The sequence below is a fragment of the Pezoporus flaviventris genome, unplaced genomic scaffold, assembly GCF_033815535.1.
Source record: "Pezoporus flaviventris isolate CSIRO_AGI_PZ_B2104156 unplaced genomic scaffold, CSIRO_AGI_Pfla_v1 ptg000002l, whole genome shotgun sequence".
Taxonomy (NCBI): Eukaryota; Metazoa; Chordata; class Aves; order Psittaciformes; family Psittacidae; genus Pezoporus; species Pezoporus flaviventris.
Window position 1 is genome coordinate 65,689,152 of NW_026892550.1, and position 144,179 is coordinate 65,833,330.

The window sequence follows — 144,179 nt, forward strand, 5'->3', positions numbered from 1 at the left end:
ACTTTTAATTTTACACATATTCCACACTACTCACAAAATCACTACATTAGCAGAATGTTCGTGTCTATCAGTATACAGCAAGACAGAAAGGAATGCTTAATATAGCTCAGAATATTTGATTAAATTATCTTCATTGGAAAATACTGTTTTCTTAAGTTCCCACAGGAGAACTTTTTTTGCATTAGTTTTGATTGAACTCTGAAGAGCATTTTTCAAGTTGAAGATGGAATCACTTGTTGAAACCAAAAAAGAAATTTAATTCAGAAGAAATCAAATCCATGTGTGTTAAACATCTTTCTAAGGCTTCAGAAATCCAATTTCATGTATCGTAAGTAAACTGGCAAAAAAAATTAAAAAAGAAGTCTAACAGAGTGAAAAGGTACATGAGTACCTTCACTATTGTTTATCCTGGCCTCTAACAGTTTAGCAGAAAAGAGAAATGTAGTCAACCTTTTTGCATCTATGAAAAGGTAAGATACAGAATATAATAGGGGCATTGGAACTAGGTAATCTTAAGGTCCTTTCGAATCCTAATCATAGAATAGTTAGGGTTGGAAAGGACCTTAAGATTATCTAGTTCCAACACCCCTGATCATTCTGTGATTCTTTAATATTGTTTTCAGATTAGAAAAAAATAAGTATCATCTCATTTTAGAAAATGCTTAGAAATATATTAGTTATGATGAATTGTCATTTTTATCATTAACACCTTTTCACCGCCTAAGGCTTTGTTTGTGACAGAAAGAAAAAAACTATTTGCATATTAAAGAAACAACAGAATCATTATGCTTTTCCTATATTAGAATTGTAATTTATATTTTGACTCCATATCAATGTGCTCTAATAAATAAAATTAATAGTATTGTATATTGATATTTTTATACATAATATAGTAGATAGTATTCTATATCAACTGATGGAACATATTTTATAAATAATTCTATGCGTATTTTATGCATAATTTCTCAACTGTCTTATATATCTCAATCAAATTTGGGTCATAAAAGTACATTGTAGTGCATGAGAAACAAAAATATTTGAAAAGTAAATGTATTACTTTAACACAAAGTTGTTGTGTTATGTTGACCATAGTAATTCAGTTTACCTATTGTGTTTAGGAGGATGCATTTTATTTTCTGGGTTTTGTCCCTGCAAAACAAGTATGGTTCTTGGATTTAGTGATGAAGGATTTTCTCCATTCCTTTTGTTTAATTTAAACAACAGATTGTTTGCATCTGGGATCACGTTATGGTTTCTTTCCTTTTATGTGAAGAGTATTCAATTTATCTTTTTAAAAATTAAAAAAAAAACCAAAATTCCTAAGCTAGGACTTTTAAACATTAGCTTAGTGTACGTTATTTATATTTCAGCTGTGCATATATTATTACAGGCGTTGGCCATGGTGTCCTGGTCTGTAATGATTAATAGTTCTTTGCCTTCCCCCTGAAAATGCGCATTTTAGTGACATGTTTACACACATTGCTAGTCTTTTTGTAGGCATTAGAATGTGCCACCTGCGTAAGAATGTGTTTGCACAGGTAAATCCCTAGCCTGCAAACATTTCCGTCATCAAATCTGTATAAGTGCAAAAAATAATGTTGTGTTTATGAAAAATAGCAGCACAAGCAAAAATTAAGATGGAGAACAAATTTTATAATAAGCTAGCAAAAGCTGAAAATAGGTTGCTGGAAGGTCAGCTGAATTGTATACATTTGGTAATGACAATCAAACCATCTGCCTTTGAGAACATTGCCTGTATTGCCAAAATTTCTAGGAGGATTCATGAAAACTTCATGCTTTGTATTTTCATTGATAGATCAACAGTGTCAAGAACTATCCAGTTCACTTAAACTGATGAGACAAAAATGAAAGAAAAGAAATGGACAGTTTGTGGGTCTTGTTTTCTTTTTATTTATTGTGTATTAGTGTGAAAATATATAATGTTTTTCCCATGGTTACCCACATAGAAGGCAGAATGCTCCATCCCTGGTGGTATTCAAGGTCAAGTTGGACAGAGCCTTGTGTGAGATGTCCCTGCCCATGGCAGGGCGGGTTTGAACTAGATGATCTTAAGGTCCTTACCAACCCTAACTCTTCTATGATTCTATAAGAAGCCCTTAACATCAGTTTGTAGTAAACCAGATGATTTGATCTCAGAATCTGTAAACACGTGAATGAGTTTCATTTTGTGGGTTCAGTTGAGAATGCAGCTAAGACACTGGCAAATTAAAGGTTAATCCTTCAGTTGAAGTGCAGGAATGTTTCCCCGCTGCCTGCAGGTGGGAGACGAATATGCTAATTTGGCAAGCCTGACTTTCAAGTGATTTGCAGGTGAAAATGTAACTGGTGATAATTAAAGGCTAATTACCTCTAGCTAGCAAGTGGGAACCAGGTGATCTGAAGCAAAAGAGAGAGAATTTGTTCCATTCTGGTAAGATCTCTTGGGGGTGGAAAAATGGAAGGGATTATGTTTGATTGTATTTTTTTATTCTGCCTTTCATTTATATTTTGGCTTTAGTAAAGCAGATGACAGATATGAAACAGTAAGCTGTAACACCTAGTTTCCATAGGTTTTGAGGGGTCATTTTCATTTAGTTTTATCATTGCTTTCCTCAAGAGGTGGGGAAAAAAAAAAGTTAGGTAGTGATTCTGGGAGTTTTTTGGCTATTTGCATGTTAGCAATATTACCATCACAGGCAATATGGCCCATTTTAAATACAGCTTCTTCTGAGATGCTCATTAAAGAAACTTCTTTCAAAAGCTTCTGTCAATGACAGCTTTCAAAGGCACCACTAAGAATGAATTCTCAGATGGATTTAGAGCATTAGAGCTTCTCACTTTTTTCCATCTTGCTTTTGTGGTAGGATGTGTTAGGTTTTATAGTTAGTCTTCCCTTTGAAGGCTCCTGAGTCCAGGGAATTTGAGGATTTTACTCCCAGACTCCTTTCCTCCTTTATAAGGTAGTCTGGTTGCTAGCACAACTCATGTCATGAAGATATTTCTTTTGTTAGATTAGGCACTGTATCACTTACCTGGAAAGTAAACAGCTTTACATAAGGAGGGGGTAAACATAAGTCTTCTGGTGAATGCTTTGACATATTTATTCTCTGTGCTGTTCATATAATATATATTTTACTATGGTTTTACAATTAAAAAAAAAAATCAATTTTCTATTTAGACATTCATATATGCTCATTGAGTCTACATATCATGATAATGAATCCAAAAACTTGTCTCCATTTTTTCTTGCAAGGTGCTTGGGTTGCAGTCACATTGCCCAGCACAGGTGTCTACAATGAATATTTAGGCTTTACTAGCACACAGTAGATCTGTACTTAGGCTCCAGATTATTTGTAGTATCTACAGGTCTCATGTTCCTTTTCTTGAGCTGGTTCATGACTGCTGAAATTTACCTTAAAGTGCTAACAAGGTAAGTGTCCAATTTATTTTTAAGCTGTTCACTTTCAAAATGTGGTTTTCTTTGGCTATATTATCTTCTGTACCTGGGCTGGTAGATATGTCCTGTTTACTTCAGATCTAACAGTGAGAGTACATGAGGGGAAAGACCAGTGTCACTAGTATTTAACTTTTAAGCAGTAGTGCAGAGATTAATATATTCCTGTGTGATAGAAAGTGTGAGAATTATACTAGGTTAGGAAAACTGGCTTTGAACTGGAATTAGGAGAGATGACACCTTGATCCCATTTTCCAGGTTAGTATCTTAAAATATAATCTATCTGTAGATTATCTTAGAAAATTGTTTTACTAATTTGTATTTTTAAAATAGTTATCCTAAAACGTGGCATTTCTTTAACTCCCTAAGTTAAAATTTATTTCAAAAGACTAGAGAGAGAGATTTGTGTGTATATGTGTATGTATATAAATACATACATTTCTTTATATATCTGATCAAGCGGAACTGCAGACTGTCCAGTTACCAGCTGGCAATCTGGGGATGTCCTGGGTTCAGCAGTAGCAGTCATTTTTCTCCTTCTTACTAACTGGTGCAGTGCTGTGGTTTTGACTTTCAGCCTGGGAACAGCACTGATAAGACCGATGTTTTAGTTGTTGCTAAGTCATGTTTAGTCTGACCAAAGACTTTGTGAGGCTCATGCTCTGCCAGGGAGGAGGGGAAGCTGGGAGGAAGCAGAGACAGGACACCGGATCCAAACTAGCCAAAGAGGTGCATTCCATACCACAGCATGTCATGCTCAGGATGTAGAACTGGGGGCAGTTACCCAGAAGGGTGAGATCACTACTCGGTCAGGCTGGGTATCAGTCAGTGAGTGGCTGTATTGTCTTCCACTGTTATTTTCCTTTTCATTATTGTTACTGGTGGCAGCAGCAGTGATTTGTGTTATACCTTAGTTACTGGACTGTTCTTATCTCAACCTGTGGGAGTTACATTCTTTCGATTCTCCTCCCCATCTCTGCGGGAGTGAGGGAAGGAAGTGGGGAAATGAGCTAACAGCTGTGTGGTTCTGATTTACCGGCTGTGCTTAAAAAGTGACAGGGGTGCATCTGTCAGAGGTAAAGTTGATTTGCAGGAGTTTTGTCTTGTTGCAGAAATGGGGAGACCTTTAGGGGCAGCTGGCCAAGACAAGCTCTGGCAGCACAAGCCCATGAAGGCAGGCAGACCAGCTAACCTTCGCAGTTTTGCATTAAAAATGTCAAGAGAATTGAGGTGTCCTTTTGAACTTTTTTTGATTCTACTGTGTCAGCTTTTTTTTCCAGAAAAAGCATTCTTCTAGTGCATTTTTTTATTAGATCTAATTACAGTTCTGATTTCCATTAGAAAGTGATTGTATGTTTTTGAGGCTGTACTTCTAGAAAAAAGGAATTACAATGAGTCTTTCACTTTTTATGGACAAGTATGTAAATAGAATGGTGGAATCCAATACTGTATAGTACATTGATCACTAAGTCTGATGTGGTTTTGTTCCTGTAAGTCTCTCATGAAATATTTCACAGAAGGGATAAAAAAGTGCTTTTTAAAAGAAGCAGCATAAATACTAGCAACAATACGTTATATGCATTTATTTATTAAAGCATTGGAACATGCAGATGCCCTATATGGCAGGTCAAATGGGCCTCACAGGCTGCAAAGGGGAAATCAAATTACCTTCTTCATATTAAAAACACCTTACACTATAAACTGCATTTGCTGTAATTAGTAGAGCCAATTATGAAGAAGGGCATTTTGTGAAAAATTTAGCACTATACTTCAGCTTAGGATCCGTGTAAAGTTTACCTTGTCCTAAAGATATAATTCATTTTTTTTCAGTTTGTTCTGTCATCTTCTTTTTGGACACTCTATCTCTGGAAACACTCATGAGAAGAAAAAGAGTGTTTATTTGCCACTAATATTCTGTCAAATAGTTATTTATCCAAATGTTCTTAAAGCTGCTTTGTATGAGAAGGCACAGTTTGCTAGTGAATTCCTCAAAGCAGGAACTCTCCCATAATGCCTCAATTTCCATACAATGCCTTTGCACCCATTGGACTGATAGTCAATGATGTCTACAAATTATTTTAGATTTTCTTCTTTTCTTTGCAGCCTTTTAAAAAAGTGTGAATTTTCATCCTGTTGATTGTTTTGCTCCATAATAAGCTTACTGGGATTTCTGTTTCAGGAAGATACCTGCTTGGCTTAGATAATCTTTTGCATTTAATTATATTTTAGCTTGCTTTATTGTATAATATCTCTCTCCTTTCCACCCTCACTTTCATTGGGGAATACTTGTCTTTGATGTGTGCATGAAAACAGGTAATGAGGAAAACTGGAGAAGTTTGAAATAATTTTAGGGAATATTTTTTTCCAACTCAAGCTGTTTTTTCCTCTAATGTATTGCAGTTAACAAAGTTCAAATATTTTAGTAGCATAAATAGTATTATAGAAATAGAACTAATAAAAATATAAAATCTAATAAATAAATAGCTGGTTTTATTTTATTACCCAAGATTCAGAAAACCTTGTGGACACAAAGTGTTCCTGTTCCTCTGATACGTATATATGTCCTTGAATTTCACAGATACTGAAAAACTAGTTTATCACACTTCAGTAAGTTCCTTATGTCCTTGTTTTCCAACAGTGATAACTTAATTTTCTCAGTGAAGTGCTGGAAAATGCAACATTTTGCAAAACAGATTATAACAGAAATGAAAAGCAATAGAGAAGATTTTTTTTTTCTTCTTTACAAAAAGGTTTTAATTATTACTGCTGCTTAAAAAGTATACACTGAAATTTGATGAGGTTTGTTTGTTCATTTTTTTGGTTGGGTTGTGGTTTTTTTTTATCTTCAGGGAAGGAAGAAAGGGAGAAATAAGCTTTGGTACTTCAGTGTCTCATAGAGCTCAACGGAACTGGTTAAAACCAGCAAGATGGGGCCAGAGAAATAGAAGAGCTGTTCCTTTATAATATGTTTTTGTTATTCTTTGATAAATGTTTGGTAAAAATTTTGAAATAAGCTCTTCAGAGAACTTGATCTGCACTGTTCTTACAGCCTCTTGTCATTCCTCTGAAGGCTGCTTATAAAGCAATCAATGTGACTGGTTTATCGGAAAGAGAAGATACGTCTGGATAATATGGCTGGATACAGGTGTGATTTTGAAAGCTGGTGTGGGATGTGCATTTCCCATTTTCTGCCCAGAACTTTCATGAGTAAATTATGTATGTGTATGCAGGAGAGAGAGAGACCTGGCTTGTTATTTAGAAGAGAAAGAAAATAAGTAGTAGCTACCCTCAAAATATGTGGCTGCTCTCCATGGGCTGCAGCTCCTGCAGGAGCCTGCTCCTACATGGGTTCTCCATAGGCTGCAGCTGCCTTCAGGACAAACCCTGCTCCAGCTTAGTGTCACCCCTGTTGCTGCAAGTGGATTTGTGCTCTACCATGGACTCTGCTGTGGTGCCTCTCCTCCTTCTACACTGACCTTGGTGTCTGCAGGCCTGTTGTGCTCACATTTTACTCACTCCTCTCTCTCACAGCAGCTGCACCTTTTGTTACCTTTTCTTACATAGATTCATGGCTTGGCTTCATGAGCAAAGATTTGGGAAGGGCTTTAACCACGCTTACTACAAGCACAATGACCAAGGGCATGTGGAATATGCAAATCTGTTTGGAAAAAAGGCTGCTTAGGCAATCGGGAAGTGTCCGACCAGGACTATTATCTCCTGAGCAATCTCGAGCTACCCATTCGCTGGTCCGACCGCATGCAAGGTTGGATCTGCAGTTTCTCATGCACCTTGTCCTTTGCCGTTTCGACCCCCACCTCTCCATACAGACAAGTGAGAATAAGCCCTTCCAGCCTGCCCAGTGGATATTTTTAGGTGAGGTGCAGCTTGCGCAGACCTGGCCCACCTCCCTGAACCTTCGTTAGCGAAGACAGGCCTTCCTCATAGGAGAAGGAAAACGCCTCTCTTCACACCCGGGCTGATGGAGCCTGTCTAGCCTTGTAAGGGTTTCCGTCTAAGAGAAGGACACTCTTATATAGATTATAGCAGTGGCTTTGGGCACTGTGGGTCTGTTTTGGACCCAGCTGGCCCTGGCTGTGTCCAGCACATGGATAGCTCCTGGTTTGTTATTGAAGAGGTCACCCTACAGTCACACCTCCCTGCTACCAAAGCCTTGCAAAGTGAATCTGATACAGTTATTCATAAGCATGATAAAGAAAAAAAAAAAAAAGAACGTCTTGGAAAGATTCATTTTTCTGTTTATGAGGTGTATCAAATAGACATTATTTTACTTGTGTCATGATTTATACTTACAAATCAGTTAACCTGGCACGGACTATCTTTTCCCTGTGTGTGGTGTTACATGAGCAACTTTGCTAGCTTGCTGCTAGGTGACACTTGTTTACACAGCTGACCAGGTATCCTGGGGAAAAATTGTCCAGTTCATGCAGTTTAAAGCAGATCAGGATGGAATTATTAATGACACAACATTAAAAACAAGACTTGCTAAAACATGCCTTCACTGAGACAGTATCAGAGTATCACACAAATGTGTTCCTACAGTGAATGTATGCATAAGATAGAGGGCTGTCTGGGGAGAGGGGAACTGCTTCAAACTGACTCACAAATCCCTAAATATTCATTCATTAAGAACAACTTTCTCAGAAAATACCATTTTCACTTATAAAATTAATTTATTGAGAACACATAGAAGTTAAAAAAAAAAAAAAGTTAGTTGAAAGTTTTCTACTTCTTTTAACCTGGAAAACTTTAACCACAAACCAAAAGAACTTTTTTGTATGTCCATGTGTTAGAAATAGGGGTGTATGTTTTTTAGTACATGCTTTAATAATACTGCTATCTTTTTGGTTTTCAATAATGTAAAGATTTCCTACTTGCCTTTTATTTGTCCGTGAGCACCTTTGTGCGTAAGGGAAGACTTTCTCTTCCTTTCATGACAAGGCAGTAGTATAGAGGCCCAAAACGGGGTGGAATTTGACAGCTACGCTCTAAAACCACGAAGCAGTGCACAAGCTGGTGTTTGAGTGGAGGAGCACAGTGTTCCTTGAACAAGGGAAGGTTTAAGAATGTCAACTTTCTAAGGTCTCAGGAGGTCCTTACATAAGCAGGATACTTGCACAGCTCCCTCATTCTCTCTGAAGGTTCTTTGCCTCCAGTCATTCTCCAAACATGTGTAAGCATGCCTTCATTGTAGTCACGGCCCAGTCAGAGCCCCACCGAAGCATGCTGCCCTTGGGCATACTTTGTTCAACATGGTATCACAAAGTCAGGTTGGTGTGTTTAAAGAAAAGCAGCAAACCTGTTATATATGTTCACAAAACTCAGGGCTACACAGTGAATGCTGACACTGATCTCTCTTATGTTTACCTCATCAGCTGCTTTAGATACTGATGCTCACAGATTCCCCACTGGGTCCATATCTTGTGTCCCAAAGAGGTCAATACCCACAGGTAGTTGCTGATGGTGTCTTCCATTTCCTCACAGGTTATTCCTGTTCCCCTGCATTATAGATCCTCCCCATCCCTTATGTCTGTTGCCAAAGGAGTTTATATAGCTCTGCTGCAAACTATCAATAACCAGTTTCAACTCTAAAAAGAAAAAGTAGTACTTTCCCCACCACAAACAAGCAACCCCAACCCCAGTATGTTTACAGAATGTCTGTAATAGAAAAGGAGGGTGGGAGGTGTTTTTATTAACGCAGTTGCATGTTTACAAAAGTTTTCACATTTGAAGGTAGTGTCTGTAGCAAAAGGATGAAAATGTTTTTAACTGTAGCTCAGAAAGTTGTGAGCATCAGAAGGTGATATTAACTGTTTTATGTGTGCAAATTATTTATAGTTGTTTGATTCAAATAAAATAACCTTTTTCTTCTATGACTTGAGAAACCCTTGTGCCATTTGTTTCAGTTATTCTCAGTAGTTCCTCCTTGGGAGAAGGGGAAAAATCTAACTATTTGAGTTCACCATTGTACTCTAATAATAAGTCTGCTTAATTTTGGTCACTAGAACCAATATATGTTCACAACTGCAAATACAACTAAACACATCCTTTTAATCCACTAGCTCTTTTTGTGGACATAAATACCATTACTTACAGCACTAAAATATTTAAAACACTTCAGTAATTTGTTATTGCTTACTAAATGCTTTTTATAGGTCCTGAAGGTCCTAAAGTAATTAGAATAAAGGGTTTGGGTTTGGGCTGTTTTCTTGGGTTTAAACTTGTTTTAAATAACAATATAACAATAATTCAATAAATGTCCCTACTAACATCAGTGCATGTCAAAAACATGGCCATGAATCACAGAATGGTTTGGGTTGGAAGGGACTTTAAAGCTCATCCAGTTCCAACTGCTTGTCGTGGGCAGGGACACCTTCCACTAGACCAGGTTGCTTCAAGTCTCATCCAACCTGGTCTTGAACGCTGAGAGGGATGGGGAAGCCACAGCTTCTCTGAGCAACCTGTACCACTGTCTCACCATCTTCACAGTGAAGATTTTTTTCCAAATATCTAATGAAAGCACAACTAGGTTTACCTTTGTCATCAGCTTCAATCTTTAGTGACTTCAGTATGTTATACCCTAGTGCAAAGTGTACAAGGACCAAAACTTGTACATTGTCCAGTGGAAATTACTTGCATGTATCAGTCTTTCTGGGCTGGCTGTGCTTCAGTGACTTACTTCACAGCCAGTAGATACCAGAGCTAACAAAAATACATAGAAACATACTCTATTTTGTGCTCGTTATGTTTAATACAGCAGAATATGTAACCTAGAAGTTATTAGTACATTACTGTCCATGTCTTTAGGAAAGCCACGCAAAAGATTAAGCAGAGAAAAGATGCAATTTAGCATGGAATAGTAGACTGTGCAATGAACTTCTTTCCACAGCATTAGCGTGACCATACATACACTGAGTCACATTGTTACAAAACACATGAAAGGGGGATGAGAAGCACAGTTTCATTTAGTCTAGTTGTGTCTACACCATGACCCCTCATTTCCTGAAGGGCTGCCATTTGCAAAAGACTGTTTCCTACTTCACCTGAACCCTTTTACTTTCAGCCGGTGGTTTCTCTAGGATGGCTGAGGATTCACACATTACGTGGCTACTTCCATGCTTGACTCCTCTGTGTCCTGGGTTCAGCAGTAGCAGTCATTTTTTCTCCTTCTTGGTAGCTGGTGCAGTGCAGTGTTTTGACTTTCAGCTCGGGAACAGAGCTGATAACAAGGATGTTTTAGTTTGGCCAAGGACTTTGTGAGCCTCATGCTCTGCCAGGGAGGAGGGGAAGCCAGGAGGAAGCAGAGACAGGACACCTGACCCAAACTGACCAAAGAGGTATTCCATACCACAGCACGTCATGCCCAGGAGGTAACTGGGAGTTAGCCGGAAGGGCTGGGAGACTGCAGGGTTGGAGGAGGTATCGGTCGGAGCTTGGTTGGGCTGGGGGGCGCGAGTTATCGGTCGGCTGGTGCTGAGGTGTTGTATTCTCTTCCCTTGTTATTTCCTTTATCATTATTATCATTGGTGGTAGCAGTAGTGATTTGTGTTATACCTTAGTTACTAAACTGTTCTTATCTCAACCCGTGGGAGTTGCATTCTTTTCGATTCTCCTCTCCGTCCCTCCGAGAGCAGGGGGAGGGCAAGAAAAGGGGGGGAAGTGAGCGAACAAATTACCTGACTGGGTTTAAACCAGGACACTCTGGAGTCACAACTTTGCAAACTTCTGATAGGGCTCATAATATTCTTCATGAATGGTTCTTCATTTATTTATAAAGTTGCCACAATTCCACATTTTCATCAGGAAGTAAATGTGGATTTAGAATTAAGACAAAGGTTTCTTTGTTTAAAAAAAACAGCCCCCTGAAGTGTATCCATCTGACTCCTTGTATCTGATAATCACTATAAATAGGTGGGAATTAATGTTGTTTGATGAATACTTTCGCTCTTTGAATGTAATGTTGTTTCTGAACAAATATTTTATTAGAATCATTTCTGCTTGGTTCGTAGCAAACAAGCTCTCAAGTTTAAATAACATTTTGAATCAAAAAACTGTAGCTGAAAATGATTCTCCATTTGAAATATTAGTAATACCTTTAATATATGAATTCTTTGACAGCACTTAAAAAGATACACCAATGCGTTTCTCTCTTTTTCCTTGATTAGTAGAGCTTATGTTTTTGCATGAGAAGTGCTTGGGGAAGTGTATTAATTGTCAAGTAAGTGCATGATGTAATTCTTTTGGTATTTTCCAGGCTGAACAGGGTCTTGAATCAATAGTATCCTTGAAAAGGAGACAGTTAACAGTAGCCTAATGCCAACATTCTCCTAGACTGTTTTCTCTCATGATTTGGGATTTTTGTGTGTTGTTTTTTTTTTATTTATGAAGATTGGTTAGTTTTAGATACAGAAAGTGCCTGGTGATGGCTTTTGAAGAGTTAGAGTGCTCACAAAGAGTCAAATTATCTGAGGAGTTTCATTATTCCTATTCACATCGCTTTCTCAGCTGATAGCAGCTTTAATAAGCTGCTTTTTCTCAAAATGAGGCTTGTGACTAACAAAGTGGGATGCAGAAGCCCAGGCTCTGTGGAGCTGCGGGTCTGTCACTGCCAGGCTTTCTCCCTGCCACGTTGCATAAAACATCAGCTGTTCTCCTCAGCCATCTGTAAAAGGTTTTGAAAGGAGCAACCTTTACAAGAGTCAGATGTTTCCCAAGATGGGGAGAAGTGTACTGTGCAATTAGCAATTATCAGGTGTCAGGCAATCTTGGAATGACAAGCACCAATTGCATGACATGGTCTGTGAGCAATTATATCAATGCTGGTTTCAGTATTGCTGCCCAGCCTGATGAGTGCCATGAATATCAGCAAGGGCTTTCTGTGCTTGTGTGGTGGGTGTTGGGTGGAAGTTTTATCAATGTCTCTTAAGACTTTTCATTAGTGGCCCATAACATCCAGGATAACCTCAGGTTTTCCAGTTGTTTAATTGGACTTTAATTGTGCATGTTAATATTATGTTCATAGAACCTGTAAATTTCCCTCCTTAATTCCAATAAAGTTGTGAAAAAGCAGAGTTCCATATGTAAATCTCAGTAAACTTTTATTACATATAAGCAGAGCCAATTACTGAAGTCTTTAATGAGGCATTTATTGTTAATAATAATGGCACATTTAATAAGGAAACCTGAACTTTGAATTAGTTATACATCCTAGACTTGTGGATGTATATGTGGGTACACAGGAATTTTTTTGACTGAATTTAAAGGTAGTTAAGTTTTTGTTTGGTTATGCTGTGCTTGGGGGAAGCTCTGTGGTAGTTGGGTCTTGTTTGTTTGCTTTAAAATAAAACCAAACAATTTGTTAAAGACAAGTCTGAGGCTTAGCAGCTCTGTATTGCTTTTTACTACAGCTGTGCTATTCCATAATTCCAGGGTACATGTCAAGCCTCCAAACCTGACAGGCAGCAGAGGCTTCTGTCACAGCTATGTGCTGAGAAAGGCAGGGAACCTAATTCCATGAAACTTTCCTAGATAAGGACCTCGGGGATAAAACACTGAGGCACAAAACAGTTGTTCACCTGCAGAGGGTAGCTGGCTGTTACATCAGATAATCAGAGCTAGGGTTACTCTTATAGTTTCTCAGCTTGAATTGAAAAGATAACCTGTAATTTTCTCTCTGGTGGGTCTGAAGAGTGTCACCCTCTGATAGCTGGACATAAATCAATTATAATCTAAATACATAATGGTACCAATCATAGTATTGTATTCTGCTATTTAGGAAATATGTTTTGCATAGTGTCTCTAAAAATCAAGAAAAAAAAAGGTTTAGAGTACAATAGCACCTGAATTTATCTCTAAACATGGTACTTTTTATCAGGAGACTTATTTCCTTCTCATTCTTTAGATTCTTTCTGTTCTTTTAGTTCTTTCTTACTTTAGACAGCTCTCATTCTGCTGATTCACCTGTGTTATTTTTGACTGACCTCACAAAGTGCTTTTTCTTTAGCTCACCAATTTCTGTCAGTGCCAGTAAGAATATCTGAATAGTTTATATATGAATTAACTCTAGCTCTTTGTGTCTAGGGACATTCATTATAGTTTTCGGTGCCCATGAACAGTTATAAAAGCATTTAACATTAATGCAAATTTAAATTTAGTTGACTAGGTAATAAATCACTCTATTTTGTCCCTCCTCCCCCCTCTATCTTCTAGATCTCTATTGCATTTGTTTTAGAGCAGACATACATCTTATTTCCTGTTACCACTCCTGCCTGACGCAGTTTTAGCAAACTTTACATTTCTTTTCACATTAATAACCTCTTCTCTGGTAATAAAATACTTGATCTGAGACAGGTCTTTGTTATCATTGTCATTGATATACGGAAGGTCCCTTGTAAGATTTTTCTGGTTGTATTCTTTTATATCTTCAGAACAAATATATTTGCCTCTGTATGTACTCTTAACAGTTTGCATTTGGGAACACTCCCCAAAAAACAAACCTGCCAGATCTTGAGAGACACTTATCTTCCTGGGAACCATTTTGTTCATCCTACTGAAACAAGATGATGAAGCTGCATTTCATCTCCCCCTTTTCCATCTTCCATTGCCACTGAAGGTGAGAAGTGTTTTTCTTGGATCAAGAATGAACCCTTTCCTGAAGGCAGTCTATTAGGAAATTTCAGCTCAGTGCTGCACTGATGATGGGTCAGTTCCCATATGCATGTCAGACACTGCAACTGGGAAAACATTATGCAAACAGCTGTGCTGGGCAATTGCTGCCCGCAGCTCCAAGTAATGCACATCTTGGCTTTTCAGGGAAAATTCCAGAAGGGTGTGTAAGCTGGTCTGGAATAACTGGTCGTGGGAAGGAATAGTCCAGATGCGTTCAATGTCTTGCTTTTCACTTTACACACATGATGAGCTCTTTGCAGATGGAACTCTTCTAAACATTTCTACAGTAGTGGCCACACTTTAACCAGGTTTATTTTTGATGGGCAGCATTTCAGTAAACATGTTAAGCAAGTGGCATTGAGCCTCTGGTAAACTGTGCCTGGATAGTTCTTTACAGAAGAAATACTGTTTATCTCATCCTCTTCTAGGCCAGAGGTAGCGGCAGAAGATAACGGAGATCCCCGACAAGCTTCTTAGAGCTTGAACTTCTGCTGCTGGTCACTTGAGTCAAACAAATAACATTTCTAGCAGCTTCCACACAGAAGTGTTTCATTATGTTGTCAGGCATGAAAATTGTATTGCTGCTACATACAAATATTTTTGGAGGAAGTGACAGCTTTTTGATTTATGTGTCTAAGATGCTAGCTGAAGCTGGTGATGATATGTGACACCAAAGAGGAGGAAAGATTTTTCACTGTGAGAGCTTAAGAAGGAAAACTACTCTTTGTTGCTTCTCACAATCCAAATTAAGCTTTCTGTTAGGCAATATGAAGGACATTTTAAGACTGCATAGGAAGCAAGCTCTGTTTCAGAACCATCTAAATATGACTCTCCCTATTTAAGAGAAATGTTCCAGCTGTACTTAGAGGGTAGCCTTAGCTTCTTTGAATATGTACATGCTTGTGTTGAAAAGACTGAGGGTAGCAAATGGTTCTGGGATCTAAATTCTTCCCCAAAAAGTACCCACTTTGCAGGAAGGGAAAGGAACAAACCTTTAATTTATACTAGCTATTGTCATCTGTTCTGTGGTATTTGCAGGGCTGACTAGAAGGGCAAAGAGGAATAATAATAAAAGATAAAGAGAAAATTATTTATGTAAAAGGTTGAGGGTTTTTAAAGTATGAATTAGGATATGCACTACCTATTTTAAATTATTAATCTGTTTCATCAACAGTATTCTGATGGTCTAGATTCTTTTCTTGCTGTGCCATTTGTTTTGTTAGCTAAACCACTTTGTAAATGTTCTTCCTGATAAATTTGTCTCTGGGATGGGAAAAGGAAAGGGAATTAGGAATGTTTTTTCCTGGTAGCAGGGAAAGACAGATTTTAAACCAAAATGTATTTGCTTTGGGTCTTTTCTCTGGCTCAGTTACAGGTATTCGAATATGAAGTATCAAACACTGAAACATATTTCTGAAGTTTCTTTGTGAAAGCTTTTTCATCACAGAACATGTTATTTCCTTAAAATTGATTCTGAAATGGCATGTAATCTTTTCTGCCAGGATTTACTAGTGAGAAAATCTGACTGGGCTGGCAAAAAAAAACTCAAAAAACCCAACCAACACCAACCCCTTTCCCCCACCCAAAAACCAACCAAGCAACCAAAACAAAACAAAATATCCACAAAAAACAAACAAAAAAAACCACAAACAGAAAACAAAACAAAGCAAACAAAACATAAATCCCCCCAAAAATCTATTCAATAAGTAGTGTTGTGGCTGCATTTTGCTTTAAAACTGACAATTTCTTTATACTTAAAAGACTTTGAAACCTGAAGAGCCTGATTGGCTTCTGAAGTGAAACTTTCTTCTTCCTTAAAGTAAGATGCATGCAAGTAAACAGCAGATGTTAAAGTTTTCAGGTATTTAAGACATCAAAGTTTTCTTCCAGTAACATATATAGGAGATTTAAATAGGTTTCTCATTTTAAAATCAGCAGGAGATATCTGAGAAACATATTGCCAAGAAAGAAATGAGACATTTGCCTAGCACAAGCCAGTCAATATATTATTGTGTGCCAGCAATCTGAGAAGAGCAAGAATGATACCTGAGAGGGTTTCAGCAGCAGTAGCTAGTCAATACCTAAATCCAAACAGTTTTGTTTCTTCAGAATAAAGATAATTTCTTTAAATGAATTTTATTACTTATAAAAAAATATATACATATCCTGACAAAAGAATTCAAATTCAAATGTTGTGAGTAGATCTCTCTTTCTAAGACAGTCTTAGCCTCCAATTCCCTAATTTGTCTCTTAACTTATGCCTGGACTGACAATTTAGAAATAAATAAATAAATTCAATAAAGAGATCCAGTCTTGTTTGAAACAATTCAAGTGGGAGAATATCTACCATGTCCCTTGGCATTTCCTCCTCCCCCCCTTCCCCCCCCCCCCCATAAGTTTAATTACCCATGCTTATCAGAAGAACGCAGATCTCAGCTGCTTGTATTTTCTTTTGTTGTCCCTTAATGTATTTTTTTCCTAAGCTATATTTAAAGAGTGGGCCACAAGGGCAGAAACAAACACACGTTTATTTCAGCCTTAGAACCTACCATTTGATCTTTTATTTTTCTTTAGTGGTGTATAGAGCCAGTTAAAACTCTTGCTGGTTAGAAGTATGTCCCATTGATCTTTTGGAACAGCGCTAGTTTGGACCTTCAGTTCTCAGCCAGAGTTTGGCACCATGCTGGTCACTTCTGTGCTGTGAAATGGATTTGTCACAGCGGTATTTATAAAGAATCTTTTCTTGAAAATAAAGAGACATCTTCACCCCACCTCCCCTCCCAAAAAGGGGAATTAAGGGGGGGTGGGGGGGTGTGAAAGAGGGAAAAGGGCAGGCTGAAAAAGGCACTGCGAAACTCTGTGGGAAGAAAATGTGTTAAATCCAGTGATTATGTAACAGCAACAACTTCACTAAACGGCAATATAGGACAAGATGAAAAGCATCTGGCAATACATGCAACTTTTTAAAATGAAAACCAATGTAAGCAAACAGCTGCCATTTCCCTAAAAGTACAGCTTTTCAGAGATTGTGCCTTACTGAGTATGGAGATAGATGTATGTTCATCAATTAATGCTGCATTTTTAAAATCATGCATCACAATCACAGAGGGGTTTTGGTTTGGAAGCTAGAAACCAGATATTTATGTGAGAATATATATAACCCATTTCCTTTACACTGCCACTATTCTCAGAAACACATGGATAATTATAATTGTAAATAAGCATTATATAATTAAAATATAAATCAGCATTTAAAATGTTAAAATTAGTTCTCCTTTGAATGCTTTTATTTCTGCCGTATTATAAATGATGGTTTAATTTCCATTCATTTCTTTTAAATACCTTTGAGCAAAAGCAATGATTGTACTGCTTAAAAACCCAACTTCCTGCAGAAATTTATTTCTTGTTATTATTTAATTACTTGTACAGTGAGAACTATCTTATCCTTTTTGCAGAGGAAAATAATTATAAAACCTTTCTAAATTCTTTAGTCTATGCATATTTTTTTTGCTTGATGCATTAAAAAACATCAATAGCAAATAGAGATTAAAGCATGTTATTAGATTCTGAAGTCCTCACCTCTTGCTAATGAAATATTTCAATTCAAATAATACTGTAAAAACTCAGTTAAGCTAACTGATATATACTAATATAGAAAAATCTGGTCTTAATCTTGAAAGAATCCATGCTCACAGGATATTTTGTGTTCAGTTTTGCTTTTCACAAAACTGTTGCAACACAAACCGGCCTTGCAGAGTGCCATAGGTGACCATATTTATCTTGGAAACAACAGTTTTGGGATGGTGAATCCAGAAGAGCAAAGGAAAAACTGGGAAGGTTTTGGGGTGACTGAATAATCTTCTTTAAGCTATAGTCAGGCAAAAGAGTTGGAGGAAGCTGAACAGTGTATTTCTACAGTGTACATACATCTTCTTCTAGGCCTTTTGCTTAGGTTGCAATGACTTGGGGGTACTGGTGGATGAAAAGCTAGACATGAGCCAGCAGTGTGCCCTCACAGCCCAGAAAGCAAACCATATCCTGGGCTGCATCAAAAAGCATGTGACCAGCAGGTCGAGGGAGGTGATGCTGCCCCTCTACTCTGCTCTTGTGAGACTCTATCCAGAGTACTGTGTGCAGTTCTGGAGCCCTAAGTACAAGACAGAAGTGGACCTGTTCTCAGACTCTGCACGTCCAGAGGAGGCCACAGAAATGATCAGAGTGATGGAACACCTCTGGCCTGAAAAAAGGCTGAGAGAGTTGTTCAGCCTGGAGAAGAGAAGGCTCCAGAACATATTGTGGCCTTTCAATACTTATGGGTGCTTATAAGAAAGATGACAGACATTTTAGTAGAGCGATAGGACAAGGGGTAATGGTTTTAAACTAAAGGAGGGTAGATTTAGATTGGATATAAGGAAGAAATTCATTTTTAATGAGAGTGGTGAAACCTAGAACAGTTTGCTTAGAGAGGTGGTAGATGCCTTATCCCTAGAAACATTCAAGGTCAGGTTGAACAGGGCTTTGAGCATCCTGGTCTAGTTGAAAACGTCCCTGCTCATTGTCAGGGGAGTTGAACTAGATGTCCTTTAAAGTTCGCTTTCAACCCAAACTATTCTATGATCTTTGTTAATAAATTTGGGCGATATTTAGCAAGTTGATACAGGCAGAAGAGCAAGGGACAATGGGCATAATTAGAAATGAGTATTTTTAGTGGCAGCTCTACTTTGTAGTGGGGCTTCACACCACATAAAAGAAACATTTTCTGCATGTGGACAGCCAACACTGCAGCAGGCTACCAGAGCAGGTGTGCAGTTTCCATCCTTCAGGGTTTTTCAAGACAGATCAGGTAAAGCCCTGAGCACCATGGACTGGCCTCCAAGCTGATCCTGCTGTGAACAGTCAGTTGGAGAGGAGATCTCCCGGGGTCCCTTTCCACTTGAATTATATCATGATCCTTTGAAGAGTCTGTTCAGCTCTGTCATGAACAGTTTTTGAGGTTTCTTACCTCATACATAAATGAATACATAAATGAAAAAAATTACAAAACCTAATTAAAGAATTGGGACACTTTTTTTTATATTATGTTATGGGTTTTATGTATAAATAGGAAACTTAAACGGTAATTTGTTCAGAGTATGTCTGTACTTAACACACGTGAGGGGAACATTTGATAATGTGTTCTTCAATCCAGAAGTACTTTACAGAAGTAAAGATTGGAGGCTGGAAGCAGATGATAGGTGTATTGAAATCAGGTATTAGATCTTTTCTAAAAGGAAAAAAAAAAAAGGAGAAACCATTTAACTGGAAAGCAAGCTAAGTGTCTCGGTTGATTGTCCATCACTTGTAATCTTAAAATCAAGCTTAGATGCTACTTCAAAATGAGGTAGACTGATTAAATGGAACCAAATCAAAAAAGTCATATGATCTTCTGTTATGCGAGATGATGAATTAGATGAGTACACTGAGTACCTCCAGTCCTCTAATTTATGGAAATGAAAAATAATTCAGCCCAATACAACAGTGATTCCAACCAACACAGTAGTTTCTTTGGCTTAGAATAATTTTGAAAAATCAGATCACTTAATTCCTCTGAGAAACAAGGTTTAGGCAAGTAGGGTGTCTGGCTATACTGAGTTTTAATGCTAAAATGCATAGTGTTGCATTACATCCATGACAATGACACCAACACACACAGACTAAGAATCTGTCTATGAATATGTAGAAAATGGGAAGGAAATAGATTTCTGTAGTTCAAGAGAGAGTGGAGGCTAAGGGAAATCAAGTACCTGTGAAGGTATTTTTTTTTCCTTTCCTTCCTCAATGTAGGCTACATTTTTTTCTATCCTTGAAGCCATTAATGATCATAATCAATAGTAATCTGATGGTTTCAGAACTTTAATGTATTCTCAAGGAAAAATATTTACTACTTAATTTATTTGGAAATACCAGAGCACACTGAATTTTTCAGGAAGTTGTAGACATTGTTTTGTCAGAGCATTTTGCTTGGAAACACTGTAATGCAGTTTATGTCAACTCCAAGAAGTAGGATGGCCAGTAATCCAAATCACTGAAATTAAACTTCACTATAAATTCTAAAGGATTCAATTTACCAATGCAGAAGCACTACAACAGGCTGCTTCAACATTTCTGTAGTAGTATTATGAATTGTGTAACTTCATCATCAGACAGTCTCAGGTTATGCCTAAATTGCGGATAGACCTATGTTCAGGTCCTGGGCTGTGGGTCAGTAGACTGTATTAAGCTGCAAATAGGATACATATGTCAGCCTAGCACTAAGATTGATCTGATAAGGATAACTGAAACCTTTAATTGGTCAGGCATAGGTCTGTGGTAAAATGGCTGTACTGCTTCTGGATTAGACAGACAGGTAGTGCTGTGAGGATAACTGGTGCCAACTTGGTTTCATGCAACCACGCATTCATGTGAACATATTTGCATGACCTCCTCAATGGAAATAAAAAAAGAAAACAAATTTGTTTTCATGAAGCATAATATTTTGAGGGTTTTGCAACCTGCAGGAAAAAAAAAATAGGTTCCAAGAATTTAAAGGAAATTAAACTATTTTCTTCAAGATACAAATGAATTAGAAGGGCTAAACTAACAGATAAGACACATGGGTTTCAGTGGCTGCTTTCTTTTGGATATTTGTTTCTTTTTTTATCAGTTTTACAGATACTACATTTATATCTTAAACTATCACCTACAGCTCATAAAAAGAATTAGTCTTACAAACTGGAAAGAATGAAAGAAATAGGTGTGGAGGAGAGGAAGACAAGCAGAGAGTGCTGCCTGTGTTGCCTTGCTGCATTAAAACCCATGTCATAGAGCTTTCACTCTCTCTGTTCAGTGTAACTCTTCTCCTTTGCAGTTGCTTGCATGGCTGTGCAACCATCAGCAATTGCATAAAATTGTTAAACAAGCAGGTAGGGGTCCCTGGATTAATTATTTATCCAATATTCCTTCAGAGAAGGAAAACAACATGAACAAATTTTATTCATCTAAATGAGACTGCTACTTGTACTTAAACTGATACAGTCTCTGCCATTGATAGGGCTGAGTGTGGTACAGTATCACCTGAAAATGAAAAGCTGTAACAGTGAAAAGAAATTGCATGAATCTCATTATCATGAATATAGCACTACAGCAGCACTTAACAACTTACTAATCATATTTTCTGACAGGAAGATGAACGTTTTTCTCTCATCTGTTTTTAAGTCAGTCTTTTTATATTTTATTTTTTTTTCCCAAGTGAGTTAGAAAAGTGAGTTTACACCCCCCATCTCCCAAAGGTAAAAAGTTAGAGGATGTTCTATTCAAACCAGACATACTGCTAAGGCTGCCTTTCAGCCATGTACTACGGTTTTACCTCTTCACATGAAATCAGCGTAAAACTCTAGTCTGTTATAATGCGGGTTATAATATGTATAACAGAAATTTTAGAGTTCAGATGTTTTTATTTCAGTATTTTAGAAAGTTATCATCTATTTCAATTGCACTGAAATTTGGAGCTCTTATGGGAGACCTGGGTCAGTTTGTGTTCCAGTGTTTTGATTAAACGAGCAGAAACTTCCTGATAAAGTACAAAATGTCTTCCCCCAGATTTATTTCTTTACTTATTTATTTTTCCATGGATAACAGAAAGTGTACCTGTGTGGCCACACCTTGAGAGCAAGGCAGAACTTGCTCTGAGACCTGCATGGCTGGGAACCAGCAGCAGACTGGAAGCAGCAACTGATTTATCATGGCCAAAAAAATCAACCTACCACAGATGGTCTCATGTATGGAGGCTTACCCAATTCCCTCCTGATACCTACTACCTTCAGGGGGAATTAACACTGAAAACAGCTTTCTAAAAAAGGATAAGTAGTCTCAGTAGGTGTAAGCCTAGCCTAAAAACATATGGATAGACAGGGTAGCCAAGGAGCTTTGTAGCCTGGTGGTTTTCACGTGGTGCTGGTGACTCAAAGGGATGTGCAACAGCTGTTGAGCCTCACTCATCCTTCTGTATCTCCCCACCAGCCAGCATCAAATTGCATCCAAATACTGACAGGAATCCTGAAAGGGAAAAGGGATAACAAGCATCTGCCCAAGGCCCAGATTTTCAGTATGGGAAAACAATCTAACCGTACAGTAAAACTCAGAAGGCACTCTTTTAACAGAAAAAACAGGTGCTGTGTTTACCTATGATGACACTTGGAAGGACTGAAGGAGGGAATGAGCAGGGAAAAAATAGTTTGAATTATGAGAAAGAAGGAAGAATGGGGGGTGCTGAGTAGTAGGGGAGAGAGGAGGGAGAAGCTGCTGAGCAGTGCAAGTAGTGGAGGAAGTTAGAAGCATGTATCATCTATATGAGTTCTATCTTTTCCCAGTTTTGCTATGTGTTGTCTGTTCATCTGGTGTCTTTATGCCTCCTTTAAGAGGAGAATATCTCTTCCCAGCGTCGAGTTATTGATGAAGCTGTTCTGGGGACATGGGTTGAGAGGGAAGGAGAAAAGCAGAGCACTTTGTTTTGAGTCCTGTAGGAGAATATGAATTGGACATTTTAGCCTTGTATTTTATTTGGTCCTAATCATTATCTTGCTTTGTTGTATCTTTCAAGAAATCTTTCTACAACTTGTATTCAACTGTAGCTTGTTAATTTTATTTTACAACATCTGAATTTCATCTATCAAAACTAGTACCAACAGAAGATCTAGCACATCTGTGTTAACTGGCTCTGTTCTATCAATCAGAGCAGAATTCATTCTTCAAAGATGGATGTCTCAGGTCCTTTAAAAATAAACTGTGTCAGCTTTAAATGTAGCAGAAGGTTTATTCAGAGTTTCTATGTGTAATGCAGTGCTAGGGAAATAAAAAGGCTTAAAACTACCCTTTGTATGATGGTTTGTTAATGACCATGGCTGAAATAAAATAATAAATATACATACTAATTTTGAAGTTTAATATACTTTTGTGTTCACACTCAGTTTTTGACATGCAGAGCATTAAAGGAGAAAAGTCTAAAGCTGTACTTAGCATGACCTGTTGTTGGTGACAACAATGAAATAGAAATCTTCAGTAGGTGTATTATATACTTTGGAGGTTAATAATTACTCAGTACTCATTCTGTAAAGCATTTCATAAAGATTTTTCTCCTTTTTTGGGGGGGGGGGGAAGGGATACTGCTAGTTTATAGGGTCCTTTATCTACAACCACTTTGAATATATTTAGGCATATAATACCTGGTATTTTCAGTACTGTCAGGCACATAGGCATATAAAATGGAGTACCATAACATGAGTAATTTCTACCCACAAGTAAATTTAGGTCCCAAAATCACATTTCCAAGTTTATAAACTGTTTTCATTTAAAAATAAGATTGACTTTCATGAAATACATTTGTAATTGTGCCCCCCAAGCATGCTTAACTTGTTGTTCTGTTCCAGAAACTCCAAGAAAAAAACAACAAACCCTTTCTATAGACAAAGCATGTGAAGTTATGTTCATATGAAGCCCTACTGAGACCTAATCTATCCAGGCTGCTTTTGGTGCAGTGCAAAGAACCACAGCATACTCTCAGATAAGCAGATCCCACTGTGATTTTCTAGGACTCTGAAAATAAATGAGTCCTTACCTTTGAAATTTATATTAGTGAAATGCACAGAAGAAGGGGTTGACTCTGGCTGAGAACATGGCAGATGCTATTCATAATCACAGTCCGTCCCTTTTATCAATGCAGCAGAGCTTAGGTAATGCTCTTAATTTCTTTGAGATCTTATCCTTTAATGAAATGCACTTATTCACAAACATTTTCTAATTACTCGTATTTTTTCTTATCTAATTCTTTTGTAACTGCTGCAATCATTAGTTGTTAATACTATGTCAGCACCAAGAAAATTAGTTTTCTGGAATTCCGTATTTGATAAATCCACAACTTGATATCCCCAAGGAAAGTAGAAGACAAAAGTAACTAAGCCCTTGACAAGTTAAGGGTCACATTTGTATTAGATAGAAAAAAAAAAAAGAAAAAAAAAAGGTGGTCTAATCTTTTCTTTTCCCAGTCCTATTGATCAGTAGTAGGAAAGATTATTCTTTAGAAAAAAATCAGCTCTAGAAATCTGAGAGCTTTTCTGAAATGCTTTACCTCCTCCCCCCCCCCCATTTTTTAATTTTTTTTTAAGAAAAGAAATATAGAGGCATAGAAATATAAGAGAAATAGTAGGAAAATGACCTTTTCAGAGTTCTTGTCATATTGTGAAGCTATTTCATACCCACAGATATTTTTGCTAATTTTCTCATAAGACTTACCTAATTTTCTCAGAGTAATTTTTGTATGTGAGGAAAGACAGGGAAAGGTCTTTGCCTGTGCAATACATACCACTCATTTTATCATCTGTAACCCAAATTTCTCATCTGACACCTTTTTGCCATGCTTGCTAGCAGTTACCATGTATCATGGATATGAAATCTTTGTGCCACCTGTTAATGAATTTTGTACTTATTTGTCTTATATTTTTCCTAGGTTTAGATTTGTTCTCTGGCCTGCAATATTTATGTTGGAGGTAGTCCAAATATGCTATGACATTTCAGAAAAGAAGTCCAGCAGAAATGCAAATTCAACAGTAATGATAAAAACCTCATTGAGTGTCTTTTAGTAAAGCATATTTCTGGTTCTTGATGTTATCCATCCTCTACACTGAAACAGGATTCAAAACAAAATTGCAGCTGTAGTTAGGTGACTGTTGCAAACCTGATTTGTAAAAGAAAATAAGCATACACTGAGACAATAAAATCAACCTTAAATTAGCATTTTCTGTATTCCAAGTGTTTCAAACCTTAATATTCTCTAGTATCAACTATATATTTCTTTTACATGTAAAAAGCTTAGAATTTTGCCTCCTTTTTGTATTTGTTATTCCTAGGGTTTATGTAATTCATCTAGATGCAACTCTGTGATCTAATTTTACTTTGGCTTAAGCTTGTACAATCTCATTAAAGTTGCACAGGTTTAAGTTAGGGCAGATCTAACCTGCTGTCCTATAATGTTTTCTGAACTGGTTCTTGGTGGAATAGAGCTCCAGCCACTGCATTCCCTTGCGCTAGTTAATCAGGAGCAGCCTTCTAAGTCTTCTTTCAATAATGATGTGTTTATCCTGGGGTAGCTGTCTGACTCTCTCTGTTTACCCACTTCTAAAATCGCGATAAGTCTTTACTGACTTCTTTCATGGAGGTTTAAATAATTACAGTTTATATGGTTCAAACTTTGGTTCAGTGCTTTAAAAATTGAAGACAGTTTATAAGCATTAGTGGAGGGCCTTTTCTCCCTTTTTCTTAAATGGCTGTTTCTTCTTTTTACTATCAAACTTATTTTTTTTAAATCTCCTAATAAACAGTTCTTCCCTACTTCTCTCTCATGCCTGTCTAACCCAGCATAACTAGCTCTTCCTTTCTATCTCATATGTCATGTTCCAGCTGTTTTCCATGCACCAGCAGCTCTATATATCTATCATCTTTTCATAAAAATCCTATTCATCCTCTCCTAAGGATCTACTTTTCAGCTTCGCTCACTTTTCCAGTTTTATCTCAGTTATTACTTCAGTCATATGTGGGGAGGGGGAAGGGAGAGGAATAGAATCATAGGATGGTTTGGGTTGGAAGGGACCTTAGAGGTCATCTAGTTCCAACCTGCTGTCATGGGCAGGGACACCTTCCACTACACCAGATTGCTCAAGGCCTCATACAGATCTCCTATACTTGCCAAAAGCTCAAAGTCTGTAGCTCTCACAACAAAGTAGAGGTTCAGTCCCTTCTAAATACCACCCTATCTATTCCTTCTCCTTTTGAATACACTTTCCCCATTTTCCTTTACTCCAATATGTTGCTTAATGCTTTAAAGACCCAATTTCCACTGGGATGTTAATCTCTAATGTAGAAATTTAATTTTTAAAAAGGCAACTTCTATCAGAATATGTATAATCTTAATATTTAATTCTTTAGTTGCATTCATGTAAACATTACACAGAGCTTAACATGAATCAGGATTCTGCTCTGAAAGAATCTCTGGTAGTTCAAGGTCTTTAATTGAAGCGCAAAGGATTTATATAAAATGAGAACTCCAAAGAAACAGAAAAAAAATTATGTAGTTATTTAAAATACAGATCTTTTTAAAAATTTTTGGTTTAACACTAAGTGTAATCACCCTAGAAAGACGCAGCTTCTTGAACATGATGAACCCATGGCTGTGAGAGTCCAGTGGGCCTTTGAAAATGAAGTTTCATGATACACAATTTTGATGTCAAAAAGACAATCAATAATGAAAAAAAAAATCAATGGAGTAACAAACTCTACTCATCATTGCAGGAAGGAAGTATTAGGACAGTCCAAATCAAATAATACAGATGTCTATAAATAGGCTTGCCTAGAACAATCTATGCAATACTATTCATTGTTTTCATGCTAGATAAACATTAACAGCTGCATTATACTTATGACAGTAATAATCAAAGAAAATTCTTTACCAATTTCAAACCAGTGTTTTCTTAAACAAGTTTATTTATGTGTTATTACACGATACCTAGAAACACCCAGTGATACTACAAAGCTCCAGAATGTCAGCAATTTCAAAACAATTTGGTTACCTTATTTAAGCAGACTTGATTAGGGACTGAGCCCCAGTTTCTCAAAGGTGAATAAGTACATAACTCCCACTGAAATCAATTGACCCATATAGGAATTTTAAATGGCTACATAGAAGTATTTTGATATGAAATTCATTTTATATGTTTGCTCCCCCCTGCAGCAAGTATAGCAAGGTTAAACTCTGTTACCATAAACTGTTTATAATCTTTTAAAATATGTGGTGTCAGCATAAAAAAAAAAAAAAAAGGGAAAGAAAAAAGAAACTACTTAAGGAGACCTGCCATTTTAATAACAAATTTATGATATTTTATTAAATGATCTTGAACATTTAACATTCATGGGATAAAGATTTGAACATAGTAATAACCGTAGTTACTTGTCAGTTTCCAAAGTTCGTCATTATTTTCTCCAGCAGCAGTCCTAGTCAGAACTGCAGGGTAATTTAGGTTGGAAATAATGAATTCAGTAACAAAACTTGAAAACATGATTGATTTTAGAATTTTTACTGACTTCTGAAATCATTCCGTTAATTTTCAATTTTCTAAGTAGACTTGTTTAAAAGGACTTTTAAATTTTATTAAAGAATTTAAACAGAAACAGACTATCCTGTATTCCTGTGTTACCAGTTTCCATTACTCTCTGTCATGGCAATCAACATCTTGTAGATTGAACAGATCACATCAAAAGAAAAACAACAAACCAAATGAAAAGTGCAGAGACCGTATGTAAGCTGCAGCACACAGATGTAATGAAGATTTCTCTCTTTGTATTTCAACCACAGAAGCAGGGATTCCCTTTACAAAAAACGCCACGTCGACTCTTTCCATGTGTACTGTGTGTATCCAAGTAAAGTTCCCAGCAGGAATCCATACTGGGATGTGTGCTTTTCAGGATATATGTAGACAACACAGAAATTGATGAAGGAATGGAATGGCAATGTTGCAGATGATATAGTGTTCTTTGAGGCAGTAAATGCATGTTCCAGCTACAAAGAGTTGTAGGAATTTGTGAAAGAATCTGACCTGGAAAAAAAAGGCGTATGAAAAAGGGATGTCTCTATAAGTATTAAATAATGCACATGGGAAAATTAATGGTAACTTCATATGCAAAACTATGAGCTTTGAGGCAAGTGTGATCTCATAGAAGCAATGTCAAGACAAATGATATGATACATGTAGCATCTTACCTTTACATGTTTACATCCATGAACCTCCAAAGTGTAGTCTTTATGAGGTGACTGATTTTAACTTGCTCTTTTTCTCAGTGGAACCAAATCAAACATATAATTATATTGCACAAGTAGAAACAGTCTCATAATTTTTGTACTGTCTGTTTGTATAACCTGAAAAGTGTTAGCTTTTCAGTCTGCCATATTTCTGCTATAAGTACTTGAGGCTGGTGATTTCTCTATGGAAAACATCAGTGCTCATTCAAAAAGGTAAAAGAACTTAAACCAAACTAATAAGTAAAGTCTGAAAAGATTCCTGAAAGCAAACCTGTAATTCTTTTATAATTGTTGCTGTGTTTAATAAACTGAAACAAAAAGGAAAACCAAAACAAAATAAAAGAAAATTACAGGAAAAAGATACTCAAATCCTGACCACAAACTTCATGTTCTGGATGATTAATCTCTTGTAACTTCTTGATAGCTGTTATAAAGTATTTAAAAGCATTGGCTACATATAAAAGATCTGAAAGGCTGTATAGTGTTTTTTCAAATTTAATAGTCTGTAGTAAAAGATCTTCCGTTTGCTGGTTGCTTGGGAACCAACATCAATACAGAAACTTTTCACAAGAGCAAAGTAAGATTTAGGAAGATTCTGGATTCATATGTACTGTTATTCTTAACAACAAAGAATCCACAAGGAAAATAAACTTCAGACCATACATTTCACTGTGACTTTAAATATATTAGGAGATTTTACTGAGAAGCATAATAGCAGAAAATATATTAAGTGCTTTAGGATCTATTCTCATGATCTATTTCTATCTTTATTTCTATGAATACTGTGTGGATCATTAAGAGAAAACATTTGGCTATGTCACGGTTCAACCCCACCAGGCAACTAAGTGCCATACAGCTGCTCACTCAATTCTCCTCCAGTGGGATGGGGAGGATAATTAGAAAATGGTAAAACCTGTGGGTTGAGATAAGAGCAGTTCAGTAATCAAAATAGAGTACAGTATAATACTAATGCTTCTAATAGTAATGATAAGGGAAATAAATGAAAAGAGAGTGAGAGATAAAACAAACAAACCCCAACAAACAACAGTGATTTGTCCCTTCCCCCAGTTCCTATACTGATCATGTTGTGCTGTGTTTTGGAATACCCCTTTGGCTAGTTTGGGTCAGATGTCCTGTTCCTGCTTCCTCCTGGCTTCTTTTGCCCCTCCTCACGGGTAGAGCATGATACTAAAAAGTCCTTGTCGTGGTTTAAACCCAGTCAGGTAACTTGTTCACTCACTCCCAGTGAGTGGTGCCGAGCTGACAACAATCGAGGTCCGTGTCCCCCCCCCCCCACCGGGGCTCTCCCCTTCCCCGCTCCTGGAGGAACGGGGAGGAGGATCAAAAGAGTGCAACTCCTACAGGTTGAGACAAGAACAGTCCAGCAACCAATGGACAACACAAATCACCACCGCTACTATCAACTACAACAATGATAAGGGAAAATAACAAGGGAAGAGAATACAATACCACCGGCCAAGAAACGAGTCCCACCCGGAAGCCCATCTCCTTCCGGGTAACTCCCAGTTACCCCCCACCCCGGCCATGACGTGCTGTGGTATGGAATACCTCCCCCGCTAGCCCGGGTCAGGCACCCCATCTCCGCTTCCCCACAGCTTCCCCTCCTCCCTGGCAGAGCATGAGCCTCACAAAGTCCTTGGTCAGGGTAAACATCACTTAGCAACAACCGAAAACATCGGCTTCACCAACACTGTTCTCAGGCTGGAAGTCAAAACACAGCACTGCACCAGCTACCACAAAGGAAAAAACATGACTGCTACTGCTGAACCCAGAACATTATCCACCCCTTATTCCATACCATTCACGTCGTGCTCAGATCCCACATTTTCAATACACCATCGCTCTCCCACATATATACATCCATATACATACAGACCAAGAGGAAAAGATCATTTTCTTAGTGCATGGACCAATCCCTATAATGCTGCCGAGTCCATTCGGTCCATGATGTTCAAAGTTCATTCTCTGTTGGGATGGTGGCTGGAGGGAACTCAGGGCCAGTCGCTGGTGACCTGGAGACATCTAGTTGATGGGCTATAAAAGCATTACACAGCAGGCAACAGCATACAATTGAGTTCACTGGCTGTTTTCCCCTAAAATAAAATCCCCTTGAGGTATACATCAGACTTCCCCATCTTCCCGCATTACCCACCAAGTATATCCAGGTCCCTGAGCAAAAGCAATCCCACGAGTGGGTTTGCCTTTACCTGAAGCAGGAATAACCCAGACTGTCTTCCCCAGCAAATTCTTCATATGCACCACGGGAACTTTGTCCCCCTCTACAATATGTAAAAGTTCTGACTGGGCTGGGGCAGCCCTGTTGGCAGATCCTCTGGTGTTGACCAACCAGGTGGCCTTTGGTAAGTGTGTATCCCAATGCTTGAAAGTTCCCCCACCCATTGCTCTCAGTGTAGTTTTTAACAGCCCATTGTACCGTTTGATTTTCCCAGAGGCTGGTGCATGGTAGGGGATGTGATATACCCACTCAATGCCATGCTCTTTGGCCGAAATATCTATAAGGTTATTCCGGAAATGAGTCCCATTGTCTGACTCAATTCTCTCTGGGGTGCCGTGTCGCCACAAAATCTATTTCTCAAGGCCCAGGATAGTGTTCCGGGCAGTGGCATGGGGCACAGCGCATGTTTCCAGCCACCCAGTGGTTGCTTCCACCATGGTAAGCACATGGCGCTTGCCTTGGCGGGTTGGTGGCAGTGTGATATAGTCAATCTGCCAGGCCTCCCCATATTTATACTTCAGCCATCGTCCTCAATACCAAAGAGGCTTTAACCGTTTGGCTTGTTTAATTGCAGCACATGTTTCACACTCATGAATAACCTGGGCAATAGTGTCCATTGTTAAGTCCACCCCTCGATCAAGGGCCCATCTATATGTTGCATCTCTGCCCTGATGGCCTGAAGTGTCATGGGCCCACCGGGCCAGAAATAATTCACCTTTATGTTGCCAATCTAAGTCCATCTGAGCCACTTCAATCTTAGCCGCTTTATCCACTTGTTGGTTGTTCTGGTGTTCCTCAGTGGCCCGACTCTTGAGTACACGAGCATCTACATGACGTTCCTTCACCACCAGGTTCTGCACCCGGGCAGCGATATCTTTCCACAGTGCAGCAGCCCAGATGGGTTTACCTCTGCGTTGCCAGTTGCTCTGCTTCCGTTGCTGCAACCACCCCCACAGGGCATTTGCCACCATCCATGAGTCAGTATAGAGATAAAGTACTGGCCACTTTTCTCGTTCAGCAATGTCCAGGGCCAGCTGGATGGCTTTCACCTCGGCAAACTGACTCGATTCACCCTCTCCTTCAGCAGTTTCTGCAACTTGTCGTCCAGGACTCCATACAGCTGCCTTCCATCTCCGATGCTTTCCCACAATACGGCAAGAGCCATCAGTAAACAAGGCATACTGCTTTTCACTTTCTGACAGTTTATTATATGGTGGGGCCTCTTCAGCACGCACCACCTCCTCCTCTGGTGACATTCCGAAATCTTTGCCCTCTGGCCAGTCCATGATGACTTCTAGAATGCCTGGACGACTGACATTTCCTATTCGAGTTCGTTGTGTAATTAGTGCAGCCCATTTACTCCATGTAGCATCAGTTGCATGATGTGTAGAGGAGACCCTGCCTTTGAACATCCAGCCCAGCACGGGCAGCCGGGGTGCCAGGAGGAGCTGTGCTTCGGTGCCAATCACTTCCAAAGCAGCTTGAACCCCTTCATAGGCTGCCAGTATCTCTTTCTCAGTTGGGGTATAGCTGGCCTCAGATCCTTTATATCCCCGACTCCAAAAGCCGAGGGGTCGACCTCGAGTCTCCCCTGGAGCTTTCTGCCAGAGGCTCCAGGTAGGACTGTTCTCCCCAGCTGCAGTGTACAGCACATTTTTTACATCTGGCCCAGTCCGGACAGGTCCAAGGGCTACTGCGTGAACTATCTCGCGTTTAATTTGCTCAAAGGGTTGCTGCTGCTCAGGGCCCCATTTAAAATCATTCTTCTTCTGGGTCACATGATAGAGAGGGCTTACAATCGAACTGTAATTTGGGATGTGCATTCTCCAGAACCCCACAGCACCCAAGAAAGCTTGCGTTTCTTTCTTATTAGTTGGTGGAGACATTGCTGTTATCTTGTTGATCACATCTGTGGGAGTCTGTCTACGTCCATCTTGCCATTTTATTCCCAAAAATTGAATCTCCTGTGCAGGTCCCTTGACCTTACTCCATTTTATGGCAAAACCAGCTTTCAGCAGGATTTGGATTATTTTCCTCCCTTTCTCAAAGACTTCTTCCGCTGTATCGCCCCACACAATAATGTCATCAATGTATTGCAGGTGTTCTGGAGCTTGCCCCTGTTCCAGTGCAGTCTGGATCAGTCCATGGCAAATGGTAGGGCTGTGTTTCCACCCCTGGGGCAGTCAGTTCCAAGTGAACTGGACACCCCTCCAAGTAAAAGCAAACTGTGGCCTGCACTCTGCTGCCAAAGGAATTGAGAAAAATGCATTGGCAATATCAATCGTGGCATACCACTTGGCTGCCTTTGACTCTAGTTCATACTGAAGTTCTAGCATGTCCGGTACGGCAGCACTCAATGGTGATGTGACTTCATTCAGGCCACGATAGTCTACTGCTAGTCTCCATTCTCCATTAGACTTTCGCACTGGCCATATGGGGCTGTTAAAGGGTGAGCGGGTCCTGCTGATCACCCCCTGACTCTCCAGTCTACGGATCAGCTGATGGATGGGTATCAGGGAGTCTCGGTTGGTGCGATATTGCCGCCGGTGCACTGTTGTGGTCGCAATTGGCACTTGTTGTTCTTCAACTTTCAGCAACCCCACAGCAGAGGGATCTTCTGAGAGACCAGGCAAGGTGGACAGCTGCTCAATTTCCTCAGTCTCCAAAGCAGCAATACCAAAAGCCCACCGGTACCCTTTTGGGTCTTTGAAGTACCCGCTCTTGAGGTAGTCTATGCCGAGGATGCATGGAGCCTCTGGACCAGTCACAATAGGGTGCTTTTGCCACTCCCTCCCAGTCAGGCTGATTTCAGCCTCCAGTACAGTCAACTCTTGGTATCCTCCTGTTACTCCAGAAATATAGATGGGTTCCACCCCTTGACAGCTTGATGGCATCAGGGTACACTGTGCACCGGTATCTACTAGAGCCTTATACTTCTGTGGGACTGATGTGCCAGGCCATCTGATCCACACAGTCCAGTAAATCCGATTGTCCCCTACCTCCACCTGGCTGGAGGCAGGGCCCCTCTAATGGTCGTCACAGCATTGGACACTTAAGTCGTGTTGAAAGGGATTATTCTTCGGTATCACAGGAGCTGGAGTAAAATCAGCTCTTCCATTCCATCTGGGAAACTGCTCACCAGAGACTGAAGTCGTAGCTCTCATGGGACGATCAGTCTTGGCCCTTGCTCCCCTCTTCAGTTCACTCACACGTTCCTCCAAAGCTGAAGTAGGTTTTCCATCCCACTTTGTCATGTCTTCTCCGTGATCCAGCAGGTAAAACCATAGGGTACCCCGTGGCGTATACCTCCTGTATCTCCTCTCTTGAACAATAGGACTCCTTTTGTTAATAGCTGAGATGTGTGTTGGCACACGTGAGGAGCTGGATAAATCAGATAGATTGTCCCTCAATTGTTCAAGGTCCTGGGACAGTTTTTTCACAGCTGAGATGATGGAAGGGGTGAGATTGTCTTCGAACTCTCGGAGTTTATGAACCATTTCATCCACTGTTAGTGGTACTATGTCATTCCAGGTCACTGTTGCCAATGAATGGGCATATGATGACGGTGCATTCCGTGTAAGTTTTCGCCACATGGGTCGTGTACATTCAACTTCATCTGGATCTATAGGTGTATCCCCGTTATTTGGCTTGATGTGATAGATCATCTCTACGATGGCCGATTCCCTCAGAGACTGGATGCCTTTGTCTATAGTAGTCCACTTGGCCGAACGACTCGTAACATCGTCCTTGTACGGAAACCTTTCTTTCACAGCTGCCAAGAGCCGCCTCCAAAGGCTGAGGGACTTTTTCTCTCTTGCAATTGCTTTGTCAATTCCCCCTTCTCTAGCAAGTGACCCCAGCCGCTTGGCTTCTGTACCTTCTAGCTCGTGACCATCGGCCCCATTGTCCCAGCATCGGAGTAACCAGGTGATGATGTGCTCCCCTGGTTGACGGGTAAAATCTTTTCGCATATTCCGCAGCTCGGTTGAGGTCCGAGGTCGAGAAGTTACCTCTTCTTCTTCTTCTTCGTCATGTGATGATGACTCCTGATCAGATTCTGGACCGGGTGGTGAATTCATTGGTTCTTCATCTCGCTTCACCCTTTTTGCCTCCTTTTTGCTTGTTCTCTTGCGTACAGGGGCAACTGATATTGGTACGAATTGGTCCTCTGGTTTGGCTGCAGTGATTATCACTGTGGTTTGAGTAGCAACTGTACTTGTTGCTGGGGGTGGTGTAGCTACTGTGCTTGGAGCTGGGGTAACCGCGCTGTCTGTTGCAGTTGAAGTTTGAGCAGCTGCTGTACTTGCCACTGGGGTAGCTGCTCTGTTCATTGAGGCCAAAGTTTGAGTAGCGACTGCACTTGTTGCTGGGGGTGGTGCAGCTGCTGTGCTTGGAGCTGGGGTAACCGCGCTGTCTGTTGCAGTTGAAGTTTGAGCAGCTGCTGTACTTGCCGCTGGGGTAGCTGCGCTGTTCATTGCAGCCAAAGTTTGAGTAGCGACTGTCGCTTTGCCCTCAGATCCGCCGACATTCTTTTCCTTTTGAAGGTGCTGGATAGTGTTGAACAAGGCCCTGTAAGCATAGGCCAAGCCCCAGCACGTTGCCGTGATTTGCCCATCTCTGGTATGGCCAGAATGACCACACACCTCATTTAAGTGTTTTACTAATTCTTCTGGATTTTGCAGTTGTTCGGTAGTGAAATTCCAAAGTACTGGAGGGGCCCACTGACCTAGATACTTGCCCATACTATCCCACACACCCTGCCACTCATGGCTGTCCAGCCTCAGGGAAAATCTCTTGGTCCTCCTGCATCGTCGTTTTACCCCAGACAAGACCCAAACCTGAATCTGCTTAACTCTTGAAATCAGTAGTGGGCAAAACACACTCTGTATGCGTGCTAGCATGGTGATTCCCATCACCATCAGCAAACAAGTCTCAACAGCATTAAAAGGCCATTCAAAAAATTCAAAACTCTCAAATGTAAATGTCTGGGGGAACGACTGGGAGGGTAAAAGGATGTCTCCTTCACAGGTTGAGCACCTGAGAAGGAGAAAAAAGATGTGTAATTGCTAAGCACCTCCATCATATACCTCCCAAAGTATAAAGGTGGTGACCACACTGGGAACATAAACCAGATCAGTTTCATAATCAATGATTCTATTGTATTACAAGTCATTACCATAAAGTACAATGGGACAAAAACCTTAGCCCAAGCCCCACACTTGAAAAACACTAATACAGCAAATACCGGATGGACGTAAGATATGATATACTGAAACTGTGAGATCCAGAGGTACAACCTTGAGAGTCAATAAATCAGCATTGTGACGAGTGACTATCAATCCAGTCAGATCTGTTCTTTTCTCAACCCCTCGTGCCCCACGTCGGGCGCCAAAAAGAACTGTCATGGTTTAAACCCAGTCAGGTAACTTGTTCACTCACTCCCAGTGAGTGGTGCCGAGCTGACAACAATCGAGGTCCGTGTCCCCCCCCCCCCCACCGGGGCTCTCCCCTTCCCCACTCCCGGAGGAACGGGGAGGAGGATCGAAAGAGTGCAACTCCTACGGGTTGAGACAAGAACAGTCCAGCAACCAATGGACAACACAAATCACCACCGCTGCTATCAACTACAACAATGATAAGGGAAAATAACAAGGGAAGAGAATACGATACCACCGGCCAAGAAACGAGTCCCACCCGGAAGCCCATCTCCTTCCGGGTAACTCCCAGTTACCCCCCACCCCGGCCATGACGTGCTGTGGTATGGAATACCTCCCCGGCTAGCCTGGGTCAGGCGCCCCATCTCCGCTTCCCCACAGCTTCCCCTCCTCCCTGGCAGAACATGAGCCTCACAAAGTCCTTGGTCAGGGTAAACATCACTTAGCAACAACTGAAAACATCGGCTTCACCAACACTGTTCTCAGGCTGGAAGTCAAAACACAGCACTGCACCAGCTACCACAAAGGAAAAAACATGACTGTTACTGCTGAACCCAGGACAGTCCTTGATTAGGACAAGTGCTACTGAGCAACAACTAAAATATTAGTGTGTTATCAGCATTGTTCCCAGACTAAAGCTAAAACCAGCATTGCATCAGCAACTAGAAGAAAAATAACTCTATCCTAGCCAAAACCAGGGCAGCTACTAATTTTCAACTCTCTCTTCTTCAACACAAAAGCTAGCACAGTGGATATTACACTCTCAAAAATACGGTTTTGGGTTGTGCTAATGGTATTACTATGCTTTGGGGATTACCTCTCATTGCTGACTTGGCCCTGCCGGCTTGCAGAGGAGGAAGAAGGACCTGCTCCTGGTGAGAACTTTCTCTCTAAAGCATAGCAGGGGGACACTGTGCATGCTTTTAGAAGTCAGGAGCCTTTTAACATGAGTGCAGGTCCCATACACATTATCTAGAGCATAAACTTCCTTTCTTATTTTCGACCCTATCAACTAAGTTCCCAAACACTGGACAGGGAAGAATGAAGGTGAGAAATAAATATTAAAATCATGGAGCTTAGTATTAAGCAAGGCTTAATGAGGGCTTGGAGTTTCACTACTGGAAACAATTTCAAAGAGAGCGATTCAGCTCCACAAATAAGGCCATTGAAAAGCTTAATCGTCCAGCTTAAGTTAATCACCTTATGTTTTCAGTAACCTGGCTCATTGAATAATTTGGGTGAATATCCCTTGGCTTTCATAATGAATTCAAGAGCTAACAAACTAGGTAGCAAGAGAGCTGTTGATGTGTGATAGATAACCCTGTGTTTTAAGCTTTATTTCTCTTTGAAGCTTTTTTCTGGCAGTCCATACGGTGAAGTCCCTCACTTTGTTATTATCCTGGGGATCTTTGTATTTGGTATCATACACACAAACTCATGTGTACGTTGTCTCCATAGTTGTGCTAATCTGCATCCAGCCTCTCATGTTTGTTCCTTTCCACTTTTTGGTGATGTAGGAGGAAAGGCTGAATTAATACAGAGGAAAATTGAAAATAAATTAAATCACCTAAAAATATATGCTACTTCTCTCCTCAAGTACAATACAGAGATAAAACATGTAAAATGTGTTGCTATCCATTCCTAAACTCTATTCTACCTTGTCAAGCAAAGTTATAAAGGTCTTCATTTATGCCAGCCAAAACTCTCTTTCCCCACCCCCTTTTTGGTAATATCTGTCAGTGTGAACACTTCATTATGACCTCCAAGACATAAGCATAGACATTCGCTCATAGTATTCATAATTTCAGCTGAAGAATACTAAGGAAAAAAACTACTTATGAGAGTTGGAAATTATTCAACAGAAGGATGACTGTTAGTAGTAGAATAACTTGGTTACTTTAATAGTAAGTAGTGGCTGAAATGTCTACATTACTGGTTAAAGGGTTATTTTCTTTGCAGACAGAATTGGGCATTGCAGTCAATTGAAAAGAATATGTTTCAAGAAGGAAAGCAAAAAGTGAATACAACTTGTTTCTAGTCTAGCAAGCTGTATAGTGTGAAGAATTTAGAAAAAAAAAGTGGAATTGGATATTAAAAAAAAACACAATAAACAAGACTTTCCCAATTATTTTATTTTGTGATGTCTTCTAGATAACTGTTTGTCCCAAATTCAAACAAAAATGCATTTCAAGTGCATTCTTATGAATATCTCAGAATAGGTGAGCTTAAATTAACAAAAGTTTATGTCATTATGGTTACTCTGAAATTCTGAGGGTTTTTTTTGGTGAAACAAGTACCCTTAGTTACTCGCCTGAGAAGCACTTGTCAAATTCCAGCATAATTCTGATGATTGTAAATAAAGTTATCCTTGAATGAAACATCTCCAGAGAAATCTTTGCATCCTTTAGGTATGCATTAGAAAAGAAAGGATTAGGATGCTTACTTGCTGTTTTGACTGAAATCTAGATTGCTAATTAAAACATGACATAGAATAATTGTCTTTCACACTCTTAATTCTTGTGTCTTTGGCTGCTTGAATTTCAAAGAGTACAACACAGATAAGTAGTTAATTCAGTTTTTCCACCTGATTGCTATGCTTCTTACTGAATAAGCTGCAAAATAACATCAGTTTGGGTTTTGGGGGAAATGTGCATAAAGTTTATGAAATACAGTATAGTTATACAAATTTATGCAGATGGATTTCCCTCACACATACTTTTAAATCAGTTTTGAAACAAGGTTTATGAATATAATACAAGGTGAAATCCCCTATGTAAATCTCAAAAGGCAATTCTACAGTCTTGCCATTTTCTGTTTTTTGTTATTAATTTCCTAATTTTCTCACTACTTTTGCTATTCCTTAGACATTGTTACTGTTACATCTGAATCTAAGAGGATTATAAAGGCATCTTAAATTTAGGGTAAAAGGGTGATGGAAAGAGGACATTTTTAAGTTCTATTTATCAATGAAATGTCATGTGTCTCGATCATTCACAGAAGTTTAGACAGTACTATTAACTATAAGGGTATTTAGTTCCATTCCATGTAGAAAAAACAGATATACAAGACAATAATAAAAACCCCTGAATTAAAGAGGATATAATAAATTGCTAAATCTTTCCTGTAAGTCTTCATTCTGCCAGTTTCACCTTACACCTTCATTCCTATTCTCAGTCAAGAAGCATGAAAATGCATGCTTAATCCTGCCTGGCTTATGAAACCTAAGTATGCTCCTAAATGAGCATAACTAGCTAAATACAACTAATTTCCATGACACTTCAGATTTATGGGTTTTTTACTTAAAACACATATATATGAACTCTGGTAAATATAGCTGTTTCTTTCTGGTAAGATTATGCTCCTTATATTTGATAGGGAAGATAGAGAGACTAGGTCATATTGCTGACATGTAATTATAGAAATACCATAAAATAGGCAAATTCTTTGATCAACAAGACTCCTTATCATTATACAGCCTCTTATAGCTACATGCTCATTAGGAAAGTCATGAATTCAAGTCTTTTATGAGAGCTTCATTGGTACAAAGTATTTATTTCAAGGACTTGTATCTCCAATTATCATTCTGATGCAGTTCAGCAGTGTTGAAAATTAATGCCAATCACAAGATTTCCTTTGAACTTTCAGAAAAGCAGAGCTGGAGCAGAGTATGCCACTGCCTTCTGAACTTCAGAACAGTTAGGCACCCTCTTTGCATACTATACAGCTCAAGTCTTTTGACTCTAGCATGGATAATGGCAGGAAGCTTGAAAATCAATTGCCTTTAAATACTGCACAAGGATATCCTTTTGATTCTTCATCAAAAGCACCTGGGATATTGTGTATTTAATTGTAATTTAGATGATACGCAAATCTTCTTAAAAGTGCCAAAATGAAAATATATTGCCTGATTTTGTAGAGTCGCTATTAGCGACTCAACCTGGCTTGTTGAGCTTGTCTATGGCAGGGAGTAACTTGATGAAATATAACAAGGGAAAGTGTAGAGTCCTGCATCTGGGCAGGAACAACCCCAGGTTCCAGTATAGGTTGGGGAACGACCTGTTAGAGAGCAGTGTAGGGGAGAGGGACCTGGGGGTCCTAGTGGACGACAGGATGACCATGAGCCAACACTGTGCCCTTGTGGCTAAGAAGGCCAATGGCATCCTGGGGTGTATTAGAAGGGCGGTGGTTAGTAGGTCGAGAGAGGTACTCCTTCCCCTCTACTCTGCCCTGGTGAGACCGCGTCTGGAATATTGTGTCCAGTTCTGGGCCCCTCAGTTCAAGAAGGACAGGGAGCTGCTGGAGAGAGTCCAGCGCAGGGCAACTAAGATGATTAAGGGAGTGGAGCATCTCCCTTATGAGGAAAGACTGAGGGAGCTGGGTCTCTATAGTTTGGAGAAGAGGAGACTGAGGGGTGACCTTATAAGTGTCTATAAATATATAAAGGGGGAGTGTCACGAGGATGGAGCCAGGCTCTACTCGGTGGCAAACAATGATAGGACAAGGGGTAATGGGTACAAACTGGAACACAAGAGGTTCCACTTAAACTTGAGAAGAAACTTCTTCTCAGTGAGGGTGACGGAACACTGGAACAGGCTGCCCAGGGAGGTTGTGGAGTCTCCTTCCCTGGAGACATTCAAAACCCACCTGGACACATTCCTGTGTAACATTATCTAGGTGTTCCTGCTCCGGCAGGGGGATTGGACTAGATGATCTTTCGAGGTCCCTTCCAATCTCTAGCATACTGTGATACTGTGATACTGTGATATCCTGCGCACTCCAAGTTTCATATTTCATATTGGGATTGGCTCGTGGGTTGTATAGGTCAAGTTGGCTTTGACCTGTGCTTACTCATGGTGCTCAATGGTCATAAAAATTTGAAAAATTCCTTTTAAACATGTCTGGACTTTAAAGACCAGCAGAAATTCATCAAAACCAAGGGCAAAATACCAACCACAGATGCAGTAGCTCCTTCACCTGCAGTGTCACTGAAGGCACATTGCTTGGGAGCGACTGCCTCCCAGGGAAGGGATCCGTTTACAGCACTGAGTCCATAGCATTGGGTTTGAGGCTATATCCTTTTGTTAGCCTGTTCCTAGGTCGTTGGGTTGTTGTTGTTTTTTTGTGGGGAGGTGGAGCAGAGCATAACATGAGCAACAAGTTTTTCTGGTTGTACATCTAGGCTGTGGAAGACTGTGCCACAGACAAAAATATGTTAAGCAGCAGCACAGTAGTTTATGCAGAAATAAGTGTGTTGTTGACACTCGAGTTCTTCTGTAGTCATGTTCTCCCAAATGAAGGAACAGCACCTTGTGTCCATATCTGATCTGTGTGTTCCTCCAAAGCTTCTTCGGCAGCTCAGTCAAGGCTAGGGGCATTTGCTTTTTTATATGTCTCTTGAGCAATGCACATCTATAAGACGAGTTCTTGGGACTAAAGACACTACCCAAAGCAGCAAGGGAAACCAAAGACGTTGGAGCCAGAAGTTCAAGTGGAGATTTCCACTGCCCAGCTACGAATGCTGTTTTCTAGCTGGGACAAGCATATGCCTGGCTCTCATTTTCAAAGTGAAAACCATGTAGGTGTACTATCAAGTCAGAAAAACATGGCTGTCTGTCTTAAAAAGGTGCTTCAAGAAGAATCATGTAAATTTAGGGATTAATTTATAGTATCGATTTTCACTACTATGGTATAACCTTAGGGAAATTCATCTTACCTTTATCAAAATAATTATCCTGATGCTTGCTCTGAAAAGGGCAGTAGGATTTCCTTTAAAAAGTCTTGCTTTGTGCTTTGTTTTCAGTTATGTAAAGATATTTCAAATTGGTTTTCTAGTTGAACAATCTAAGCTCCATTTCTCTGGAAATCAAGGTTTAACCTTTTTTATATTCTACAAATATTCACATCCTATTGCTTAGAATATATCTGGGCTGCTAGAGAAGATTTTAGTGCTGATAGTAAAGACTGACACAGAAAGATGGATATTTTTATGTGTTTAATTCAAACAAAGGTTTTATGTAGGGAAAAATAAATGTTATTTATCCTTCTGCTGGAATTTTTTACAGCCATCACCCTTATAGAAAGTGGCTGAGCTCCAGAAATCAATATTTATTTCCAGCATATTAAAGCTTCTTATATAACTAGAACATTAAGTTTATACAGCTATGTAAAATATCTGATTTTAAAGCTGTGACAAGTGTTTAGTGTGATATAAATATATATGTGGTGCTCATGTTACCTCCTGAGGAATGTGTTGCATGAGAACAGTTATGAGGGGTGAATCTAACACTTTCTAGAAAAAGACACCCTATTTTCTGGTTCTGTAGTAGCACTGAAATCTTGGATTTGTTATCTAACTTTTGAACTACCATACTAATAGTTTTTCATGGCTGAAGTTACAGAACTAGAAGAGGGTAGAAATAATGGAGGAAAATCTGAATGATTATGGGCTTGATTAGTTGGAACAGCCATTTTTAAATCATACTTGGTCTTGTTAAAATATGCTTATATTCATCCTTAAGGGACAAGTAAGCTTGCTGGAATTAGTTTCTTTAAAGTTGGCTGAAAAGTGAAACCCAAAATCAACAGCTTTTACAGCTCTGGGGTACAACATTCTGTAAGAGCTGAAGTTAGTTATATAGTTTTATGTGTTGAAGTTGTATTTTCTGAGTAATGCCTCTTGTAATTCTACTAAACTAGTATCTGATAGTCAAACTCTCATTATAAATTTTTCCCCCCTTATTGACATTCTTTAGTGGGGTTTTGTTCAGAATTGACCTTTCTCTTTTAGCTGTCAGTAGATTAGCATGAAATGTCTATTTTACAGCTATGATTTGGACATATAAGACAAGCATGTCATTAGAACTTGACTTTATCTTGTTTCATACAGTCCTTTGGTTCTTAGGTTTCCTGACTATATCAAAGCTACATCACATTTCTTAAATGTGTTGAAATGTTCTTCTGGTTCTTGATTTTCATTTCTTTTTCTCTTAGGCTCACAATTTCTTCCAGTCATCCCTGCTTAACCTCTGTCTTTTATTTTTCTTTTCCCTCTATTAAAAAAGAATCAAGATAAACAGAACTGAGAAAAAATAGTATATATAGTAAATATTCTTTATAAAGAATTATTATATATTTATTGATGCAGCTAACCCCAATTCAGTCTAAATTCTAATCAAGTAAGCTCCTTCGATAAATTTTTTTCCTTACTTTCGTAAGGAAGTAATTTCAGAAGTCTCCTGTTGCTGGCACTCTTCTGTATAGTCCTGATTTTATACTCTTTACATACAGCCGTAATAGAGACTGTCTTCCAAGAGTTATTTTGTAATTAAATATTTTTGTGAATACCCTTTCTCCCTCTCAAAGTTCTTTGTCCTGTGTGTCTGATGAGCTGTAAAATTAGAGTTTCAATTTAAATAATTTTGAAATGTGAAGGTCCTCTATTCATAGTATAAGTTGATATGTATTATTAAATGTATACATTTCTATGCAGTTTACAGTCTATGGGATCATCCAAAAGACAGAGTTATTCAAGTGTGGTTGAAGTGCTGGTGATTTTACAACTATTTATTATCCTCCCAAATATTAGATTACATGACTAAGGTTCCTCCACTTGAAAATGTAATTACTCACTTGGTCTTACCAGATATTCCCTAAGAGATTTAATGGAAAAAAGGGGGAGAAATTTAAGTGGAGAGGGAAAAAAAATGTGCTTCGTACACAAGAGGGCTGATGGATTCTTTTGTTGGTTTTCCCTGATAATCTGAAAAATTCAGTTGCCATATTAATAACATACTGGGATTTATTATTTCTAAACGTAGACTTCTTTAAATTAAGACAGTTTTGTAAAAAGAAAATTTTTAGTTTACTTCATTTAGATCCTATTTCATCTTAAGGCTGAGGCCCTTCTAATATCAGCTAAAGAACAAAAAAAGGAAATAAAATAAAAGACAGGACCTTCTTTCAGCAAAGCTGTATTTTAGATGTGCATAAATGTGTAAACAAAAGAAATAGCAGGCCAGATCTCTCACAAGAAAACATTATTGCATTGAGTTTTGGGACAGGGAAATCTGGTTAAAAATTAAAAGGCCCTCTTGCTCTTCATAAATCTGATTTTCACAGGATGCTCATGTTGTACTCATGTACATGCTCATACTGTAAAAGATGTTCTCTTCTTATTTCTTAATCTCTCCAAAAGACAGCATTTTAATAGGTGCTGTCCCAATTTGAAATGAAATTCTATTTAATGAGAGTCAGCTCTAAGCTGCATCTGACATTGATGTGGAAGTGACTTTTTGAATTACAAAGTGGGAGCAGAGACATTTCATCTTTGAAATTAAGTACTCAATTTTTCTTGAGACACCATGAGATTTCTCTGTCCCTCTAAAATCTCTAAGTTTTGCAGAGAGATCTTCCCGGTGGGCTAACAATTTCTATTTGGATTTTCTGTCAACTCCTAAGAAATTGTTAGGTTTATAGGGATTCTTCCCAATATCTTACTCCAGTGGCAATCTTCTAGTTTCTCTTTCAGGAAATAGTACAAAATCAGGGAAGCAATGGTCTTTACAGTGAGAAATGCTGTCATATTATAATCATTATTACCATAATAATAAAAACAATAATACTTGTTATAATATTATAATCTCACTTTCATTGTGTGCAAGAGATATATAAAGAGTACATAATCAAGAGCTATCTTTCAGGGTTTATATTCTCATTAGCATTGATATTAATTAACACCACAATTAAGGATAATATTACTATGATGGGAGTAAAAGATGTTATGGTACAAGGATAACTAGAAATTTGAGGAAAACAGGAGGACAAAACTAAGGCAATTGACAATAGAACTAAACATGCTATTAGAAACTGACAAAATTATTTTGATCATGCTTTACCTTCAGTAACCATATGGATTTCCAGGCAGTTTAAATACCTAGAAATAATTATTTCATAATTATAAGGGGGCCTATAAGGATGCTAGGGAGGGACTCATCATGAGGGACTGTACTGATAGGACAAGGGGTAACGGGTTAAAACTTAAACAGGGGAAGTTTAGATTGGATATAAGGAGGAAGTTCTTTACTGTAAGGGTGGTGAGGCACTGGAATGGGTTGCCGAGGGAGGTTGTGAATGCTCCATCCCTGGCAGGGTTCAAGGCCAGATTGGAAAAAGCCTTGAGTGACATGGTTTAGTGTGAGGTGTCCCTGCCCAAGGCAGGGGGGTTAGAACCTGATGATCTTAAGGTCTTTTCCAACCCTAACTGTTCTATGATTCTATAATTCCATGGGCTGCAACAGGACTGTGTGGGACTTATGCAAACATATATAGCGAAGAAGATGCCTGCTACTTTTAAAAGTACTTTTAGCTTGATGCAAGTTCTCAAAAATTCGTTTTCATATCAGCTGCTAGTTGTGGAGAAGAGCCTTTATAGCAGAAATGGGAGTAATTCAGCTGTTGGTCAAGGACTTTGAGGGCCTTTAAAAAGGAACATGATATTTTCACTAGTACACTAGCCTGAGGTTGTATTCAGCATAAATTTATTCAAGTACTTGTGTATGTCTTTTTGCAAATATGCTTTAATATTGTTGGAGCATTTTACCTTGCCTTTCCATTCTTCTGTGCAGAAAAATGGATACACAGTCTGAAGACCCAGCCACCTTGCTCAACTCCATCTCTTGCTAGCTTTTCTACCAACAAAAAATGGTGCCTAAGAGTAGGTTTTTGGTTTGACTATATATTTGAAGGACCGTGTTGGAAGAATATTGAAAAGATGATCTAATTAAATCTGTTGCTTCTACAACTCACAATGAAAATAATGGTCATTTACTATTTGCAGTCAGATTTTGCTTTTTAAAACTCAAACTAAAGATGTACAGTATGAGTGGGATTTTTTTCAGTAACCTAGTTGGAATAATTCTGCTTCCCTTAAATTAATGGGATTTCAGTGGTGTCATGGTTTGAGCTCAGCTGTAAATCACGCAGTCGCTCTCTCACTCCCCTGGCCTTTCCTCCCCCTGCTCCCAGCGGGATAGGGAGGAATCCCACAGAATGTAACCCCCACAGGTTAAGATAAGAGCAGTCCAATAACTAAGGTATAACACAAACCACTACTGCTACCACCAATAACAATAATGATAAGGGAAATAACAAGGGAAGAGAATACTACCTCTCACCACCCGCCAAAGATAATACCCAGCCTGACCCCAGCAGTGAACTAGCCCTTCCGGGTAACTCAGTTTACATCCTGGTCATGACATGCTGTGGTATGGAATACCTCTTTGGCTAGTTTGGATCAGGTGTCCTGTCTCTACTTCCTCCCGGCTTCCCCTCCTCCCTGGCAGAGCATGCGACTAACAAAGTCCTCAGTCAGAGTAAACATGACTTAGCAACAACTAAAACCATCAGTGTTACCAGCGCTGTTCCCAGGCCGAAAGTGAAAACAACAGCACTGACCAGCTACTAAGAAGGAGAAAAACTGACTGCTACTGCTGAACCCAGGACAAGTGGGAACTGATACAGGCTCTGGTTTTGTATTTGTAAATTAAGCACTTCATAGCAGTGAAAGGCAGGCTGCATGAAAATAATTTCTTCCATTTTTATAGTCATATTCTAAGCAGAACAGCATTTTGAGCTTTTATTATCATAGTGTTATTGTATAAAATTATGTTGTCTCCTGGTTATAATGAGAGTGTGCTTACACTTCTGCGCATCATAGTGTATTGTACTAGCTTAAGCTTTTAAAATGCAAGTATTTCAAAGAAATGGCTGCTTTTGACAATTTCAGTCTTCTAGAGCATTACATAAACTCACATTACTTTGGAAGATTACTTGTGTGTATGTTTACTTGTTATTGCAGAAAGTTTCTGAAGTAAATCACTATTGCTACTTTATACACTTAATTCTTATTATCCCTTTGATTTCAAAGACTGGTATATCAGTTCATCAGAGCCATAAATAATGTGCTCTGGTCAATACCTTTCTAACACATTTGCATAGTGAACAGGAAGGACAGCAAAGCAAACTGTGACATCTTTGAAGGCAGCTAATTTCAGGTTTAGATAGATAAAAAAATTACCAATTACTAGTACTAAGTGAAATGTAGTTTTCTGACTCAGATATGTGGTATAATGACACAGAAAGAATGTATAGTGACTGTATTGAAACAATAGTTGATCTGCATCAGCCAATTACCTATTTTGTATATTTTTAATCCCAATTTATCACTTACACTTAAGAATTAATAGCTAGTCTTCTAAAATAAGATATATTCTTCATTGCTCGTATTTCTTACAAACAGATATTCAGTAGCATATAAATATTACATTACATTGAGTTTACTTTTTTATTGGTGATTATTTTATTCGTTCAAGAAGAAAAATTCAGTCAGCCAGTGTCTTTATTTGAGGGTGAAAATAAAAATGACAAGGAAAGAAACCTCAGTGCAAGCAGTAAGTGTGATAGAAATACTGAATTTTAATTAATTGAGAATTACTATTTAAAATTCTGGATAATGTCACTCAGACTCAGAATGCACTCCTTTGTATAAAAGATTTATGCAGTCTTTCCATTTTTTATACAAATTTCATGTTACTGTTAATTCCACATGAAAAATAATTTAGAAATTCTCTTCCTTCCTTTCTTTCTCATAGGCATAGCATGTTTTAACATAATCATTGAATTAATTTCTTCCAGTTTAGGTTTGTAACTGCTTTGCATTTTGCCTTCCTCCTTTAATCCATATGCTTCAACTTAAAAGGAATAAATTTTTAGCTTTATTTTTTGCATTTCAAAATGTTTGTTTTCAAATATGCTTATATACCTGATTAAATAAAAGTCAGGATATTCAATGGGCTGTTCAGGTTCACATAACTGAGTGACTGGAAACATGAGATTTGTACTACACTAGAAATGACTGGAAAATCTTACGAAATTTGGACATGTCCTATCATTATTTATTTAACTGATGCAGAACTTACTTTTTTTTTCCTCAGTGTTTCCTGTAGCTTTCCCCCTATCCCCAAGCACCTATTATTTGATAACTTCTCATTTTATTTAGCTTCTTTTTTGTTTATTAATTAGGGGAAAAAGGTCTTTGCAATTAGAAAAGATCTCTTAGGACAAAAGACAAAGCCCTGCCAATACAGAACTGTATCCTCCCTTGTGTTTTACTCATTTCACTTTAATTGTTTTGAGGAAGAGCTAGCACATTGTGGGATAATCTCTAGAGAAAAAAGTGGAAATACCCTTTCTCATCTACAATAAGTCATTCTTCACATTCAGACTACATTATCCTTTTCTCAATTTGATCTCATCATTTCTAGATATATCCCATTTGTATTCTTAAATAATTACTCTTGCCCCTTGATGTTTACCTTCTCATTGCTTTTGACAGATGTATCGTCTCCCTCTCCCCCCACTTAATTGTTGGTTAGTCAAGCTGTACATATTTAATCTTTTTAAGCTTTTCTTATGTGTCATCCCTTCCAACCCATTAAGCCACTTTCCCCCGCTTTGATCTTCCTTTCAGTACATCAAATCACAAAAGGTGGAGCTGATAGTACTTGTCAAGTGTTTTGCAGTTCAAATTTGAACGGGCAGTCTGATATTTGTTGACTTGCAAAGAAATGACAGCCCCATCCCTTGTTTCTGCTAAGGTACAGTTTCTACACTCTGACAATGTTAAAATGTCTTCATAAGGATACCTATTTAATTTCTGCTACTGTAAAATAGTCTAAGAACAGCCTGGATCTTGTTGATACTTTATCAACTTAAATTTAGAATAGTTCAAACTTTAAAATGCACATTTTTGTGAGTCTTTTGTTGTTGTTGTTGTTGTTGTTGTATAGATATCTGTTCATATGGAGGGGTTATCATCATGAGAGGACTAACAGGAATAAACATATTTTCATGTTGTAACTCAAGAACTTGATATATGTGAAAGAACACTGTGAGACTAAATGTATGGAAGGTTATGAGGATAAAGTGCCCCAGAAGGCACTGTTAATCTCTGATCATGAGCTGCAAGTGGGATTCTGCCACACAGACTACAACCCAAAATGTGCAGCTTTTGAAAGGAAAAATTTCTGAACCTAGCAAAACTATCAGACTGGCTGCATTTGCCAACACCACAACCCTTGAGGATTTTGTCTGATTTTTTTTTTTACAATTAAATGGTCTTCAGTTATGAAGTCCAAATTAAGTTGGGAGGGTTTATCTGAAACCCGATCAACCTTATCTGAAACCTTATTGGCAGGGGATATTTCAGCTGAGAAGCAGATGAGCAGCTCTTGCTGTTTCTCTTAAGCCACCAGCCTCTTATGCAATCTAAATAAATTGCTGAGAATGGCACTCTAAATCAGGGATTTATATTGACCAGCCTTGAAGAAGTAACATGAAAAAGACCTAACCTGGGAAGAAGATGTGAGATGAATTTTCTCACTAAATCAAATAGAACACCAACCAAAAAGAAGAAAAAAAGGAGGAGAAATGCATTTGGAATTCATATGATATACACAAACTATGGAGAGTATGTATTATATCCATTTCCACATTTTTACTGGCAAGTTTCAATTTCTAACAAGATCTTCCATTTTCATTGGAATGCTTTGATGTCTGAGAGGAAAAAATAAACCTATAACTGTACTGATCACTACAAATTTAACACACTGAAATCTGTAGATATATCAATATTGGTTTAAATTAATATAAACAAACATATTAAAAAATATTTATATCAACATCTTTTAATTTCTTCCTACACAAAAATCTTGATGAAAGCTTTAGCCAAATGTCTGTTTGTAGACACTGATACCCTACCGTCATTACTGTTTAATGTTCAAAGAAATCATTAAAACTATGGTACTCACATTTAGGTCAAGTCTAAACATAAATATTTAGGTAGACTCTAAATACACAAATAAAAGCAAGAAGAAAAAAATAGGAATACTCTATTCAAGAGATTAATGAAATCTTTACTAAAATAAGGTGCTCCTTTGAAAAAAAAAGAACATGAATAATATGTCCTGGATGTACCTTCTCAAATATACTTGCTTGCCTGTGGATTTTAGTTTTTGAGATGATTTATTTCTGAATCTTTTCTTTATTTCTGTTTAAAATATTGTTAGAACTCCAGTTAAATTTCCATTTGATTCTCTTTGCTCACTAACTCCTTAAGCTTTCTACTTCTGACAGATTACAAGGGTATCATTAAGTAATGCAAGTTCATGTCTTATTAGTAGACAATCCTGTTGACCTTCATTTCCCTGTGTCTCATCTTGCATCACATTTTAATGCTGTCAGGCTCACTTTTACTTTATCCAGGCTTTTAGCTCTTCACTTATAAAACAAGCACAGAGAACTATGAGAGCTTTGGTGCTCTGAGCTCACCTTGGAACTGCAGCTTTCCAAGGCAGGTTAAAGGGTAATGATCATGATTGCTTTTATTCTTCTTTTATTTATGTTTGCATGCTATTGTGTGGAAATGCATCCTTTCTTGCTGAAAAGACTGTAAAGTGTAAAGGCATTGGTAGTTTGTGCTGTCGTTGTCATTAACTCTGGTAGTCAAAATGTGAGAATTATTTTTAAGTCTCACAATTCTTCAGAATTATAGCCTGGTCCATTCTGTGAATTTGATATTAAAGTCCCTCTATAGAACTAATACGGTCATACATATATTAACCTGCAATATTAATACTTGATGATAGTGGTTAGCTTGAATTTCTCACTTTGACCTGGTTTTAATATGCATGATTTGACTGACCCCTGACCAGTAATATGTATAAGCCCTGAAACAAATAAGGTCTGGTAGCAATACTAATCACCCTCTAAATCTCTGTAAAACAAGCTGGTATGAAGAGGACATAGCCAATTTAATGCCAATAACTTTGTTTTCTAAGCAGAAGGGTATTAAGCAAGCTTTCGCAAAGTACATGTTGTACTGCCCTTTCATTTCAAGCCAGTGAAGGAAGCAAAGGCATCATCCATCATGAGGGTGAAAAGCTGCCAGGTATCTCGAAATCTCATCTGTCATCTTCTGTGCGGAAAACTGAAATTAACACTGCTGATATGAAGGTACAAAATCATATGACTTCAAGATGTGGATCTTGATATAGACATTCACCTAAAGATTTGAAAGAAGAGAAAAGTGGAACTTTTCAGCTGGTAAATCTTAGTAGTTCTGTATATATGGGAAGCTGCATCATAATTATAAAGCATAAGGAAAAAGCAATTCCAGATACTATACTGAAATCTCCCTTTTCAATACAGGAATGAGATGTATAAGAATAGTTTCAATGGAAATATCTATTTTACTTCGTTTGGAACCTACTTTCAGCCAGACAGTATAGACTAGACAAAGCATTTGCCTTTCTGGATTAAAGAAAATTGCCTATTGTATTTTTTAAAAGCAGGAAATAGCCATGAGCCATTACCAATTGTTTGGTCAATATTCACAAACAGATTTTCTCCTTTTATTATACATGGCACCTCTATTCAAAGATACTTATACATGCACCTTGTTTTTGTAAATATGTTTTAACACCTCATAGGAAAGCACAGTATTTCACAATAATCTTGTATTGTTTTTTAAATACTATCTATAAAATAACTTTGATTAGATGTAGGTCTTACATACCTGAACAAATGTAACAATTAGTTTTCTAACTAACCTAATCTTGTTCCTCCATAGAAAAGTTTTCCATCAAGTATTCCCCTTTCATTCTATTTATCTAGGAACAGATATTCTGAAATAGAGAGCTGCTGCCTGGGTGCAGGCTCTTACATGCTGTACATATCATCTCTGGGTTGCTGACAACCACTTGAGGATTGAGGCTCAGAAAACAGCAAAAACTTGTTCCTAACCAAGTACACATTGTCTTCTGTGCACAGAAAAGAAACACTAATTTGTTTTCCTGTGATATGCATCTGAATAGTCACATCTGTATGACATGGAATTAGATTTTTCTTATAATATTGGAACTGATCAACTGTGTAACAAAAAATTCTTGTTAAGAATTGTGTTGTAAGCTTGGACAGACTTTACAAGAAGTGAAGAAAGAGTGTTACAGTGAGGAATGATTTGAGGTCGTTTCAATATATCCAGCCTCTCCTTCAGACAGGAATTTTTTATGTGTTGTATCAAGTAATTACTGAATTAATGAATTCTATTATATAGCAGACAAATTCATCATAAGTAAATTTCTCTGAGGTCTGACCTTTTTGTAAAAGTTGGCTACAGATAGCATTGGGACACCTGGTGTAAGAACAGGCTTAGAACTATGTGACGTAGGCTTTCATTTCCTTGTTTACTGGAGATAGCAATGAATAAATATATTTTTTATTAAATTTCTAAATATATCTTCCTTTTTAAACAAAAAAAGAAATATATCAGGGAATATATATAGTTAAGTAATCCAAATACCAATCTCTTGGCTCTTTATTTTAGAGAAATCTCTAGTTTTAAACAGTTCAGATGTCTCTCACAAGCTTGAAATCATCTGAACAATTTACCCTTATAATGCTTTTCATTGAATACCAACAATGTTAAGTGAACTGTTGATTTTTTTTTCCAGAATTGTGGACTACAGTGTTAACTCATAATTACTAAACAAGACATAGCATTTCTCGTTCAGTAAGGTGCTTTATTTTTAACAATGTAAAATGGTAAAATGGAAGGTGAAATTATTTTCTCTACTCCAGAAATTCTGTTTTGACTTTGTCTACAGAACAGCAGCTTGATGTCACATGTAATGATTTAATACGTGCTGTGCCAATGAATATCTGCAGGTTTAGGTATTGAAGGTGTGGCTACAGCCTCTCTAGGTCAGAGAATTTGCAGATGGAGGCTCTGAAATGAAGACTGCAGAAAGGCAAGTAGGATCTTTCAGTGTATTCATATTATGTGCATCTGGAGCAGGCATGCTTTAAAAATGTGTCTCTGGACATACAGGAAGAAAGCAATGATGTGTGGTTTAATTAGCAACAGAAATGATCAAGCTTTAATGGATAAAGTTATAATATCTCCCTTGCCTATGGGACACTCTGGTCTACAGCTGGGTCTCCAAGCAGCTTTGCAGAAAGTATAAAGTCCACAAAGAGAGAGCACTTCTCTTAACCAACCCATCATTAATAGAAATAGAAACCCCAGTCCTTTGAAGGCAAGAAAGAGTATGCAGAAAGTTATTTAAAAAAAAATAAAAAAATTCAAGGAATATATGGTTGTTATTCCTAGAGATGACAACATGGTAACATATGTCCCAAGCATGACAGAAGGATCAGAGTAGTAAGATTAGTTTATGTATGTTTGATGATAATGTGTGACCAAAGAGGAGAAATGGAGCAAGCAGTATCATTGGGAGATCTTTTTCAAACTGCACTCACACAGCAATCCCTTGCATCATACTTTGCAATGGGAAGAGGAACCCTGAAATGGGAGGTTGTCCCAGACTCCTGTGCATTATGCCTTTGTGCACAGTGCCTGCTGAACGGGGGATAATTCTGACAGTGGTTGTGGCTTCTGCAATAGGTCTTTGTCTCTTGAGAGTTGATAAGAATAGTTATGTTCATGTAGCTCTTTCTTTGAATATTATTTGGCACATGGAACCAAATGTTTTTAGCATGGTGTGACAGAAAGATGGCCTTGGGTTAACATGAGTTTTAATGGCAGTCCTTATCTATACAGAAGGCTTATCTGCAAGAAGTGGCATGTTGACTCCAGATGTACTTTAATTCATTATGAGAGCAGGGAAAATAAAAGAGGGGATACCAGGAACCCATGAAAGCAGGAGCCGGTAGGTTAATGTTACTATATTGTCTTCAGTATGTATCATAGGTTAGAATTCAGACCAGTTATTGAGATGGTAATTAGACCGTCGTGAGACAAGTTAGTTTTACCCTACTGGTGATGTGTTGTTGCAATAGTAATCCTGCTCAGTACAAGAGGAACAGCAGGTTCAGACCCCTGGTGCATGCACTTGGCTGAGGAGCCACTGGCGCGAGGCTACCACCTGAGGGCTTATGACTGAACGCCTCTAAGTCAGAATCCCACCTAGATGCTTGATGTTGTGCTATTGCATCAATAGTCGCTCGAGATTGACCCAGGAGATTACAGTCTTGCTCAGAATATGTGGGTTAAAGCCCTTCCTGAATCTTCGTTAGCAGAGACAGGCCTTCCTCATAGGAGAAGGAAAACTCCTATCTTCAAACCCAGGCTGACGGATCCTGTCTAGCCTTGTAAGGTCTTCCATCTAGGAGAAGGACACTCTTACAAAACCTACGACCTGAGCACTTTGCTGTCACTGTCCTAGCTAGCTAGGCCCTGGCAGATAAACCTCAGGTGTAAAGGGTGGGGCCAGTCCTGCGCAAGCTGCCCTCACCTAAAATATCCACTGGGCAGGCTGGAAGGGCTTACTCTCACTTGTCTGTATGGAGAGGTGGGGGTCGAAACGGCAGGTGACAAGGTGCATGGGAAGCTGCAGATCCAACTTTGCATGCGGGCGGACCAGCGAATGGGTAGCTCAAAACCGCTCAGGAGATGACAGTCCTGGTCGGACACTTCCCGATTGCCTAAGCACCTTTTTTTTCAAACCAGATTTGCATATCCCACATGCCCTTGGTCATCGTGTTTGTAGTAAGCATGGTTAAAACCCTTCCCAAATCTTCGCTCATGAAGCTAAGCCATCAATTGGTCCAGTATTGTACTGTAGAGCCCAGTAGTTATTCAGAAGGATCAAGGTCAACCTAGAAATCACCTTAGGGGCTACAAACTCTGAACCACAGGATAAGATGAAGTCAAAATCAACACCTTGTGAATCCAGCACTTCTATAGCTGGATTGTTGAATGTTGCTCTTTGAATGACTTTCTCTTCTCTTTCTCATTGTGACAAGGAAAAAATCAAACAAAATAATTAAAGTTTTATCTAGCCCTTATCTATTTTTCCCGAACTGAGCATAGCTGCCTTTAACAAGTAAATAATCCTTCCTGCCTTGTAGCTGTTGTGAGTTGGTTTCGATTAATTGTTTTAGGCAAAATTACTGCTTGATTGACAAACTAACGGGCTTACATCCTTTTTTAGGACATAACTGTGTCCTTCACATATGAAACATAATTACATGATCATGTAAGAAACTCCAGCAAAAATGTCAGCCCTAGAGTTAAGATTGACTGTTAAACAAAACCCAGACTTTGAATATTATAACCTCTGAGCAAAAATTAGCATGCCAGTTCCCTAGGCAATCAGAGCACACAGAAAGCACAGAAAACCAGGAATTTCATCCTGACAGATGTATTATTGAGAAAATGGCCACTTTTGGCTTTGTGATTATTTGCTCAGATGTTTAACCTTCACATGATAGCAGAGCTTGCAGAAACCGGTTGCAAGGCTGTTCATATGTGCCTGAAGCTGAGAGCATACATAAGGCTTGCATTTACTGAGCTAAGAAGCGGCCAGGCGAGTCCATTGCCCTGACAATGAGGCAGCACTCAGACAGAAGGGAGTCAGGTTAAACACACTGAATTCCTCATGCCAAATGGGCCAGACCTAATCACAGAGACTGAGGGCGTGTTTACACTACCCGGTGCAGCATGACACAGAAGCTTTGCAGTAACTAGCTCCAAGCCCAGACCCATGCTTATCCAGCTGCATTGTTTCTGATTTTGGCACTAGATGAAGCACAGCTAGATCAATGAGGTGCTGCGTGACCGAAGAGCTTCCTGAAGAACCTGAGCTTGGAATAAACAGCAACTTGCTAAGCAGAGCCTCTTCTCTTGAGGTGTGGCCCTCCGGAAACCAAATCTGCCCCCTGCCCGCTTTGCAAACCAGGTGTTGGAAGGAATGTTTATAAATGCTTATCACATTTCCAGGATAACTCCACAGGCTGTTCATGCTGTGATAGCATTTATCATGTGCTCCATTCTAAGAATTTGAAAATTATGAAAAGACAGGTTTTGGTACTGGTTTGCCAGCTGCAGGGTTGGTCAGCTCAAGCCAATGCAAGTACATGGATCAGGACTTGTACCAAATGTGCCTCAGTACTCCAAATGGATGTGCCTCTACTCTTTTTTCCAAATAGCTGTCAACACTGGGGTTTTGATAAACCACTTAGACTCAGAAGTTCAGATCAGTTCAAGGATAGGAATTAATTTTCATCTTTCCTTGATATAGACATGTCCTCAGAGATAAGTCCTCCCTCCTCAGCTGCCTACCATTCTGATATGGTCAATGGTTAGGATGGTTGAAATGTTTCCTTTATTTAACATTTCTTCTATTTATTCACCTATTGTGACATTTGTGACATAAACATCAGGATGGACTTGGCAGCTGAATGATATTGCTGTAACCCCAGCTCTCAATACAGACACAGCATGTGCTGTGTTGGTACTGTACTGCACAGCCTCAGTACCCATGGAGGCAGCCTTGAATGCTGTGCAGTACTTTGAGCAAAGAAGTTGGAAAAAATGCTAGCATCCAAATGAAATCCTACCATTTGCACAATAGGATTCTCTAGCTATTAGCATATAAAAGTAATTTTGTCTCAACTCACTAATTTTATTCTCTTAAATGTCTAAAATGAATTTACCAAGTGAATGTGCAAGGATGGAAAGATAAAGTCTAGTGAATCTGCTTGGTCCTATACATCAAAGTAAAATACCATTTACAAAAATATGAGATGAAATAGGTCAGTCACATGCATAATAACTTCTCTAGTATAGAATGGTATCTATACAATGTGTGTTGTACGGTATGTTAATTATTTGCTGTTACTATAGTTCATATTTAATTCAAGTCATGTTATCTCTGGTCATTAAAGAATAATATTTATAAGCATCAATTAAATGGAAGGAAGCGTGTGGTTAATATTCAGCTTTTTAATTATGTATTTTGAGTTGGCCTGTAGTAACTGCATACTTAGAAAATACTATGGAATAAAACATGCATCTCAGAGAGATATGCAATGCTTCCACAAATTCTAACAGAATGCTTTCATATTAGGAGACAAGCAACACAAATCACAGCAATGAGATATGTTTGTAAACATGTAGAGCAATGCGCGCAATAAATACATAGACCATTTATATATATATAATTTGTTGTCAGGTGACTAGATGTCAGTGCAAATATTTCTCAAGTAACTCCCAAATATTTTAGCCTTTTTTTGATGGTTTGGTATATGCCCAAGTAGATGTCTCATGTAAAATGTTGGGCTTGATTCTTTATCACACATCGACCTACTCACATTAATTTTGCTGCTGTTATTTCTGATTTACTTCAAAATTACTGGGAGGGGATGATTCAGGTCTTTCATCTCTTGGAATAGTAGTACATCCCAAAGACATTTCACATTCCAGAAAACCAGGATGAATAGCTTCTAGAAACAACTAATGTAGTAACGTGAAATGAATAGTGACTGTATGTACTACCACTGTTCAGTACATTTTGAGCTGTTTCATAAAATTCCTAGGAAATTTCTCAGTAACAGATTTTTACTTGTAGCCTGCATATGAAATCTGGACTCAGACAGAAGTACTGCAATCAAGTAGCTTGGGTTTCAATTCATTCACATTTCCAAATCCCAGAAAAATCTGTTCCTGCAAATTGTCCAGATGCCTCAGACACACAGGTGAACTTTCCTAGTGATTATGGTGCATCAATGCAAAGGATAGAAGGGCAAGAAATTCTCGACACAAAAGATTAACACATAACTCAAACAAGGGCGCACACAATGAATTTTAAGAATGATTACTTTCAGGAGAAATGTATGTGAAAAATAATCATATTTATACAGGAAATTATGTTTGGATCTTTGTATATTACAAATCCAACTGCTGATTGCAGGAAATTACATAATGGAAACTCACCTGCTTGATGGAGAATAGCTGTCCTTGTGCATAAGGGCATATGCCAACAATCTGGGAGTCCAGCCAACACAACAGATCAGAAAAATGAGGTACGAGATTTGCAGCACCCATAAGGCATCGTGGCAGAATACCAGAATGGCAAAAAGTTCCAAGTTTGATCTGCATAATTGATTTCATGGGCTTGCATTCCCTTCCTCCCCCCAGTTAGTGGAAATCATATATTTAAAAGAGCAATCTATCCACATTTTTTATGAAAATGCAAGCTGGAATACTCTGAGCAAGTCCAATGTCTATTTTTTATCCAATATGGTCCTAGAAATAGGTAATTCTTTTTAATCCAGACATCTGATAGTTGTATTCCAAAATCTTAAAAAAAAAAAACAAAAACCAAAAACAAACCAACCAAAAAACAAACAAAAACACCAAAACCCAAAAGTACTAGAATCAATCACATTTTAAGAAGGAAGGAAAATTTGTTTTGCAGTTCAACTTTAGGTGGAGCTTGGTTAGCCTATCATGAACATTTCTCTACAAAATCAACAGAGGGAAAACTTACCTTTTCTGTCTGCAGTCTTTTCTTCTCAACCACACCAACCGAGGTGAAAGACTTAGAGATTTCTTTAGCTGAATGAGAACTCTAATTAATAATTGCTGGAAATGTAGCAATTACAACACAAATATAGTACAATTATGTTTAATGCTTAGTTTAATTGTTATTCCATTTTGGTAATCATTTATCTTTCCCCAGATTTAAAGCTTTGCAGAGTTAATGAATGGCTTTCCTCTAAGTTCTGTAATTTTCCATTACTATATATTGTTAATTAATTTCAGTGAACACTGGATGAGAGAATGTTACTATCTACATCTCAAAAAAAAGTCCTACCCTGTGAAAAGTTGCCATGTATGGAAACTAACTATTGCAATCTCACTGTTTTTTACTTGGGTGAAATAGTAAATTATATGAAATAATGTGAATCTGGAAAAAGCCTTGAGAACATTCATTATTTTCAAAATAACAAATAAATGCACTTCTCAGATCACACATTTTAATGAGAAAAAGTTAATTTTAAATTTTTAGGGATACTGAAATACCAGAATGGTCCTAAAAATCTTTGCTAGGCATTTCATTTTATTAAAAAGGCACTGAGAATTACTGTGACTGTTTTGCTTGTTTTCCTGTATATATGTATATATGTTTTCATACACACACATACACACACACATATGTTTTCATATTTATACACACACATAGAAAAACAAACAAAATATGTATATGTTTGTATACATACAAAGGCACTTGTGCATGAAGGTTTTCTGTATATATTTTCATGATGAGACTTACTGACTCTGCACAGTTCTCTCTCTACAAACCTCCTTCTTGCTCTGCACTGCCCAAGAGTAAGGTGACTTCTCTGCCAGGCTTCGGCAGCTCTTCTGGCTGAGCACCTCCTTCTTGTGCAGAAAGAAGATGCAGAAAACTCAGTTTGTTGCAGTTGGCTACTCTTGTAAGCAATTTGTATCATGCACCGTTTACATACTAACACAGAGAAACAAGTATGTAGCAGAAATGGTGGTCCTTACCTGTATTTGAAGTTTAAAGGCAATGTTGTGTATCAAACCCAAAAGAAAAACCTTTGAACCACTGACATGTTTTCACTACTTCCAAAAAACTGAGAAAAAAATAACTTTTTTCTTTCTTTTTTTTTTTTAACTATTTGCTTTGTTGGCTTAAGGGAAATGTTATAATTACAGTCTTAAAGGCACAGTCTGTAGTATTTAAATTATTATTTTGGTTATGTTCGCCTCCAGGTATGTATATGTTCATAGTGTTCACACACACACATAGATAACCTGGAAGTTTGGAGAACAAGGCAGTTTGGAAATCTGTACATTTCAATCTAAACAGTACTTAAGTGCTAAGACAAAATGGGTCTTGCCTGTGTAACCTAGAAGAGTTTTTCCTACACATATTTACTTTCTCCATGGAGATGCATTTAAATTAATCTTTATTATAGTAGCAGTGGTCTGGTCATGACCATGCCATTGTTCAAGTTGCCCAAGAGCTTTCATTCATTACTCTTTAGTCTTGGACAATTTCACCATTCAGACTGAAAAGCCTGTTTCTTCTCTACCTGGGGCTGAGTTTTATGGCAAGTTTGGGCAAAGCCAGTTGTGCCATTTGTCTGTGAGGGGAGAATGAATGAATACACAGCTCTTTTCATTGCAAAATTATTGCATTTGACCTTTTCTAATTTTTTTCATTTCTTTTTTTTGTCTTGATTGAACTGAAACACATTTTAGAAGTGATTTTCTTTTGCCAGCTGCTAATGTGCAGACACTGAATTGTATTCCTGAGAATGTTTTCTCTACTTCACAGTCCTTTTATAGTGCAACTCATGTATATTTAGAGGAAAATAATGGAGAGTGGATGGTCTTGTCAGTAAAGCAATAAACCAAAATTTAGAATACTTAGATTTAATTTCTAACTAGGTTGTGCATGTCTTGAATGGTCAGGATACTTAGCGATCTTTCAAAAAACACCTTAAGGCTTTCTGATGAAACTCGCTTTTTGGAAAAGTCACGTTTTTCTTCTCTAAGAGTAATGCCAAGGTATTTCTTTGTACCTCCCCAGGAGGATGGGCATGTAATAGATTTTCACACATTCCATTGAAATTATTTTGAAAAACAGAGGTGATAATGCTTTCTTTCTTTCCTCTATCTTGTTCCTTTGTGAAGGAAGCTGGTTTTTGATGAATTTACTTAGTACAATGAAGCTGGGAGCCGAATAGCCATCTGCTGAATAGTGATGATGGTACTATGGAAAAATTCATCATTCCTATGCTATCCATTTTGCAGTATGAAGGAAATGGGTCACAAATGGTGAGTAAGTTACTCAAGGGCTAACAAAAGGTGAGTAAGTTACAGGAGGAATAGATGGCTAAGTATTTCCACAAACCTGTGAAACTTAGAAATGAAATAAACATAAGTGACTGAATTCATGATGGAGTTGACTTAAATCATGGGCTTAAAGCTCCAATTAGGAAAACATGCTTAGGTCTCATCACAGGCAGAACTACATTTAAGTGAACGCTTAACTAGGGCTTCATCTTGTATTTAAAATTAAACTTGAATTAAAGGCTGCTTTTTCTATAAAATGCTAATTTCCAAAATGAAAACATGCAGTAATTAATGGGTATCTGAAAGCAGTTTAATATACAGTATGCAGTTTTAACTTCAGTAGTTATTGCCAGACCCACTTCTGCCTGTATACCCATGTGCAAAAGTACTTAAAAATGCACACTGCTGAGAAAATACAGTGTTATAGATGCAAAATAAAACTTAAATGAGATTGTCCTAAGTTATTCGTATCCTGTATACTGCAGAATATCAGGATAGAAAGTTACATTCTTAGTATTAACAAAAAAAAAGTTGATTATTAACTATTGAATTTTCTTTTTTTTTTTTTTCTTCAGACCAGGAATACAAACCAAATTCTGATTAGGCCTGATTTTGCCTAGTAGTTAATGAAAATGATAATATGAGGTCCATAAGTGTCAGAGCCTGATGCTCTATATGCTTGTCTTTTTGAAAATCTGTTTCTCTTTTTAAGTATGCATTCTTGCAAACTTTTTTCAGGGATTTCTGGAAAAGGTTTCAAGCATATAGATGCACAACAGTTTCTAAGTAAGTGTTCATTGTCTTGGCTGCTAATTATTTCAGAGATTGAAATGCCTCTGCCATCTTTGGATCAGTTGTCAGTGAACCTGACATTTAGATAATATTTGGGGGGGATATAATACTTTTAAATGCTATGATAATGAAAATTCACAATATCAAAAATTTCCCACATTCATCTTCGCAGAGTGTGCTCCAAACAGTTAACAATGTTGTGATGATTAGACAAACTGTAGAGATGTATGTATGCAGGCAACATAATTTTCTCATCCAGTTAAAGCAACCAGGTGTGGTGTTTCTCATGCCTATTTACAATTTTGCTTAAGGACTTGCTGTAAATAGTCTTCATCTTTTAAGCTTAGTAAACAGTGAGTTAGTATGTAGTATCTTCTTACTTAAAATGTGTGACATGCTGCTTTTCCTTCTGGTACAAACAATCAAGTGCCACAGTATTATATGTCTTGGGTACTGTAAAAAGGCACTCAGGGAAGCAGGGCTAGTACCTGCATTTCTTCAGGCATCCAGTTAATATGCAAAGGGGCTCAAAGGCGTCTTTCTTTTATTCTGTGGGAGATGGGTCTGGGGAGAGGAAGCTGCGATCCCGGCATTGTGTAGCTTGCGTTCTTTGTAGGGATAAATGAACACTGTTATGTTGCGAGGATCCAGGCTGTTTGAACTACCTTTTTACAACAGCTTTTGCCAACATATATTTCACTAGTATCTAGACTGACTTGTTTAGTCAGCTGATCTTGTAATAAAACACATCTGGTGCAGGGAAATCACTGTAAGACCTGTTTAAACACAGGTTAGAGAAATCAGAATTTTGGCACATTTGTGATGGGGGCAGGAACCCCCCAGGTGGATTTAATTGAGAAGACTTGGATGGCTATAATATTTGCCCCAGGTCAGTTCACTGGGAAAATTATAATCTTTGTGGAGTGATTTTCTTGGGCCAGTCACCTGTATTCCCTAACCTCCATGAACTCTCTACATGTCTCTCTGGCTACTGCTTCTCTCAAAAAAGCTGCTTACTTACAGATAGATTTTCAAGCTCTCTTCACTCTTCCAAATGACTCTCATCCAGCCCCATTATCTCCCGAACAAGAATAATAGGATACTATATAGAAGCAGTTTCTGGGATGTTCAAGGATACTTCTTGTTGTCATTTATCTTTGTGAACACCCTGATTATAATGAAGCAAACAAGATTCAAACAAATGTTTTAAAGTATGTATTTCTTTTGCTATTTTACATTCACATATGCTGAAATTATACAGCCTTTATAAAAGTCCCAAATGAAGTGTACAAAGTAGAATTAGTATAAACCAGGAACTTTTCAAATGTGATTTCCATCACTGGATATAACCAGACCTATTATTTTTCTGCTACAAATGGCTCCCAAGTTGGCAAAAAATACAAATGGATTCTTTAAAGAACATAATTGGTGACTGCTTTCAGTTTCGGTTGTTTTTGAGGAAGCTTTCCACCTTTAATTCATTCTTTATAGTAATGGGGTATTTCCTCACTGTGCCATTGTAAGTTATGATACAGATCCAGCTGAGTCCTCGGAATTGAGTGTAAATTTAGTATTAAAGTTCCTTGGGAATGTAGAACTTAATGAATAGGAAATTTATAAAGGATTATATTCTACTGAAGCACTATGCTTGCAAGCTCTTCTTTCTGAATACCATCCCTTGTGCACAGCCTCAAAAAATCCTTTGGGGGTGATGAGTAATACACCAGTGTGAACAGAAGCTGGATTTGGAGAGAAGACAGGATGTTTCTATCTCTTTGGAATGAGACAATGTCATTATACTAAGTGAACAACAAAGTAATCTATGGGGTGGAAATTGCAAGATAAAGCTGAAGGTTTTATTTTTAATCCTCCATCCACACACTTTAGACCCTTTAGGAAGTCCCGGCTAGTTTTACAGAATGTTGTATTTCAGATAAATATATAAACAGTAGATATTAAAAATCACTGTGGCTTTAGGTAATGTTTTTAATGTTCAGCTCTATTTGACACATCTGTCTGGAGCCATGGGAAAATTGCAAATTAAAAAGATCCATAAGATGCACACCCCAGTGTCTGGGAGAGACTAGTCATTTGGGTAGGCCTTTTTTTTTTTTGCATGCTCTGACCCAAATAGCTTATTTTTCCCCTTTGATTTAGAACACAGCAGAAGTTATTTGCTATTTGTAGATCGAGTTATTTGGGTCAAAGCACTGGAGTAGGCCTGAAGTATCTGAACAGTGAAGGTTTTTTTCTATTTTTTTTCCATTGGTTCTGTTCTACTTCACTGGTGCTTCATACCACAGCATCAGCTACTGGTGCCAGCTCCCTGATCCCAGCACAGCAAAACTCCAGCTGGGTTGGAGTGCAGGTGGGATAAATATGCCCTGCATGTATTTGTGGTGGGCACTTCTCTTTTCAAACAGATTCAAACAATATTGGCAAAGAACATGAGCTGCACACACTGCACATGATCTTTAATAAGTCACCTGATGCAACATTTCTTAAATGAAAACATAATACAAAAATTATGCTGGATGAGAACTCTGCCATTAGGCAATGACAAGTAAAGGGTAAAGATCAAAAAGTACTGTAGCTAGCAGAGAGCTGCAGGAATCATCACTTAGTCCAGTCGTCCTTAACATCTCTGGAAGAACAGGAACAGCATATTACTATTTTCGAGTGCATAGTTAGCAGGGGAATGTAGAAAATACCCATACAGATAAAGAGAGAGGATTGAAGTGGATCTGGGTAAAGATAAAAACTGCTGCTTAGAAAATTATCAGAAATGAGGACAATGTGGGGAAAAGTGATAATGTTATAGACTTCAAAAGAGCAAAAGAGAACAGATTATTAGATGGGCTTCTGTATGTCAGTGTAATAGACAAAAATCAGTTTGGTTTTATATATGCAGAATTAATGAACCGGGAAAAGAAGAAATGATAGTGAGAAAGAACACAATATGCACACACCCTCCAAGTTCACTTTGCCTGATGAGTCTGATGATAACTTTTCTTGTTAACTCTACAGGGAGTTAGCTGAAGAAAGGATACCAGGAGACAACTTCTGATTTAGAGTTGATTCTCAAAGTAGGTATGTGACAGAACATTGTGGTTTATTGCTGCAGCAAGGAGTGTCCTGTAGTCCTATGTCTCTGCTTTTCTTTTCTTTATAGCCTTCATTATTTTCCCACAAGTAGCATCAGAACAGGAGCTTTAGATTTCCTGCTCATCCATCACTATTCACTGGGGGACCTGAATCTGGGAATGTTTGGCAAATGCTGTTCATCTGTGATTTAAATATATGAAAACTAGGTGTGAAGTGCTGCTCAGCTGCATGCCTGCTATGTTTCCGGTTTCTGTATTTAAACTGAAGTCAGTAGCCTTATCTATCCACTTCTTAATGAGATTACATGTACTCACGCACCAATTGTGCATAAATTTTTACAGATCTCCATAGCAGCTGCATCCTGCAGGATATACAGGCTGTTTTAGCTTTGCTTTTGAAGAGGAAAAAAAAGGGAAGGAAAAAAAAAAATCGTTATAATAAGATGTAACACTTCCATCAAAGTAAACTGTGGCCTTTTATCATCTTCTCTTATGTGCTGCAGTTCTTTACCAGTCCAATTAGTCGTAATAGCACATGTGAGTGTTCCTCTCCTTAATTCACTGTGCTGGGACAGCAGCAGCAAAGTGAGTGACCAATTTAACCAGCTTTCGCCCGAAAGAACTCAAAATGCCCTTTTGTTGTTCTATCACTTTTTTTTCTTTATTTTTTTTTTTTTAATATCTTCTAACACCTGAAGTAGGGCCAAGATTTCTTGTTCTCTTGGTTGCAGAGTGCCATGTTTAATAAGGAAAACACAGTTGCAGTGTTTTGGCATTGGGCATGGAACAAGGCTTAGGTAGGAGCCGCACGTAAAATTAGTATCCTCAGAGAATGCCTCAAGGGTATCTTAGGTGCACTTCAGCTATGGAGCGCAATTGCTGAACGGTGTGAAGACTTCTGCTCGTCAGATAAAAATGACATAGATTTAGAAAAAAGAATTTTATGCTGGGAAGCAAAGGAAAAGTTTTAGTTGCATAAAAGCCTAACAGTGATATTTGATGGACTTTTCAGAAGATTTAAAGAACATTCATGCTATTGAGCTTTATAATTAAGGAAGGAAATTATGTGCATTTCAACTATAATTTTGCCACGTAATAATGTTAATTTTGCACAGTTATGAATATCTAGGGTGCTAAGATCAAAGATAAATATGCTAAAATTAATGGAAAACTCCCAACCCTATTGCTAACCATAGATTAAAAAATAATCAAAGAAAAAGCCACACGAATTTAAATGGTTTTCGTACAGATCCTTGCATTGTGTCAAGAACATCCTAAATGAATCCTTACTATATATAAGAGGTTTTTGTGTCATCCGGTGAGTGACGAAATTTTGTTTTTACAGGCAGCTGTTTCACATGCATTTCCATTAGAAAGAACAAAGTGTTCAGGATTAAGATGAGAGTGCTCTTTAGTGGCCTCAATAGCTGGCTCATTCAACTCTTCAGTGCCTCAATAGCTGGCTCATTCAACTCTTCAAACTGTCAATATGCCAGATAGCGCTATGTAGTGTTCCCATTAAACATTTTAATCAAGAAAAACTACTGTAATAACACCAAATTGGGCATATAATTAAAACAGCAAAATTTCATATTTTCTCTTTCATGTAACTGAACTAGTTCTCTAATAAATTTCATAAAGTTGACTCATAATTCTACTTTGGCATTCTGACAAAAGAACAGAATTCTTTGTAAGTGTTTGCTTAATTTCCATTTTTTAAACCTAATTTCAATTTTTATTGCTTCATTTTGAATATACTGATTAAAGTAATATTAAGTCTTGCGAAGCTTTGCCAAAGAAAATGAAAGAATTAAATTATGTATATTTAATTAGCTACAGTTCTTATTTAGGAACAACTTATTCTTTCTCTTTTAAGTTTTTCTTTTTTTATCAAGTAAACTCATAACTCATTACTCAATCCTGTGAGAAATATAAGGGGTGAGACGGATGAAGCACCACTTTCATATTTAAAACCTGTTCATTTAAACAAGTTGATATATATATATTATTTAAATAAAATTCAGAAAGCTATTTTATATTTAATATTTATTTTATATTTATCCTTTTTTTTTTTTTTTTTGTCCTTCTTGTATCTCCTTAAGATCTATATTTCAACTTGTACCACTTCAGTGCTGGCTTCAACATTGCTACTTCCAAGTAACAGGTTCCTGAACAAAAAAAAAAAATAAAACATGGCAACATACGAAAAAAAAGTTTATAAAAAAAAATTAGTAGAGTTTAACTCCTGAAATTCCTAATGATTCATTTGAGTTTAAAATAGATTTTTAGGTATGGCTGCTATTAAAACAAGAAAGTATTAATGTTTGTTGGGGAAAGGGTTGTGTTTCTGTGTTTTCTGGCTCTATGTAGCCTTCAAAATGCTTAAGTACATAACAAGTTTTCTTCCTTATTTAAAAGTGGTTTAGATTTTATGGTCAAATGTTTTGGGGGAATTAGGATTATGTTCAGCACCTTTACAAAGTAGTCTGAAATGATCAAGCCACATTAAACTATTTCATGTGTCACATTACAGCACTAACAGTGAACGATGTCAATTAAATATGTGTGACAATACTAGTTTTCAGTTTAAAACTAAAATTAATTCCTATCAGAAAGAAAAATATTTAGAATTTACAATTCAGCATTATACTTATACAGAATTAAGGGAATGAATTTAATAAACCTTCATTCATAGGAACAATTAAAATTGAAGATGACAATCTCTAAAAGTTTAAATTGTATTGTGTCTTCTACAATAGCTTTCCCTTTACTCTGAAGGGAAGACTACAGAATATAAACTGCCCTCTTTCCCCAGATCTGGGAAACTTTAACATACTTACTCCAGTGGAGCACTCAAGAAAAAACAGTATTTTCCTACTCACAAGCAACATTTATAAAAGAAAAAAGTCAGGGGTAAAAGCAAAACATGATTATAAAGCCGCTCACTTGGCAAAAAAAAAGAATAATCTATCAAAACTGAGAATGAGAATACTTTAAAACTATGACTTCTGCTATTTGCAGTTGTAGAGTAGCTGATGAAGTAGGTAGTTAGTCCCTTCTCTTGGATAAGTTCCAACAACTTTCTGTCCAAGTCCTGAAAAAAATCCAGCCGTCAGTCATTTAAACTCCAGCTACATAACCACTAAATAATGTATTTTCTATCATATAAATAAATTCCCCAAATCATGAGTAATATTTAAAGGAAGTTCAGAAGAATCCAACCACTAGAAAGACTAACCTGTTATCCTTGAAGTTATCTGCGATTTCCTCTTGCCACAGGCAAGCATTTTAACTAAAAACTAATCCCTAAGTAGAGGCTTTTCTTTTTTTCCCCTTTCTTGCCTTTTTTTCTCTCTCTCCCTCCTTTATGGCTCCTTTATTTCACTGCGCAAGGCTGCAGTCAATACAACACATCAATCAACTTGGACATGACATTTAGCTATTCCAATATGAAGTTTAGTGTCATATTCATGCTCATATCAGACTCTAACAACTCAACTTATCCACAGAACTGATCTGTAATACACAAGCAGGTTAGGCATGGCCCAGGCTGTCAGTTTCTTGGTGCCAAAACATATCAGCAAAAAGGTGTTTCTTTAATAGGACCAATAAACCCTGGGAATTCTGGGTTGCTCTTATGACTTCTGTTAAAAAAAAAACAACAAAACAATAAATAACCTTCCCCCCCCCCAAAAAAAAAAAATTACTATCTATTAAGATTTGGCCATAGACTTTCACTTACAACAATGAAAGTTCTCTAGTGTACGTGTAGTGCTACACAGCTTCCCTGGTCATGATTTCTTAAGCTTTTTAGTTTAAAACTCTAACAGTAAGCACAGGAGCAAGGAAAAAGAGTTTCTGGGTACAAATGGCTACAATGCCATACAATTCTGTGTTTTTTCCCAGTCAATTCTATTTTGAAGTACCACTGAGAAACTAGCCTGCTTTCTGTATTCTACTGCTGGAAAGGTCTCTCATTATATATGCCAGATAAAGTGCATACTGCCTTATAATACAATTTAGTTTTACTTAGTACATGTTTAATAAAGAGTGTCTAAAGCCTCTAATTAGAACAAGTAACCCAAAGGTCCATTATGAATTGCTAAAAGGGCAGATATGATAACCCTAGGAAAGAAATATGACTGCCTTTATTTATTATTAATCATTACTATAGTTAACCAATTAACAAAGCATTTTATCCTTTCAGGATTATAAGGATAGGTCATATTTCTATGTTAATTATTATCACTGAGTTATTAATGCTACATAATAAAAGAATTAAACATTTTGTGTTACTTTTCTCTAAGCAAACATAGCCCTTAAGGTTTGGAACTGTCAACCCCCTCAATAATTTATTTAAATAGTAAAATAATTAATTTTCTAAACGATGCAACCATCTTTACACTGCAAGTAAATGGGTAAACATTCTGCATTTAGACAGAAGCACCTTGGTCTTCACAACAAGGACTTTCGCTTTGCCTGCTTCTATGACTCAGTACATTATTCAAGCTCAGAATGCATGGAATAAACTTCATGTCTACTTGCTGGAGCCCTACTGTCAAATCTTAGTTTTGCATGAAGAGATTAATTGAAACATTTCATGTGTATCTCTAAAAGAACTACAATCCTGGCTAGGGAAGTAGGATGTGTCCTATTTTGATCTCTGTGTAGAGTAGTTCACTCTCTTGAGAACAAATACTTTAGTCCTTGTTTCCCTGATTACCATGTCAAGGTTTTCAGTGGAGCAAGAACAGGATTTGTGGCTCTTAGTCTTCGGGGGGAGACCCAGAGCCCTTGGAGAAAGAAATGCTCTCAAGTTTAGTCTTTTTTTGGTGCACTGAATATTTAATTAGTTATTGCAAAGTGGAGCAGCTTTCAGGCTGAAATGGGAGGAGAGGAACATTTTCCTCCCTCATGAATATCTTATGGGATATTCTCCTGGAAGGTAAGAAGAATTCAGATCTTCTCAAGCAGCAAAGAGAGCAAACCCAGGTCTCTTACAGTCAAGCTCAGGGCATAGGCTTGGAATTAAATTAACTAGAAAGCTGCCTAGTTCTAAATAGGTCAGACTATGTGTGAGTGAAAATAGCCCAGGTAAGTTAAATCACCTTGCTTTTGCTGCAGTAGGCAGTAGCCCAATGAATCCTGATTCCCATCTGCCTCTGAAGGAATCCATATTTGAGGTACCGTTTTCCACCATACAATTTCTAATGGTTTCCTTAACCATGTGCTCTGAATTTTCCTGAGGCCTACTGTAATTTTACTATTAGAGATTTAATTGTCCTCCTGCAATGTGTAAGAAACACCCAAACCAAAGCAAGGATCCAGACTTGACTAGGTAGCTACATAACAGAAAGAAGTTGTTTTCTATTAAACATGTTTGAACCTTTACTGGAGTAAATACCAACAGGTATCATGGCCCCCAGGAAAACCAAAGTGAGTACCCTGTTTTTTTCAACAGTATCCTAACCTGACAGACATTGTTGAAAGGGAAGTTTAGGGAGTGAATGAATTATCTTAAAAAAGTATGCTTGACTGGACATAAGTACTGTGAGAACCCTAAGTTTATACATAGTATTAGGTTTAGCTTCAAGATTAGTTTCTTATTTTTATGTGTGTGTGAATTATCTGTATTTTTAATCAAAATGGCATATCATTAAGCTAAAATATTGTAATGGATCTATGTCTAAAATGCATACCCATCCAAGATTTGTCAAAAATAGAAAGTACAAAGTGTTTCTCAATGACTTTCCACTTTCTTCTAACCTAAATATTACCTTTTACTTCTGAAAATCATCAGACCTTGATAGATAGCTTGGGTGTTCCATCACTTTTCTTTGTTAAATATTTAAACACTCAGCAGGTTTCCTCTTTTCATGTTCAGGTACCAAGTGAAAGATACAACAGAAATAATTACAAACTTTTGTTAAATGAAAATTATGTCAGTTTGAGGCTTATTTTCCCACTGTGACTATGTTTATCATTCAGTTAGCAAATACATTTTGGGAATCCATTTACAATAAGATCTCCAAATGGAAGATTTATCTGAGAAAACATTCTAGCAGCTCCAAATTATTGTAGTTGTTAATGATGTAAATAAACAAATATTTTGTAAATCGATAATGAATGCTTACTTTATGATAACTGAGAATTCACCAGCTTTCATTAAAACCACTTTTCCTTGTGAATACCCTGTACAATTTGCAGTTTTTGTTGCTTTCCGACCTAAACTTAAGCCATGATGCAAAGCCTTTTTTTGTCACCATATTTGCATTTTAAAGACCATCTATATTACATTTTTATGACAAAAACTAGAAAATATTTGGGTAAGAAAGAAAAATGGAGGCAATGAGGTTGATTTCACTTTGGCACTTTCATTCCTTCTGTCTTCTTGATAAGACCTGCCAAATTTGATTCTGAAGTGTGCATATACAGCATATATAAAAAGTGCTAGTAAATTTACAGAAAGGAAAATCAAGACAATAATTCAATGCAAAGTGCTCATTCTCAATCTGATAGATTAGTTAAGATTTCAGAGGTATATTATAAGAGCAACACAGAAGATGCTGTTACTAATCGTAGGAAAATGTTCATCTTAAAAGAAGTATTTATTTGTTGAGGATTATTGACTTCATAATATGCTTTCTTCCCCAAAGGTCAGAAATGTATAAAGCATGGATTCTTGTTACACTCCCAGGACAAAGGCCACATGTCCTGGGTTCAGCAGTATCAGTCATGTTTCTCCTTCTTGGTAGCTGGTGCAGTGCAGTGTTTTGACTTTCAGCTCGGGAACAGAGCTGATAACAATGATGTTTTGGTTTGGCCAAGGACTTTGTGAGCCTCATGCTCTGCCAGGGAGGAGGGGAAGCCAGGAGGAAGCAGAGACAGGACACCTGACCCAAACTGACCAAAGAGCTATTCCATACCACAGCACGTCATGCCCAGGATGTAACTGGGAGTTAGCCGGGAGGGCTGGGAGACTGCAGGGTTGGAGGAGGTATCGGTCGGAGCTTGGTCAGGCTTGGGGGGCGAGTTATCGGTCAGCTGGTGCTGAGGTGTTGTATTCTCTTCCCTTGTTATTTCCTTTATCATTATTATCACTGATGGTAGCAGTAGTGATTTGTGTTATACCTTAGTTACTAAACTGTTCTTATCTCAACCTGCGGGAGTTGCATTCTTTTCGATTCTCCTCTCTGTCCCTCCGGGAGGAGGGGGAGGTCAAGAAAGGGGGGGAAGTGAGCAAACGAATTACCTGACTGGGTTTAAACCACGACAGTTCTTTTGGCGCCAAACGTGGGGCACGAAGGGTTGAGATAACGACAGATTTGACTGGATTAATAGTCACTCGTCACAATGCTGATTTATTGGCTCTCAGAGTTGTTCTTGTTGATCTCACAGCTTCAGACCGTTGTAACTTACGTAGAGCCGGTATTTGCTGTGTTAGTGTTTATCAAGTGTGGGGCCTGGGCTAAGGTTCTTGTCTCACTGTGCTTTATGGCAATGGCTTGTAATACGGGTGGGCTCCAGCAGCAGGGCGGGACGGACGTGGCCGTGGACTTGTACCTGGCCGTCCGGCTGCTCTTCACCGTCCTGGCCCTCATCCTACTCTCCATCTTCGTGAGGCTGCGGGGAGCTGAGGGGGAGCGTCCCCGGGGCGGGCGGCCCCGGGGACCAAGCGGCGGCGGGAGCGGGGCCGAAGGCCGCGAGGAGACGGCTGCCGGTGGAGGAGGCCGGGGAGGTCGAGGAGAGGAAGGAGGCGGCTGCCGAGCAGAGGGAGAAGGCGGCGGAGGAGCCAAGCCCCGCGGAAGAGCCGAGCCCCGCGGAGGAGCCGAGCCCCGCGGCCGAGCCGAGCCCCGCGACGGCCGAGAGCATCCCCCGGAAGCCGCCCGCCGAGCCCCAGGAGGATGCAGGAGACCAGGCAGCATTTCCCAGCAAGGCAGAGGAGGAGGAGCTGGACTCAGGAAAAGAGAAGCTGGTGGTGGGAGAGCCGGCAAGCACAGCAGCAGCACCAGCCCCAGTGACAAGTACAGCAGCATCGTTTGAGAGTTCTGAAGGTTTTGAATGGCCTTTGGGTACCCTTGGGACCTGCCTGCTGATTGTGATGGGGATCAGCATGTTGGCACACACACAGACTGTGTTCTACCCACAACCATTTTGTCTGATCTCAAAAGTTAAGCAAAGTTAGGTTTGGGTCTTGTCTGGGGTGAGACGATGATGTAGGGGGACCAAGAGATTTTCTCCAAGGCTGGACAGTCATGAGTGGCAGGGTGTGTGTGACAGTATGGGCAAGTATCTAGTCCACTGGGCCCCTCCAGTGCTTTGGAAGCATCGGAGATGGAAGGCAGCTGTATGGAGTCCCCAGCAACAAGCTGCAGAAACTGCTAAAGGGGACAGTGAATTATTTTGAGCCTGGTGGGCCCATGGCACTTCAGGCCATCAGAGCAGAGATGCAACACAGAGATGGACTCATGATCGAGGGGTGGACTTAGCAATGGACACTATTGCCCAGGTGATTCACTAGTGTGAACACTGCACACAGTCTCTCCTGCTCTGAAAGACTGTTACAAGAGATGGAGCCTGGCATCATGGACCAGGTGGACGCAGCAGCTTTATAGCTACTGGTCCATGCACTTAGATAAGAGTGATGGTATATTGAAAATGTGGGATCTGAGCATGACATGAATGGTATGGAATAAGGGGTGGATAATGTCCTGGGTTCAGCAGTAGCAGTCATGTTTCTCCTTCTTGGTAGCTGGTGCAGGGCAGTGTTTTGACTTTCAGCTCGGGAACAGAGCTGATAACAATGATGTTTTGGTTTGGCCAAGGACTTTGTGAGCCTCATGCTCTGCCAGGGAGGAGGGGAAGCCAGGAGGAAGCAGAGACAGGACACCTGACCCAAACTGACCAAAGAGGTATTCCATACCACAGCACGTCATGCCCAGGAGGTAACTGGGAGTTAGCCGGGAGACTGCAGGGTTGGAGGAGGTATCGGTCGGAGCTTGGTCGGGCTTGGGGGCAAGTTATCGGTTGGCTGGTGCTGAGGTGTTGTATTCTCTTCCCTTGTTATTTCCTTTATCATTATTATCACTGATGGTAGCAGTAGTGATTTGTGTTATACCTTAGTTACTAAACTGTTCTTATCTCAACCTGTGGGAGTTGCATTCTTTTTGATTCTCCTCTCTGTCCCTCTGGGAGGAGGGGGAGGGCAAGAAAGGGGGGGGAAGTGAGTGAACGAATTACCTGACTGGGTTTAAACCACGACACCACAAAAGCAACATAACATTTGGAATAGATCTTGGGAAGTCTACTTTCCTACCAAAAAGTAGGATCAGCCATACCTGTTTCTGTGTGGACAGATGTTTGCTAATATATGTTCTTTAAAACCACTCATAACTGATGGAAATTCCACTGCCTCCTTGAGTAATTCACTTCAGACCATAGCTATCAGAACTGTAAAAAAAGATTTGTTTATCTTAATATCTAATACAGGGTAGGTAGCTATTAACACCAGTTTCATACATGAAAAAATTATCTTTAAAAAGTCCTTAAAATTTAATATTAAATATATCTTATTTTTCTCTTCCTTTTGTTAGAAAAAGAAAGGTTTGAAGAGATTAACTGATAAAACCAAGGTCAACACTGCAATTCCATGAAGGAAAACCTGGGTGGAGTGATCCATTTCAAGCTTGTTTCAAGGTAGTTTAATGCAAAAGTCTTTTCCAAACTCCTCTCACTTTTCCAGTCATATAAAATTCTACAGCACAAAGATAAGCTATCTTTCTACATTCTTCATGTAATCAATCTGTGTTGTTAATAGCTCACCAGTGAGTTATATCTGTGTCACCAACCCTTTTGATGGACAGCTTTTTATCAGTAAGTTGCAGAAGCTATATAGTAACAAATTCCAAACTTCCTCTTTTATAGAACAAAAATGATTTTACACAGCTACAGCTAGAACTGTTTAAAATTTACAGGTATATACATTTCCTTTGAACAAACCCCACTTAAACTGATACATTTGCTAAAATCTGATATTTTTATTCCTATTGATGAAAGTGAGTAATTTTTTTATCTCCTAGTGAATCCTCCCTGTCTCCATCTCTTGCCCTCTCCGTCAGTATCTATCTCCTCAGTATCCCCAGGAATCTGGATCAAAACTTTAAGAGTTGTTGAATGCAGCAGAATGTGTCTTCTCAGCAGTGTAATAAATCAATAGATTTACTAAATGTCACAACAGGCTCATACCTGAAAAATAGAAAAGACTCTGAACATAAAATAAATCCTTATTTTCTGTCTCATTCATTTTAACAAAAAACAGTTCTGAAGAGCTCAACAGCTAACAGCATTACCTGTAGGTGTGAGTAGTGTTACTTTTTAAAGATTTTATTTTTTTCATGTCTGAAACTGGTGTTAATGGCTACCTACCCTGTATTAGATATTAAGATAGACAAATCTTCTCTGCAGTTCAGCTTTGGCATTGAACTTTATTCTTCAGCTGCATACAAACCCACCGCTTTACCAAGCCAAACTCCCAATTATGGCAAAATTCTCCATTATGAGCACTTATCAGAGTTCTTATCCAGGAGAGATTAAGTTGCGAAGATCCTAATTCTGTTAGCTATCCAGTGGTACCTTCATCCATAACAGTTTCTATCCATCTTCAATTAAAGCATGTTCTTGAAAAATTTACAAGTTTTGCTGTCAAGTGAGAAAGAATGGGGGGAATAAACCTATGGTCTTGTTACTGCTTGGGTATCTTTTTATCCAAAAGACATCTGGGAGAAGAAAAGCTAGGCAAAACCTGATCCTTGCTGTGAGACTATGGAGGAAGATCAGACTTCTGGCAGGTAAGAAATCTGTTCAGATTTGTGAAGCTCATAAACAGAAGACAGATATAGGGACTAACAGCTCTATTTTGAACTAACTGTAACCTGTAAAAACAGTCCAGTTTGAGTTTGCATGAATCATAGTTCTGGTTTATCCATAATGTTTATTTTTAGTGTGGTATGGTATGCTTTTGCGGATTTTCATCAGGTTGCTTGCAGGCTAGTATCACCCTCCCACCTGTTGTGTCTATGTCTGAGGCTTTTTCACCTCTTCCCTACCTCCAGATGCTTCAAATGGCGCGGCGAAGTGTGATGGTAATGAGGTCTCTGGAAGAGCCATAGGGATAGCACCTCAGAGGTCTTGTTGCTTCCATGGCTGTGGCGGCTGGCTGGGAGCAGAGTAGCTAGGTGTGTGGAGGAAGGAAATGGAGCAGCAAAGTGGAATTACCTAACGCTAGAGTGCTGGAGCCTGCATTAGTGTCACTCTGCTACTCCTAGCAGCAAAGGTCAGAGGGGGACTTGGTGAGTCTTAGTGCAGGCTCAGCATACTGGCCAGCACCGACCTCCGCTGCATACTTCCACCTCCAAATGGGAACAATCTCAGATGCTGCACTTACTCCACTTTTCATATCCTAGTATCACTCCCTATCCAAGATATCTGAAGAAAGTGTTAATAAGAAATGGACAACACACTGATTTATATCTTCTTTTTTTTTTTTTTTTTTTTTTTTATCCCTTAGCTAAGGAAAATAAGAACAATGAAAATTTTTGGTACAATTATGCCAGGAATGCTAAAAACTTTTTTGGCATATAAACTACCTTTGGCTCTAGGTATTACATAGTAATTAGTTGTTTGCTCATACTTCAAAGATGCTGCAGTTAAAATAATGTTATTTACTAGATGTGCAATGCTAGTCAGAGATATGATAAGTAATTTAGTGAACAGTTTGGTGCAACCTTTGTTTCACTGTGGACTTAGTTATCACCTGAAAGCTTAAATAAACACTTGATCATACCTACTTACATACTGCTCACCTTGAAGGTGTTAAATGCAGTATTATACCAAATAAACATCAGATAAGCCATATCTGAAATTTCAAAAATTTCAAATTCACAGAATGTACATGACTTACATGACCTCCAAGTGGACTGTTATGGTAAAAATGCTTTAAAAATTCCTTGCATAGATGGTGTTTTTATAACGAAGATTAAAATCTACTTCCAAGTGATGAATCTGCCATGCAAGTATATGAGTTCCCTGCAGGACTGATGTTTAAGGACTAAGTGTTGATTTGATGTAATTCTTGTCTTTCACTGAAGTTTGAAGGGGTGAGGAGGTTTCCTCATTGCTAGTTAGCAGATGTGCGTTGAAAGAGATCCCTTCATGTGCTATGACCTCTTCTGTAACATATTTTTGGTGTTTCAGGTAGCTCAATTAAACTAAGAACTGTGATGCAAATGCAGGATGAACTTCACAATACCACTTAAGAAGGTTCTTTGGTCACAGTAGGGTTGTGGAAGTTTCAGAGGAGATCATAAAGAGCTGGAAAACCAGTAATTCTTTACTGATCATTATTTAATTGATTGAGTTATAAAAAGGGAAGAATTAATAAAGAAATTACAAGAAAGGCATTGAAATTGAGCTGTGCTGTAAGATGAAAAGCAGCGGTAATTATTACTAAATTATTTCCTCTAGTCAGAAAACAGCTGACATTTAATGAATGGCAGCAGCTCAGCTCCTTCAAGGCAGAAAAAGGAATAGGGAAATACTTCCATTTTTTGCCTATAGTAGATTATAAATGCTTAAGGAGAAGAGAAAGTATATTAGGCAGTGACTGAATACTGAAACTTACTGTGCCTTTATTTGCTCTGATTTGCTTTCTCCTTAATACAAAATAAGAAAAAACAGTTTTATCTTTAGTATAGAGAAATACACAATCAAAAGTTTCCAGCTTTCTGTAAACTTCAGCCTCTTTATTGGCAATACTATGATGAAAAAATCATTGAGTTTTACTGAAATTATGTTATTGTTTTTTATGTACTGTTATATGCCGTATCGCAAACATCTTATTCTGAATGTTACTCTTAATAACCATTTCCAAAAGGTTTTTCTTGGTGTGTCATGTTTAATAATAAAAGTTTTGATTGATTTTGCTGCAGTTTATTTTCAGAATGACTTTCAAATGCACTGCTTGTCTGCATGCTGAAGTGAAAATGTAAGCAATACCACTGACAAGCATATTTTGCTTTTTTTCAGATTTCAAACACATTCTAAGGTCATGTGGGTATTGCTGGCCAAGCATCAGTAGTTTATTCGTTGCTTGATTACAAGTGGAATTGTAAATGGAATGAAATAAGATGGATATGGAGGATTACCAACTGTTGTTGGCATACTACTGCATGCTTAAAGATGTCTTCATTCATTAGCAAACTGTTTTAGCCTGCCAAGGTTGGAAATGAAATGCAAGTCACAGCTTGTACATTTCTCACTGTAAGGAAAGCATCCTGCCAGTACTGGTTAGGCAAAGTGTACTCATAGCTATTAGTAGTCCAGTCTGATTATTGGGCTCAATCTGTTTCTAATGGCAACCTTTGCAGTGACAGCATTGTTTCCACCTGTGCTCACATGAGAGATTTTAAATCTTGGTGTTTAAGTTCTTAAATAACCTTACGGACACAATTATTTACTTTTGTAGCAATTGTTCCAGCTGGTGTACAGCAAAATGGTGTACCTGCAATAAGCAAACTGGCCCCCACCTTCTGCTTAGCAAGCCAAATATTATTGTTAGCCAGTACTGCTTCCAATTACAACAGGTACTGTGATGTGGTATCTTTGGTTTGTTCTCTTAAACTACCTGCAGTTTTCCTACCAACCACTACAGTGAATGACTGTGTCTCTTCTCCTTCTGAGAGAAAGCTGGTAAGTGCTTTAAGTGCTTCGTGAAACTAGGGGAGCGAACACATATAGCAGGAGAAAACTGAGATAGGGTAGGTGGAGGGAGGGAAAGAAGGAGGAAGAGAAGAAAGACGAGAAGGAGAGAAAATAAGGAAGATAGGAAGATGCAGGGGACAGTGGTGGGAGTGTGCCAATTGGTCATGGGAAAATTATGGGACAATATACATAAAAAAACCCAGTAGCCTATATCATGTTTTTACTGAGTTTTGCTGCTATGATACGTCTTGTATAATAAATTCTGATCACATACATGTCATGTCATACATTAATTCAGCTTTGCTAAATCTGTTTATAAACTTTCTCTTTGTAGTACATGTAAATATTTTTCCTTTAGTAACTGTTTTAAGTTCAAAAAGCTGCATTACCAAGTGGGTGTATCTATCTGTATTTTCCTGTATTTTAAATATGTCCAATGAAGTAGAAATTCTGAGAGGCCTATTTGTAGTTACCTTGGAGGTAAGGAATAGTAGGTAAACAATCAATTAAAGTATTATTTAAAGTATGGGCATAATAATGCAAAAGAGAAGAGGAAGGTGCCAAATCTTTTTTAATTCATACCAAAATGAAATATACTTACCTTTGGAACTGATGTGTTTTTAAAAAGCTCTGTTTTTCTCCTTTATCTTGAATAGGCCATGGTAAATTTACAATTGGAATACATCCTCATCAACATTTTATTACACTGTAGAAGAAACAGCCAGTTTAAGACATTACTGACTCCTGGCTGCCAGTACCTCCATAGTAATTTATTGCTCTTCAAACACAACTGGAAAAACAAATTTATATCTCATATGTGGCCAGTTTCTTAAAAGAAGGGCTGGCACTAACAGCACGTGTCACACTAAAATGGCCTGGCTGGCTTGGCAATAATTAAACAGGCAAGTTGGGATGGATGGGCTTTGTGGTTAAGCTCCATGAGAAGTGAGAGATCAGGCTTCCCTGAGCATCTGACAGCAACCCAGGCAAATGGAGCCCTAGTTGGTACCTCTGTCCCAGGAGGAAGGCCAATTTGTCAACTCTTTTCTGTTCTTGAGTAGGATAATAGGAAATATTTTACTCTCCTCGTGAAAATGTGAGGATGGTAGCAAGTGTCCAAGTGTCTCTATAACTGGAGACCATTTATGGAGACCGTTTCAATATTGGTTAGTATGAAAAAAGAAGAGCAAGTGACAGCATCTGTGTGAAAGTTAAAATGAATGTTTATGTTGAAAGGCTAAAAAGCAAATCCTAGTACAGGACAAAGAGTGGTTTCCACAAGGCCAGAAGAAAAATGTAGGTGACTTACTGAAAGTCAAAGCCAACAAGGAGGCAGAGGGGAAGGCAATGCACCTAGGGCACAAAGTCAAGAGAATAAAAATGGAACAAAAAAAAGGAAAATCAAGAACAACTATTAAGAGAAAAAAATGTTTTCATAGATCTATAACACGATGGTATCTGCTAAAATAATACTACAAAAGTTGAAAGGACTGGATAACACATTATATATTCCTGGACATTTTTGTTTCTCCATCTCTAGTAATACCTGAAAAACTGTGGCTTTTATAAAAAAAAAACACAAAACACCCGCAAAACCAAACAATTGAATGAAAAGGGCCTGATTAAAACAGGCTTAACCTCAGTCTCTTTTATAGTCTGAATATATATCTCTATCCAAATTTCATTAATAACTACCAAACTGAAGCACAGGCCAAAAGCCTTTGACATACAGGTTTAAAATATCACATTGCCAAAATCTAGGGTGAGGAATACCTGCCCATGGGAGGGGGGTTGGAACTAAGATAATCTTAAGGTCCTTTCCAACCTCAACTATTCTATGATTGTATGAGAACTGGGTTAATTAAAAGAAAAAACATTGAAACAAAGTTCGAATATCTCATTTATTCAATTTTTTCCAAGATTTGTCAGTTGCTACTGTGCACATTGCTTTTCTATGATAGTAATTTAACACAGGTTCCTCCTCCAAAACCAAAATTCAGCTTCCTTGACAGGAATTGAGAGAAAAATGGGCAGAAGCAAGTGAATGTAACCTCCAGGGTTTAAAAAATAGTAGAAGAAATTCACCTAAAACCAGGACTCATTCTCTGGAGGTGAGGGTAGGATATTAAGAGTATTATTATCTTTCAAGGTACTAGAGACCAGAGACTACTGAGCAAATAAACATAATTTAATTCTTAATGAATTATAAAAAAGAAAACTCCCCAAACCGCTAAAAATGCAACACACACACACAGACAAAAACCCTCCTAAATGATTAGCAGCAAAAACTGAGTTACTACTATTTAATTTTAGCACACTTCTGTTGCAAGAAATATTAATACTGAAAAAATGAATTGAAACCATGCTGTCGGGTTAGTGAGCAGTGTAATAATTAAGCTGCAATAAACAGGAAAGTGGGTCAAGGAGTTCATATGTATTAAAATAGGCCAATGTTTAGAATATCTGAAATTAATGTTATATGGAAAATAACTAAGCAGTCACTATTTCATTTCTACGATCTAATTGAGACAACAGCAATGTTTGGAGAAGTTACAAGAGGAAATCTTTGAGTGCGAGGTGTGTATAGAGCAATTGATTAGACAAAATGTATTTCTCAAGAGAAAATAAATGCTGAAATAAGGACACTTCACAGATTCTTCCTTATTATGTCCCAAAGTCACATCCATGTGCTGCAGTTTTAATGAAAGTACCTCAGGGAGAGAGAGCATGGAAGTGAGTTTCTGATCTGATTACAGTTAGTCACAGTTTAAAACAAAGCATGGAATCAGCAACAGTTGAGAGAAAAAAAGGCACAGACATGCCAAAAATAATAAAATGTTCTGGTTTGGAAGAGACTTTAAAGATCATCCAGTTCCAACCCCCCTTCCATGGGCAAAGACACCTTCCACTAGACTAGACAACGCTAAGGAAAAAAGTTGAGGGTAGGGAGGTGGCTATTCACCAAGGGTGATGGTGTTCAGAATGTTCCTGGGAAGGTGGCTGCTGGCCTGGAGGGACCGTGTTAAAACATTCTGGTATCACATTCACTGCAAACCATTTTGGTGTGTTTTAGCAGGACAAAATTGCGTGTGAGCCCATTTTAAGGGCAATTCAGCTGTCAAGCGTCTGCATTCAGTAAAAGCGATCATCCAAAGCAAAGCCATCCAAAGACTTAGGGGCAAAATTTGCGTCATGCGGATTAATTAATCTCACCTAAGTTTAGCTGCCTGTGGTGCAGATATTACAGCAGAGCTTGTCATCCTCAAATTAATTTAGAGTCAATGAAGACATTCTTTAGGGTGCAGATCATCTGACTGATTTTAGGTATCTATTTTAAGATGTGCTGAATCTTACCTTAAATATGCTTTTTTTTTTTTATTATTTTATGTACTCATACTGTGAGTTTGACAGCTGAAATGAAGTAACACCCATGTCAATTCTCTCTGGTCAAATGAACATTGTTCTCTGTGCCTATATTATGTATTCAGATGAAAATTTTTAAAGATTAATTGAATATTCTTCAGAAACATTTTTTGGGGGGGTATATACAACTGCTACTAAAGACGCTGTTATAAAGATTGTCACCTATCTATGGACCCAAGCCACTTGTTCTAGGAATTCATACTCTCTCAGCAGTACTCTGCTTCACACTCACATCTCAAAGCAGATACAAGACATCTATGACTTATTTAAACAGTGCTTTGAATTCAGTGAGTATAAAATCTATTTCATGTTGTTAAAAGGCTTTTTTTTTGTTTTATTTTCACTCCTCCTCACAGTTGGTTAACATTTTCCTCTTTATCAAACCCAGATTAAAAGTTCAGTGTTCTGAATTAGCATAATTTCAGTCTTGACATTTATTGATAAATGTGGAAATCAAATAAAACATCTAATAAGGAAAAAAAGACCCCAAACCCATCCTCACATCTCTCGTGTACTTATACCCATATCACAAAAATGCTCAGAAATGAATGTAGAGAGGGTTAAAGTTGAAACATAAATTTAGCTATATTCAAACTAATTTGAAGGTATGAAATAATAACTGTTTAAAATTATGCTATTAAAAAAACAAATTAAGATTTGTGAATCACTTCAGTTTTAATTTTATCCCTTCTGCTCTAGAAAATTACAAACTGCATATCAAGTGTCCAGTGGGGTTTGGGAGGCAATGACAAACACCCATTCCAAGACAGATCTTTTGGATTGAGAGAGTACAGACTCTATGAAAAGGGGGATTAAGACACCTCACTGTATTTCTTACATATTGCAACCCTGTTGAAATTGACCTGTTTTTCTTCAGTGTTGATTGTCTTGAGGCTCATGAGTTCTTTTACAGTGCTTTGAGAAGGGAATATTTTTCAGGAGCTTGATGTTGTGGGATTTAACATTTATGATACATTTCGAGTAAAATATTTATTTTGAAAAACAAGTAGCAGCATGTTTCCAATTTCCGCATTTAATGTGTTTTCTAGTATTAGCTATAGTAGAAAATCTAGAACTGTTAAGCTTCTCTGACATCTACACAAACTGTTCAGCTGTGAGAGACAAATATGAGGCTATAGCTATTCCTGTCATCTTAGCAGTTACAGTATTTCTGTTTCTTTTATGGCACCTTCTCCCACCATGAGCTCATGAGAAACTAAGGAAGAAACTAAGGAAGAAACATAAAAATGCTGGTTGAAAGGAGCTCCAGTCTGATCCTTGGACCAGGACTTATACCAGGAGTAGTTTTTTGAATGTGTAGTAGATTATTTTTACCCCACAAATAAGAATTTCAGATTATACAGTATGCTCTGTGGATATACATGAATTTATAGTTACATTAGAATATAATGGATCTTAGTTAAGCAATTTTTTTTCAGGAATGTGAAAATAATACTGTGGAAAAACCAAGAGCCATCTAAAACCAAATTATATAGTGTATATACTCTGTGGAAAACTAGAAGACTAGAAACAAGCAAGAATGCATTTATATATTTATACATATTTCAATAAAAATTTAAATTAATTTTCTTAAGGTAGATTATTATGGATCATATAAACAAATCCAAATCAACCAATATTTGATCTTAAATATTAGTTTATAGCTTCGTGTTCAAAAGATTACACCTATGATTTCAATTTTCTGATTAACTATTAAGACTCCATTCTAAATAGGCCCCTGTCTTCCAAGAACCCATATGAGCTCAAATATAAACTGTTACCCAGAGATACTGCATTTACAACTAATTTATAAAGTATGGAATTAATCTTTGGACAAGAAGAAGTAATTATAGATTCTGAATCATGGCATTTTTTTCCCCTCTAAAAATCAAATACAAATGTAATCTGGGTTTCTTCACACTGTAGAAGAGGCAGTTGGCCTAGTACTGATCTTATTTATGTTAGTAGCATTATGCCAGCGTCAAGGAAGATACTCTTTTGTTACTGTGGAACCACTGAGAAGAAAATTAGGCCAATTTATGCATACAGACAGCAATGAAGAAACCATTTGGGAATACCACATCTAAATTTAATAAATCTATGCCACACATGGCTCTGCAATTTAGACTAATCTCACAGAAGTTTCACGTCTAAATGACATCAGAATCTGACCTAGTAATTCTAGAATTGGGAGGGGGGAGGGAGAAAGGTAATTTCAGGCTTGTGATGGCAAACTCTGAAACAACAAGAATTTGGACCGGGTTTGCGATTGTACGAACATAATTTTTCTGCATGGGCTTGTATATTTATAGATAATGATTGATATCTGTATGTAGAAAGGAAGTAAAACCAAGAATAGCATAAATGAAACTATAATAATTTTACTGCCTTAGGATCTTGAAGTGACAGGTGTGAGAAACTGCAGCAAAATACTAGTCCAATGCTAAATGACCTTTTTTTATGTAATGATTGCTAAGGCTCATGCCATCTTGGAGTTAACCTCTGCATTAGAAGTCTGAATTAGAATTTCTAACCCAGACAATTTATTTAGCTTCTACTACAGTCAACAGAGGAAAATGGCACTTGAAGAAAGCAGTTTCATTACAGCACAGAAAAATGTGGTCACAGCAGCAATGAAGCAGAAGAGGAGGATACAATCCTAACAGGAAAGTGAGATGACCACCCACAGGAAGAATGCACAGAAAATGGCTGCATTACGATAATGGTGGTGTATTGATTTTATAGCATCCTGCAAAAGAATCTTAGCAAGATTGTGAGAAGGTTGTCATATGTGTTCCCCTTCCAACATCAACTTTATCATTAGGTTTGAAAGGTAACTTCACATGAAGTAATAAACATCATCTTTGTATAATTGTAAGCATAATGGAATTACAAAATGTGCTGCAAGATTAATGATGTAATGAAATCACTGAAGAAACTCTCTTTTGTGGTGTATTAGGATAACATAAGAGGTGCCAGTTGGCTTATATAGGCAAAGCGAAGCTTGACTACTTCAGTTTATCAGTATTAATGTATGAAGAGTACTGTTTGTTGTGGGCATTAGCTGTTGTCTCATTTCACCTAGCGTTCTGAATAATAAATGGTTATGCATGTTGCCTTCAATATAATTTGCCATATAAATTTTACATCATTTAGTTATTAAGATACTATGTGACAATATTTTTGTAACGGTATCCTCCCCATCACTCAACCTGAGTTATAGCTGAATGCTAAGGGCCAATTAAATGATTTTTGCCTCTGAGATCTGGTAATCATTTGTTGACAGATATTAAATGATTCATCTAAACACATTCAACTGTTTTCTCCTATGACAGAAATACTATTTTCCCGTTTTGTTTTTTTTTTTTTTTGAATGAATGTAGTGGTTAATTAAAGCTCAAGAAGTTTAGAGAACCCAACATTTGAATTGCAGTACACTTCAAAACTATGAGCACTTAATTTATAGTGCACTTTTAAAATTAATTGCAAGCCCTACCACTAAAATAGCATTATTTTCCATTAGGAGAACATTTTGCTCCCAGCTGCTTTGTGTTGCAGCCACTTCTACACAAAGGTCTACCAAGGAGGCATATTCATCAAAAGAAAGACGTTGCAAGACACTTACTATGGCAAAGGTATTGACAACATCCAGTGCTGTGCATTGTATAGCATCTCTGTAAAAGCTCCTTAGGTTTGCTCCTTTCCCTGTGGCCAGCAGCAGGCCATTCCTAAAATGGGAGTAGGGGCTGTAGCTGAAGAAAAAAGAGTGGCGGGCTATGTCATCCCTTCCAGTTTCAGTATCACTAGTAACTGATGTGACTACTAGAACCTCTTGGGCTCCTCTGACAAAATGTGAACAAGAAACAGAAGGGATGTGGGAGAAAGAAGTTCTCTGCAGTGCCTGGTCTATGGTCCATCATCCTCTGAATACCACTCAGTGCTCCTCAGCACCACTGACGCATTTAATGGTCTTTTACAAAGGCTTTCCAATAGGAAACCTATTCCAATAGGAAACTATTGGCTTGCTAGTCAGCAAAATCTGCTAGTATGCTAGTGAGTTCTTATTTCATTTATATAAAAGGATAAAAAGAGTAATTTTAACAAAACCTCAACTGATTGCAAGTTTATGAACTGCATCCATCATAATCCAAGGCAGTGATTTTACCTTGAAGTGTTATGCCCAGTTAGGTTTGGAAATAAACTGGCAAGAAACATGCATAAATCTGCTAGAGTAGTTGCTTTGAAGTCTGTATTCCCTACAAACTCACAGGCTAATTAAGTTATTACCAAAGCATTACAGCAGCATAAGTGAAAACTATGTAGCATTTGTAAACAATGCTGTTCCAATTGCTTTGAGTTTTGGGTGGGTTTTTTTTCGAACTATACTACTTCAAGAATCAAGAAACAATACAGCCCAAGTTATAAGATCCAAAAGATTGCATCTTTTAGCTATAACTTTTTGTATTGTTGATAACAATTTTTAACAGCTATTTTTCCTTTAAGATTAATATATATACCTTTATGAATGAAATACTTATATATACATGTATGACTTTCCTAGTTTAAATCTAGTTTTCTATTTGTTATATATTGTTTTTGTATTCCTCCTAGAAAAGACTTAGTAATACTTATGCATTATATTTATAATTATCTATACAATATATATAAGTATATATGTGCACAATATATATTATACATACTTCTGTATTATAATGACTTATGCTTAATTTTAGTATGACATATTCACTTAAGTATGTGTATTACAGGGGTTTTAAAACAGTATTTTTCACTTCTTGCTACACATATGAGAATCTGTCCTTCGCTGTCACCACCTGGCTTACTGCTTTTTCCTGATGTCAATCTAACTGCAGGGAAACTTTTCCTAGTTTTAAAAAACAAAAGAAAGAAAAAGAGCCAGCCTTTTCCTGCAAATATAAACGCTTCGTATTTTCTTTGCAATTTGCATTGCCACCCACAGAGGAGCAGGAGGTGAATTTAAGCCATCACCAGCTTTTTGCACATGTTTTTACTAACGCATTTAACTTTCTCTGTTTAGCCACAGCTATTTGAGATGCCTCCCACATTCATCGTAGAAGGCACACTGTTAACTAACTTCTTGTTTAAATAAAGGGCTATGCTGACAATTAAATGTAGGATCGTGCATGCTTCAGTTCTGTACCTTATTATAATCAACGTGAGTAGAAGCACAGTGCTGAAATTATGGGTTTTAGTCTGCATCTGCATGGCATTATTATGCTTATCAAGGTGAAAATGTCAACGCTGAAGAATGTAATTGTGTGCCTTAAGCTGCAGCTATACTCCTGCCTCCACTATTAATGCATCGGGGTGCTACTCATAAGAGGCACTGTAGCTCTTTATGTGCGCAAAGCTTTCAATTCATGATTTTATTTCCTTCCTTTCTTTTTTTCTTCTAGTCTTTCAGAGATAAGGATTTTCTGTTCAGGTATTAATTCAGTATAGATTTTCTGATGTATTTTTTCCTTTTTAACAAAGTCAGGGACCAGAAAGGCTCATGTACGTTTGTATACAGCTCCACTGCCCTCCAGGAGGTCAAGTGTGAAATGAGTTGAGAGACACATTGACAGTCCATGCATGAGCTGAAACGACTCAAGCTAGTTATCAGTAATTTGGATCTGTGGCTCTAGTCTGGGTTCTTATTATATAAAATCAAATCAAATAATAAAACAGTTCAGTGAATTATCTGGATTTAGTATATTACCATTTTCATCTTTACATTGGCTCATGCAAATTCTAAATGTTTTATTTCTTGATTTTAATGTTTAGTCATCTTGAACATTTTGATTTGTTATTAAACACAAATTTGTTATTAAAACAAATGTAATTTTCTTGCTGAAATATATTTTTTTGTTGGGTTTCATATACATGTGTCATAAATCACTCACCTGTAAGTTATCTGTATGGATGGGGATACCATTTCTCTTTACACACAGAGAGAGGGAATGGTCTCCTCTCCAGAGTCACTGTGGCTCTCCTGAGCTACTTACACCATGCTGAATCCACAGCATTGCATCAACACATGCACCAGAAATCAATTCCCATGACTGAGCATTACTATTTCTCAAATGATAATATTGCAAATTCTGTAGGTCCTCCTTTTTTTTTTTTTTTTCTCCTCCCCTTCACTATCTCCCTATACAATAGATGCTAAGTCAATATAATATAAACAATCTCTTTTGAAATGGTTTCAATCTGCTTCAATTACTTGGGAAAAACGAAAAAAAAATAAATTGCACAGGCTTCAGTATTACATGAATCATGATTTAAAACTGATTTACTTAGCTCTAAAATAGTATGTTGCTACTCTCAATCTGACTTTTGCCATGAAGAGCAATACAAAGGGCAGTTGAGTTGTCTAAGGATTACATACACAATTGAAGTTTGCTTTTCTGCACCATTGTGTGCCTTTAAGCAGTTTTAGTATTTATGAATTATTTGGTTATATCCTTACAGATAAAATTAATCTCAGCTATAAAGAGAGAATGCGTCAGTTGTTTCTGTTTAAATATTTGGTAACCTAACCGAAAGACCTGACCATTTGTACTTTTGAGAAGCTTCCATGAACTACCTGTGGCAGCTTAGGAGGACCACAGCTATGCATTAAGCACAGGCAAAGCTCAGAAAAATGAGCTCTTCTGGACTAACTCCTATATAATTTATTGAAAAAAGTTACTTATACTACTCAAAATTAATAAGAAAAATAGTTTTGTCTTTGAAGCAGTGAACTTTGGCATGTTTTCAGTCACCAAGAACCAAATTTCTGCTCACCCATATATGAATAGAGCATGCTGAAAGAATTAATGCACTGTCTGGTTCTATTTCATGGCTATCTCTGACTGTAGTTTTAGGTCACAGTGATTAGTGACAGACTCCTTGCCTCTGTGCAAGCAAGCAGCTGGAGTCCATTGAGGGTTAAAGGGCAACTCACAGAGTCTTTCATAGTCGACTACTGACATCTAGACTAACACGAATTACATGTGATGGCATGTTCCTGCTGCAGTGCTGCAGGTGAAGACAACTTATCAAGATAAGCAAGAGGGTCAGATTTCTATTAAATGCTATAGCATCAAAAGTCATAAAACATATTCACTGCTTTCTAGCAGGAAAGGCATATTATGGGACTGGGAGGCTTGGAACAGTAACGGATCAATCTGAGAATCACAGTTTTCTTAATAATAAATATAAAAATTAATACTAAATATAAAAGTTGCAGATGTCAAGTTTTTTTCTAATCTTGCTTGTACCAATATAAATCTTGAATAGCTCCATCAAACTGATAAAGTAAAACTAATATGAATCGGTAGTTTAAAATGAGAGTCAGCCACTTTTTACCTATTACTGTCAGAGCTGCATATCTCCACTGATTTTATTGGAGTTATATATCCAGTTCAGACTTTTAAATCATTCTAAAAGCAAACCTCCTGTGTTGCAATGACAGCTAAGTCCTTTCTATTACATACATTGAAATATATGTGAGAGGCCATTATCAATTCTGCAGTTTTAAGGTGGAGCCTGCTTTTCTTTCTGCCTCACTCTCCATAATAAAGTGGATAATAACAATAATATTGGTAATATTTACAGGTTTTTCTTAAATATTTTCAGTTGCATAAGTATCTCATCTCCTTCACTTCAACAAATGATACAGGAGTAAATCTAGAAGTACTCATTTGTAAATCTAGAAGTACTCATTTTCCTGAGCTGTGCCTGTGCTTAATATATAGCTTTGGTCCTCCTTTGCTGATGCAGTTAGTTCACTGAAGCTTCTCTATGCAGGTCAATATTCCGGTACAAGTAAATGTTTTAACTGATTTCCAGGAGCAATAAAGCCTTTGAGAAACAGAATCACAGACTGGCTCAGCCTGGAAGGAGCCTCTGGAGACCACCTAGTCCACCCCTTTCCTGCTGAAGCATGCTGCCCATATCCCGGTGGCTTCTGAACATCTCCAAGGATGGAGACACTGCCACCACTCCACACAACCTCTCCCTGCTCCTGTAGCACAGAGGGAAGAAGCTCGATATCATATAGGTGGAGTATTTGTGCTCTACATGCCTGTGAATCAGGGGGGAATGTGGAGAGAGAGAGAGGAATAGGCTGTGACATGACATTGCTTTGAAGCTCCTATCGAGTGCAAATAAGGCTTGTACCAAATAAGTCCCTGCTAGAGAGCTGTCTATTTTTATTTGTAGTGTTTAGCTTGCAACCAAAAATCTGGTTTGGTTCAATTCTTGCAACATTTAGAAGAGGATCAAAATGACACTTTTGGTTCAATAAAAACAATGGTTTGCATGATTACCAATTCAGTTTCATGTTTGGTTTGATTACAGAAGGCCACAATTTTAAAATATTGGGCTTAACTCTGCCAAAGGACGAGACCTCATATTTTTTTGTCTAAACCCAACACTTTCCTGGTGCACATAACCTGTCTCTGCCCTTTCTGTCTCCCTTTCGATAACAAACTGCTGACAAGCCGTGTTTGATTGTCTTTTGAAGGCAAGAGGATCAAATACGTACAGAGTATTAACAAAAAGGAAAGAATGTCCTTAGGGAAAAAAACATTGCAGAACATGCATTCACTTGTACTGCTAGAAAGAGTTGTCAGTCACTGCAGAACACCAGTTCGAAGGCCTCCTGCCATGGGGAGGGAGCAGGACCCTGCACCCAGAGAGGGGTTCTATGAGGAGAATTGCTCACCTGCTGCTCCCCACCGCTGACGTTATAGCTACTCTGTGCATCCTTATCACATGCAGATGGTGAAAAATCCTTCTCCGGCATGTTACATTACCAAGAACCAAAGATCATTTTCTTCCCCAACAGCACACTGTCTATTTGCTTCTTAATTGTTTATTCTTTTTCACACTTTTTTTGATTGTAACCTCTTTTTTTCTCCAGTTAGTACTACTCTATGAATGAAGCAAACCAAGAACTGCAGCTCTCTGGATTTAGGGACACCTGAGTGACAGTTGGGAAAGCAGGCAGGATACTTTACTTACAAGTCAGTGGGAATCAGCAATGATTCCCACTGACTCCTTCCATGCCAGTGTAATGACAGCATAACACAGGACCCACATCATGGCCACTTGACATTGCCAGCACCGTACTGGGCAGGCTGGTAGCACTGCTCAGTGTGTTTAAAGAGCCAGGGAGCAAAAGCTGACTTCAAATGCTGACTTTCACCTTAACAGCCTCTGACATGCTGAAACACATTCTATGAAAGCCCACACTGAAGTTTAAGTAGCAATAATTTTGGCTTGGAATTTTGTTTTAAAATGACTTTGTACAGATTTTCTGCAAATATGTTTGCATTTACTGTTCAACAAAACTACATATAGAAAAATATTTCAAACAAATTTCTATAGCTGATCCTTGACTGGTATTTGTGATTTCGGTACCTCTCTTCATTCTTGTCCATGCCAGGTTATGTTACAAAAATATTAATTTGCTACTAACCTCAGAGCAGGTCCCCTCCTATCCTCATATTCCAGCCAGAACTCAGAACTCTGGACAGAAAAAGAACAAAGGAAACATTTAATTAATAAAATAGAAAGATAGAATGAAATGACAGGATGAAAGTGAAAGTTTTCTTGAAAGAACAAGAAAATGAGGTCAGTGGTCTTGAATTATTCACAAAGGGTCAGAGAAACTCAGGTTAGAATCACAGAATCATAGAATCATAGAATCGTTAGGGTTGGAAAGGACCTTAAGATCATCTAGTTCCAACCCCCCTGCCATGGGCAGGGACACCTTACACTAAATCATATCACCCAAGGCCTCATCCAGCCTGGTCTTGAACACTGCCAGGGATGGAGCATTCACAACCTCCCTGGGCAACCCATTCCAGTGCCTCACCACCCTAACAGGAAAGAATTTCCTTCTTATATCCAGCCTAAACTTCCCCTGTTTAAGTTTTAACCCGTTACCCCTTGTCCTGTCACTACAGTCTCTAATGAAGAGTCCCTCTCCAGCATCCCTATAGGCCCCCTTCAGATACTGGAAGGCTGCTATGAGGTCTCCACGCAGCCTTTTCTTCTCCAGGCTGAACAGCTCCAACTTCCTCAGCCTGTCTTCATACGGGAGATGCTCCAGTCCCCTGATCATCCTCGTGGCCCTCCTCTGGACTTGTTCCAACAGTTCCATGTCCTTTTTATGTTGAGGACACCAGAACTGCACACAATACTCCAGGTGAGGTCTCACAAGAGCAGAGGAGGCGGACAGGATCACCTCCTTCAACCTGCTGGTCACGCTGCAATTGATGCACTCAAACTTGCTGAGGGCGAACTCAATCCCACTGTCCCTGTCATCAACAAAGATGTTAAACAAGACCAGTCCCAACACCAATCCCTGAGGGACACCACTCGTTACTGGTCTCCAGCCGGACATTGAGCCATTGACCACAACTCTTTGCGTGCGGCCATCCAGACAGTTCTTTATCCACCGAGTGATCCATCCATCAAATTGATGTCGCTCCAATTTAGAGACAAGGATGTCATGTGGGACAGTGTCAAACGCTTTGCACAAGTCCAGGTAGATGATATCAACTGCTCTACCCCTGTCCATCAGTTCTGTAGCCCCATCATAGAAGGCCACCAAATTGGTCAGGTAGGATTTCCCCTTAGTGAAGCCACGCTGGCTGTCACCAAGCACCTTGTTGATTTTCATGTGCCTTAGCATGCCTTCCAGGAGAATCTGCTCCAAGATTTTGCCAGGCACAGAGGTGAGACTGACTGGTCTGTAATTCCCCAGGTCATCCATTTTCCCCTTCTTGAAAATGGGGGTTATATTTCCCTTTTTCCAGTTGTTGGGAACTTCACCTGACTGCCATGATTTCTCAAATATGATGGCCAGCGGCTTCGCAACTTCATTTGCCAGCTCCTTCAGGACCTGCAGATGGATCTCATCAGGACCCATGCACTTGTGCACGTTCAGATTTTTAAGATGGTCTCGAACCAGTTCCTCTCCTACAGTGGTCACAAGGTCTTCATTCTCACAGTCCCTGCATCTGCCTTCCAAGACTTGGGTGGTTTGGTCAGAGCCTCTGCCAGTGAAGACTGAGGCAAAGAAGTCATTCGGAACCTCAGCCTTCTCTAAATCCCATATAGCCAGTTCTCCTGAGAGCTTCCTGAGGGGGCCTACATTCTCCCTAGTCTGTTTTTTATTTGCTATGTACCTGTAGAGTCCATTCCTGTTATCTTTAATACCTCTAGCTAAGTTTAATTCTAACTGGGCCTTAGCTTTCCTAACCCGGTCCCTAGCTTCTCGGACAACATCCCTGTACTCTTCCCATGCCATCTGTCCTTGCTTCCACTTATTATAAGCCTCTTTTTTCAATTGAATTTTCCTCAGAAGTTCCTTATCCATCCAAGGAGGTCTCTTGGCCCTTCTGCTGCACTTCCTTCTGGTTGGGATGCAACACTCCTGAGCTTGCAGCAGGTTTATTTAGCACAGTATATAAGTGGTCTGTTGATTCTGATAAATTGATTGCTTTAAATGTATATCAAATGATATATTCGGAAAGCTTACAAAGAAAACTCTATAGGCTCAGAGACAAATGTTTACTTTAAACACGGAGAAAAAAACCTTTAGAAATTAATATTCGTGCCTCTCTGCCTACACCAGTACCCCTTGAGTAAGAACTTTCTCATTTTCATCGTGAGTTAATATACATACATATTAAAAGCACACACACACATTGAACCTTCACATGTTCAAGATGAATAATGCAGCAATTTATTTTAATACGAATGAAAGTGTGACTCATGCTTGATTTGAGCTTAATTTGAAACCAAAATTCTCTGGTACTGTGAGAGGACTGTAACTTCCCAGCTGCTGCCTTGACCCAGCTGACAGGTGAATCAGTGACAGCTTTGTTTCTCCAAGGTTACCCAGTCCAGGCTAAGTTTTCTTTTGCTATGCAGGCTTGCAAAACCACCCTTTGAAGATGTGGAGTTGTGTTGCTCTCACTAGATCTTAAGCTTCCTTTAAACTGTGATGAAGTTTAGGTATAAGAGTTCCAGTCACCAAAGAAATCCTTTAAAGCATTGATGTTCTCAGCTGTTAGATTACCTTGTAAAAGCAGCAATAAAGAATTAAAACTCTTGTCCAGTTTTGTATAAAACTTTGGCTATGCATGCAGGCCTCACATGTGACAATAAAAGGAATCAGATATTGGACTTGCATCTGGTCTTGTGTCATTCATTGTAAAAAAGATCCAGTACTAATATACTTCAGTTTATGACCTAATCCATTACTGATAGAGCAAAGCAAAGCTAGAAAACAAAACATTTTACTGTGTGTAAACTTCTCATTAGAATAGAATACTCCAGTCAGAAATACTCAGAAATAGTAAGTATTTGCCAGTTTGGATAATATACTTGCCACTATAATTGGCAGAATTGATCTTGCTGAGTATTCATTTCACAGTTCAAAATTGGCCCTTCTCACAGGCAAGTCTCACACAGACAGATCCATTTCCTTTTCAGAGTTGTACTGACGAGCAGCTGGTATAAAATACAATTTCACTCCAAGTTAATTTAAAATTTATTAGAAAAGAAGGTGAAGTTTTAGCTGGAAAAAAAAGAAACCAAAACACATTACTTTTCAATCCTCTTTTCTGGAAGGATGCTTATTTGTCACATAGCTTCAATGAAAATGAAAATAGCATTTACTGTCAACTTCTTAAGAGATGTTTTATTTTTTTACAACCCTTTAATATAGAAATCCCCAAGTTTTTTTAACATACTTGGTAGTTGATCCAAGAGGAATTTTAAAATCATTTCACAAGACATGAATCTAACAGGTTCTGTAATTTCACAGCTCATTCAAGTTTGCTTTATCTTACACTTCCATTTGCACCTCTGTAAAATAACGCATTAAAACCCAAAGTGAATGCCAGCACTTTAGTTTTCATATGGACACCGCAATTTGCACAGACACAAAAGGTAGATGCTTTAGTCTGGTCAGATGTCTTATGAACTATCCTGCTTTTTCATCAAAACACCCATCAAGTAATGACAGGGAAGTATGAGTGATGCTAAAACAGAGATTGCAGGTTTGTTGCATTTACCAAGGGTTGTTCCAGACGTGTTCCAGGTACTCAGGTTTTTTGCTTGTGAGAGATCAGTTGAACAAACCACAATTATTCTTTATGTAACTGTAAAGTAAAACCTTAGGAATCAACAATGACTTCAATTTAAACTACAGCACTGCTGACAGCTCAGCCTTTTGAAACTATTAATTTGGGAAATTACTTCAATTTGGCCGACTTCTCCAGAGATTTGGTATTACACCAGGAGGACCTATACGCGTAGAGCTGACAGAAGCACTTTAGTAAGATTCCTTCAGTGATGATAATCTAAAGCAAGTCATGGTTCTAGTAAAAAGACAATTATTCCACTTCCAAAGCCAAGAAACTGTGGATTATGGGATCTATTTTACCGATGGAGTGCAAAGTTGCTTTGTAACCATGAAAGTCAAATATGGCCATCTATACCAGATGATTTAAAATGAAAGAAGTACATAACTGAATGCTATTTAACACGAGACCTTATTCAATTTAAGTGAAAGCTATAAACATATTTTTAAAATACTAGTATGATGAAATAATACTTTTCCATTCCTGAGGAACCTCTAAACAATTTAGTGACTTGGCTTCATATCAAAAACTGTTTATATTCCACAACAAACTTCAAGAAGCAAGGTGCAAGGACCAGCTTGCTCACCCTTCAGTTCTAGCTTTAAATAATCCATCTAACCACCGAGTGAAATAAAGCAAGAACGCTTCCTAAGTCTATTACAAGAGATGACAGACGTTTTACAAGTACTGGCTCTCAGCTGAGGTGCTGTGACTGATGGTGTGAGGATGGTTTCATAGCCATGTGCAAGAGGATGCACACGTCATTGCACAAGAATCCTGTGCCAGTTGCTCAGTTTTGTCACCTTCTGAATACTGCTGGCTATATTAAGAGTGTGTTTTGATATTTCATATGTGGGTACAAACTTATCGCTTCCTAACATGTCACCAGTCCTAATGCTGAGGTTTTATCATCACCCTAAACTGACATAATAGTAGGTACCTGCTTAAGAGTCCTGCCGTCTCCTTTCCCTATGTTTTGCAAGCACCAGAAGCCAAGTCCTTATCCTAAGCTTGATCAGGAGCATCAGGAAAGATGAAAATCTTTCCTTCCTTCCCCCCACATGCAAATCAGACCCAGGGTCTATCTCCCCATGTAATTCCACTACTCTGCAGGTACAGAGAAGGATGAAAGCAGCAAGTACCGGAAGTAGAAGCAGTGGATGAGAATGTCCTGCTGTGCACTCACCTGCATTTCCACAATCATCACACTGCAGCCCAGAAGGTAAAGCTACTAGCTCTACTATCTCTGAAATTATCTGCTTTTCACTGGCAGAGAAATAAAATGTTTTTAGTGCAAACAGCTTAGAATTTCACTTCAAAGTATAATTAACTAAGCAATTCACAACAACTGTTTTGTTTTTCTGTACTCACCACTCAGTAATTACCACTTTTAAAAAATTAATGGTTCCTTAATGTGAGCTCCTGAGAGCAAAAGTAAAGAGGAACTAACATACGGAGTTGTCATCAGGCTCACTGATTTCCCTAGCATAACATAATAGTGTGGACTTAGATGACCAGGAAGGTGAGCTGCAAAGGAACCTACATATAAATGAGACCAAGTATAACATGGAGAACTACTGGAAAGACCTTATAGCACTGTAACATGAGTGAGAATTAATGGAGAAGGACTATTTTGCAGGTGTAAATGATTTATATGCTAAACAGAAAATAACACTGAGGAAAGAAGGAAAAAGAAAAGAAGAAGGGATGTGTGATAATATGAAAGAAAGGAAAGGAAGTGAAATGGCAAAGTGAGAAGCAGGAAAAACAAAGTGATGGGTTGTAACTCTGGCATCATGTAAAGGAATAAATATGGAAAGAAAAAGGAGTTTAAAAGCTTGAAATTCAAGCCAATCCATAAATTCACTTTTTATTTGAGAAGCTGTCCTGGTTTCAACTGTAATAGTTCTTTTCTTCCTAGTAGCTGATGCAGTGCTGCCTTTCAGCTTTAGTCTGAGAAAAATGCTGATAACACACTGATGTTTTAGCTGTGGCTAAGTAGTGCTTACCCTGATCAAGGACTTTTTCAGTCTCATGCTCTGCCAGTGAGGAGGGGCACAGGATGCCAGGAGGAAGCAGAGACATAACAGATCTGAACTAACCAAAGGGGTATTCCATACCACAGTACATCATGCCCAGTATATAAACTGGGGGCAGTTGCCTGAAAGGGATTGCTTGCTGCTCAGGTTGGGCTGGGTATCGGTCAGTGGATGGTGACCAATTGTATTGTGCATCATTTGTCTTTTTATTCCTCTCTCTTTCTTGATTTCCTCTTACTATTATCATCATTATTATTATTCTATTTTACTTTATTTCAGTTATTAAATAGTTCTTATCTCAGCCTGCAGGTTTTACCTTTTCCAGATCCTACTCCCTATCCCACTGGGGTGGTGGGAGTGAGCGAGTGGCTGTGATGTCCTTGATTACTGGCTGAGTAAACCACAACAGTCTAGGCAGAAACCAGGAGAGATGCAAATGATTGCTTAAGCCTATCTTTCTACTAGACGTTGCTAAGCAAAATTCAATTTCTGTTGTAATTTTGTTGATTTCTTTTTTTTAAATTATTTTGGTTTTCTATAATAGTATTTAAATATTTAAATATTTATGTGTCTCTAAAAGCAGTTAAAAGAGATAATAACTAAGAACTTAATTTTTTCTGACATTTTACAGTGCATGTAATGCAGAAGCTGCATAGAATGCAGATAAATTTCCTTGACCTATTGCTGAAATTTGAATAAACATATAATTGTAGGCTTTAAAATTTATTTATAGTGGGACATTAGGACCTGATGTTGTAGGCTTAAAGTAGCATATTAGAAACTCTTTCAGCTTGCAGGCAATTAGACCTATTGTGGGATCACTGTGGGTTAACAATTTATTTCAGAACTGAATGCGAGTTTTAGCATTGATTTAACAGGATCAGTAGAGTACATTTTGCTGTTTCATTTTTTCTAATAGTTCTTCTGAGCAGCAGGTCTCAATCATGTTGAAAAACTAGCTCTGGAACAGTAAAGCTAAGAATCAAGTACACTTACACTGTGAGCTGGTGCTTCTGCACCCAGAAGTACTCGATGGCATCAGTCTGGTCAATGACTGAGGTTTCTCCGCATCTTTTGCCTAATAAAAACCCATGGGTGAACTCAGTGAAATAAAGTAAACCAGAAAACATCAAAGTCCTTCAGGCACAGGTACTAGCAGAAAGCCCATTCTGCACTTCTGCTTGCAACCAAGGAATCAAATGCATCTGAGTCACTTCAAAAGCTGACGTACAACAGCATCAATTTCCAAGTTACCCATGGCGGTAAGCATATGCACACAATGTTCATTAAATAACTTTGAGCTATCTGTTAATTAGTAGAGATCTGCTATTTTATGAATCATTAAAAGAGATTGTTTAGTTTAGGAAAACTGTGGCATGGGGGTTGGAACTAGATGATCCCTAAAGTCCCTTCCAACCCAAACCATTTTACGATTCTCTGATTTATAACTATATAGTGGGCAAAGCTATTATAATTTTGTTGGATCATGCTTTTCTAACATCTTACAACACCCTGAATTGGCAAAGAAAATAATAGGTAAGAACATATTCAAACTGAAACTGTGAAATTATCATCCAATTTGAATTTTAAAAGCTATTTTGTTGCTTAGTTTTAAATTTTCATGTTTCTGATGCTTAAATATATAATGGCATAACATAACATAATAAATATGCAATAAAATACATAATTGTTGCATGCTATGATTTAAATGCTCTGTTTATAGAATTGATTCAAAATCTTGGGTCAGGATGAGAGGTATCCTGCCCACACAAGCTAAAGGGTATTTCTTTACTGCAGAACATAAGAGGTGACCTGCAGGGTTAGCCGACAGCATGGTAGAACAGCACTACTGCTTACTCAGCAAGAGTTATTGCACACTTAAAAGTTCACATAGGGAATTGGTATGGACTCACCAACACACTGCACTTCCTCGCTAACTTCATTGTCACTTCAGAGATAAACCCTAAGGCTGAGCAGATGAATGCATCTTCACTATAGCAAATTTTCCTACTGAAGGTTAAGTGTCACAAAAGTATGCGTTACACATGGAGAAATAATTTGCTGAACAGGAATGTACTAGTAGGAGACTTCAGTGTGGTTGTGTGTTTTGCTGAAACAGGAGCTTTAAAGAAAAGACAGATAAAAATTGGATTGATTCATGAATCTAAGTGCACTGACAGCCTCAGGGCATGTTCTACCTGACTCATGTAGAAGATGGATGGGGCTGTATCTGCAGCCTCCTCTTCCAAAGAAAAGTGTTTTCCTGTGTGGACTCATTGGCAGTCAGACTTTTTATACCTAGAGTTGAAGGATGTTGGATTCTGGCATATATCTATTTCTTGCTTACAATACATATATACATTGCTACATGATGGACTGCAGCCTGCCTTGCCAAGCCCATGGCAAGTCTCTGTATCATCCCTTACCTGTGGTTAAAACCAATAATATTGCTAATGTACTGTTCATTGTTAGGGTAGCCTGATCTCACCATTCCAACCATTGTCCCTTTTGTCTAATAAGGAATTTCTGCTTTGGTCTCAAACTCTATATTAAGTTATGATATTAATATTTCAAAATTAACGTATGTCATGGTTTAAGCCTAGCCAGTAACTCAGAACCACATAGCCGCTCGCTCACTCCCCCCCTTTATCCTCCCCCCTCCTGGAGGGATGGGGAAGAGAATCGAAAGAATGTAACTTCCACGGGTTGAGATAAGAACAGCCCAGTAACTAAGGTATAACACAAATCACTACTGCTACCACCAATAACAATAATGATAAGGGAAATAACAAAGGAAGAGAATACATCTGCTCACCACCTGCTGATGGATAATATCCAGCCTGACTCTGGCAGTGAACTAGCCCTTCCAGGTAACTCTCAGTTTACATCCTGGGCATGACGTGCCGTGGTATGGAATACCTCTTTGGCTAGTTTGGGTCAGGTGTCCTGTCTCTGCTTCCTCCCGTCTTCCCCTCCTCCCTGACAGAGCATGAGACTCACAAAGTCCTTGGTCAGAGTAAACATTACTGAGCAGCAACTAAAACCATCAGTGTTATCAGAGCTGTTCCCAGGCTGAAAGTCAAAAACACAGCACTGCACCAGCTACTAAGGAGGAGAAAAATGACTGCTACTGCTGAATCCAGGACAACATAGGTGTATATATCTTTAGTATCAGATCTGGTATCTGATAAAGATTCAATACAAGCAGAGGGTAAATGTGATATTCAAAGCTGATAGCACAATTTCATTCTTCTAATACATGAAGTGAAAACCCAGTTGAAATGAATATGTGTGGCCTTGAAAAGAAAGTGATTCTGGTCTGTCTGCACATATGTATTCAGGGTAATGTAAATACCAAGAAACAGCTTCCAGCGGCTGCTGCTGCTCACTGTCCAGGCTGTCTGGGTATCCTCCTCCCATATCTCCTCTTCCTTCTCAAGTATGTTCCTTAGGGATTAAATAACATTTGTAATGTTAATCATTCTGCTTAGAGGGATCCTTAAAATTTGTTTTAGAGTAGTTACCACTGTATAAAAATTTATCTGCTACTCATCTCCACTGAAGGAAACAGCACCTGAAAACATTCTTTAGCCTTATGCACCCGTGCATGGCTAGGCCAGGACTGCCCCATAAGGCACCGACTCACACTAAGGACAACTCATGGAAAACTTTTCATAGGCAACACAGTGAAAGGTGTTCAGATTTCGCAAAAGTGCTCACCATCATCATATTTAGATACAAAGATGAAATCTTTGTCAGTATAATACTGACTTCAGACATCCATAGAGAAGAGCTATTTTTCAGCTCATATTAGTAAGCAGAAAATGCCAACTGAGCACTGTGGATGGTTTTGAAGAGACTAGCAATTTTCTGCAATATCAATATCTGCAGAATGGTTATTCTGAAAGGTTATTTTAGCTTACGCTATTTTGTAGATTTCTTGGTTTTGTTTACTACACATGTTGAGTCCCTTACTCTGACTGATTAGAGGTTTTTCAAGAGAATAACAAATTAATCATTTTGATTTGCAGAGTGCATCTTTTCAAAATTAATGTTAGATTTACTTACTTTTTCCTTTTTTTTAAGAGACCAGTAGATAAACTTCACCCTTTCTTCTGGATGCTAACAACAATTAATAGTGTCTGTGCAATCGTTTACTGAGGTACAAACAATAACTTGACCTCTCTTTATGAAGAACTGTGTTAACGAAGAAAACTTCAGAAGCCCCATATGTCTCTTTAAAGACCTTTGTTTGAACTGTGGGCATTTGAAGAGTAACTTCTGTGTATTTTGAGACTTTTAACCACAGAGGTCAGCGCAGCCTCTAGTGCAAAGCTCAATCTCCTTAATGACACTCTGTAAAATCAAAGGTGGGAACTGAAACAGAAAGACAGCTTTAGAAATCTTCTGTGGTACCTTATCCATGACCGAAGTTCTTTGGAAATTTAACAGTAGGTGGTCAGCAGGAATAATTGTAAAAACTTGTAAACAAGTGTTTCTTGAACAGTTTACATCATTTGCTATGGAATACTAGTGTTTCCACTGCACAGTTTATTTAAAAAATGAGGAATCTTGTTGAAAAAAGGTCAACTTTTGTCCCAGTTCTGGGAAGGTGATAGTAGATATTTATATGGAAGAAACAATGACAGATGGTTTGCTCAGAATATGAAATAAACAATTCCCTTTAGGATATTTTTTCATACTACTTAGCTTTGCTTTATGTTTGAGAGATGAGACTTTTCCAAGTAAAAATTTTGTTGCTCACTTGTCTTTTGGGATGCTTTTAATGTTATTATCTACTTTAGAATAGGAACTTTTACTTTTTTTTTTTTTTTTTTTGCAGCCACTATGGAAGATCTTTAAAAGTCAGTACAGTATCTGCTTGTCTATGCATACAAACAGGAATAATTATCTGGGGAACATAACCATGGCAAAAAATCATGTTTGCCTTTTATTTGAAATACTTTTAGAATATCAAGTGGTTTACAAGTCATTCAAATCAATACTACAAGTCAAAGAAAACAGTTCATTTTATCAACATTAATATATTTTGAGTTTTCTTAGATGGAATGCTCTTTCCTTCAGCTTTTTAATTCAGATTTCATAAAATCGTTAATTGTATTTTAAGTTGCATTATACTGTAACAACACGTTGCAGGTACTAATGATTTAAAAACCTTCAAAACCCACATGAGGACCCTTGCCCTCTTCTTTCCCTTTCTACCTCAAAAGGCATCAGCATGAAAGCTAAGAATATAAACATTTCCATAAACATGTAACAATGCTACAGAGTGCTGAGGTGTATATATTTAGTCCATATGTACCATGGATTGATCAGTTACAATCTTCTTGCTGCATGTTCCATTGACAAAAGAGGGACTTTTGGGTGCACACTGCAAGGTGAAAGTAAGTCCTCCAGTGCATCCACGTTTCGTAAACAACACAAATGGTTTCATATAAAACCAGAGATGGCTAATGGAAAGAAGCATGTCTGAGATTCTGAGGTTTTGGAATAGATGTTTTCAGAGTGTTTGATCATATAGTCTGTCTGAAGTACATTAATTTAAACAATTTTAAACATTTATTGCTATCTGCAACTTATTGTCTAGTTAAAAAAAAAGGTTGCTTTCAGGTACAGCAATTATACTAAAAATCTCCCTCCTAAAACAGAACTCCAAGTCTATCTACTTCTTTGAATTAAAACAAACCAGACACATGAAAAATAGTGTATTTTCGAAAAGGCTGATGAAGGATCATACTATACAAGACCATGAACATGGACAGGTTGACAACAATAAAGTATTAAAATAGAATTGCTTTTGGGGAATTCCACATATCTCTTTTCATTCTGACAATTGAACATTGTCAATTAAATAATGAAATGGAAGAGTAATGTCTTGAAACTGTAGAAATAGCAAGAGTCCAGCGTGACCAGCACCAATATGGGCTACCAGACTTTGCGAATAATGAAAGATTAACTGAGTAAATGCTGAGTGCAAGCTGAAAGATTAAACGTTCAAGGCCAGGTTGGACAGTGCTTTGAGCAACTTGGCCTAGTGAAAGGTGTCCCTGCCCATGGCAGTAGGATTGGAACTGGATGAGCTTTAAGGTCCCTTCCAACTCAAACCATTCTGTGATGCTGTAATGGAGAACTGGGTCCATGTCCTGGGTGCTGTGCTTTAGCAGGGATTGGATTTCTGGAAATTTGGTATTGTACACTGAGTTTTGATGTACCCTTAAAATTAACTTCTTCCATTAGTCAAGGAACCCAAATCATTATTAAACTCAAATTCTTACACTATGCTTTCCCAGTCTTCTTATTAAAAAAATACTAAAAAAATACAAAAATACCTGCAATGCTATGCTAAGAATTACATGCATTTAAATGAAAAATAACTTGGTTAGAAAAAAATGTAAATGCTCAGCCTGGGTGAACATTTTCTTAAATAGTCATTATCCCAAAATTAGTATGAAGGCTGAAAATCTAAAATAGCTTATTAATGGACTGAGACTCCTTAAACGTTTTCATAATGGGAGTCAGGTGTGTATAATCTTTTGAAAAACCTCACTAAGTAACTATCTGCATCTTTAGGCACTTAAATGCCTTTAAAAACTTGTTCCCTATTGTATTATTGTCAATTAATTTCAATTAGGGTGCTAGTATTGGAAAATATTCTAATGTCTTCACAGATATAAGAACAGCAGTCATAAAATACGACTGTTCCAGAGGCACTTAAGGGTACATGGGAATTTAACTTTTAGTGGATAAAGTCTAACTTTTACTGAGAGAACTTGTAAATTGCAGGTTGCAAAGTTTGCATTTCACTTCTGAACAGTCAGTTAAGTTAAGGAAGCCTAGTTTCACAAAAGGGAAAGTTGAGAATATGCCTGTGATGGTTGTTAGGTTTTTTTGGAAGTATAGAGGGGTACTGAGCAGGGAGCCTGGTGTTATTTGCCAGACATATATATATGTGGGACCAAGCACTGAGTGGAAGGGAAGCAAAATATGGTTCTTCACCTTTATATAGCATAGCACTATCTCTGCGCCAGGATGAGACATAATATTGTTACTTGGGTCAGCACAGACTTTGGAGCTCAGTGGATCATAATACCTGAGCAATAGCTTCATCCCAACAACACTGTCAAAGTTACTGGCAGGCATAGGCTCCCATTTTGTACTTCAGGCAAAATTTACAGTGTCTCCATTTTTTTGTTTGCCTGTTTTTCTTGGGGAAAAAGAAAAAAAATAAAAATCACAATTCTTAACTCCTACCTAACATTTCATACTTAAGCATTTCAGACTTGTAAGCAAAACGACTGAAAGCTGACAGTTGGAAATGTCATGTCTGCTGTCAACTGTTCATGAATAATTGACACTGAGATTACCTAGGGAAAGCTGCAATTATCCGGACTCATTAACATATGAACTAAGCCTAGTTTTGTTCTGTGGTTGTAAGATTTTCATTTAACTCCTTGATGTAGAAGGTAAAAAAATCCCACCAGGATGTTGCTAAAAAAGGATAAATCTGAATGAATAAACAAAACCTCAGAACTATGAATATGTATCAGAATTTCAAGTAGTGTTTCATTTATCTTGTGTACACTCTTTTGCTACAGTATTATTTTACAGGGAGTATCGCTACAATAAATTTTTTGTTATCCTAAGGCTTGGAGGATAGCTATTCTTTGGAAACATATATGCACATGAAATAGAGGTATCAATGGGAGTATCTTCTTACCTATGGTAATATTTTTACACACAACACAAATGTAGATGTCTACTCAGAAAGCAGAAATAGTTGATCAAGCAGAGCGCAAATAGAAAAGAATTCAAGAAAGCAAAGTTTCCAGGCTCACAACAGCATCAATAGAGGAAAAAGTGGGTTTTATAGGAATTTAATACAAAAAAAAAAAAAAAGAAAGTATGAACTTCATTTTAAGACTATAGTGTAGCAAAACCAACATTTGTCACTGAAATAAGTAAGCAAAGAAAGTTGTCAGGAATTCTACAACCTGGGACAAACATGCAAAGAAACAAACCCCCAGTATTTACAGAGATAGCATAAGTTTCTAACTGCTCCTTCAGAGGCAATATTTGTGTTAAATGCTTTCTCTCAATCTGTACAATATGAGCCTCAAAAATATTTAGCTGCCATGCAAAGCTGTAGGGTAGACTTGAGGTTTAGGTTACAGACCAAATCAAAAGTTCTTTTTTTTCCTGAAAAAGAAAAGCCCCTTGAATTCTAAGCTGAAACCATGAAGCTATTTACCACAAATAATAAACATTTTGGATACCCCTCACTGATGTTTCCATTGCCTTTAGACACATACTATGAATTGGTAGCCATCATATCAATCTGTAGAGCTGAATTATAACTTCTTTGGTATAATGAGCTTTCTTTGACATCCGCATGCAGTCGAAGTCATTGTTCAGAAATGATAACCAAGCTGCTGCCTCTCTAGTGTAATACAGTGCATTAAAATGCAAGTCATTTCTTTAGACACACATTCACTGAACTCCAACCTTCATATATCGTGTAACATTTCATTTCTTGTTCACAGCTCTGAAATCTTTAAATTGGGGCCTTTGGTAACTTTCCTCATAACCTCAAAACACATAAATTTCCCACTTCAGTCATTTTTCTTCTTTTTTTGTAAAAAGTTGCAATGAAAGATGACAAACAGTTATGAAGCTCTCGTCTGTTTGGCCCTTGTAGCACACCTGTCAAAAGCAATTATCCAGACACTGGGTCTTCTCACATTGTTGGAGACTTCCTGACATCCACCCACTTCTTCCTGTTCTTTAATTTTATATCTTTGTTCTAGGTGATAATATCTTGGAAAAAAAAAATACTTCTTTTGAATTTTTCTAGGTAATTTATGTAGCCTTTATATATGGCCTGTATTCCCTCTTAGCAATTTAAGTACAACACTATCAGTCTCAATGCAAACACAGAAAACAAAAAGAAAAAAATCCCTACATGTGTAAATTAAACAGGATGAGAGGGTAATTACGAAGAAACAGACGCCAGTTCCTGAAGTTTCCTCTGTCTGAAGCACAGCATTACTTTGAAACTAGTAAGTGCCAAAGAAATACCAATGACAGATACCTATTTAAACTTCTCTTGTATTTTTATCCAAATACTCTTGTCTTTGAGTATTTATGTGTTTGGGTTTTTTTACTTTTCCAGCATACAGTTCCTCCAGTATCACATAAAATGGCCTATTTGCTGTTTTTTCAATATACAGTGTGAACCTGGTAACACGACTGGTGCCCAGATTTCCTTCTTAGATTGGGTTCAGCATTAAGCAATGTAAGACATATTCCTAAAATATTACAGTTATATGTACTGTATTGCATTCAGTACCCACAATTCTCAAGGAGCAAACCTATTTAAAAAAATCTTAATATTTAGATTTACACCCACAGCCACATAACTCTGCAGTGATCTCTAGAAACTGCCAAATAGGTGAATACAATTATGCATCATTTTTTCCCATAATCTACAGAATGCAATTTACTGTATATGAACATAAGCAGAAATAACTTGTGTAAGTTATGAATATCAGCAAAACTAAAAGGTCTTCAAAGCCATTTGTACGTATAATCCATCAGAGCTCTCAACATTCTACTTGTACTCAGGCAGAACAAGAAAAGCCTCAGCAGATATTTCCCAGACGTATCTAAATTTACCTTTTACTGGGATTGATTATTGCTTATGTGGAGAAATTCACACACAGCACCATGGGATGGGGGTTAAGTCTGTGTATACATGCATCATACATATATATATTTGTAATATGTGTAATATGCCTATACACAGATCTACAAAAACAATCTCCACATGCACATTTCAGTGCATTTGTGCTGTTAAGTGACCTGAGGGTGGCTTTCCAATCTTTGGAATTTAAATGCCTCTCTCTCTGTGGAGACTCAGAACATGATGAGAACTCTAACTAAAGATTAAAGTGGAGTGCAAACCTTGCACACAGAAACATCACTTATTCATGAGCACTTACATATGTAATGCTGTAAGTCTGTGGAGTATGTTTCACCACACTAGCTCTAAGCTCACCACACTAGCTCTAAGCAAGTAGCTCTTTGTTTCTCATATTTACTGAGAGCCAGACACTCATTACCCCTCTTTAAAGATGTAATTCTTGATGGTCTAATCATCCTCTTTAACCAGCAAAACCTTTTACATGGTAACATTTTTCATTTTAAGAGACTGTTTTTTAAATACTGAGGCAGTGATTTACACAAACAGCAGTCACTGGCTATTATATAATAGAAGACCATCTTAAGGAAAAAGGAACATAAAATAGAAAGTAAAGTTTCCATTCTGAGGCTGTAGTAAAGCTGCCAGTGTAGTAGAAAAGACTAATCAGTACATAAGAGATTCAAGGTTGCCAGCAATTAATTCTAATAGCAAACTGAGCATATTAAGAGGTCTTGGTCAAATCCTAAGAGTCTTGCAAAAATTTAACTTAATCTTTGCCTTCCACTGAGAGCTTGCCAGGGTCTAGACCATCATTGTATGGGGGGAATATAAAATCCCCTTGCACTATTTTCTATGACTCATGAAGCATATGCTAGACACCTATAAAAAAAATAAAAAAAAAAAACACCAGAAAAAAAACCAAATCTACTCTTCATATTTTGTTCCTTCATGGAAGGAGCATCTATTCTTCTTGTCACCCCATTTTGTTAAGCTGGCTTAGCTTCCCCTCTTTTTTCAGTCATTCTCTTAGGTATTGGTAAACTGAAGATGTCAAACAGTTCTTTAACTTTTATCATGCTAGCACATTTGCAGCTATTTTCCTGTCACTTTTGAATTCTAGCTTTCAATCAGGAACACAGTTACTTTCCAGCAGCATAATTTTACAGGCCGTGTAAAGAGCCTAATTCTACACCAGGCCAATAATACTTAGCAGTTCTCATAGAATTATCAGTTTCACCTGGCTTCAGTGGGCACCACAGAAAAACGTCTTGTGTTCAAGAAGATGACCTTACAAAGGCAAATTAGTTTGAGTGGTGGCTCACAATATTTTAGTTTAAACGTGAGCAACTCCATCAGCCCCCTTCTTAGCATGCATTGAAATGGAAAGTGCCACGCAGACTCTTACTGGCCACAGGACAGCTAGAAACTATTGCAGACTTTCAGCTTCGAAGAACATAATAATGTCTCCATCTTATTGTCCTTAAGATTGCAAGATCATCCAACAATGAAACAGAGGAAAGCAATGGTCTCTAGTCAGCTTGCAGACGCTGCTGTCCATCTGTTACTCCTTTCACTGCCTGTTCTCCACATCCACCATTGGCTTGTTTTCTCACAGGGTGGCTGTGGAGCTGTCTGCTCAGGAGTATTTATGGCCATCAAATATTGCTGCTTGAATCACTTGGTTTTCTTCCACAAGAACTTCATCCCTTGCTCCTCAAAACCCAAAGAGACCTTGAACATAACATACCTCTCTCACTATGTCTTGGGTTTAGCAGTAACAGCCTTTTGACTCTTTGACTGCTACTGCTAAACCCAGGACAGACTGAATTTTATGGATAATAAAGACAACACACACTTCATTCCAGGCAATATTGTAATTCCTTGGTTTAGAATACACATGGAATAAACATCCAAATGATAAGTTAATACACAAATTATTAAGAAACAGGGAGGCGCATTTGTCAAAGTTTGGAGGATTTACAGACTCTTCCAGTGATAGGAAAAGCAGCTAACCATTCTCAGCTACTGCACTTATAAATTAAATGTGCTTGTTTGGTTGCAGTTCTGCTGTTCATTTTGTTGTGTGGGTTATTGACAAAGAGGAGGATGGGATTTTCTGTACAATGCGCCAACGGAATGTCAGTTTTGGTTTGGCTGTACTGGTAGAAGGAGCAAGTATTAGTAAGTGGCTGCCCTTGTTACTGAGACCTTACATCCCTTAGATTCTAGGCTCTTTCTTTAGCTATTTCATTCTTTTCAGCTCTTCCATAGGCTCCGTTCAGTGAGCCTATATCATTCCAAAGGGGGCACAGTAAAAACACAGGTTCTAGACAGGATCTAGGATACCGGGGCTCAGAGGGACCTTGGGAGGTCTCCAGCCCCACCTGCTGCTCAAAGCACTGTATCAGGTACCAGATAACACAGGGATGTGTCCACACAGGTCCTGAAAACCTCGAAGTACCCTAGAATCAAGCTGATTAGGCCCAGTGAGCCTGACAGCACCTCAGATTTTCTGTAACTTCTTTCTTTTTAATTACAGGTTTGAGAATTTTCTTCTTATAATCAATACTAACTGTTCTAACTAGGTCCTTTTTTTTCTACTGGGAACTGAAAATTAAAAAAATGAGCTTTCACTGGCATTGCTTGCTGATAATATTCTCAAGTACTGGACCAGCATTTGTTTTTTACTTTCTTCTAATAACAGTATATGATGCTTACTGTTAATCCTGGTATCTCTCTCATACACTTCATGTATAACTTTGTTTTTTCTTATTTAAACATGTAAACTTTATATTTTCTGTGCTCATTCATCTAAATGTAAACTAAAAAATTAAGTGTATTACTTTTTTCCATATAGTCTATATTTTGCAGGTCTGTGGTTATTCTTACATTTGCAGAACTGGATGAAAGGATTTATCAGGTAGGCATACAGTGAAAAATCTATGAGGAATGTTTGATATAAAGAAAAAAAAACAAACATTTCTCTGTTTCTTGTTCTTGACCTGACTGCAAAATGTAATACACATTAATATGTTACAATCTAATTTATTTTCTTTTTAACTTATAATCAGGTTCCAGGGTTAGTCTGTAGGGCATATTTCAAAAAGAGAATAATTCACGACTCCAATTTCCCTTTATCTTGTTATGTTCATAGTGGAGAGATGGGGCTACTGAAGCATTACAAAGTCATTTTGTGTTATTTTGTTGATGTTATTCTTGTTTTATTATTAAATTATTTCTTCTTTTTTTTTTTTTTTTTTAAACATGATGTTTTGGGAGGGCTGGGACTAGGTGATCTTTAAGGTCCCTTCCAACCCAAACCATTCTGTGTTTCTATGATTAATACATGAAAGGGCAGCTTTAGAGAAATATATAACCAGAGATATAAGACTGAATCCTGTGTGAACAGATGAAGACACAGCTTAAGTGCACAGAAGAGATTCGATCCACAGTGTAAGATTAAAGAAAATTAAAAAAACAATAGTTTCAGGTTTTCTCCTAATCTATACTTAGACTAAGTCAAAATAAATTGCAAAATAAATAATTTTTAAAAAGCTTTATACTTAGGTAGAAACGTCAATATTATAGAAATAGCTAAACCATGAATAATACAGGGTTTTGCAATACCGGCAAAAAAACAACAATAGTAAAATGTAATTGATACAACTTTAGTGTGTGGGTTCAAAAGAAACATTTGTCCATGTAGTTTTTCATTTCTCTCCTTACTACTAGTTAAAGAATTTTTTTTTTTTTTTTTTTAAACTAGAAAGTGAGGCACTTATCAGACTTCATCTGAAGATTGGTTTTAGTCATGTAACAGCATTAAAGCATGAAAAGCTTTTTACTAAAGAAGGTAGGACTTGGATGGAGATGATGAAGTGGGCAAACCAGAAACTGTGGGAGATAAAAGAATTATTACCTGCCATGGAATTGTCAACAGGTCAGGAGCAATGAAGAGAAGGGAAGATCAAAAGCTGCACAAGACTCAGCAGTCAGACTCAACCCTTAAACCTTAAGCCTTGCAGTTCTTCCTTTTAACTACTGAAAATACAAATCAAGAGGGTGGGAGAAGAAATTGATAAGCATTGGTGTTCTGCACAAAGATTTTTTAAAATATATGTGGACATTCTGAACTCTTTACCAAATCATGTGGCAATAGTAAACAGGAAATTAGCTATTTGAGGGTAGATAATTGTCTTTCCATCACAACTTTTTTTTTCAAGTTAATCTTTTCCAGCATTTCTGTATGCAGGTTTATATGTAGTATTGAACTGCATTTTCAACTTCACAGTGATGATTGTGCAAATTTCTAATCACATGATTTCAGCAGGAGATTAGGAATGTAAAAAGAATTTATGAACCCCTGCTGAACTTGGAGCGTGTTTAACTCCATATACTTGAGCAATACTTAAATTAGTGGGAATTCAATATAACATTAAGTAATCTCACCTTTAAAGGAATAAGGCTGAGATTATTCTTCTTGACTACACGTATTTATTTACAAGTTATTTTTTACCCTTTCATTTTCATATCATATGAACTCACAGATCAGTTTTCATTCTGTTTGCTGAACTGAATAATTTTGTGAACTGAAATATTTTGTGAATAATGAGGTCCACTAGAACATTCTCATCGCTCATATCAGTTAGTGCCATGTTTATCTAGCACAACAGAAGCTATTTGAATTCCAAGTTGTAAAATGAAAGAAATTTGATCTTATTGATACTTGTAAGTAATGAGTAAGTAAGATGAAGTCACTTACAAATCACCTGTAATAAGTAAGAGTGTTCTATTCGACACATCAGACTTATTTTTATAGTACTATAAATACCTCTTATTTTACCAATTCACTTCAAATGGTATAGTCATAATACACATAAAGACTTCCCATATCTAAATAGAGATTTTGACTAAAATATTTTTATGATTCATTTTTTTTTACTTAATACAGGATTACTGCTGGATTTGACTCTTTTTGTGCGCATGTCATATACATCAATGAAATAAATACAGAAATAGTCCATCCTGTTATGAGAAAGGAGAAAAAGCCACACTCTATTTCGTCCTAGTCAGCCTAAATAAGGTTGTTCAGGGTGTTCCCCGTTCTGGATACTGAACAGGGAAACAAAGCTTCAGATAAATTCAGGTTTCAAAGCCTGAAGTCAGTTTCCTCTAGGACAATATAATCTCTGTGTGATGGTTTTGGTAATTAATCTCTGATAACTAAGAAACGTGTAAGAAATAGTATGTTATGTATACAAAAAGTACCATCAGCACTTCTGTTGCTTGAGAAAGCCGGATATAAATAAACAGTTTTAGCTTTAAGACTGCTGTAGATTTCCAGTTTGAGGAGTCCTACAGAGAGAGTCACTGACACCAAGAGAGCTCCCTTTCAAACCATTATTAAAAATTATTAAAATGTCTGATCTGTTTGTCATTGGTAAATGTTGGGGTATTTTTATATATGTGTATGTGTGAACTTACACCCAGCTTTGCTTTCTTGTTTCCTGGTCAAAGCTTTCACATGTGACAAGTCACAGTGTTTCACAAACCCTGTGTCTCTGGGCAAATGAAACAAAAAGGACAATGAGATGGCACAGTTGTAGTATGACATATTAAATTCTCTTTTAACTTAAGGCTTTCAATTTTAAACATAAAAAAAATGCAAATATATATTCTCATATCAAAAGATGCAATGGGTAGTCAGATTATGACTACCAATTATATTCCAGATGTGAGGTTTCTTGGAGCAGCAAGTATTTCTTTAATAGTCTATAAGACTTTCATGAGATTTAGTTTGGGCAAACTTACAGTTGTCAAAAGCTACACTTTTTTTTTTTTTTTTCCAAAGTCAAGCTTTTAGTCAATCAAATAAAACCCCAATTGTTTTCTCAGTCACTTTGAAGCTTTTAAAATCTTTTACACTGAAACTTCTGGCACAGAAACCTATCAAGAAGTAATACTGGAAGCGACGTACTGCTTTTCCATGGAAGAAAATATACCTTTATAACAAAAGGCATAGACTACATTTACCTTCATAATGTCACAGGCAAATGAAAAATGGCATTTTAGGCTATTCCAAAATGTTCCTGACTTCATGCAGTACAAGGCTTTTACTGATTATGGAGGTTGTCCTAGGTATCAAGTGTATAGCCTGTAACAGCAATAGCATTATAATAGTAAATTTATTTGTATTTGCACTTAAAGTATGCAAATAACTTCTTTAACTGCCTTCTTTAGGCCTCTATGACCTACTAACATTTGCGGTATCTGATTGAGTTAAAAGAAAAATATTACTGACTCTCAAATTAACAAGGTTTATCAGAGGCCTCTTTTTACAGCCTTTAGGTAGACAGTAACAGTAGATTTGCTATTTATTTTAAATACCACATATAATCAGTTGAGAAGGTGCTACCTATGGGAGATCTATAGTGTTAGAAATCTCAGAATGATTGCAGCAATGATCTGGTTATTTAGTGCAATAGTACTGATTTCTTTATGTGTCTTGAGCAGTGCCACCGTTTCAACTGCAGAAAAGCTTCTATTATGATCTGACAGTTTTAATCTTGCATTCAAAATTTCAGAAATGTGTTAGAAACATCTGTACTTACATCTGATATCAGCATTGGATCATCTATCTGCAACCATAAATGTCATAACCATTTAAGTCAAACGGATACTTTTCATCCATATTGATTTTATTTTGTCCTTTTTAAAGCAATTTGGGACAGATTAAGAAAAAAGCTATTAATTCTTATCCATAAGTATCTCCAGGTATTAACAAAACTATTTAACTCTATTAAGGAAGCTCAAATATATAAAAAAAAATTGCTAAACATCAGAATTAAATAAGGAAGTGCTGGAAATAACTAATTTACCAGAACTTGTCAGCTCAGAAGTCCATTACAGACTCCTGCCTGAAAATTTGTCTGCAAACATTAAACCCAGTAAAATGCCATTGTACAAACAGGCACAGAAAACATAAGCAAGTAAAATCTCAAAGGAAAAGTCACGTAATAGGAATATCTTTGCAAAAGTGTTAGCTTACTTTTCAGCATTACCACTTTTAATAGTGAGTCATAAAATCAAGTCAAGCAAAAAGCATATATGAAAGAAAAATTATTATCACTTCAGAGCAATCTAATGCACAAACTTAGGCATCCAATGAAACAATGAATTACAAGTGACATTTCTCAAAATCACTGAAATTCATAACTTTGAGTCAAATTAACAGTGTTAATTTTTCACTTGGTCTTTTTGCGTTATTAGAATTATTGTTAATCTTACTAGTTTTTTTTTTCTTTTATTTTCAATTTTTTGGTTCAGGATATTGTATTTTTGAAGCAAGGAAGAGGTACATGATATGGAATCCTGCCAGCTTCTGATTAACAATAAAAATGTTAAGAGTACTGGACTGTAATATAATGATAAGATTAAACTGTGAAACAGGTTTGATTATAAAAGACCTGGTTTGAAAAAATGTAATCCTGATGTAAAATGTTCTACAGTATGGATGAGGAGGAATAATAAACCAATTTATGCATATACTAAAAGTTAAAATATTCAATTATATTTTAGAAGTAATTCTTATCAGTGAAACACACTTGCTCTACCAAAATAAAAGTTGCATAATTGGAAATGAAAAAGTTATTGCTGTGTCCTTCAACTTTTTCCAAGGTGCCTGTTGATTTTTCTTGGGAAGAACACTTAAGATTGTCTTATTTCAGGGAGGAAAAAAGAAACCAACTTCCATTTTGTTCAGTCATTTTCCTCCTAACTGAGCTACACTGTCCCTGTAAACTTTGCCAGTGCACATCACATTTCAGGACCTTTGTGGACATTTGGGTATTCATTTTGCATATAGGAATAATGCAGCACACAGCTTTTCTATGCACTCACTCATAAAATACTTTCCAATGATTCAGTCAGTTTTGAGTATGTGAACTTTAAGCTACCAGTAAAAGTGCTTTCAGGTATTATGGATGGTTTATTCAGGGTTTTATAGAGACATTCCTACCTGCTAATTTAGTTTCCAATACAGACACAGCCTATTAGGTTCTGCAGAATGATCAAATACAGTGGCTGTTTGAATTAGATAAAATCAAAACATTAAATGTGTCAAATGGTAAAATATTTGTCTGACAATTCATTTGCTCATCTCTGATTAAGAATAGGTTTTACAGAACCCCTCTCAAACCTAGAACAAACTCTAAAACTTAATCCTACTAATCCTTTAATGCTAAAAAGCATAAAAAATACCAAGTTAGTTTTGCAGCATGTCCTGGTGGTCATGCAGATCAGAGGATTTAGGCCCTACAAAACAAAGTGGAAGGTTAATGGGTCAAGCTGGAATGCATTTTTTTCAGGTCCCAGAATCTAACCAGGTAACATTATGGCTCATGCATCTGAATCTAAAGGCATGGATCTGAAAAATGCTGCAGGGAGACCTTACAGACTTTCCAATACTTGAAGGAGGCCTCTAAGAAGGTGAAGATGGAATTTTCATAAAGGCATGTAGTGATAGGAAAAGGGAGATAAGCTTTAAACTGCAAGAGGGTAGATTTAGGTTAGATATTATGAAAAAATTCTTTACTATGAAGATGGAAAAGGCACTGGAATAGGTTGCCCAGAGAAGCTGTGGATACCACATCCCTGAATGTATCCAAAGCCAGGCTTGATGCGACTTTGAGCAACCTGGTCTAGTGGAAGGTGTCCCTGCCAATGGTAGGAAAGCTGGAACTAGATGATCTTTAAGGTCTCTTCTAACCCAAATCATTCTATGATCTAAATACTTTATTACATTCTCAGAATTTAAACAATGTGAAGTGTTCAAAAAACTTGAAATGGTAGCTGGATCTTCAAGGGATTTGAAACAGCCAAGGATCACTGTGCTCAAAGGAGTCACTGGTAAGCGCACTGGTAACTCCCATGCTGACACTCTTTTCACCCCAAAATCCTTCCCAGCAGTATTTTTAATTTTCCTGTTACTCTAAGGACATCTCATAGTTTTCTGCTCGAGGAAGAAGCCCTTATTCATCAGGCATCTAGGAACACTGCAGAAATTGCAGGTTTAGTTCAGAACAATTAAGTTTTCTTTAGTTGAAAATGCACAGACTTATGCTAAAAGTTCACTGAAGAAAATGACAAGTTAGGAACTAGGAGTGAAAATATCAGTGTGAAGAAACAGGAGAGGGGGAATAAAAAGTATAAAAATGAAGCAAGAGTCAATTAGCTGTAGCTAGCCAAAACATAATCTGAGGAATGTAAAAATTTATGCTAAGTATGCTATGCACTACTTATTTTTAGGCTTTCCCCAGTAAGAAGGAGCTGAAAGATGGGGACACAGACCTGCTCTTCTTTGGATCACAAGAACATGCCACTTGTTGCTGTGGACTAATAGACATCACTTCCATTAAAAGTAAGAAGAGAACATTTTCTCTACCCCATCATAGGAATGTTAGGAGATACCATGAGAAAAGCCACAAGGTTAACGGAAAATATAAAATTTTGTGGTCTGCTACATCCATAATTTTCAGGATTTCAGAAAAATATTTTTTTTCTACTTTAATTATATTTAAGATATGGTATCAGAGGTTTTCATTTAGATAATGTGCATACCTTCATATGTAAAATTAAAATACTCAAAGATTTCTAGATCACAAGGGAAAAAGATTATATTACATGCTAGTATCCAGTTGATCCTTTACAGATGCTTAAGCAGCACTCACCATTTATTTTCTATTTACTTTTCCTCATCTAATGAGGAATACTTTGGTGGATTTTCCCATGAAGTGCAGTTCAGAATATTCTAGTTGTCATATAGTTTCAAATTTTCTCGACATGCTGTTTTATATGCAATAATCAGGATATCACTGCAGCTGTCTTTCTCCATGGACAATATGCACCTTTCTAGTTCAACAACAGTTAGTTTCTATGCAATACTATATTGATTGCTACTTTCAATTATCATGAAAGTTAGTAGAAATTAAATAAGCTCTAATGTTATTTTTGAGGAGGCAGAACAGAATGTGTATGACACCAATTCTGTATGCTGACTGGCCTCAATCATACCATCTCCTGTAATATTCACCGTTTTGCCCACATAGATAAAGGAACACAGCTATTATTTAAATTGTTTGGGTTTTTTTTAGAAAAAAAAATAAAAGTATTAAGACCACTAAAGGTTCAGCAGACTTTGATTTTGGGAGAAAGCTCTTCATAAACACCTGCATAACTTCACGGTTACCTAAAAATATGCTAGTACAGCATCTTTACAGGTTATTATTACACAGCATGTGAAAGCCTAAACCTATTCCATATGTCAACATAAATGCTAAGAATACCTTCAGGCTATGAAAAAAACCCAGAGTCTGAGTTCATTTCATTACATTTCATTTCATCAGACTTCACTCAAAGCAACTAACAATATAAATTAAACTTTCTCATGTAAAAAGTATATTTACTTTATCGACTGCCAGCTGAATTTTGTATTAGTTTTCATTATTTGACACCCTACGCAATGTTACAGGCTTGGGGAAGAGTGGCTGGACGGTTGCCTGATGGAAAAGGACCTGAAGGTGACGGTTGACAGCCGGCTTAATATAAGCCAGCTTGTGCTCGGGCAGCCAAGACAGACAACAGCATCCTGGCCTGTATCAGAAATAGATACAGATAGCAGGGCCAGGGCAGTGATCATCCCCCCTGTACTGGGCACTGAGTGAGGCTGCACCTCGAATCCTGTGTTCAGTTCTGGGCCCCTCACTATAAGAGAGACACTGAGGTGCTGGATCAGGTCAGTAGAAAGATAATGAATAGCACAAAGGCAAAATAGCACGAGTCTTGCGATGAATGGCAGAGGGAACTGGGATTGTTTAGTGTAGAAAAAAGGAGCCTGAGGGGAGACCTTAGTGCTCTACAACCACCTGAAAGGAGGTTGTAGCAAGGTGGGGGTCAGGCTCTTCTCCCAAATAACAAGCAAGGAACATGAGGGAATTGGCCAAGGGAAGTTTAGAGTGGATATTAGGAAAAAAATATTCACTGAAAGGGTTGTCAAGCACTGGTACAGGCTGCCCAGGAAGTGATTGAGTCACCATCCTTGGAGGTATGTAAAAGCCATGTAGAAACAGTGCTTAAGGAAGTGGTTTAGTGGTGGACCTGCCAGTGATGGGTTGGATTAAATGGCCTTAAAGGTCTTTTCCAGCCTAAAGGATTCTGTGACAAGATTTTCCTTCCTTTTAAAAAATGTATTCTATTCCATATATTTGCAGCAATGTTATTGCATTTTAGAAAAATAAGTCAACTATAAATCGTCTTTCCAGCCAAAATGTTGTAATATGCATTTGCTATACCATAATTAAACATATCTTTTCTTTCTTATTGAACCTCAATACTTTTGCTGCACCCATTTTGCAACTGTGTTAATGTGCTTCTTAACAGCATTTCATGGTAACATTTTCACTTCATAACCTTGAAGAAGACCCTTGTACAACACAGAAGTATAGATGCATATGAATGCTAATAAAGTTATTTCCACCATGTGTGTATGCTGGAAATAACAGTCAATCACCTGGCCAGTGCCTTTTAAATTTGGCAATCTTTCCACTCAATTGAGATCAGCAGATTGTTGAACATTCATGGGTCAGGACTTTTTATTAGAAGACTCTAGTCTTACATTCTTGCTTAAAACAATTCATCATTGCCCTTTCCATTTGAAAAACATTTACGTTTTGAGAGTTAATTTACTGTATAAAGTCTGATTTGGTAGACCCTGAACCTTCTGCTCACAAGTTAGTTAACATTATATTTTTCCTACTCTTTCTTTTTTGAGCTTCAAAATCATGGTTGATTTCCCTGTAATGAATAATTAATAAAGTAAACTGTTCTGCTGGATGAATTAGAAAGGAAACAGAATAGTGCAACAGCTTTTTTCCTTTATAGATGGAGAAGAAAAGTGCTGTCAAAGAAGACTGTGAATATATGCATAAACGTTCAACTGTTTCACCACCCAGCAGTGGCTATATGGAGACATTCAGACAAAACTAGCCACAAGGCAAACTGAACTAGCTCACATTTCATTCAATACCATAGAAGCTGCATACACTGGAGCCAGAGTAATCTATATTATAATGTTCACATTAGCTACATGTAAACAAACAAAACACACAGGTTTTGGTACAAACTTTTAAAAAAACAATTAGAAGGGTTTAGCTAAGGAAATCCCCAAACCAAACACCTGACTTGCTGAAATGCATTATTCCCTGACTTACTTTTAAAATCTTTCTTTGCTCTTCTGAGTTCTCCTTACATAATTCAAATTGTTATAAGTGATCACCACAAAATAATAGGAAAGCAAAACAATGAACAAAAGCTAAAAAGGAATATTTGTACTGCATTTGAGTAGCTAAACATACGTCTTCTAAACTGAATTATTCCACACCGGCTGCTATTGTAGCTATGCTTCAGCACATTCCACAGCAGATCTGTTGAAATCTCTACTTTCTCTCAAAATCCCCACATTCTGTTTCTATATCCCAGAAGAAAAACACACTTTCCCACTCAAAAGTGGTACACAAATGTCATTCCATATACAAATACTCACCTTTATATCCAGAACCCTAAGAATTCTTAAAAAAAAAAAAAAAGCAACATACATCACATTATTTGGATTTTGTAAATTCTCTCTTTCTCTTCAAAATTCCCCAACAATTTCTTCACCCTGTTCTCTAGACTACAAATCAGAATTTCCCAGCGGAATAAAAAAAAACACATGCCTCTTGATTCTAAGCTAATAACAGCTCCTGAATGAGTCTCTGCCATAATTTGAGAAGCCTAAGGGTGTAATTACACAAATGAATTATTGAAAGGTAGATTCACTACTGTATTTTGACCATTCTGTTAAAAGCCTACATATATAGACTCTCTCTCAAATAACTGAAGTTGTTTTAACTTATATTCACAAAGATACATTGTCAGAACCTGAATTTTCTTGACTATGCCTGATTTGGAAAAAATAAAATATTATGCAACAAATAATGATACCCTACTTGCGATATTATTAATACATTTTTTCTTATATTAGAAAAGAGAAAAAGTGCAGAATATGCATTTCAAAATTTTCATTAGGAAAACACAATCCCTTTAATAAGCCCACTCTTCACTAACTTCACTCTACCAAAAATTACAAGCTAATATTTAAAAACTTCTTTTTAGCATTTGCCTCTGAGTTCTGGGCCTTGCAGGGCTTTTCACAGTCATCTTTCATAATCAAGAAAGACAAGAGATTTCCACTATATGAATACCGAGATAAGTATGTGCGCATATAGCTCCAATTTAATTGCAACTGTGGTGATATTTCCAATTAAAAGTCACAAACCATGGAGGGCAAAAACTGTAAAAGTTTCAATGCGTGCAAGGAACATCCTCAGGAAGAAATCTCGGTGACCTGAGTGCCTTTTTCATTGTATATGATCCTATTAGTTCAGTGTTTCTTCAGTTTTTCCCACATTACAAAATACCTAATATGTTCTAAGTAAAATTCTTTCTTTTTTTTTTGTTATTGCGAAGGCATAGTTGCTGTGATAGATAGGAACAGGAAAGTGTATTTGGAAAAATCAATAGTAAGAGCAAAGGTGTGAAACAGTTTGTCCTTTGTCACTGAAGTTTGCTTACTGAGATGAACAAAAATTTGAAGAATGTTAGACCGCAAACTGATAAGAAAATGAAAGGCAACTCATTTCAAGGAATATTTTTCCTACAAAGTTAAGAATTTTCTGGAGACTAAAAAACAAACAAAAAAAAACAACCAACAAAACCAAAACCCAAGATCAAGAACAATTCCCTTTAAGCTTTGGATAAAACGTAAAATGTTATGGTCTTCAATTAATAGAGTTCTACATCCCATAAGTTGCAATTATAATTTTGAGTACTTCCACCCCCTACTATGTGCCAAAGTTCATTTTTAGATTATAAGTGGTTTTCTCACGGCTTCCTTTTGAATATTATGATAGCTTTATGATGATGATGCACAATGGGAGCTCAAGCCTCATGAAGGAGTCTCACAGCTTATAGAGGGTAAGGAGAACATTCTTACCAAATAATTTCACTTACTTCAAACTGAATGTTTGCATGCTCTCACATTCACTTCCCAAATATTTATGAAGCTACCAGCAATAAATCCCCTCATATCCTCTAGAATACTTCAGGTGAGTGAGACAAATGTTTTTAGGTTTGTACTGTAAACAGGTAGTGAAATACTGACAGTATTTTCTGTCCATCTTTAAAGGTAACAAAATTTTAAAAACAATATTCCTCTCTCCACTTTCAGGTCACCTGTAACACAACTCTGTATCAAAATAACAAAAATCTTCAAATGTAAAGTACTACAGGAAAGTAGGTATTCACTATTTTCAATTCATAGTTATTCACTTAATCTCAATCTTCAAAAAAGACAAACTGAAAAACAAAATTGCTTTGCTAAGTTTTCAGCAATTGGAATCTTTTCTTACTTTAAAATATTCCTTTCAAAAAGACATATGCCATCCATTTTATTATCATTAATGTTGGAAGGTAAACCTTTGGATTACTTGACACTGAATATTCTAGTGTAACATGTTATCTTTCATAATATTATGATATGATTATATATTATATATAATATAATTATATATTATATAATATATATATTATAATTATATTATATATAAATTTCATTTGTGGGTTTTATTAAAGCCCGCAAACACACACCAACTCAAAAAGATTGGAAGTATAGAAGTGCTAGATGTATATACTGTATGAAACTTGTTCAGGACACCTACGCCTGGAACAAACTGTCAAAGCTATGATTTTGAGACCTTACTTTGTGTGTCACATGCTATAGCTTATCCCTAAGAATGCTGTGCCAGCCTGAGCCTGAAATCAGCAGCTCATCAGGTGGCTATTTAAGGAACACCATTTCATCGACTAATATAGCGTCTTCCTTGTTGGCACCCAGCAAAACATGAAAGCCAGCCATTACAACACTCATGAAGGTGCCACCGATATATCCAGAAGATAATTCAACATAATTGAACAGAATGAAAAGGGAAACAGAGGTGTTCAATGTTCAACAGGGCTAATAAAGTCAGTAAGCTATCGAGAGCTGATACCACACTGGCTTTAACCCAGTCTGCTGTGCGGAGGTAAGCCAATGACTCCCCCAGTTTACTATATGAATATATATATAAAATATATATATTGCCAGACCTTACAGGAATATAAGCAAAGCAGGGACTATCACTGTCATGACTCTGGCTGGTCAGATAAACCAATTTTACCTCTTAGTGGCATTCTCCACTCTCCTGGCCTCTACTTGCTCTCAGCTAAGATGGCTGAATTGGCTTCTGCCCCTAAACGCTACTAAATCCCACAGCGACCATGAATCAGAGCTCTTAGCCAGAGTAGTTCATAAATCAATATATTAACACAGACTAAAATCAATGATGGCTTGCATTAATATGCCAGATTTTGAACTGCAGCACTTTAAGACCAGACCCACTGCTCTTCAGATGGTTTTGGGACTTGTAAGCACCACTCAGTGGATGTGATGGACAGCTGGAGGTGTTAACCTCTTAAATTGTCCTAGCTTGGATCAGTATATCTTGTCAAACAGAATTCATTAAAAACTCCTTTTCTCCTAATGCAAAAGAAGTACCCTGACCTTCACAACTTCTTAGTCTAGCTTTCTACCCTTCTGCTACTAGAAAAGAGAATCTTTTATTCATACTTTGCGTCGGCAAACACTTCCTTTCCATCATCTCCTGTTCTCTCCATATTTTCCTCAGTTAAATTCAGAATAAACAGCTAATATTTTTAATTTGTCCATGTTCAAGCCTTGCCATTTTATTTAGCTAATCGTCTTTATCAGTACCCCTTGCCTTCTGCATGAATTAGGTTTCCTCTTGACTTCATATATTCTGAAAAAAATATAAAAATATACAGTGGAAAACCTAGAAGTCTTCAGCTCAACAATAAGTATGAGAAAGTTATAATACTATGGTAATCATAATAATGCTTAGAGTTCATTTGTGTTTCAGAAGCATATCCTGTAACTTGTTCTGCATGAGTGCCTGTTAAATTCCAAAAACACAGACACAGCTCACACATTCTTAATCTATGAGGCAGAGAAAAGAGCATAGTGACTATGGCACTGCCTGAGCTAGGCCAAAATGCAAATGCTGTAGAACTGCTACTGGGATAAAGAAATTTGAAGCAGGAATGCAAGAAGAAGGACCATACCGTTAAGACAGAAAATATATGTCTATCCAGACTCCAAGCTCCCAGACCACAAAGAGCTGGACAGGATGCCAGAATACAACTTAATTTCATGTCAGCATGGGCAACACTCATAAAAATATCAATACTGGGGCTAATGATTTTTTTTTTGAAGAATGGACCTGGCATCAGAAACTCTTTCATTTGCTGGAAATCTGTTCAGGCACTACATAAATCATTCAGCCTCCTTTAACTCTCTTCTATCCCACGGACTGCTAGAGAGCAGGAAGCTTCCCAGTGCCACAAGGGCAGGGAATGTTAAATAATGGCTACCTCGTTTTCAGGGTGCAAGTCAAACTGTACAAGGGCAGTTGCAGAGCTTCTGCCAGTTTTTGTAAGGGGTGGGGATGAACTAGCCTGTATTCTGACTTCAATTTCCACATGTTGCTTCTTATCTCTCACCAGTTGCTCAAGATGGTAACCAGTGCTTTGAATAATGACACCTTCTGTCCTCTACCATTTGTCTGGTTAAATCAAAGCTCCCCGTGCCTCCTTTACTGCCATCACCACTAATGCACACACTTTGCATGACCAATCTAGGAATATTGCTACAGTGACAGTTCTTAGGGGAAAGTCAAGTCACTTTAGCTATCCTCAATGGTCTGTTATTATCTCCCTTGTCATGTCCCCTATTCCTTTCAAACAGCATGTATACACACACAAGAAAGGAAGAAAACATTACACAAAGTGTGAGGTTTGAGCATTTTGTAATATCATAAAATGAGCAAAAGGATCATATGGTAGGGAATTTAAGAAAAAAATCAGCAAGCATTTATGGTGTGTAAAATGACATTGTTAAAATGTCTTCAATTTTGTAAAGGTAAAAATCTGTGAGATCCTTTCATAAAACAAATCCTAGGAAATTGTTTGGTGCGGGTTGTTTGTTTTGTTTAGGACCAATAGATATATTTTTTTAAGCTTTTTTTAATGTAAGCATAATTTTAAAGGGTTTTTGTTCTTTTTCCTTTTCTCCAGTAAGGCTTTTATCAACAGCATTTCTCATTTAGACTGAGCCATAGAATAGTCATTCCCAAAGCATAAACAGGCAGCAAGCTACAAATGCAAATTACAAGGAAATCATCACCCTTTTCCCCTTAAAAGCCCGAAACATTATGTGCAACATAACACAGCGATGTTTCAACACACTGATAGCAAGATGAAGTGGAATTTTAGAGATAGAAAGTGTACTAGCCATAATATCACATGAAAGGACTAGCATTTTACTGTTTCTTGAGTAGGCAGATATAGTCTTCCAGACAATTAAGAAAAAAAACAGTATTATTTTAGTGAACATCACAAATATGTACCCTTACAAGGCTCTACTTGTCTTTCTCCTATAGGGATATATAGGATTTGCTTCCGTGGATCAGTGCAAGGCTGCCTGAAGAACATTAGATGTAATCACCAACCTGACCTCATCAGAAACTGCATTCCCTTTCTCCCTCAACCTGTGCCCTTGTAATGTCACTAATTAGATATCTGGCCTCATGCAGCCTCCTTAATGGTAAATGTAATGCATTGCAGCAGCAAAACAGCATAAAGACCACATCTATCAGCTCTGTGGGCAAATAGGATAAAAAGTGAAAGAAGATTTTTCTGTCTTCAGGGAAGGCACTCTAAAGACAGCAATACAAAACCTGTGTCATGGAAAGAAATAGAAAAGCACTACAAAACCACAACAAACTCCCTTCATGCCCTCATACCAAAAAAAAACAACAAAGAAACAATGGAGAAAAGAAAACCCCTCTTATTTACTAGCACTAACACTAAAACAGAACAGAACTGCACCAGATGGGGTTTTTAAAGGTCTTTTCCAACTCAAACATTCTATGATTATGTGATTCTATGAAATCATAATGCTGCAACCTAGATGGACTAGTAAAAGAAGCATTGAATGCCTTCATAATGAATGATTCCTTGTCAACCTCATTCTTACATCTCATTGAGTTTATTTTATTGCTTTAAATTTCATTTGATTTCATGTTATTATATTTTAATATTTTATTTAATTCTATTCAGTTTTATTTTTTTTACTTTTCTCACTGATTCCATTTTATAAGTACAAGGTCTTAACAGCTCCTATGGAAGCATTATATTTTCAAATCAGCCACATAGATCAATGTAATAAACATAAAGCCTCAGATTTTATTATTAAGACATCAAAGTGCATTTGGTCTTCAGCACAGGATGCCAATAAATTAATTCCAGGGTATTAAAAGCTAAAATGCACGCACTGAAAGATGTGTGCAGCAACAGAAAACAGACATGAGCAGATCTCAGGATCAGTGTTTCTTCCTACAGCTTCAAATGTTCGCATGGTCCATCAGGTCTTAGTTAGCCTAACATTAAAATATTGGAGGATAAACAAGACTTTCTTTAAAAACCTCTTGTTCTCTCTCTCTCGTCAGCAGAGGCACACTGTGCTCTTTTCCACAAAAACCTGAATCTATTTTAAAACAGCTGTTATCTAAATAATGGTTCTGTAGTCAGAAGAAACTCTTTATTCTTTAAATACCAAAGTTCAGTAAATTTTCGATTTCTAAAGGCACTTTCTACTGGGAAAAAGGACAGTGTTCACAAGTTGAACAGATATGTAACTCTTCCATGTCTTAGCACATATACATCTCTCATTATATCTACTGATTTCAACAGGACACTCCTCTAACACATTAAGCATGAGTGGTCGTTGTGGCACGAGGCCCCTGAATTATAGTCTATACTAGCAATGCTGTGCATTGCAATAATCAAATTTGCAAATGTAAATGCCCCACAGTAAAAGCAATATTCTTTCCATTAAGTCACAGCAAAAAAAGTAAGTCTGACTCATTTCAGCCTTACTTTTAAAGCACTCTTTCTTTTAAGTATCTCCCTTAGGCAATGAAAGAATTTGCAAAGAGTTTTGGTGAAACATTAAAAAAAAAAATCACTTTCAGTATTTTGAAATCTTGCTCACTTATTTTTTCTCACTTCACAGCATTTTTAACATACAGAAAGAAGCATATCAGATTAAAATAATTGCTGCTTTTTCCATGCCTTGGTATAAGCTAAATATAATACACCAAATAGGAGATGATAACGGCTTCAAGGTAAAGAACAGCAGAATAGTGCCTGTTGTGCAGCTGCCTCAAAATACAGAGACTGTTGTGTGAACTAAAGAACTACATTTGCTACTATTCTACCATAAATATTTTAGTTGCAGTTCAGAACTAATACTGGAAGAAGGCACTGCATGGTTTTATGTTTCTAACAGAGAATTATAAATTTCCCAGGTAATGGCAGTACAGTCATATTTCTCTTAGGTTTTCAGATAAGACATTTCTGTGTATTAATAAAGAGTTATTTCACCTGTTATTGCAAACTGATCAAAGAAATCATCACACTAATTTCAACACTCAAAAAGTTTAAATAAAGGCTATTAATCCTTCATATCAAGTCTAGAGTAATCTATAAATGCCTGTTCATATTTTAAGGGTACATCTTTTCTAGGTGGAGACAAGATTTTTCTATCTCATTTTGGAACTTATAGAACATAATTATTCTTGCCCTTGGGTCACTCTTAGCTCATGAATCTCTGTAAAACTGAAATAACATTTTGAGGACTGGCAAATAATAACAGAGTGACTGCAGTATTTCATGACCTTCCTTTTGATTTGGTTAAACAAGGAAAAGAAATTTTTAAAATATTTTCATGTAAGATGAAGGGCTCTTTTTTCTACAATACCCAATAATAATTCAAGAAATAATTTTATTCCTGTGAATAGCACAAATCCAGAAAATGCAATCCTTTTGGAATTTTACTAAAACAGTTGGCACTCAGAAAAAAACAAAACAGGTTGAAAAGAATTTAAGTCTGTTCTGAAATTACACTGCAGTGTATGTAGCTGTCAAACTGCAGCGGCTTCAGAGTGACTTCAATATGTTTAAAGTTGATGGAATCATTGTTCTTTCTCTTGAAAACTATTTTTTTCTATCCTTTTGATTTTTATTAACATAAATACAAACACTAATCATATAACAATAACATAATGACATTTGGTTTTGGAACCCTAACTGTTGCTAAAGTATCTCTTTTGCAAAATCCAAATATAAACAGATTTTAATTCACACATCAGTTTTTCTCAGAAGCAGAAGACAATATAAAGGAATTAAGATGAGGTAGAAATTAGGATGTCAAGAAAGTATTTCTATAGGCTATTCAAGGAAGCCAAAACTTGATTATAGTATACAGCAATATGAAAACTAAAAGAAAGTATAAACATTTTTGAGAAAATTATCTTGAGTCTCCAATCCTCTGGATGAGATGTACCAGCCCTTTCAAAATATCTTTTTTGCTTTGTTTTTTTTTATGCTAGGAAGAGATGGAAGAAATCCAACAAATACAATGGTACAGAAAATCCAGAAATTGCATCTTCCTGCTACTGAGCAAGGAGTTTTATTTGATCATGAAAATTGGTTTCTCTTTCTTCTGGCTTTACCTCTTTTTTTTCGGATGCTTACCCATCTAGGTCTCCTTATTTTATTCTTTTGGAAAACGTCATGCATTTGCAATGAACAAGATTTTTCACCCAAGTCAAAAGATGCATATGCTTTTTCTCTTCTCCTTTTCCTATTCTTTTTTTTTCCTGGACATCTGAAAGCAGTTGAGCTAAGACAAATCTTGTACTTAATCAAAACCTCGTAGCCTCTGGTATTCTTTCATTACTGGGATTCATCGGCTCTAATCATCTTTAGTTCTCAAACCTGGAGGGGACAGGATAACAAGAGTTAAGTGAATTGCTTAGGGAAAAGTCTTTCTAGGAGTAAGCCCAGTTGTCAATGGTGAAAAGATAATCTAATAATCTATTATCCCACAGAGACTCACATTTTCATTTAACTTGGTTAATTAGACCTACAACTCTAAGGATCTGCAAATATCCCTCAATGCTATTGATGGTAGAAATCTGCCCGAAAGTAAAGCTGTGACATAAATTTGTGGAGATTTAGATCATCTCTTTGTCTTCTAAATATTTAACAACAAAAGTCCTCTGAGGAAGTGTCATCTAGCTCCCTCAAAAGAAGGTCAAAAGGCATCCCTGATTAAGTCTATTGGAGGAGAATCTGATACAACTGCAAAGATAAAACTTAATTTACAATTTTGTTCAAAGATGAGGAAGCCAATACAAGAAATTCCTCAATTGAATATTAAAAACAATTAAAAGCTGGTAGTATTTTGATAGTGGCCTTTCAAGTTCCTCTTAAATATACATTCCAGGTAAAGAGGAATGAGTTTCTGCTCACTAAATTTTGATAACAGGAGTTTTGAACTTATTTAGACATGTTTCTTTCAATCTTGTTAAATAAATAATTTATTCTTTTAAATTCTCTAATTTCAACTTTCAAATAGAATGGAATAGAGTATTACAGTTAGAAGGAACCCACAACTATCATGTAGTCCAACTACCTGACCACTTCAGGGCTGACTAAAAGTTAAAGCCTTTCGTTAAGGGCATTGTCCAAACGCCTCTTCAACACTGATCTCTTTAGGGCATCAACCACACCTAGGAATCCTGTTACAGGGTTTAACCACTCCCTTGCTAAAGAAATATTTCCTATTGTCCAGTCTAAACCTCCCTTGGCACAACTTTGAACCATTCCCACCCATCCCCACTGGGTACCAAGAGGAGGAAAACAGCACCTTCCTCTCCACCTCCCCTCCTCAGGGAGCTGTAAGGAGCAATGAGGTCACCCCCCAGATTCCTTTTATCCAAATTAGACAAACACAGTGTTCTCAGCCATTCCTCACAGGACATTCCTTCCAGCCCTTTCACCAGCAATGCCTTCTCCTTACTCTGACTGGTGGTCCCAAGAGGTCTGTCAAGAGACCAGCACTGTAAGAGGTGGGAAAGCAAAACAGAGGCCGAGAGCATCCGCTTTGACAAAAATATCTGCTCCTTTCTCCTTGGTTTCCCCCACAGCAGGTGTTCACTACAGTCACTAAAACAAATGCCAACTGCAATGCCTTCTGCGACCTATATCACCACTGTTATTTTACCTACATTTACTCCCCTGGATGCAAACTTGGAATCATAGAATCAGCTAGGTTGGAAGAGACCTCTAAGATCATCCAGTCCAACCATTACCCCAGGACTGCCAAGACCACCACTAAAGCATATCACTGAGAGCCTCATTTTCATGGGTTTTGAACTTGCCAAAAGCTAGCTTGGTGAATCAGAGACACAGTTTCAGAATAACTGCCTGCTTTCTTATGTTGTTTTATATTTTAATATGCACTTGGGAGTAGTTGCCAAAACAGATCTGTGCAAAGTTGAGTGTGGAAGTGTGGGGTGTGTTCTGTGTTTGGGTGGTACTTAAAGGAACAGGGAAATGGCAAAATTTCACAACTGACCTTTTGCTGATGTTTCTCTCAGAAACAACAGAAAACAATCTTCTATAAATGGCAGAAAGGATTATGCCAAATGTTAATGCTATGGTTACTCTGCAATAGATGAAACAGAGATGTCAATCCCATTTTCAAATCAGAACCTTAAGCCATACTTGAAAAAGAAGCATTGGTCAAAACATAATTGCAACAGTATTTGTTATGTAAAACTCCCAGCTTCAGGAATATACATATATCTATATACACATGCTAACTTATTAATAAACAGGGTTTTTTGGTGAATACGCAACAAACTGTAATTTTATTCTCTGTCATTTAGAAACATTAATATGATTATAAATCTTCTAATTCATTGCGACGAACCACATTTATTTAACTACATGCAGATACAAAATCCAGGTTGGACAGAGCCTTGGGCAACATGGTCTAAAGTGAGGTGTCGCTGCCCATGGCAGGGGGTTTGGAACCAGCTGATCTTAATGTCCTTTACAACTCTAACTGTTCTATGATCCCTTTACTTATTTCTTCCTCTGTATGACTTTTCTGAAATTGTCACTGCTTTCAGTAATGAGCAGCAGTAAGACAAAATAATATTCAAAGGATACATACTGAATGTGAGCAGGGAGCTCATCAGTGCATCTTCTATTTGATGCTGATGAACGGTAGTGCACATGTGCTCTGCTTACAGAAATGTTACCTAAGTCCCAAGTTAGGAAAGTTAGGCATGAAATCTAGGAAGTTTTAATGTTTTCTGACTACATTTGTTCAGCAAAAGCCAGAGACTAGAAATCTTCTCATTCCCTCAACTTGTACAGATGGTGCATGTATTATCCAATTCTGAAATTATTTAAAAACATACTAACAGAAGACTCCCAGGCCATGATATCTTTTAAGGTTATATGGAAGGCTTTTTTAAAGTCTCAAAGCTAAACCTGTGCTTAGGCAGCCATTTCAATACCTGTAGATTACATAGCTAAGAGTGAAACAAGTGCTTACATGCTATGATGAACTACTGTTCAGGAACATTTGGTTCAAAATCAATAAAAATGATTTGTCAGACTAGTTGACAGATGGAACACGTCATGGAAATAATGATCAAGAGTGCTCATTGCAGGCTGTATGAAGGGCCTGGTATATCAGGTTGACTAGACTGCCTATAAATAAATGTAATTTTTTTCTTAGCAGCCATCTGTATTGCCCTTAGCCCTTTACTGACAATCATCTTTAGGAAGGCAGCAGTGCTAAGGAAATTTAAGATTAAATACAAGTGGTGCATGTGCAAACAAGGTAGACTGATAAATCCAAATAGCCTGCTGCTGCACCATGGAAACTACCAGCTTCGGACTGGAAGCCCAGTTCAAAAACTGTGGGTTTTACAACCTTGGACATGATTATGTATTCTTAACACTACGCTGATTTCATCCAGAAGCTGACTCAAACAGAGCTTTTCTGAACGCATTTCTGGCCAATATTGCCAGTTCAAAGACTGACTTGTTCTCTTCCAGATCAGTAAGACCTGCAGTGCTCACCTCCTTTCCAGCTTTCTTCCCTTCCTAGAGGTAGATACAACTTAGTGCCTTATGCAAAACAAGGCTGACAAGTCATCCTGCTGACTTCTTGCTGCAATATACAGAAATCCTACACCTGAGGAATTCTGAAATTTGGAACTTTTTAAAGTCTGCAGGTTGGAAGGAATGAAACATATTTTTCAGATTTGGCAAAGGAAACAAGAAGTGAATAAAGGTAAAAATAAAATAGCATATGATGAGTCATCTCAAATGATCATTAATATGCTATCTGGAAACTGTAAGGAACTGGGTTGTCTAATGCCTATTGACTGATGCAAAGAAATATAAATCTAAAAGCAATGCAAAATTTTTAGGTGTAATGAAATCGTGAAAAAAACACCAGTTTTCAATTAAGAAATCTCTTATTATGATTCATTATGACTGCATTTCAGGTCTCTTTGAATTGCTTTTTAATTCGTCTTTTTACTAGGTTTGCCTTCAACAGAGTTACTTGAAAAATCTATTCTCTTTTTTTTCTCAGTGTAGGTGTGAATGACTACACTTTGACTTCTGTGCATAACTTATTTATTATAACACTGGTTAAAAATTTAATGCTATGGATAGGTTATGGGAATTGTTATGAATTGCTGACAGCAGTGGGTGTTAACAGTCACTTGTCATTTAGGACAGATGTAAAGAACCATTAAGCTCTTTTATGCAATTAGGCAGCTGAAGCAATCACTATTGGACAACTCTGATCTGATGCAAGATGTTGTTCTTCTTCCTGTCCCGTTACATAGTAATTTTGGGAGCCAGCGAGGCCCAGAAATGTGGATGAGTTCAACCACTGTTTCAGGAAAATTAATGTACTATTTTAGAAGACAAAGCAAAAACATGAAACACAGTAAGCAAGCACAAAACTGTTTCAACAGGTATAGCAGCATGTTCCCCAAAAAAGCATTAAGTTCTCACTTCTTAATTGAGTGATGGTCATAGAAAGCCATAACAAGGAATATTCTCTTTTCTGAATATTCTCTAAGTCAGTAATATAGGATCTAGGAAGTTTCTTATACATAAATTCCAAGAATTTCATCAGTGATACCCGATCCTAATATTTTCTGCTGTTAATACCAGTACACCAAAAAAACCCTTTGGAACATGCTACAAGTAGTAAAAATAACTGAGTGACACTATTTCTCTATTTCATTAGCCCTCATCATTTTGGGGAAAAGTAAAAACTGTTGAACAATTGGTTCTGTAAAATGCCACATACAGTTAAAAAATTGGGCATTGTGTTGTTACTTACTATGTGCCTGAAAGGAATAATGTCTCACTGACATGGAGTGAACCAGGTGGTATAACAAAGGAAACTGAGAGTCATTAAATTGCAGAGAGGGAAAAAGATGCTGTGGAAGAAAATTAAAGAGCTAAAAGGCACATATGCTATGTAGAGAAAAAAAAAAAAAGAAGAGAGAAATGGGGAAAATACTTTTGTATCTCCCTGTGAACTATTAATGGTAGAAAGAGTGAAAAATGTTTTGAGAGTTCCCTTTTATTTTGTTTGGGGGATTTTTTTTTTTTCCTTTTTTTCTGAAGGACAGTTTTGCTGAGAGTTTTATGAGAGTCAGTATCAGTTCGTATAAAAGTATTTTTAAAACTTCCTGTGAACCATTTTCTTATTTCATTATTTCATTCTCAAAAGAGGAGTTGGTTATTTTCTCCTCCTTTGAAGAGGAAAAAGGCTATCAACTACCAGTTTTAAAAAATTAAACGGAAAATCTCTGAACTAAAATTAACTAAACTATGGTATTTCAAGCTATTATTATTAAGTTCCAGTCTTTTGTACCATCAAAGAAATGATTCAGTATAAACCCAGAATTACTTATTAGTTCTTAAGATTAGCTGTAACTCTAAAGCTGGCATAAATCAGTATAGATTACCAACCACTATAAAGCTGTGCTGATAACATGTTTCTCCTGCTCTCACCACCAGCTGTTAAAATCTAAAAGTTACTTACTGAGCTGGGTGGGTACAGCAATAAATTCAAGGTTGGAATGCATTACCAAGTAAGAAAGATCTGGAATTTGCCTGTGTTCATCCAGCACCCTGAAATTACTTAGTAAAATTCACCTTGGGCATTGGAGGACACATTTTCATTGTTAATTTTACCACATCCTGGCAAAACCCAAGGCCTACTGCCAAATCTGCCATCCATCCAAAGCTCTGCCTCCCGGGCACATTTCGCAACTTCAGGCACACTTAGAAACTGCAGATTCAATTTTATAATGTGCCCAAAAAGAGTGGCAGGAGGAGGGCTACAACTGCATGAGCCTTCATGTTGCCCTATGTGCCCTGCGAAGAGGGGCCCAATCCACTGCTAGCTACCCTCAGGTTGTCTGGTTGCATGTCAGATTCAGGCACAAGAAATTGGGAAATTAACCTCAAGTGAACAGTCACCAAAGTCATCCAGTACCCTTAGAGAACCATTAAATCCCATATGGTTTGGATAAAACTTGACTGAGCTAAATCTTTAAACACTGATCAAGCACATTACAACTTGCAGTCTCTTTTGAGTGATGCCTTTCCCAACTTAGCAGTAAGTTTGTCAGTCCATAATTCATAACAAGACAACTTAGTATCTATACTATTTTGAGATGCTTATTTATGAAAAAAACGCAAAAAAACAATCAAATAACAGTCTTTCTGTGTTTTTTGTAGTTTTCAATCATTTAAGATTCTAACTACCCCTCAGTGATACATTTTACGTAGGGTGATGATTCATCATAGATGTGAAATTATTACCTGATGGTTAGAAGATTCACACAGGAGGTGCTTGCATATGCCATCAGTCCCATCTTCAGTACAGTCTCTTATCATATTTTATCTGATCACATACTCCATACAGTCTGAAAGGTATCAAACAGCAGTAGAAACAATATTGAGATCAATTCATAGAAGTTAAAATGACATTCAGAGAAAATGAATCAACAAATAATAATTTAGTGGGAAACTACATTCTGTTCAATAAAAAAAGAGAAAGCAGTTAAATACACTGAATAAATCATTCTGTGAAAATTATTCACTCATGTCTAGCACAAATAGTAAATTCTACAAGTCTGCAAAATTTAAAGAGTATCTTGTGCTTCTTTCACAGCAACTCCTTGCATATGTAAAACTTGTTTGTCTGTCAAATTCTTTCTGCACAAATGACAGTCTAAAGGGTTTGTCATGTACAGCATCTGCTTTCAGATAATCCAACAGCACCATTCCAGTCTTCTTTCCCACCAATTTAAATAAAAGACAAATCAAGCACATAGTCAGCACTGTGCTTATGACAGTGCTTTGCTATGTCAGAAGTAGAAAGTGTGTTCTGGCATACTCTTTACTTATGAACTGATGGACCATAAGTAAAGTCACATCAACTGGGATTAGCTAACACATAGAGCTGCAAATTACTCTAATAGTTAGAATAGCAAGTTCTCATGCATCACTCAGAAGTCTCTTTTGCTGTCATCAGCAAAATAAATACCATTATTTTGGTAAAGCCAGGCAAGTAATTTTCTGTAACCAGAAACAGGTAACCAGAGTGAGTAAAGGGAGGTAGAGAATGGAAACTACTGACACGATTTCTTCTAATATTTTAACAAATAGTTCTAGTCAATCAAATGGAACACATTATGATTAGCTCAAGAAAAAAACAGACAATAGCTTTCCTTAGATTGCCTGCCTCTGCCTAGAAGCAGTATGAAAGTTATAAAAGTAATTTGTATCAACTCATTACTATGTCACCTCATTTCAAGCCCATGTTAGATAAGTAATAATAAGCTCTGGTTAGAGGATTCCACATTATAACCATTAGTACAAACTCAATGGCACACAGCTGTTGAAGATTACCCTAGACAGTTATTGAGATTTAAGAGGGGCAGCTTTCTACTGATTTAGGACAGAGTCTGTAGATGAGTCTATCATTTATTCTAGAACTGAGGTAAAAATCTAATTTAATGAAGAGCACTGGTGAATTATCTTCTTCCTATAGGTACCATAATGTTCCCAATAGAATGCTTTTCTTGCCCTTTAATTCAAGGTAACGATGTTGTCACATCTTCTGTTGGCACTTAAAATGCAGTTTAATGCCACATTGTCAGTCAAGACTTCTGTGTGATTTCCAAAGGCATTAAATTATCTGAAAAACTGAGCTGAGAAATGAACAGCTCTAATGCATTAGAACTTTTCTGGGCTTTCCAAAGCACTTCTCCCCTCTCCCTGGTTTGTGGAATGAAGATGGCTTTCTTACAATGTGAGAAAATTTGTTTGCATGAGGATGTACTCTGAGTTTCATAGGAGGTATGTGTATGAAAACATTTTATCATGTTCCTCTATAGTGACTTACAAGGAATAATTCTTACAGCTATCCCTGGCATCTACTTTTCACTTATTTGTAATCAGTGAGAGACAAAATGGTGTATTTCTTTATTTATTTACACCCTTCTGCCATAATGTACCTGGTATAAGAAACCCTAATCTACTGTATATTCAATGTGTCTTTTCCCCTTATAGATCAAATCAGAGAGTTCTAAATCAGCTTTTTTTTCATTTCTTTTTACAATGAATGGGTATGAATAATACTATTTCTTGGCTCTGCAGGGGCAGATCAAACTGAATACTCATGCACTTTCATCCCATCATAGCCCACCTCAAAATAATGATTAAAGCACCTGTGGAGATTAATACAGGAGCTCAGAGCTTATTATAAGTATTAAATAAAAACTAGGCTCTTAACAATCACTTTGTTTTCATATTTAGTCACATATAGAGTAGGAAAAAAGTGCTAAGAGCTTGGTTTTTTTTTTTATTTAAATTGAAGACCTTATGTAATATAGAGCTAAACTGATATTTCTTCAATGGAAGAAGAACAATTCCATTAAGTTTTCTAGTATATCCAAAATTTCAATAGCCACTTTATCTATTTACTAGAGTATAAACTTTAACTAACACTTGATTACTTTTTTCTTATACTGTCTTACATAAAGTTCTAATAACAGCCCCAGATGTAACTCCATGTTTTGAGGAGATAATAAAGTGAAAGAATAGGTACTAAACATTATGGTTTAATGTTTATGTCACTAATAAGGATGCAATTTATGCCAAAATTTAAAGGATTCTTAATGCTGAACACAAATTTAATGTAGTGCCTCTGCCTTTGGGTCAAAGCCCAAAAAGAAGAAAAAGCAAAACAGAATTACAGTGCCCAAGTGGAAACATTGGAAAGCACCATGAGATGATGTATCTATTCTGGGAAGAAGGCAGTCACTTGTAATATATTCATTAATGACTTTCCATATCACAGTATCACAGTATCACAGTATGTTAGAGATTGGAAGGGACCTCGAAAGATCATCTAGTCCAATCCCCCTGCCGGAGCAGGAACACCTAGATAATGTTACACAGGAATGCGTCCAGGCGGGTTTTGAATGTCTCCAGGGAAGGAGACTCCACAACCTCCCTGGGCAGCCTGTTCCAGTGTTCCGTCACCCTCACTGAGAAGAAGTTTCTTCTCAAGTTTAAGTGGAACCTCTTGTGTTCCAGTTTGTACCCATTACCCCTTGTCCTATCATTGTTTGCCACTGAGTAGAGCCTGGCTCCGTCCTCGTGACACTCCCCCTTTATATATTTATAGACACTGATAAGGTCACCCCTCAGTCTCCTCTTCTCCAAACTATAGAGACCCAGCTCCCTCAGTCTTTCCTCATAAGGGAGATGTTCCACTCCCTTAATCATCTTTGTTGCCCTGCGCTGGACTCTCTCCAGCAGCTCCCTGTCCTTCTTGAACTGAGGGGCCCAGAACTGGACACAATACTCCAGATGGGGTCTCACCAGGGCAGAGTAGAGGGGAAGGAGGACCTCTCTCGACCTACTAACCACCCCCCTTCTAATACACCCCAGGATGCCATTGGCCTTCTTAGCCACAAGGGCACAGTGTTGGCTCATGGTCATCCTGTTGTCCACTAGTACCCCCAGGTCCCTCTCCCCTACACTGCTCTCTAACAGGTCATTCCCCAACCTATACTGGAACCTGGGGTTGTTCCTGCCCAGATGCAGGACTCTACACTTTCCCTTGTTATATTTCATCAAGTTACTCCCTGCCCAACTCTCCAGCCTATCCAGGTCTCGCTGGATGGCAGCACAGCCTTCTGGCGTGTCAGCCACTCCTCCCAGCTTAGTGTCATCAGCAAACTTGCTGATAGTACACTCAATTCCCTCATCTAAATCATTGATGAATATATTAAATAATACCGGTCCCAGTACTGACCCTTGAGGCACTCCACTAGTTACAGGCCTCCAACTAGACTCAGCCCCATAGACTACAACTCTCTGGCTTCTCTCCTTCAGCCAGTTCGCAGTCCACCTCACTACCTGATCATCCAGTCCACACTTCCTCATTTTAGCCGCGAGGATGCTGTGGGAGACTGTGTCAAATGCTTTGCTGAGGTCAAGGTAGACCACATCCACCGCTCTGCCATCATCCATCCACCGTGTTATTTCCTCATAAAAGGCTAAGAGATTGGTCAAACATGATTTCCCCTTGGTGAAGCCATGTTGACTGCCCCTCATAACCTTCTTATCCTTGATATGCCTTAAGATGGTACCAAGGATAAGGTGTTCCATCACTTTCCCAGGGATGGAGGTGAGGCTGACCGGTCTGTAGTTACCCGGGTCCTCCTTCTTGCCCTTTTTGAAGACTGGAGTGACATTTGCTTTCCTCCAGTCCTCAGGCACCTCTCCCGTTTCCCAAGACTTGGTAAAGATGATGGAGAGTGGTCTAGCAATGACTTCCGCCAGTTCCCTCAGCACCCGCGGGTGCATCCCATCTGGACCCATGGATTTATGGATGTCCAGATTGCTCAACTGGTCTCTAACCCATTCCTCATCGACTAAGGCAAACCGCTCCGTCGACCTGACTTCATCTAAGGTCTCAGGGGTACAGGGCTCTTCAGGACTGCCCGCAGCAGAGTAGACAGAGACAAAGAAGGCATTCAGTAACTCTGCCATCTCTTTATCTTCTGTCACCAGGGCACCCATCCCGTTCATCAGTGGGCCTACATTGCCTCTGGTGTTAGTTTTGTCTGCCATGTATTTAAAAAAGCTCTTTTTGCTGTCCTTGACCCTTCTTGCCAGGTTTAATTCTAAGGATGCCTTAGTCCTCCTAGCTGCCTTCCTACATCCTCTAGCAGCAGCCTTATATTCCTCCCAAGTGGCCAGCCCCTCCTTCCATGACCTGTAAACTCTCCTCTTCCACTTGAGCATACCCAGCAATTCCCTGTTTAGCCACGCAGGTCTCTTGGCCCTCTTCCTTGACTTCCTACGTGTCGGGATGCTCCGATCTTGAGCACGGAAAAAGCAGTCCTTGAATGTCAACCAACTATCTTGGGCCCCTTTACCTTCAAGCAGCCTTGCCCATGGGATTTCCCCTAGCAATTGCTTGAAAAGGCCAAAGTTTGCCCTGCTAAAGTCCAGGGTTGCAATTCTACTTGGTATTCTACTAGTCCTGCCACACAAGATCCTGAACTCCACCATCTCGTGGTCGCTGCAACCAAGGCAGCCCTCAACCCTTACTGCTTCGACCAGATCCTCCTTGTTAGTGAGGATGAGATCCAGCAGCGCTCCTCTCCTGGTCGGCTCATCCACCATTTGCAGGAGGAAGTTATCATCCATACACTGGAGGAACCTCCTGGACTGTGGCTGGGTTGCCGAGTGGTCCTTCCAGCAAACATCAGGGAAGTTAAAATCCCCCACGACGACCACGGCCTGTGACTGTGAGGCCGCTCTCAGCTGCCTGTAGAAGGCCTCGTCAACTTCCTCACCCTGATCCGGTGGTCTGTAACAGACACCTACAATAGTATCCCCCCTGCCAGCCTGCCCCTTAATTCTCACCCACAGACTCTCAACTCGCTCATCATCTGTCCCTGGACAGAACTCGGTGCACTGTAGTTCCTCCCGCACATAAAGTGCAACCCCACCACCCCGCCTGGCTGGCCTGTCTTTCCTGAAAAGGACATAGCCTTCCATGACTATATTCCAGTCATGTGAGCTGTCCCACCACGTCTCTGTAATTGCCACCAGATCATAATCTCCTGACTTAACACAGGTTTCCAACTCCTCCTGCTTATTTCCCATGCTGCGCGCATTGGTGTACAGGCATTTCAGGGAGCGAGCTGAGCACACCGATTTCACCCTAGGATTGTAGGAGGCCTCCCAGACTTCATTAATTCTGGAGCGCTGCCCCACTGGGGCAAGCCCAGCTACAAGCCCATCCCCCTTCATATCAGCAGACCAAGTGTATGAAGGTGAAGAAGAATTACAGGTTTCACCATTTCTTCCTGGTAGGACACGGTGTTCTCCTTTCACCCCATTTAGATGCATCCATAGGAGCAGATGACTCCAGAGAAGAACACTGGTGTCATAAAAGAATTCTGATTTTTATACTAACCTTAATACTTATACTAATATAAATTAAGCTTTAAACCATCACTGAACATCCAGATTTATCAACTGTTCTTATTTTTTCCTTCTGAGCAGAAAGCTAGAGGACTTAGTGACTTCCCTTTTTCAAAGCATTTTTTCCTGTCATAGACAAGCTTTTGGGTGGAGGGGTGATGGTGCGGAGAGTTGCTTGGATGGCTTTTGTTTATTCATTTGTTTGTTTCCAGCTACAGAATATTTGCTCCTGACATATTACACTGTTAGAATTTGCTGTGTTTATTGGGAAGACACAGCCTAGTCAAATGCATTTTCAGTTTGAAGAACGTTGGTGTGCAAATTCAGAGGTGTACAGACACTTATCAAAGCTCTTTTGTTTATGGAGAACGTTAACAACGGTTCAGAGTTTACTGATAAACTCACTCAACATGCCAAGTTACAGGACAACAGTGGGCACTTAACAAAGCAGCAGATGTTAGGAAAAGAATATTTTGTACTCTACAGCAGTAGCTCAGAGTCTTAAAATACTGGGAAATATGTCACAAATACAGGTCATTTTTGAATCTGAAGTTATTTCATCCTAAAACAATAAAAAGGAATACATAGAGTCCCAGAAGAAAGAAAAACTGAAGGACAGCACACGTCCACTTGCCTGGTTTTAAGTATGGTCCAGGAACAGGAAAGACTACAAGTGAGATGCTGAACATGGGCTGCATAAGGATTACCCCGTTTTCTGCTCTGTTCAGATTTGTCCTCAGCTAAGGGTATGATTAAGGTTTTGGTGACAAGATTACATGACAGTAAGTCGTTTTCTACCATAAAATAAAGCTGACTAACAGAAGGCATACATGAAGAAACCATGGGACAGATATATTTACTGCCATTTTTCACTCTTTTGTTGTTTCTCTGTCTCATGTTTTCCTTCTCCAAAAGCGATTATTCTGGGAAAGTTCATACTCAAGTGAAAATGCCTTTTAACAACTCTGGCACATTCTAAACCACTTGCAATCAAAGAGTTCATCTGAAAGAAGCAGAATTTAAACAATGGCAGAACACACAGATAGAGGCTATTCAGCTTTAGTAGCTGAGAAATTAAATTTTTCCTATGAATAATTCTTTCTTCATCTCCAAGACACTGTAGCATTTCTTTTGGCAGTCTTAATTGAACTGTAAATTTTACAATATAAAAAGGTAATAAAAAATGTTCCTAGGAAGAAGTTCTACAAGGCAGGAAATTAATGGCTTATTTAAATACATGTTGGCATATACGTACATTGAACTACAGTTCTAAAGGAGTGAATGAAATCTCCAGCATCAAGAGAAGAGAGAACTGTAACTTGCTTTCACCGTTGCCCCAAAATGCATGCTTATTACTGTGGGGTTTTCAGAGCCTTTTCTCCCCCCTGTCCCCACCAGACAAACAGATAATGGTTGGGCGGGAATGGAGTCACATTCCTGCTCTCTTCTTACTGGTCATAGAATACCAGGCTGGAATGGACCTCAAGGATCATCTGGTCCCACCTTTCTAGGCCAAGCATGACTTAGACTAGATGTCCCAGTGTCCTTTCCAGTCGAATCCTAAATTTATCCAACGTTGACGAATCCACCATTTCCCTGCGGAAATTACTCCAGTGGCTGATTGTTCTCCTTGTGAAAAATTCTCCTTTTCTGTCCAGTCAGAACCTAATCTTTTCCATGTGACTCCTTAAAAATGGAGTCTCCGTCTTCTTTGCAGCCACTCTTTAAATACTGGAACATGGTGATAAGGTTCCCCTTAAGCCTTCTTTTCTATAGGCTGAACAAACTCAGTTATCTCAGCCTTTCCCTATGCAGCAGGGTTACCAGACCTTTGACCATCTTTGTGGCCCTTCTCTGGACGCTCTACAGCCTGAAGTTACTAATTCAAAACTAATTTCAGCTTTTGCTTCAGTAATAAACATACTGATGCAAAATTTTAAGAACAAATGAAACATGTGTGGTTCCTGTAAAAATAATTATGAGAAAAAGAGAGTAATTTTATACATGCAGCTTACATCTGGGTGGCACTGCTTGAAAGATTAAAGGTAAAAAAATGAAATAAAAGTAAAACAATTCACTGAATATATACTTACATATTTTACTTAGATTAGTAGAGCTTTTAAGTGAAATGTAGATTTCTACATTTAAAAGATGTGACACACAATCAACTGCAAAAAAGGGACACAGAAAAACACTAAGAGATGAAAAGACGGGTTTCAGCTCCTGTCAATCAAAAGGACTGACCTCCTCGACTAATCTTTGGAATTCATCCTACCACAAAACCCAGATACATAAAATTCCATGACATTCACTAAAAGCAGTAATGCATTTCCTGAAATTGCACTGAAAAGTTATTGCACTGAAAGGGTTAAGAAGCTGATGGCAATTAGCCTTATTGTATATACTCTCCCTCTTTCACTTTGTTGTTGAAAACAGTCTTTTGCTGAACAAGTTTCAAATGACTAAATTAACATGATTGCTCATTTCTGTGTAAATCACGTTTACAACTTTCTAAGTGTGACCCTTAGTAGCACAATTAAAAATAGGTTTTGTAAGCAATTCATGCATCTAAAAGAATAAACACCTCAAATTTTGCCTCATCAGCAACCTCTGTGCTCAGGACCATATTAAGGTAAGAACATGAAGCAAAAGTAGCAGTTGATACTAAATTTACAGTGCTCCACTACATGCTTCAATATTTTGATTTAGAAAGATTAGCCTAGATAAATAATGCCTCAAGAATAGTGTAAGTATTTCATACAAAAGACACCTTTCTGTCTTTTATTGTTCTTGAGATGCTGAACAGAAACACTATGATTGAGGACAGCAGTGGAAAGTTCCTATCAATATATTTAAATAGCCCAGAATAACTCCGAGTGAAAGCAACCTAGAACTCAAACATTCTGGCATGGCATATATTGGTCTTAACAGTAAATGAACCTTGCAAAGAACCTCAATTATTTATTTATAGACTTTCCAACATATGTCAATCAATGTAAAGGACAATTGAAGAATACTAACTCCAGGAGTTTTGTCAGGCAGCCTCTCTAACTCCATAACCTTTTGAGATGAGAAAATTCAGTGTAACTACAAAATCTAAGACCTGCTTCTGCCTATTAACATTTGCTACCAAATGTGGTTCCTAAGTGACATTTTCACCTAATGAAAAAGATGTTTCCATTCTAATTCAGATGCTCAGATCGAAGAAATGTGTCTGAACAAGATTTGAGTATTGAACAAGAACTTATTTTGCCATTCATAGTTCACAAATTTCAACACATAATCAAATTATGTACTAAAGTAGGGAAAGCTTAGAAAATGTCTCATGGCAAAAATTATCTTTATTTCTCCTTGTGGATTTAATCTTGCCATTTTCTGAGTAACTTTTAAGCAGCTCTGGATACCTCCAGCAGTCATAGAATTCTCCAGCTCCTGAGAGTACAATAAAATGGAGTATTAAGACATAAGTTAGTAATCTTTTGAAAAAAAAATAATACAAGTCAGTGAAAGTTAAAGTGAAATAGGAGAATAAAAAAAGAAAATCAATCATCTGCCAAAATTGGGTAAGAGATGGTCAATGAAACTATTTCAGATCTGTTCTCCGGTTAGCTGGTTTCTCATCCTGAAAGCAGTATTGCTCATTTTTACCGGCAGAAAACTGCTCTAGTTTTGTGCCTCTTCTGATATCATATTATGGACAGTTGTGGTACAAAGATGGAACAAAGTGCACATGAAAAGTCAGAGCTATCGGGGATGACAGTACTCTAATTGTCTCTATGCTCCTTTGTTCTAGAAATTAATGCTTGGCTTATAGGCCAAGCTTACTTCAAACAGCATTAATAGAAAATATATTTATATTCAAAAACATGATAAAGAATATGTTATATCTTAAAAAGAAGGGGGCAGAACACTGAGAAATACTTTGCGAAAATTTAGAAACTAAGAAACATTAGGATTCACATTATGTATTTCCTAGGGTATTTCCAAGTATTTTCATGTTTTCTTAGCCATTATTCATATTCCATGTCCAGAATCACCATTTATATTTATTTTTTTGTGACGGGTTTTCAAAGTACAATGGCAGAAATTATTTATGTAGATTGTGATCACCCTACTGTCTCTTTTTAATGCTCATGTTTCAGAAACATATATCGTGCCCTACGGTGACTGACTTGCTTTTTCCCAGGTTGAAGAGTCTTAATGCAAATAAGGTCTCCTTGTGGGAAGGCAACTCCACATTTCGATAACCCTTAGAATTCTTTCTGTACACTTTTAACATTCACTTTTCAAAATATAGGCACTTGAGAGATGCCCAAAGTTTAAGTGTTGTTATCTCATGGGCATATGTAAGTGAACTGTTGTATGCGTTTTGCTTCAGTACCTATTCCTCAACTTAAGAACTAATGCTCTTAAAATTCTGTTTGCTTCTGAGCTGATGCTTTACAGAGCTGTCAAACATACAGCCATTTCATCTTGTGTAGGAACAGATAATTTAGAGCTCACCATTCTTTATAAACTTAAACCCACTTTTCCACAAGAATATTGCCTTGCATTTATCAATTTTGAATTTCATCTGCCATTTTACTGCCCTATCACTCAGTAATGGGACTCTTCACAATAAAACAACATCTTGTGTTAAGAATTTTAGGAACAATCTGCAGAGACTCATCTGTAGTTTCACTGGTAACTCCCTCTCTACATGCATTGTACAGCTCAGATCTCAGACCACATTACTGTGTGCCTCCAGTAGTAACACTTCTGTGTCACAATAGCTCCTCATTTTCTACCACCTTCTTTTCTTATAATATGCAGCTGCACACAATCATCAAAGTAACTAGCTTTATCCTTAATTCGTTGAAAGTTTAGGGGATTTTGTTAAAGATCATTTCAGGATCAACATTGCCAGACAGGTTCTGAAAGTAGAAATAGCTTGTAACCATAGTCTGCCTACCTACCTCCTTACCCAGGCATCACATCACAGACTTCTCTCACAGGTTTCTAGGAACTTGCAGAACCTTACTGTTTTCTTATATACCAT